The 139,393-nt window shown below is 39.1% G+C and overlaps 7 protein-coding genes and 3 long non-coding RNA genes across 15 annotated transcripts; 2 read left to right on the top strand and 8 right to left on the bottom strand.

Moving 5' to 3' along the window:
* The first annotated feature begins 1,266 nt into the window (after positions 1-1,266).
* Positions 1,267-19,122, top strand: glud1b (glutamate dehydrogenase 1b). Its single transcript, XM_085466596.1, has 13 exons — positions 1,267-1,896; positions 7,854-7,934; positions 8,151-8,206; positions 8,543-8,606; positions 9,991-10,085; positions 12,669-12,848; positions 14,533-14,670; positions 14,784-14,921; positions 15,038-15,118; positions 16,032-16,155; positions 16,976-17,067; positions 17,297-17,359; positions 18,869-19,122. The coding sequence occupies exons 1-13, from the start codon at positions 1,500-1,502 to the stop codon at positions 18,986-18,988; spliced, it is 1,629 nt and encodes a 542-aa protein (XP_085322722.1). The 5' UTR covers positions 1,267-1,499; the 3' UTR covers positions 18,989-19,122.
* Positions 19,123-26,201: 7,079 nt separating this feature from the next.
* On the bottom strand, positions 26,202-26,533 carry LOC146703396 (uncharacterized). Its single transcript, XR_014922096.1, has 2 exons — positions 26,473-26,533; positions 26,202-26,367 (listed from the first exon to the last, which is right to left on the bottom strand). It is a non-coding gene; the product is annotated as an uncharacterized LOC146703396 (long non-coding RNA).
* A 3,787-nt stretch (positions 26,534-30,320) lies between these two features.
* On the bottom strand, positions 30,321-32,160 carry LOC146703397 (uncharacterized). The gene is made up of 2 exons (XR_014922097.1): positions 31,890-32,160; positions 30,321-31,798 (listed from the first exon to the last, which is right to left on the bottom strand). It is a non-coding gene; the product is annotated as an uncharacterized LOC146703397 (long non-coding RNA).
* Positions 32,161-34,999: 2,839 nt separating this feature from the next.
* Positions 35,000-35,974, bottom strand: LOC146703398 (uncharacterized). Its single transcript, XR_014921994.1, has 3 exons — positions 35,688-35,974; positions 35,464-35,553; positions 35,000-35,386 (listed from the first exon to the last, which is right to left on the bottom strand). It is a non-coding gene; the product is annotated as an uncharacterized LOC146703398 (long non-coding RNA).
* A 1,873-nt stretch (positions 35,975-37,847) lies between these two features.
* On the bottom strand, positions 37,848-49,214 carry sncgb (synuclein, gamma b (breast cancer-specific protein 1)). Of its 2 annotated transcripts, XM_085466598.1 has the most exons (6): positions 48,837-49,214; positions 45,171-45,212; positions 43,158-43,285; positions 42,296-42,313; positions 41,478-41,519; positions 37,848-40,239 (listed from the first exon to the last, which is right to left on the bottom strand). In XM_085466598.1, exons 1-6 carry the CDS (start codon positions 48,955-48,957, stop codon positions 40,231-40,233), a joined length of 360 nt encoding a protein of 119 aa, XP_085322724.1. In that variant the 5' UTR covers positions 48,958-49,214; the 3' UTR covers positions 37,848-40,230. The 2 variants fall into 2 exon arrangements, with proteins under 2 accessions (XP_085322724.1, XP_085322723.1); XM_085466597.1 differs by lacking the exon at positions 42,296-42,313 and having other exon boundaries at positions 48,837-49,022.
* Positions 49,215-52,193: 2,979 nt separating this feature from the next.
* On the bottom strand, positions 52,194-67,564 carry ldb3b (LIM domain binding 3b). 2 transcript variants are annotated; one of them, XM_085466599.1, is made up of 10 exons: positions 67,550-67,564; positions 67,007-67,329; positions 63,633-63,784; positions 63,089-63,164; positions 59,432-59,454; positions 57,274-57,471; positions 56,608-56,631; positions 54,441-54,607; positions 54,243-54,279; positions 52,194-52,819 (listed from the first exon to the last, which is right to left on the bottom strand). In XM_085466599.1, exons 2-10 carry the CDS (start codon positions 67,100-67,102, stop codon positions 52,723-52,725), a joined length of 870 nt encoding a protein of 289 aa, XP_085322725.1. In that variant the 5' UTR covers positions 67,103-67,329; positions 67,550-67,564; the 3' UTR covers positions 52,194-52,722. The 2 variants fall into 2 exon arrangements, with proteins under 2 accessions (XP_085322725.1, XP_085322726.1); XM_085466600.1 differs by lacking the exons at positions 56,608-56,631; positions 67,550-67,564.
* Positions 67,565-70,551: 2,987 nt separating this feature from the next.
* On the bottom strand, positions 70,552-77,574 carry LOC146703401 (uncharacterized). Its single transcript, XM_085466601.1, has one exon. The coding sequence runs from the start codon at positions 77,054-77,056 to the stop codon at positions 71,444-71,446; it is 5,613 nt and encodes a 1,870-aa protein (XP_085322727.1). The 5' UTR covers positions 77,057-77,574; the 3' UTR covers positions 70,552-71,443.
* A 10-nt stretch (positions 77,575-77,584) lies between these two features.
* LOC146703402 (melanopsin-A-like) lies at positions 77,585-109,338 on the bottom strand. 2 transcript variants are annotated; one of them, XM_085466603.1, is made up of 11 exons: positions 109,095-109,338; positions 102,499-102,635; positions 102,228-102,361; positions 96,565-96,768; positions 94,063-94,234; positions 93,668-93,829; positions 92,831-92,938; positions 89,871-90,042; positions 89,671-89,775; positions 84,365-84,436; positions 77,585-80,079 (listed from the first exon to the last, which is right to left on the bottom strand). In XM_085466603.1, exons 1-11 carry the CDS (start codon positions 109,215-109,217, stop codon positions 79,879-79,881), a joined length of 1,590 nt encoding a protein of 529 aa, XP_085322729.1. In that variant the 5' UTR covers positions 109,218-109,338; the 3' UTR covers positions 77,585-79,878. The 2 variants fall into 2 exon arrangements, with proteins under 2 accessions (XP_085322729.1, XP_085322728.1); XM_085466602.1 differs by having other exon boundaries at positions 89,587-89,775.
* A 21,588-nt stretch (positions 109,339-130,926) lies between these two features.
* Positions 130,927-134,900, top strand: LOC146703403 (uncharacterized). Of its 2 annotated transcripts, none has more exons than XM_085466606.1 (6): positions 130,927-131,350; positions 131,660-131,922; positions 132,118-132,308; positions 132,442-132,535; positions 132,717-132,910; positions 133,531-134,900. In XM_085466606.1, exons 1-6 carry the CDS (start codon positions 131,153-131,155, stop codon positions 133,716-133,718), a joined length of 1,128 nt encoding a protein of 375 aa, XP_085322732.1. In that variant the 5' UTR covers positions 130,927-131,152; the 3' UTR covers positions 133,719-134,900. The 2 variants fall into 2 exon arrangements, with proteins under 2 accessions (XP_085322732.1, XP_085322733.1); XM_085466607.1 differs by having other exon boundaries at positions 132,720-132,910.
* LOC146703404 (uncharacterized) lies at positions 133,798-136,394 on the bottom strand. 2 transcript variants are annotated; one of them, XM_085466604.1, is made up of 6 exons: positions 135,918-136,394; positions 135,527-135,655; positions 135,127-135,320; positions 134,483-134,630; positions 134,183-134,387; positions 133,798-134,102 (listed from the first exon to the last, which is right to left on the bottom strand). In XM_085466604.1, the coding sequence occupies exons 3-6, from the start codon at positions 135,276-135,278 to the stop codon at positions 133,798-133,800; spliced, it is 810 nt and encodes a 269-aa protein (XP_085322730.1). In that variant the 5' UTR covers positions 135,279-135,320; positions 135,527-135,655; positions 135,918-136,394. The 2 variants fall into 2 exon arrangements, with proteins under 2 accessions (XP_085322730.1, XP_085322731.1); XM_085466605.1 differs by having other exon boundaries at positions 135,527-136,394.
* Between the last annotated feature and the right edge of the window lie 2,999 nt (positions 136,395-139,393).

The raw sequence follows: 139,393 nt of genomic DNA on the forward strand, positions 1-139,393 counted from the left end.
AATACATAAGGCTGCTGAGATTCCCAGGCAGAAGTAGATGCCTTTTACCAATCAGAAGAAACCAGGATGGAAGAGTCAGTGCCGCTCCTTAAAACACACGCTCAGCTGCTGTAGTTTTATACAACATTTGGTTTTCTTTCTATGGTTTATCCAGCACCGACCTGAGGCATAAGCAAACTAAACAGCTGCTTGGAGGCTCTAGAGCACTTGAAATGTCACACAAGAAGGTTTGATGATAACTGAGAAGAATACAGTGTTATTGAACTAGGAAAAGGAGGAGGAAATGTTGAGATCCTTAGATAGATGGAAATTTTAAAAAAGAGGAAGAGAAGAGGAGCAAAAGTGTGTAGGTGTTGGTAGGTCTTCCTGATTTCTCAGGTTTTTGCATATTTGTCACACTTACATGTTTTACATCATTAAAAAATAGACAAAGATAAACAGTGTAAATACAAACGCTGTTTTTATAGGATGATTTCATTTGTGAAGCAAAAAAGCCACCCAAACCTAGCTGGCTCTATGTGGAAAAACTAATTACCCTGTACACCTAATAACTGGTTGTGCCAACCTCAGCAGCAAGAACTGCAATAAAGTGTTTGAGATAACCAGTTACAACCCAAATGCACTTGAGCTTCAGACTGGCCGTTCTCCTTCTAGGAAAGGGCAGAATTCATGGTTCCATTAACAGCAAGTTTTCCAGCTCATAAAGCAGCAAAGCAGCCCCACCCCATTACACTACCACCACCATGGTTGACAGCCTATATGTTCTTTCATGAAATGCTGCCCTTGAAACCTTCCAAAAAAGTTTAACTTTTTTCTCGACATTCGACAGAACATTTTCCCTATCGTTCTGGGGATCATCAGGATGCCAAGAATCCCTCGTCTGGCATTTGACAGATTGTGTTTATTTTGGTCAATGGTGGCTTTCTCATTGGAATTCTCCCCATGGATGCTAACACTCCCCACTCTCTTTCTTATTGCTGAATCATAAACACTGTCTTTAACTTCAAGAAAGAAATTAAGCAGCGGCAGAATAGTTTCTGACAGCACTGAATATGGCATTATCCTGATGAAAACCAGTTTATGTTTTATATTAGATATAATTTTGCACCGATCTATATGCCTGATTACTCAAGAGAGAAAGAGGAGGCTCGTGCCGGTTATTTGTGCCCCGACCTTTTCTTTTCACTGGAAATATGCTTAAAACAACGGTTCAAACCCGGGAGCGCGCACTCTTAACGGTTTGGCAATTGCGCGTACCCATGTAGGCCCTCCTCTTCCGCGTGCGTCTGGGAGAGCCTCAGTTGGTGTGGTCGGCTCGCGCTGCCTTTTAAAGCAAACTGACACGACATGCCATTTCCCACTCGGCCAGAGGACGGGACACGGTGAAGAGCTTTTGTGTCTCTCATTCTAACCCCTTTTCCTGTCGTCACCCCCATTGTCCTTGTTGTTGTTTAGTTTCCTTTTCTTTAGTTTGTTCACACGGTTAGCTAGTTTCAGTCATGTATCGGTATTTCGGGGAGCTGCTGAGCCGCTCTGCGGGTAGTGCCCTGGCCTCGGGGTGCGTGGATTCCGCTCTCCCGGCGTCCTCTTCCCTGATGAGGGTCCGTCGCTATGCCGACGCAGCAAACCAGCCCGACGACCCTAACTTCTTCAGGATGGTCGAGGGCTTCTTCGACCGCGGGGCCGCTATCGTAGAGGACAAGCTGGTGGAGGATCTGAAGACTAGGGAGAGCCCAGAGCAGAAGCGGAACCGTGTGCGGGGCATCCTGCGCATCATCAAGCCCTGTAATCACGTCCTGAGCGTGTCTTTCCCCATCAAGAGGGATAACGGAGAGTGGGAGGTGGTGGAGGGCTACCGCGCCCAACACAGCCAGCACAGGACACCGTGCAAAGGGGGTAAGAACTGAGCCAAACCACCTCCACCAACCCGTTTGACAGCTAGCTTTAGCCAGCTTTTTACCACTATTTAGCAGCAATGCTAGCTTGCTTTGAAAAAGCATAAAATAAACTAAAAACACGAATTACTCCAGTAATTGAACCTTAGACGTTTTACTGCTAAATTAGCATCATGTTTCCTATGTTTGTTTATTATGTGTCACAACAACAGTGACCTTCCTCCTCACCTGTATCTGCTCTAGTTGGTTAGCTTGCAAACTAGCAGTTACCCATACTTTGTCCAGTCTTAAAAAACTTCAATTTTTAAGGTAGTTATGCATGCATACTAAGTTTGTCAGCCTGTGGTTTGATCAAGAGTTAAAGCACAGTCTCACTCTAAATGTTATGGAGAAAACAGACCTACTGGCATCAGGTGTCATACATAATTTTATGCTGACATCTCCCCATGTGCAGCACAAAACACAGGAAAACAGGACAAAGTCTACATTAAGATCCACCTAAAACTACTGCAAAAACATGGTATGCTATTGCATTTGCTCTTGAGTATATAGTTCAAGGTTCAAAACCAGAAGCCTCAATCGGCTACTGCTGCGACTCACCCTGGGTAAACTGTGAACAGAAGGTTTCAATGTACATAAGAAAAGATGAGGCATTAAAATTTAGGAGGGGGTGGCTGTGTTTCTAGGCATCCTATTTGTCAGTGTGACAGATGGGGGAGGGTGTTATAGAGAAGAGGAATTCTCTGAAGAAAGAAGACATGCATTTCATTTGCTGACCAGACAAAGGGCAAGTTTCAGTGGTGTGGAGAGACACTAGCCTGGTAATGACACTGTGAAACCTTTCCACAGCAGCTGCTTAGTCTAGTGAACACAGCCCCATCGTAGGGGAGACCTATTTCTGTTCAAGACATGGTCATTGCATGTTGCCACTGAGCCCTGTACAAAAGAATTGGTTAAAAAAAAAGGTTGGTAAACTATCTGCCTAGATGAGTCAGTGTGGCACCCACATGAAATATGTTTCACCCACCACCACCCACCCGACAAACCACTTAACGGTAATATAACCCATTTATGAATTTATAGCACTACTGCCTGTCCAGGCAGTAACCAGCACTCAGAAGCAATATAGGGACGTTCAAAATCAATAAGCTTGTCCAGCATCACGAGTATCTCCCCGATCCAAAGACAAATCAGAACAGTCTTGCATGAACTGCCCTTCACAGTAGCATTATTCCTGAAAATCTAAAGCCATGATCATGCTGGACTAATAGCTTATGGTTACAGTAACAGTAACAGGGCACAGTTCACCACAAAGGTGTACACGTGAATGTGTGTAAAGTATATTTATTCATCTATTGATCTATCTCTAGTCTTTTGTGGACAAGGCCAACTTGTTTTTAATTTTGTGTAAGACAAACTTTATTCATCCATGTGAGATATCGTTAATCTCTCATTATATACTGTTGCAGTAAGGCACTTTTGCAGCCACAGAACCAACCAGATAATTAACACCTACAAATTAGCTGATTGTAGTTTGCACTACACAAGAAACCAATCTGTTTAACTATTTGCTACTTGCGACTACTTGTTTAACTACTCAAATTACACAGTTACACCCTTTGATATTTAGTAATATAGTAAATTTAAATCTTATTCATTACGTTTTGTGTAGTCGCAATAGTAGTAATAAAAATGTGTAACTGACACAAAATCAGATGTATTTATTTATTTTTTTTGGTTTTTCTTTATTTGGTGTGTTACCCAGTTTTGTAGGTATCATAAAATCGAAGAGTGGAAATAAATGGCATTTGCCTGTCGACCAAACTGTCCCATTTAAAAGAAAAAATAAATGAAAACAGCAATATCTCTTCCCAAATATAATGACATGACTAATCAAAATAAAATATACAGATCTTATTGTGAGCAGTTTTATGTAGGAACAATTTATTTCTATTCAACTACACCTTTCAGGCATATAAGAAAGTCTCCATGTACCACTGACAAGAGGTACATGGTAGTGACAGCTTATAAACGTTTAATGGCAACAGCCCCCTACAGCTGAGCTGTAACTTGGTTAGCTGCATTTTTCTTTTGGTTGGCAGATGTATACAGAAAAAGAACAGTTGATACATGAAGTTGCTCACAGCAAAAGTTGTGGAATTTGGAGTAACTGAGTTTGGGAAGTGGCATTGCTGCTGAGTTTTTAAAATGCATATTTGGCACTTTGATGACCACAAAGCAACAACCACCTAGTTTCACTTTCAAGAGAAGAAGAGTGATTTCTACACCCAGCATATCAAAAAAGGGGCCTGGGCGTCTCCCCACTTTTTAGTGGTACGCTATTAAAGGCCTACCACTGGGTTGGTTCTGGGTTTTTAACAAGGGAAACCCACCTGTCTGTTTTTTAAGTGGGGTTTAATTAACTTCAGTATAAAATACATATTTAATTTTCTAATGTCCAGAAATTATCATTTTGAGCCAGTAAAAATGAAATGAGTAGAATAAAGTACATCATTTAAACGTATTTCTTATCAGGCCCAGTTTATGATCTTATATTGGTTTAGCCGTCATATGCAGTTGTTACAGATTTGAAATAGCTTGAAGCATTGGTCCTTCATGACAGTCCCATGGATAATGGTCTGAATATGGTTTGAAGTTGTTATCTTTCAATGGCTTAATCATTGATGTAGTGTATGAAGCTTTTGCTGTATTCAGATCAAACTACAAAGTGCAAAGGCTGTCTGAGTGTGCATGTTGTGCTCATCTTCCCCCTTTTGAGAGCCACATAGATTGACAGCTGCCAGGCTGGACCACACTGCCTTTAACTGGATATGTGAATGCAAGAAGTGTTGTCTGTGTGAATGTGCATGCAAAACTGAAGAAGGCTACTGAGATTTTGTATAGTCTGCATAGTGATTACCATTGTTCTCCTTTTTTGTGCAGAAGTGTAACACATTTGTAGGTTATTTCATGTCACATGTGAACTGTGCAACACTGTGAAAAAAAATGGAGATACAGAGGACATCTGATATTGCATAAAAACTTGTAGACATTAAGTAGAACCAGTTTCATTAAAATGCACATTTAACAACACAAAACAGTGTCACAGTCCTCCGTTCCTAATCAGAGGCTTTCTCTGACAAATTTACACTTCAAACACTAAAAGACTTGTGAATTACACCTTGATAAAAATATCTGCTTACAGCTGTCCAAATTCCTTTAAATGGGTCTATTCAGTGTTCTGATTTTTGAAGGACTGAAAGTTAATAAGTGTGTCCCTTATCATTTCAAGTCTGTTAATATTTCTTGAGGAAAAATTGAAAAATAATTAGCCAAGCTTTTAACACCATGAATAGTAGTTTTCAATAGTAGTTACAGTCAACAAATAAAGTAACATGGAAATGCATTTATTAAATCAAGAAACGCCAACTCTTTATCTCCACTGTATGGGAACTAATGATGTAAACACGTGCAGTTTCTCCCCAGTTTGAGACAGAAAACAACCTGGTTTTAAAAAAGAATTCCAATGTACAGGTTATAGTACTATTTAAATATATTTATGGCAAAGAATTTTGCAGTCTAAAAATAACATTTAAAAAAAAATCTAATGTTAGATAATTGGCACTTTTGTTTGGACAAGAGAGAGCCATTAGTTTGAGTGCTGAAGGAAGTTTAACTTTGAGAGAAAACTCAAAAATCTGCCCACCCATTTTAGAGGAATGTGTTTACAGTCTGTTTTGGTACTTGTTGCTGTGGGTCTCTGTTGGTTGGGTGGGGAAAATATGGTTGGATGGGGGATGGTTTGGTAGTCAGGCTTTTTTTTTCCCCTCCTTTTTTAAAATTTGATCAGTAAACATACAATTGTCCTTTGCTGGCTGTGGGAATTCAGCTGATCTTTGGATGAATGGAAAATAAGAGCAGGGGCAATGCTCTGAAACACAGAGCTTTGTTTTTAAATGTTTTTAGTACCTCCTTTTTCCATTCACTATAGTTTAATGCAGTATTGCCAGAACAGAAAAGAAAGCAGAAGCTCTAACTGCAGTAATGAAAATACTAGTATGTACGGATAAAATTCCGTAATCCAGTGAAGTGGAGGATGTTTCCTGCTTCCTAATGATTATTTGGTGGGATTTGTTATGTATGTAACAAATGCACTCTAAAGAAAATGAGAATATGATGCCTTTGGCAGAAATGTATGCATTTTCCTGACATTTTAGAACATCTGTTAAGCAAAAATGAACAAACCTGGTTAAGAGAAATCTTAAAATGCTAGTGAGTTCCCTTTTGACTCTGGCTAAAACTGCTTTGGTGGTGTTTGTCTGTGCTGGAGGGCCTCTGTGTAAGATGATTCCATAGTAGGAGGGGCTTTTACTTGTGCTGTAGTTTTCAGTATTCAGTTGAACAAGCATAGCTAGATATGCACACACAAAACATGCTGCTGTCTCCTCTTTGTGCGCTTCGTCCTTGGGTTTGTGTGTGTAAGCTAACCCTGGACCCTGCACTATTTTTGGTATTGCCATCTAACTCGTGTGCGCACACACACTGTGCCAATGAGACGGGGGTAGCGTGACATGCTATATGATCTCATGTAATGCTGCACATGTTGCTGCGGTGACGCTAGTAAACGCCAGAAAACAGGAAGGTATGACTCCAGCTGAAGGGCTGGGGTCACAATGGGGGGCTACGATTGGTTCATTTGGTCTCCACCCACCCTTTAATGTTGCCCTGACTGCCGTACACACTTGGCGATCTTTGACCCCATTCATGTGGTCTTCTGTAGTCATTATTAGTCTGGTTTTTCACAGTCCTTCTGTTATTCATTTTCTTTTGCTGTTGCTAACCTCTACAGACAGGGGAGACACTTTAAGACCAAGAATACTCTGGCTGCTTCATGATATGACAGTGGATGTTATTGGTCTGATGCTGCTGTGGTGAAAGTGCAATGTTCTGATAATGGAATATAAAAAGTGCATTATAAATACCTTCACCAACTTGTTGTTATCGTGTTGTTTCATGGAGGTCATGTTAAAAAAAAAAAGTAAAATAAAATACCAGTGAGCAATATGACTTCATGCCCACCGAGGCTGTGGTTTTAGACGGGGAATGGATGCCCTATAAAGTGAAATAAAATGGGTATCGCGTTGAGATTAGTTGCCCATACTGTCCATGTCCACTCATTATCACTTCATGCTTGAGATGTGATCCAGTCCACTTCTAATTTTGTGAAGTCTCTTAATTAAAGATGGTTATAAAAGCTGGCAATATAACTAATGGAAAATGGTAACCCCTAAATTCACTTGTCATTTTAATGTAGCTCATAATCTTACTTGTTAGCTGTTTTACAGTCTTCACATATGGCAACAGCTTGATAAGAAATATATTTTATTGCAGCAAAGTAATTTCATCCCTGCCTTTAATAGCCTACCACTGAAGCTTCAAAACAGCAAGTCATGCCATGCAATGGCAAATTCAATCTTAACTAATGTATTAATTATGTGTTGGGACTTTTTGTTTGTTTTGTTTGTTTGGTTTTTTTTTTGGTGCTTTACTGTGAAGATGGCATGATCTCCCTTTCTTTGGGGAAAAAAAGGTCCAATGTATCCTCTGCTAAAGAAAATAATCAAGGAAACGCTGAAGTGCCTTCCCTTAGTATTTAGAGAATTCAGAGAATTTATTATTATGGCTGGGAGACAGATACTTGAAGGGCAGTTCAGTGAAAAACCTTTGTAAGGAAAGGTGATTGTTTGACTGAAGTCAAGGACTTATCCAGGTTACAGACTGAATATACAATCTTCTATCAATATATAACACACTTGAACTGATTAATGAGCTAATAAAAACATGGAAAATATGGGGGAAGGTTACATTTTGTGCATGGAAAACCATTGAGATCTTTATTTTCAGCTTTTCTTTACAGGCCCTGTTACAAATTGTTCCCTCTGTGTGTGTTTCCCTCAGGTATCCGCTACAGTACAGATGTGTCTGTGGACGAAGTGAAAGCCCTGGCCTCTCTGATGACCTACAAATGTGCTGTTGTTGGTAAGCATTAAAGTCTTGGCCTTCCACAAAGTCTACAGAAGGTCATCCCTGAACTCTGCATACATATTAATACTGTACAGGAGGTTGGTACTTATGTGGAAATGCCAAAAAATAGTTTTCTTTTTTTCCTGCTTCTATCTTGTATGTCTTCATGTGTATTTGTAAAGTAATGTATGCATGTTCTTGTGGTTATAAAGCTGTATTATTATCTTCCAGATGTGCCATTTGGGGGAGCCAAAGCTGGAGTCAAGATCAATACTAAGAATTACTCTGTAAGTCTTCTGATTGCAAGCCTATTCTCACATAATTAATAAAACCCTCGTAACAACAACAATATAAGAGATCAATCACTCAATAAACTTGAGGTGGTAAAGGAGACAAGCCTTTTTCTTTTTTCTTTTTTTGTTGTTGTCTTTGATTGCTTAATTATAGGGCACTGTCATTTATTTAAAGGTCATCAACTGTTCATCTAAGCTTATAGTCAACTGAAGAGAAAACCCTCACAAAGCCTCACAGATGCCTTGCGCATCTTTCTTAACATCTGATAGGAATTTGTTTATATGAACTGTTTAGTTTTCTGGAAGTAATGTAACCACACTTTGTTGCAGGACAATGAGCTGGAGAAGATTACCAGGAGATTCACGATTGAGCTGGCCAAGAAGGGCTTCATTGGTGAGTTTCTAGTGTGTGGTTGGTTGTTTTAACTGTTTAATGGGCTTTAGAAGTGAGAGGTAAATACTTGCACTCATGAAGGTAAACATTTCCAGTCTTCTAATGGTGTTTATTCAGGTTGGGGTCCTTCAGAGTGTGTCTGTGTCAAGTAAAAGGGCAGACAACTAATAATGGTTAAGGAAACTTGGTTCTGATATTTATAAAGGTGGAGAAGCCAAAAAATCATAAAAAAATTAGCTAATGCATATTTACAGTATATAGTCAGGACAAGATGCAGGTGCACTGATATTTTTCTTAAGTTAAAGTACATAGGGATAACCTACAGAGTAAAAGTTGGCATTTTAAAAATTGAAACTTGGGTGCTAAAGTATCAAAAGTCACAAAAGTAAAACTAATATATTTCGAAATCCGTCTTATTGATTTTTTTTTTCTTCTAGATTTATACTTTAAATACTAAGCTTGGCAGTAGGTGGCAAAGTTGAGGCTAATTTTTGGGCTCATAAACTTCACATACTGCTGGGTATATTGCCAGGTATACTTTAATAGTAAATCATAACTTTGGTTATGTATTATTAATCAGAATCTGCAAAGTAACTAATTTAGTTTGGAAGTACAAATTGACATAAAATGTTCTGCTTAATTACAGTATATGGGGAAAGAATACTGGGTTAGTTGCTTGAGGGTACATAATTGTTCTTGTTTGGCACAGGTCGTTCCAGTTTAGCTGATGGACAACTTTTTGACAAAATCAGCCTTTTAAGATCACATTAAAGAACCTAAGATTATTATTATTTTTTTTAAAAAAAGATCAAAACAAGGGAACAAGTATGCATATTTGTCACTACTTGGTCATTTGGCAGAATAATTTATTTTTTAACTCAACCTCACAGAGAATAAAATGGTAATTTCATTTACTTTCTCCAGGAAGCTGGCATAGATGTGTTTAGTATGTTGAGCAAAGTCACAGAAAACTTGTTCACTGGTTCCATGGGTTAATGGGCCCTTATACCACCTGTTTATTCACCCTTACCTGGATGCATTTAAAATGTTCATAATGTGTTTACTTTACTACTGAGGGATATGACGCTGTCTGTAGTCAACAATAGTTGCTGCTTGTGGAGCTTGGAGGTAAAAAGGTACCCACCATCTGCCTGCAGCACTTGTCTGTCTATCTGTCAGTGGACAGATTCAGTTACTTTCTGTCTGCATGCTTGCTGCTGTTTTCACATCTTGAGGCCCTTTGAGGCACATGGTTATGTCACACAAGGACGTGAAGCCTGGTGCTCAGAGTTTGTGATATTATACTCTTTTTCTTTTTTCTTTTTTAAACTCTCTTCCCCTCTCTCTCTCTCCCTTTCCTTTCCTTCCCATCTTTGCTCAACAGGACCTGGCATCGATGTCCCTGCTCCTGACATGAGCACAGGCGAGAGGGAAATGTCCTGGATTGCCGACACGTATGCGAACACTATTGCACATACTGTAAGTTCTCAGACTTAATAGATATATTATTTTGTAGACGGCATAGCCAGTCTGTCTGACTTGGCTGCAGTTTTGGCACAAATTTTAAAATGGGCTAAGTTAAAAAAACAAGGAGTGAGTCATACATAAACCATGAACAGTGGTTTCCTGCCTCGCCCTTTCCAGCTGACCACAGAAGCATTCCTCATGTCTTAAAAGGGTCTTTTCAGACTGAGGCCTCTGTTCGTGTTATCAGCTAATCATTGTGCTATCTCAGTCTGTCAAACAAGGCTTATTTGATTAAACATGGAAAATGTTTACCCATGTTTATTGTTTCACATGCAATCATGTGTTGTTTACAACTGGTTTGATCTAAAAACTATAATTGTCAGAGAACTCTGTTGACTGATATTTTACTTATTAGCAGCAAGAAAAGACCATAATATTACTCATATCTTTTACCCTCTCTCTGCTTACAACACCTTATTGTTTCAAAGTTAAAAAATATAATCCCTTTCAAATTATTAACAGTGTTGATTGCATAATCCTGAGGGCTGTACTGCCAAGGAGGTTCAACACAGTCAGGCTCTCTGCGCATTAGCTGGATCGAAAATCCCCCCACAGATGACAGACAAGTTAATAACTGCTGTTATTAGTTAATGACATAAGCTGGGCTTCTCACTTTTGTGCATGCTCACATGAAAAGGAGCATTTCACGCATTATATGCCTTTTCATGAATGCCACTTATTACAAGTAAGTAGAACGAACTTTGATAATTGAGAAGGCATTCTTGGTGATGGCCTGATCGATTTTTCTAATCTGTGTCAAGAATAGCTAAAATATTTCAGCTGTGGAAGAGAGACTTGGCAGCAGTGAGATACAACTCGCACATATACAATGTATTCCTCCAACAATTATTGCACTGGAAAAATTGTTTTAAATAAAAGAATAAGAAAAAAAACATGGTGCTTTCAGTCGAAAGTTTGAGCACAGCCTGCTGCAGACCAGGTTATGTGCTGCACATGAGTCACCATAGGGATTTGCCAAGTTAAAAAAAACAAACAAAACACTTTTATGACACAGAAAACTGACATTTCTTGCTATCCCATTAATCTTGCTTAATAGTACACATCTCAGTCTATTTTTTTTTTTTAAATAAGATTTATTTTCATTTTTAAATCGACAAACAAACAAAGCGAACAAATAAACAAAAAGCTCACAACTGTGGCACACAGCAAGCATCTACAACTAACCACAACATGGCAGGCCATTTTGACCACAGGAACACTCCTAGGTGCACACTCTTGTATCCATGCCTTTCAAGGACAACCTCAGACATCCAAAAAGCAAACACAAAAGTAATATCTCAGTCTATTCTTGACATTTATTTTTTCCTATTAATACTTGGTTGGTAAGAGACAAGCAACATTGATGAACACAGTGGTGTTCCAGAAACACTGAGAACTTAAGGATTTAAACCATGTAACAGACATATTTCTACTTTAAATTATTGTTGTTGTTGTTCTTGTTATTATTAAACTCTTAAAACAGTTTGTGTCATTGAGATCAGGATCTGAGAGAAGTGCAAAAAACATGAAACAATATAGCCAGGTACATAATACAGATGCACGCTATGCATGTTCATAAATTAAGAAAGGATGTGCAAGAATGAATGCTGATAATTAAATGTAATCAGTGTTTAGTTTATAAACAAATAGATCCAGTTCACACTGGGAGATTCCCTACAAAGGTTGTAATGCCAGCGTTACCAAATTGGCCTGCTGGTTGTGTTGTAGTCATTTTTTTGGCTCACATTCATGAGATGGGTGCTATGTTCCAGTTAAGGTCAATATCCAGCAGTCACCACTTCTGGCTCATTCATGTGTGAATATCAATGATTTAAAAACTGTGTTGGTCCTGTTCCACTCTTCTCTCTGGTCGCCTCACACAGTCATGTGACCTCTGCTCCAGATACCCCCATGGAGTAGGTCACAAATTCCTACTCTGGGTATCTGAGGGAAGAGGAGCTTGGGTAGTACGTGTAGTACGTGTCATGGTACCTGGGCCACACATGACATTTTATGACATGGTCACTGGAGACTGGCTCTGGCTTGGCAAAACATTTGGCCTACTGGATGGCTTTGTCTGAACTTTGCAGTGAAAAAATTACTCATGCATGGTTGCTCATTTTTGGTGGTGCCAGCTTTAAAGAGTTTGTCTAAATTTGTGGAATTATATAGTTGAATCTAGGCAAGTGTTTTGAATCATAAACATTTAAAATATTGTTAGTTTTTTTTTTTTTTTAAATACTACAAGGTGTTTTTGGTTAAGCATAAATTATTGCAAATTCTTGTAATGGTCTAGCCTACCTACTGATTAAATAAGGTTGTATGTGGCACATACCAGATACCTGATTCATTAAAAAAATCTTGGTTTCTTTGGTTTACATTATTCGTTATAATGCTGGAAGTTTTTGTGTTTGTCGGTTTCTCGTCCAACACTGCCCAACTGAGGTTTCAATAATCTGTGTGCAAAGATGCTGTGTATATAGTAGTGTTTTAAGCTGTGGTCTGATTTCTTTTTTCTTTTTTTTCTCCTTACAGGACATCAACGCACATGCATGTGTGACAGGAAAACCTATCAGTCAAGGAGGAATCCACGGGCGTATCTCAGCCACTGGTCGTGGAGTTTTCCATGGCATTGAGAACTTCATTAATGAGGCTTCTTACATGAGCATGCTGGGCCTCACTCCTGGCTTCCAGGACAAGACCTTTGTTATCCAGGTACACAGATGCATGTACACTTTGATAAGAGAAACAAAGAAGAATGACTTCAGTGATGCAGACTCTTGTGCGGCTGTTTTCTCCCTGATAGTCACAGGACTTAAGTTTTCATTTGAAGTCGTGATGAGGGGTTTTAAAGCTGTGCCTCAATCAGAGCCATGCCATCTGTTTTTGCCTGATCTCCTCATACCGCACAGGCAGCAGCGAGCTCAAGTTTTCCCTTCTTTGTTTATGGAAAAGGATGATTCATCGAGAGTAACCAGTTAAAGAAACTGGGCTGCTCTGCTGCTCAAGTTCCAGCTGGTTTTGTGAAAAACAGTTTGAGTTTAAACTAATATGTTTTAGAATCAGGCATGAAAACTCATCAATGAAATGCAGTATTGGAATCATTTGCAGTGTTGATTAAAAGGAACTTGTCTTTTCTTTAAAGCTGTGCTGATTTTAACTGTAACCATGTGAAAGCAGAAGTGTGCCTGCAGAGATAAAAAGTCAAAGAGCAAGCATTTTGCTTAGCAGTTTCATTTCCAGTAGTCACATGGCAGCTCCTCACGTGTCACTGACGCAAACTAAGCAGGAAAGCCCTCAGCAGTGGTGTCTGCTGTTTTCTTGGAATACTTTCTGTAATTTCCCCTCTTCATGACAGCAGTGCAGTCTGATACTCTCGATCAATAGCTCTGTGTGTTTACATCCATTTCATTTAGTTAACCATCTCCGTGAAGTTAGCTGCAAGACTTGCAGATTTCAGATATTTTATTTTATTTTTTTAAAGGATCTTCTTGTATTTGCTTGAGATTATGTTTGAAGTTTAATGTCCTGGCTTCACTGAGATTTGTAAAGTGGCAGATAGTTCAGATTCAGTGACTGTAAAGAAACAAAGATTTTGAAGGCTGATGATTACTGCTGAGTGGGTTTAAAGTGAGGGATGATAGGGTGAGGAGGTGAAGAAGCTGTGACGACAGCTGATTCATGATGTGGATGTTCAAAAAGCTAATCCGTGTCTGTGTTTGGGGATTACTCTGTGCTGCGCTGAGATTACATTTTTCTTAGAGATTTATTAGTGAGAAAGGACAGAGCAGATCTTTAATGTGGTATTAAGATGAAAGCAGGGGTATATATTTACTCGCTTTTTCTTTCTTTTTTTTTTTTCTTCTTTTTTTCTTTTTTAAATCATTTGTAAAGTTGTCTCTGTTCTTGTCTTTATCCAACAGCTCTGTTAGTGGCCAAAAGGCGATATCAGCAACGATATTAGCGATATTAACTTTATTGTTGCTTTAAAACTATGAGACTCTTGCTTTGGGGTTTATCTATAACTTATATACACAATGTCATCTTCTTTCTACATCCCAATTTCTGGAGTTGGATATACAGAATCTTGGTTATTAGTGTTTAATTATCTTTCTTTTCCTTGCTGCATCTGGTTTTAGTAATATATATTCACATGTTTGTTCTGTTTTGTAGTGTGTGCAGATGAATGCATAGAGAAATTTCAAATCTCATATATACTGTACTGCTGTCACCCATTTATAGTCAAATGAAATAATGATTTGATGATTTTTTTTTCTTCTTAACCTCATCTGGCCACATGGTGGCAGCAGAGTATGTAGCTTATAAAAATGAACATCATTTTGTTTGTTGATTGGGAAGGGGAATAATTATTTGTAACTATGTGCTGTGACTTTCACAGGGCTTTGGTAATGTGGGTCTCCACTCAATGAGGTACCTGCACAGGTTTGGGGCCAAGTGTGTGGGCATTGGAGAGATTGATGGAGCCATCTACAACCCAGATGGTATCGACCCCAAACAGCTGGAGGATTATAAACTGGTATCAGCACTGCTGTCTTCCCCTCATTTCTGTCGTTTCTTAATTAATTAATTAACTAATTTATTTTTTAAATTGTACTTATTCATTCTCCACTGAAACATCCATCTCTACAGCAACATGGCACCATCGTGGGTTTCCCAGGAGCCAAACCCTATGAGGGGAACATTTTGGAAGCGGACTGCCACATCCTGATTCCTGCAGCTGGAGAAAAGCAGCTCACACGTAACAATGCTCCGAAGATCAAGGCCAAGGTAAACTCTTTGTCTGATTACAAAAGCTGCTGTGATTTTAAACTGTCAGTTTGATTAAAATTATTAAGGTTGAGCAGTTCAGGTAGTGGTTAAGTATATTTGTTTATTTTTGTCAGATCATTGCTGAGGGTGCCAATGGTCCCACCACCCCAGGTGCTGATAAAATCTTCCTGGAAAACAACGTCATGGTTATTCCTGTAAGCACACACACCACCAAACACACAGGGAAATACAAGCTAGTTTTATGGTTTGTTTAAAGTGAATTATTTTTTGTGTGTTTTGATTCCCTGAATGACAATACATGTGCACACATTGCACATTCATACACATTCAGACTTAATTAAGCTGAACTGTAGAACAGATTTAAGCATGACAGGTTAAACAAGGTTTTGTTCACAGAATAAAAGCATCGATTTCATTTTATTTTCATGCTGATCTTTTCATTTCATTTATTTATTTTTTTAACAGTAACACGAAATAAACAGTCTAAAAGCAAAAATAAACAGGAAAAACAATCTGCTCTGCTCATTCAGCAGTTTACATCCTCAAAAAAATTTTTCCAGAAAAAAGGGGCAAAGCACAGCAAATGAAATCTTCAAATTTATACAAAAAGCTAGATCTAGATTAGTATAGCATATTATTTTATTATTTAAACATATTCTTGTAATTATGTTTTTGTCTAAGATTTGAATTGGTTAGGACTTGGTTAATAAGACACGAAGTCCCATCCTTCTGAGCTCAGATCACAAGAAACAAACTACTATCCATCAAATACGGTTAATCAAAGCACACTCGTACGTTTCGATAAAACACATTCATTTGCTGAGGGTTAAACTCTTTGTAAATTAAAATATTTTCCTCATGTTCAAATAGACTGGGACTGAAAACATGCATTTGTAAATATAAATTCTAACTAGAAATATGATGGAATGTATTACTAAGTGTTGTTTCTAGTTCTTGCTTTAAAATACAATTTCGATATGTGCTTGTTAAATAATTTCTCCTTTAACATATATAATCAGATTTTTAAAAGTCATATTTTCCACACAGAGGACCTTTTCATCTGTGCACTTATCCATACAGAGAAGTGAAGACTGTTTCTACTTGCAGGACATGTACTTGAATGCTGGCGGTGTGACGGTATCTTATTTCGAGTGGCTCAAGAATCTCAACCATGTCAGCTATGGAAGACTAACCTTCAAATATGAGAGGGACTCAAACTACCACCTCCTCAGTGAGTACAAACCTGCAGTTCATGCTTTTGTCTGGACACAGATTGTATTTATATTGTCTGACAGCTTTTATTCGTTAGAGACATGCTGCAAATCGGTATGAAAAATAATGATAAAACACAAACAAACGCAATAAATCACTCGTACAAGTTCTTTGTGTGTGTGCGTACGTGTGACCCAAAACATTTTATTCAGATCAGAATTAGATCTCTATAGTTTTTATTCCTCTCTGGAGTAGTAAATAGGTTTTATAGACTGAAAAATTTCTTCAAATGCTTTACAATCATCCTGTGTACCCTTTTTAAAAAAAAATAATTTTTTTTAAAATCTTGAATCAAAATCTTTCCGCTAGGAAATACAAACACAACACCTTTACATCGTGGTTAAGATGTAGTTTGTCCTCGATTTGATTTCTTGTGGTTCCAGGGTAGGCTGCTTTCCCCCAACAGTAACAACTTACAACATTCTGAGTAACAACGTTCTGATGGCTCTCATAGATAAGCTTCTTTAAAACAAGCAGTATCTTTTGCTGCTGTTGGGTAACAAAAAAAAAAAGAACAAAAGAAACAGAAAATGAGTGAAACCGTGTAGCCAGCAAGAATTTAGAGAAGAAATGCTTAAATTTCTTACCTTTTTAAAAATCAACTGACTCTGTGGTCACCTATCTTCTGGTGTCGCTCTTTTGCTTTCTTCATGTACTTTCTGATTGGCACTCTCATACAGCCAATTATATGATACGCTCAATGAATCAGACATGTTATCACTGCTATTTGTAGTATTTGTGATTAATTTGTATTTTTGTTTTACTGTTTTCTCCTTTAGTGTCTGTTCAGGAAAGTTTAGAGAGGAAGTTTGGCAAGCAGGGAGGACCCATTCCCATCGTACCTACTGCTGACTTCCAGGCCAGAGTTGCTGTAAGTAACAGCTGCTGTCATACACATGCATTTCTTGTTTAAATGTTGTAAAAGTACCACACGTACCAGTGTGATGAATTTCCTTCCATATGAAACTGATTCTAATCAATAAATGCGATCAGGCCAGCTAATGTTTATTCTTTGTCAACTGATTAATAATCCAAGAACTATTTTACTATTGTGTCCCGCTCAGCCTGATGTGGGGTTAACACATAATCGTCCTTTACAGGGTGCCTCAGAGAAGGACATTGTTCACTCTGGATTGGCCTACACTATGGAGAGATCTGCTCGGGTAAGTGATCATGCAGGAAAGGTCAGAGGTGTGGTTCTCAAACATTTTTTTATTTCTTCTTATCACTGTAATTGCACCTTGAAAAACTGGTTCAGGTAGACAAAATATCAGGCACAATGCTTCCACTTGTAAGCAGGCGCATCCTGTTAGGTGTCATTAAGTCCTGTTTAACAACACACACAACATAATTATGGTTTGCTTGTTTTATGGTCAATTGGACATCAGTGCTTAAACCACAGCTCTCACATTTCCTGCTTTCTGAAATGGAGCTCCAGGATGGGGTGGTGGTGCAGCAGTTTGTGTGTCGATTCACAGAAGAAATGTTGGGGGTTCAAACGAGGAGCTTTCTGTCTGTGTGGATGTTTTGTTCTCGTTGTGGCTCTGAGTTTTCTCCTTATTTTTTTTAAATGGGCTGTGGGTATGTGAGACGGAAAGCATGCACTAAACAAAGTGATGGAGAGGCAGGTGTAAATGTGGTTATGGTGCTCCAGTCCATGTTTCATAACCAGTGAGATGACACTTTTATTTATTTTACAGTCATCTCAGAGAACTTTATACTGTGAGGTAACAATGTTAGGAAGGAAAGTGCTGACGTTCAGATGATCCTCCAGGAACAAAATTTTATAACAGTATGTGCTAAACGTTGATTTGATATTCGTTCTGTTTTATTAGACTTTGATGGGATAAAGTCTAAACTCATTTTCTTTGTAGTCCTTTCTATGAAGGTACTAGTTTGAACACTGTATAAACTCTTTTCTATATTTCCTTCAACTTACTCTAGCCTGTTCTGACTCCTGCAGTGACAGAATCTTAAGGAACTATTACATGCAGTCTATCGACCTGGTCTCTGTTATTAGTTCAACTTTTTCAACTGTTACTGTCAAGGCTAAACTGTTGGAACTGCTGTTACCCATCTAGTATAAACTCACTGAAAAGACTTTGAACACTCCTTTGCTGGATGTGTAAACACAGTAGATTTAGTTTTTCTCAACCAAATATATGCCAGCCAGTTCCTGATTTGATTTGATTTTGATTTTATTGATTAGCATTCAAATTCAAATCTCAGTGAAAACAGTGAAAAAAAAAACAGTGAAAACAGAACAAAAATCTACCATAAAGAAAGAAAGCATGAGACAAGGCTAATCAAAAGGTATTGGCTGTTTTTGAAAAAGCAAACAAAACATAAAAACAGAACAGCAGCTTGCTATGATGTGGACATCTGATAAATGTTAACCTTTGAGATAAATCTAACCCGGTTTCAACCCTGATGTGGACCCATTTAGACCCCTAAACAAGAGATGCAGTCTCTTGATGGAGGAGATGGGAAGGGACTGAGAAAAGAAGAGGATAGTTAAAGTTTTTATATTGTCCTGAAAGACGTCCTTTTACTTTTCACTATTTAAACGTTAAATGTCTGACTGACCAGGTTAAACCAGGAAACTGCATCCATTGAAATGTTGAACTTGGTGGTGTAGCATGTAAAACCTGTGTCATCATCTTCTTTTGTAGCAAATCATGCGAACAGCGAGCAAGTACAACCTCGGTCTGGACCTGCGGACGGCTGCCTATGTGAACGCCATCGAGAAGGTCTTCAAGGTGTACAACGAGGCTGGGCTCACCTTCACATAAATGGCTGACCAATGGTCCACACTAGTCTCCCTTCCTCCACCCTTCTGCTGTTGAATCCCCTCTCCTGCCTTTCTCCACCTCTAAAACAGCCTTCAGAACATATCACTGTTTACCGCTGCTCCTTGGCTCCTTTCACACACACATGTAGCGACACAGTGGCTTGCCTCGTAGTTATTTCATGATCTTTGTGCTGCCATTATATCTCTGCAACTCTTTTTAAATATTGTCCTGTTCTTGTTTTTTGCCTGAGGTTACAGACAGAGAATCCCCCAGCCGTCATACAAGTGTTTATAATTCAGCTGTATGGCAGCCATGTTCTTAGCTCTGTGTTTGTGATCGCTGAATGCATGTGTGACCCTCCTGTTGCAGTTGTTTCAGTTGATAGCACTACAGATGCCTTATTTTTAGGAGGAGGTCTGCTCTAAAAGGGACACGGCCACTTCAATCTAATGTTAACTCAAACAGATTTAGATTTAACTTCATGTGAATAAGAGAAAAAAGTAATTTTATTACCCTTGAGTATGTCTTGTCACTCTTAAGGTGTAAAAAGTTAGTGATGGTTTTGCCAAGTTTTAGAATTCACAACAGAGATTCAGTGTTCTTCATAGTTGTGTTTTCATGTTCCCGTTCCCCTTTATTTTCCTCCCTTTCCTGTTGTTTCATCGTAAATGCAGCTTCTTCCCGACTCTTCCACTGGCCAAGAGAGAAGAGCAGGGATTGGCCGAGGTGTCACTGTGATCGGCCAATCCCTGCCTGAGTATTCTTCAGTTTAACCGTCCAGTTTCAGTACTGCAGCATTTTTGGAGGAAATTTTTATTTTTACTGTACTCATTTTTTTTTTTTTTTTTTTTTTTTGGAAATCATAAAAATGTTCAGATACAGAAATGTGTTATCAGTGTTTATTTTCTGGTGAGCTCATCCTGTAACATCTGGTGTTTTTCCTGCAACTTTATAAAAGTTGTTAATAAGACCTGAAGGAGGTATCAGCAGTATTACTGGGAAAAAAACAGGCTTGAGGAAAGTTATTTAAAAATTTCCTATTAAATTATTTTTTCTTTGGAATTGTTTTTAAAGAGTTGGTAAGTAGACTAATACTTATATAGCACTTTCTATGTTTGAACGCTCATGGTGCTTTATAGTACAAGCCTTATTCACAAAGTTAAAATCGTTTTTAATAATTCATAGACATTCCATCGGATCTGTTGGGAGGAACTAAGCCTTCAGTATCTTGGCCAGGGATTGAACCACCAACCTCTCAGTTACATGACAACTTGCTCCACAGCCACCCTGTTGGGTTAATAATAATTAAATGAATGGTAACTTTTGACTACACTACCAGTCAAAAGTTTGGACCTTCTCATCTAATGTCTTTTTATTTATTACTACTTTCTACATTGTGGATTCATACTGAAGCCATCAAATATATGAAGCACGATGTATGGAATTATGTAGCAAACCCACTTTGAGATCCCTCAAAGCCACCATTTGGCCTTCTCTCAGTGTGCTTCGTGTAGTCTCCTGAAATGGTTTTCACTTCACAGATGTGCCTTGTCAGGGTTCAGTTGTGGAATTTCTTGCCTTCTTAATGGGATTGGGACCATTAGTTGTGTTGTGTAGAAGTCAGGTTGGTACACAGCTGATAACTGTTAAAATTCATATGACAAGAACCAGAGTCCATTATTACTTTAAAAACTGAAGGTCAGTTAGTCTGGAAAATTGCAAAAACTTTGAACTGTGGGAATTGCCTTTTATAGTCAAATAGCTGCTAAGAAACCATTACTAAGGACAAGTAAAAAGCAGGTGAGACCAAGAAACACAATGAATGGACATTAGATCAGTGGAAATCTTTGGTCTGATAAGTCCAAATTTGAGGTCTTTGGTTCCACCTGCTGTGTCTTTGTGCAATGCAGAAATGATGAACAAATGGTCTCTACATGCCTAGTTCACACTGTGAAGCATGGAGGAGGAGGTGTTATGGTGTGTTGGAAGACACACTGAACAAGCATGGCTACCACAGCATCTTGCAGCAACATGCCATCCAGTTTGCATTTAGTTGGACCATCATTTATTTTTCAACAGGACAATGACCCCAAACACACCTGCAGGCTGTGCAAGGGCTATTTGACCAAGAAGGAAAGTGATGGAGTGCTGCGCCAGATAGCCTGGCCTCCACAATCACCTAACCTAAACCCAGTCGAGATGGTTTGGGATGAGATGGGAAAACAAGGTGAAGGCAAAAGGACCAACAAGTGCTCTGCATCTCTGGGAACTCCATCAAGACTGTTGGAAAACCATTTCAGGTGAATACCTCATTAAATTCATCGAGAGAATTCCACGAGTGTGCAAAACAAGGGTGGCAATTTCGAACAATCTAAAATATAAAACATGTTTTGAATTATTTCACACTTTTTATGTTTACTACATAATTCAGTGTGTTCACTCGTATTTTGATGCTTTCAGTGAGAATAAACAATGTAAATAGTCGTGAAAATAAAGAAAAACCATTAGATAATATGTGTGATGATGTTTCTGAACACTCAGTGTCACGGGAGCCTGGAGGCTAATGTAAGAACTACGACCCAAAAGCCGATTCAAGCACAGGGGAAAGTGATGAGATTTCAACTAGATTTATTTGCTTAAACACAGGAATTAATGGCAACACAGTGGAGGTGGGGTGCCCCCGGCCTCTCGGCCTAGGGCTCGGTCACTCAGGCGCAGCTGGGGGCCGGCGGAGCTCACAGGCGCGTCACTGCAACTCCCCCTGACTTCTGCTCCGCGGCTGCTGAGTGAGCCCTCATCTGGGACTCTCCTCAGCTCTTACTGGAACAGTGGCGCGGCTGCCCCTCTGTTGGTCTTCCATGGTCTCTTGTGTTCTGGGGGCCTCTGGATGTCTGGAGTTTTGATCTCCTCCATACCCGCTTCACACCCTGGAGGACGGGGCTGTGGCCCCCCCACACTCCCTAGCAGATCATTACATGGAGAAACCTTTGGAATGCAAGCATGCTGATCCACACAGGTATGCACACATGGGTATTCACAGACACGGACTAAAGCTTTCTTGGCTGCTGCCTCAAAGCACACTGTGCGCTGTCTATCTTGCGTGCTGCACAATATCGTTTATTATTTAGTAAATATTGATATCTATGACTAGCTAGTTTATTGTGATGGTGCTTTGTTTTCTCTATTATTATGTTGCTCTTTGTTGTTTGCTGTCTCCTCTGTTTGTTTTTTTTTGTTTGTTTTTTTTTTTTTTTTTTTCTCCATACAGGTGACCCAGGAGTTCTTTTTTTTTTTCTCTCTCTTCCCCCCCCTTCTCACCGTCTCTTCTCCTCTTTGGTTTTCTTTCTTTCTCTCCCCCTCTCTCTCTCATTCATTCCCCCTGTCCTATTTATTAAAAAAAAAAAAAAAAAAAAAAAAAAAAAATGACAAAGGATGAACTGAAGCTCTGCCATCACGTAATGTCGCATACTGCTGTTTCTGATGTCATTTAAAAAAGAAAAAAAAAAAAAAAAAAAAAAGGAATTAATGGCAACACAAAGGCGGGATTCCTGGCGTAAAGGTGATCTAGACAAAACTGTGGGAGGAAGGAGGTTAGAGATGATGCAGGGGACGCTAGACTGGTCTTGGGGTGTGGAGTGTAAACTGCTCTGGGGGAGGTGAACGCCCAGCTGAGCTCCTAGAGTGGTGAGTGAGTAGGTTGAAGTGATGAATGATGCACCCATGAGCAGTGAAGTGTGCGTGATAAACGGGGACATTGCCGTGGAGACCAGAGTCCAGGAGCAACTAGAAGCACAGAGTAGATCAAGTAAACACGAGATTTTAACGAGCATGAAACAAGGAGAACTGTTATCAACGTGAGGTTAGCTGATGAAATGACAAAGGAGAGAAGATGATGCTTACCTAAAATATGTCTCCTGATTGCTTGGGGATCAAGAATAGGTGAACTGAGCAGGTGGCATGATGAGGGCTCTGCCCCAGGACTGATATGAGATGAACACAGGGTGGGCATGGAAAAAACACTGGACTTCACCTGGACCATGACCAGTGTTGGGCAAGTTAGTTTGAAAAAGTAATTAATTATAGTTACTAGTTACTTCTTCAAAAAAGTAACTGAGTTAGTAACTGAGTTACAGGATTCTAAAAGTAATTAATTACTTGAAAAGTAACTATTGTGTTACTTTAAAAAAAGTTTAACCCTCTGGGGTCCAGTTGTTATGTACAGTTATGTTTTCATTTTGACATACTGTATGTTATATTTTTTTACTGTAACAACCACAAACATGTTTAATGGATCATATTTCACAACTTTAAATGCAAATATAAATGGCCAATTTTAAAATCATATGCACAAGTTTTGCAAACAACAAAGTTATTTGCAGCCATTTACCTTTTACCCCTTTTTCAATAAGATGCCACACAAATTTTTTGTGCCACTCCAAAAATTTCTGTCCACTATAAAGGAGAACATCACAGCCTGATACCTGCAGGTCTGACAGCAGCAGGTGTATCACTCCTGTTTCTACCTGGAGACAGCAGTCGCCTCATTGTTCTGACACACAACACAAAACTATCCACAACACTACACACTAACTACACAAGACAACACATTAACTACACACTCCAAACACACTAAACGTCACAAATCTCAAAACTCGCTCTCTCTCTTTTTCTGCTGTCTTTCTCTTACTCTCTCACTGTCACTCCTAAAACTTCCCCTCTTCCTAAACATCCAAATGCAATGTTGCCATATCATTTTTTGATTGGTTGACATTTACATTTTACATGTACATTTTCCACCAACATGAAAGGGCTGTTTTTTGCTTTGTTTTTTAATTTTTTGGTCATAAGCAGAGAGTGCTTGCTAGCACTGTCCTTAGACAGTGAACGTCACAAAACGTTTGAGGAAAAAACGCCGCATATATATTGTTTATCATGACTCTGGTTTTACGTGGCCTATCAACACAATTTAAAAACTGGTATATATCACCTTGTTGCTTTGTCATCTTAAAGCGGTAATGTGGTTGACTTACCACAAATACTTTATTCTTCCTCAGTCAAACAGCAGCACTCATGCGATTGTTAAATCCTGCTAAAGACTACTACTGCCAAAGAAGAATGGATTGGAATTTAAAAAAATAAATATCCTAACCTTAATTACTGCGGGAGAATAATGAATGATGCTCATAATGAGTAAAAAGTAAACTCAGTGCATTTTTTGGACAGAGATTCACTTTTAATGTGTATGTATAATATAATATATATATACATAAAAAATGCACTCCAAAATAGAAGAGTCCTTGAAATGTACAAAATATTATTAAAAAATTGAGACACCTTGGCCTCTGGTACAATGTATACAATGTATGAAAAGATCTTTACTGCAGATACTTCTATGGCTCTGCAGATTTTTTCTTTTATTTTAACCTCACCTTGAGGTTGGCAAATCTGTCTATCACATTTTGGTGGTCAAGTCTCTCATGCATCTCTTTCTCAACTGACATCACAGCCAGGTGCTGGAGTCTGCTTTGACCCATGGTCCTTCTCAGCCAGGTATGGAGCTGATGAAAGACACTAAAAGACCTTTCACAGCTACAGCTGCTAACTGGGTTTGTTAGGTCAACCTGAATAACATTTTCACAGTGTGGGGAAGATCTGATTATCCAGAAGATTGTACAATGTTAACATATCTGAAATGGCACCAGCCTCACTCTTGAGCTTCAAAAATTTTTTGGCAACCATGACTTCCTCTGACTGAAGTTCAGTATGGTGATGCAGTGCCAGGGCTGACAACCCAGTTTGTTTTGCAGATTCTGTATAGCAGCTTTAATATAGGGAGAACACAACTTCCAGATTGTACGAGTAAAATTAGTTGTTTTTGTTGTTCTTTTTCTTTGCCAGTTTAACAGTTTGTGTTGTGCCTGTTAGTACTCCCTGTCTGTTTTCTTACCTGGTTCTTCCTGAACTTGTACTTTCCCCTCTTTCCTCTCTCCCTCTTTGGACTGACAATCATACACAAATAGATTGTATTCAATTAGATTAAAAAAAATACTATTAAGAGCACTAATAAAAAGTCCTCTTTCAGTGTACTTTCAACCAAAAGGCAAATAACCAAACCACATGCACATCTAATAAAGGATATAAATATTGAAACACTGATCCAACATTATCCTTTATTGACGGATCATTTGATCTTACACTTTTACCTGAATGTGGCTCCTAGATAGAAATAGTAATTAGATTACTCGTTACTGAAAAAAGTAACCCCGTTACTTGTAACGCCGTTATTCCCATCACTGACCATGACACTCAGGTTGGTACTTACATAGCACCTTTTTAGTCAGTTGAGCATTCAAAACACTTTCATGCTACAAGATTCAATCACTCAGTCACACATACATGCATTCAGAGATTTTTTTTCTATTACTGAGTGTTCATCAAACAATTTCACAAAATAATTTCTTAGTGTTAAAGTCATGAATAATCAAATTTTATTGATTTCTTTCAGTACATAAGACCTTTTATCTCCGTGGTTACACACACACACATATATATAATGTTTCCTCTTGCAGGACTGTTGAATGCTGGTGGTGTGACATTATCTTAATTTGAGCAGCTAAAGACTCTAAATCTCAGTAACTGTGAAAAACTGATGTTCTGAAAGACAGTGTGCTGCAGTCCTGCTAGAATCAAGACACCATAAATTTTATGTTTGTAATCATAACATATTTACTTTTCCTGACACCAGTCTAAAACATATGTATGTAATGAATAACAGAATTTAAAGAGAATAAAGAAGTATTGCAAATCAGAATAAAATATCCAGTATAATCACTTATTAAGAGTTCAAATACCCATATTGATTTCTCCCCATCTAATGTACCCAAATAACAGAAAACTGAGGCTCTGTCTTTCCCTGCTTTTTTAAATTTTATTTAGACTGTTTTTGTTTGTCCTGTTTCAGAATCAGGTTCTTCAACTTTCAATTGCTCCAATGTTTTCCACACCTGTTCTTATCTTCTCCTATTTGCGCTTCGTTTAATTGTGTCAAACCTGTTCTCAAATGCATCAAGGATTTCTTCTTTACCTTGAATCAAAATCTTTCCACTGTCAAATATAGACACAGTGCCTCCATCACAGAGCTCAAGTTTGAGTTTCTTGTTTATTTCCATTCGAATAGCGTTGGATTGAGGGTAAGCTTCTTCTATTGCAGCCCTGTAGTGTGCTCCAGAGTTGGTGAAGAAAATGAGGTTACATCTTATACCAGTTTGTTTTCTGTCTTCATAGAGAACTTCTGGGTTTCCCATCAGAGTTTCTTCTCTGAATCCATTCCTTACCTCACCCTCCATTACTTCAGGGTAGTCAAAACGACGAGCTGGCATCTATGAAACATAGAATTATTATTATTATACGCAATTTAATGTTCCACTGATAAACTACATAACAAATTCAGCACTTATAAATGTGATGTGGTGATATACATTTACCTTCAATGTTTCTTGTTCGTCATAAATCGAGATGTACTCAACTTCCAGGTGAAAAGGTGTATTTTCCTTACACAGCACTTGCAGTAGTCGGTTCAGACTCCGAGTTCCTGTAAGTCTAAAATTGATTGATTCTGTTCTTAAGCTGAGAAGAAAGAAGCTTTTAATAAATGATGTTTTTGCTATTAAGACCTTCTTAAATACATCTAATCTCATAGACACGTTTCTATTTTACCCTTTAATCCTTGAACAACAATAAATAAAGACAATTGTCTCCACTGCTCTCCTAAGGTGTGGTGGCTGTACTCTGCGTATAAAATGTCCGTCTTCTTTTCAGATTTTTTTTTTACATATCTCAAAAAGCAATAGAAAAAGTCAGGAATGTGGTTTTCACACAGGGGTACACCGTGATGCCGGTAAAGCAGTTTCAGAGTCTCCAGAGTCTCCGGGTTGTTGTTTGTCAGTACGCCACCATAGCATCTTTTACTTACACTTCAAAAATCTGCATTTGAAGAATTTGCCTGTGCTAATTCAGAATATTATTTAATTATATTCTTTGTATTCATTCAAACTCTTCTGGCGAAGGGTGCTGGACATAGCACCCCCAAACTTAGGAGAACGAGAAAACAACCACAATAAAAACAACAAGCTCGTCATATTCCAAAAAGCGCATCTGAAGAGCATAAACTCATTCACTTTATATACAAGCACCAAATATCTAATTTGTCAGTTTGTAGTTCCAGTAGGCTGTTAGTGGAGTGGATGGTTATCTTCAGTTATTTGATCATTATGCCAGAATCTCTTAAATTCTGGCATAATGATCAAATTTAAGAGAAAGTGTCCTTTCTCACTGTTCCTCTTCCCCTCTGTTTTTCTTTTCCTTCCTCTCTTTCTTTCTCCCTTTCCTATCCCCCAGCCATGTCTGTCACGTCTGTAACAACTGCAAATAAAATAAAATTAAAAAAATAAATAAAATAAAATAATAACAACAAAGGTCAGTCAAATGGACCAATACGGCAAGGCCGTGATGATCCACTTCGTAAAGTAAATCCGTTGGGTATCTTTGTTGGCCTTCAGACAACAACTTTGATGGCTAAAGAACCAAATGGGACTGGTTAAAAAAAAAATGAAAAAAATAACTGCACTTAGTCCCTGTTATTCTGCTATAATTATTGCTGTATCACTGACTGTCAAGACCCTGTCAGTTGCCAATCCCACTTGGATCATTTTATATCCACATAAAAAATCTGCCTGCATTAAAAACACAACAATACAAGCCAATTTTATTACAACATTTAGAACAACAATACAAAATACATTTTTTATGGTTCTGCTCACCCTGCCTGCCCTGCTGACTTTCAACTTCTTAATTCTGATGTACCTATTTGAAACCTGAGAAATAATCAGTAGCTAATGAGTAACAAAAAAAAAAAAGACGTGTAAGCTACCTGTAATACCTACCTGTAATTATTATTTCACCAGGTTTTAAAAAGTCGTAAATATTGAGGAGGTAAAATTATTAACAAGATGATGGACCTCTGTTGGAGTAGCGTTCAGGTAGCTGCATTGCTCTATGTTGTTGCAGGGCATTGAAGATGATAACAGTGGGTGAATTATATATTATTATATTCTTAAACTTAGTTACAGCACTTTCAAAAAGACATCTACTGTGATGATGTCTACTTCCCACTGCTGTGTAATCAATTATTGTAAATTTAAATATTATCAGGAAATGACCAGACAAGAGAGGCTTTTCAGGAAACATTGCTAAATGTTTAGTTTCTATTTGACAGGTAAAAACAAGATCTAGAGTGTGATTCAAGAGGCAGGTGGTGTCACAATACGGCTGTGTGCAGGCAAGAGTAGGACCCAAACGCAAACTCGCAGAGACAAAAAGTAAACTCAAAAAACACAGCTTTATTGCTGGCGTGGAGTGGGACACGAAAAACAATACAAAACTAAACTGGGAAAACTAAAGCACAAGGAGCCACAGGGAAAAATCACACAGCTATGAGGGAGACATAATGTGGATTGCACAACACTGGTCACTACATTCTTCATTTCCGGTTAATACTTGTACAGCTGCTGTTATTGTGTATATATTTATTTATATTTCTTCATACATTCTTATATAGTTCTATATTGTGTATTTTGTTGTACAGTTATTTTATTTTCAACTTTAATTTATATATTTTATCTTATTCTTTCCCAGTTAAATTTACCCTTCATTCTAATTTGTGTTGTACAGTTATTTCATTTTTAACCTTAATTTATATTTTATTCCTTCCTAGTTAAATTTACCCTTTTTAATTTTTCATATTTATTTCCTATCTTATTCATAGCCTTTTCCTTTTTTGTTTTCTTTAGGTCACGAGCAGTTGTCCAAGCATTTCACTACATATCGTACTGTGTATGACTGTGTACGTGACAAATAAAATTTGAATTTGAATTTGAATTTGAATTTGAGGACGCAACACTGACAAAGAGAAACATGGGGCTTAAATACACTGAGGGATAACGAGGGGGAATGAGCCACAGGAGGAGAGCACAGCTGGGAGTAATTAGGCAGGACGAGACAAGGGAAGCAAAACTAGAAACATTAACATAGGACAGACTGTGAAAGTAAAACAGGAAACACACTAACGGAACTCAAGACATGTAAACTTAACAGACTGGGGAGACAGAACATAGGGACCTGAAACATGGAACAGAAAGGCACAGTAGACACAACATGAACATAACAACGGGAAACATAATGAAACGCAAACATGACAACATATGAAACACAGACATGAAGCACATGAAAGACAAGGGAGACTTAACAGGGGTTGGATACACAAGGGGAATCTAATAAACAAATGAACTTAGATAACCTAATGAACAAAATAAACTCAAACTTAAAACGCTGGGTCAAAAGACCCAGGATCATGACAGGTGGGTTCTTTTACATTTTGAGTCTAATAAAAGAGACAATTCTGATGATTGTGCAATGGTACTTCTAAACATGTATTCCATGAACAGTTTATCAAAACGTTGTTTTATCTATATCTGTATATCTTTATGTGATTTATACCAAAATTCAATATTTATGCCTTTCATATTTTTTGTATCTAGAAATCTTAAATTGTATAGTAACTTCCATCCATTCATTCTCCTCCGCTTATTTATGTCACGGTCGCAGAGCCTATACCGGCTATCATAGGGTAAAAGTCGTCTGTCTGTCTGTCTGTCTGTCTTCCCTGTGGCTCTGAGTTTTTTCCTTTTTTTCCTGAGCCCCAAGGATCAGATGATCTTTCATGAACAGGACTTGGTGATAGTGGGAGGAAAACTAACAGGAAGAGTCCTTTAGCAAAACAGACTATCTGGTGTGATTGGTGGGAGGAGAGAGAAAGAAAGAGGAAAGAGAGAGAGCAAAGGACAAAAAGCCTGACAAGACAACAACCTGCATGAGACAGAAGACAAATGTCAGTGACTTGCAGTAGTGGCTGATCATCAAGAGGGAAAAGGAATGGAGAAGAAATGCTGAGTGCATCATGGGAAGTTCCCTGAGCCCATTACAGTATAACTGACTGAGCACAACCTATAAGCTTTACTCAAAAGGAAAGTTTGAAGCCTAATCTTAAAAGTAGAGAGTGTCTGTGTCAGGAATGTAAACACAGGAGAGTTCATCTTACTTAGACTGTGTAACCAAATCCAAAAAGGCTCTATGACCTACAATGAATTTAATAACCTTTGTTTTATAACAGTATGTGTTAAACATTGATTTGATATTCATTCTGCTTTATTAGAGCCATTAATAGATGTAATACTTATTTAAAAGTTTTAAACAAAGGGAATGTCCACAGGTTAGACTTTTGTATGCATGATATTTTATTTATACAACTTAGCAAAAGCAAAGCAAAATCAATAAAATATAAAATAATATCCCATGTTTTATCTTAACCTAACTGATCTGCAGGACATGTACCTGAACGCTGATGCTGTGACATTATCTTAATTTGAGTGGCTGAAGATTAAATCTCATTCATCTCTGTGGAAAACTGACCTTCAGATATGAGACGGACCTCAGTGGGTACAAAACTATAATTCTTCAAACCTACAGACTGAAAGAGATTCATATTTGTAATATGAAATATGATATAAAAAACAATGATACATCAAATGAACAGCAGAATTTAGAAGAGAATAAAGATTATACAGGTATTGAAAATCAGGCTAAAATATCTACTAATTTTTAAACACAAGAAACGAAAACTTTAATATTCACTTATTAATGTCCGTATTGTTTCTGCTGTTTCCTGCTTTTTCTTATTTGTATCACATTTTATTTAGACTGTTTCTGTTTGTCCTGATCTTCTGTTTCAGAATCAGGTTCTTTGACTTTCAATTGCTCCAATGTTTTCCGCACCTGTTCTTATCTTCTGCTGTTTACCCTTTGTTTAATTGTGTCAAACCTGTTCTCGAATGTATCAAGGATTTCTTCTGTACCTTGAATCACAATGATTCCACTGTCAAATATAGACACAGTGCCTCCATCAGAGAGCTCAAGTTTGAGTTTGTTGTCCATTCGAATAGCGTTGGATTGAGGGTAAGCTTCTTCTATTGCAGCCCTGTAGTGTGCTCCAGATTTGGTGAAGAAAATGAGGTTGCATCTTATACCAGTTTGTTTTCTGTAATATGTTATGCATCATTGTAAAACAATACATATATAATAATATATCTAACAAACGGCAGGATTTAAAAGAGAATAAAGATTATAAAAATATTGCAAGTCAGACTTAAATATCTAATAATTTTTAAACACAAGGAGCAAAAACTTTAATATTCACTTACTAATAGTTCAAATGTCCATATTGTTTCTGCTGTTTCCTGTTTTTTTCTTGTTGTATCACATTTCATTTAGACTGTTTCTGTTTGTCTCGTCCTTCTGTTTCAGAATCAGATTCTTCAACTTTCATTTGCTGTAATGTTTTCATCATCTGTTCTTCTTTTCTTGTGTCTACATGTTGTTTCATTTTGTTAAACATTTTCTCAAATGCATCAAGGTTTTCTTCTGTACCTTGAATCTAAATCTTTCCACTGGGAAATATGGACACAGAAAGTTCAAGTTTGAGTTTGTTGTCCATTTGAATATCCTTCAATGCTTCTTCTATTGCAGCCCTGTAGTGTGTTCCAGAGTGGGTGAAGAAAATGAGGTTACATCTTATACCAGTTTGATATGTGTCTTCATAGAGAATCTCTGCGTTTTTCCCATCAGAGTTTCACGTTTGAATATTTTCTTTTCCTCATCGTCCATTCCTTTAGGTTAGTCGAAACGACGAGCTGTCACCTAAAAAACATAAAACAATTATTATTTTTATGCTGATAAACTATTTAATAAATTCAGCACTTATAGATGTGATGTGGTGATATAAATTTACCTTCGATGAAGTAATCAAAAGCTTTTATAATAAGTAAAGACAATTGTCTCCGCTGTGGCAGCACAGATGTAAATCCTTCCAAATGTCTTCTGTGCTCTGAGTGTACAATGTCCGTCTTCTTTTCAGATCTTTTAAATATCTCAAAAAGTGACAGAAAAAGGCAGGAATGTGTTACCCACACAGGGGTCAATCAGTCTCTTGTATAGTTTTTCCAGAGACTCTGGAGTCTCTCCAGTTTTTGGGCTGTTTTTGTTATTACAGTTTGACACACACAAACACAACACACACAGACACTCACACTTTCCGTCCTATTGGAACATTCAGTGCTTTCCTGTATTACACAACATGCCTGAACAGTGCTCTACTGCACTTCCTTTTTCTATCAGATCATGTTTAAGTACTTTCTATTCTATTCTATTCTATTCTATTCTATTCTATCTAGTCTTATTTATAACATTGATTAGGTTTATATCACATGATGAATGAATGCATGAATGAAAACGTCTGGAGACAAGTTTTGTTTTACCCTTTAATCCTTGAACAACAGTAAGTTAAGATAATTGTCTCCGCTGCTCTCCTAAGGCGTGGCAGCTCAGATGCAAATCCTTCCAAATGTCTTCTGTACACCCAGAGTACAATGTCCGTCTTCTTTTCAGATCTTTTAAATATCTCAAAAAGTGACAGAAAAAGGCAGGAATGTGTTACCCACACAGGGGTACATGGTGATGCCAGTAAAGCAGTTTCAGAGTTTCTCCAGAGTCTCCGGGCTGTTGTTTGTTATTACAGTTTGACACACACAGTCAGTATAAGTTACAAACGAAATTAAAAAATTACAAAGTCATTGCTCTCATCTAATAAAATGTCCAGCTCAAAAAAACTCTATTATGATTTAGTTTGCTTTTTGTATTAAATTTGATGATGAGATTTACTTTATTTGTTGGCCTTATGAAGTTGCTGCCAAGTTTGAGTTTGTTGGCCATTTGTGTAGGTTTGGATTTGGGGTGAACTTTTCTATAGCAGCTCTGCAGCTGTCTCCAAAACAAAAACGTTTGGATTTTCATTCATAGCTTCAGTTTGAGTCATTTCCTTTCCACATCTGTTGTTGCTTTTGGGTAGTCAAAACAATGACCAGACATCTAAAAGTAAAGCATAAAACAAAATCATTGTTTATATGAAATTTTATGCAACTGATACATGCTTACATGTGTGTGTGTGTGTGTGTGTGTGTGTGTGTGTGTGTGTGATGTGGGGAAGTACCTGGTGTTTTTTTCTTGCACAGGCAAATTCAGGCTCTAGAGTCCCGCTCATGATTCTTTGACGTCACCACCCAATAGAATTCATTGTAAGTTTCACTTGTTATTGGTACAAAATAAATTGAACTTTAACTGTTTTTTGTGTCAGAAAATGTTTCAGGTTGTTTCAGTTCATGCTGAGAATAAAGAAAAACTTTACTAAACTCTAAGCTTTTACAGAAAACAGTTTAGTTGTAACTTTCAGCCTTTCCTGTTGTTTCATCTTATATAAAGCTTCTCCCCAACAAACCATCCTACTTTGGCAAAACGTCCTACCATAAGTATGCACATTTCTGCTGTCACAGAGTAATTCCAGCACAAATGTAAGTAGGTATGACGGTTTGCCACTTAACTTTACCCATCAGAGTACGCTTGTAGCTCATATTCATAAAGCCTGGACGGTTTGGCACTTAATTTTACCCATCAGAGTATGTTTCTAGCTCTTATTAACAAAGGTAGGATGATTTGTCACTTAATTTTGTGTCGTGCGCATGCGCAGAAACAACGGGTAGGATGGATTCCCAGAACACCGTATCCTAAAATTAAAAAAATATATTATTTGGATAGTATTGTGTCTTTGTTTGGTTTAAGAAATTAGAAGATGTCAAGAAATTTATTCTAAAAGACATTTCTTCAGCTGAGAGTCTGAAAGGTAGAAACACACTGTAGTTTTTACTTGCAAGGGCGGTCACAGAGCGCTCACACAAGAGTGGGGGCCCTGTGATGTGCGCGCTCTGTTCTTGCACTTGTCTTTATTCAGATACAAAAATAATACAACAGTGAATACGTCTATTCATAGACAGAGGAATGTTAGTGCGTATGTATGTGTGTATGCAGGTGTATGTGTGTGTGTGATTCTGAAGGACGCGGCCCCTCTTCTTGTTAGGGAGCGCAGATAAAAGTGTCCAGCTCTCCTCTTCCTGGTAGGAGTGAAACTGCTTGTTCAGCTATTATCGCTGTGGGAAAGAATTTATAAAACAGAAACAAGTCTTGTAGTGGACAACAGTCTAAGTCATAAAAAGGTCATCATGCAGTATTCTATCACATGTAAACTTATATCATTAAAAGCTTATACTGACTACTAAGTACAATTTTCCATTGACAGAAGACAACCAGTCAAAAAGCCACTGCTCTTAGTCCAGCCTCTAAACTGCTGTCATTATAATTTAATTTTATTGGTTGTTTTGAAATTTCATTATATGGAAGCTCCTTTTCCATTAAGTCAACATGTATCCCTCATATACAAAAAATTTCAAGAGAAGGATGTTGGAGCTTCTCTGTATCCAGACAGAAAAATCCATCTGGAGTATCTAAAACACTCTGAAACCTGCACTTTTAACCCTCGCAGATTACTTATAACAAGTATGACTGAAAATAAGGAAAAGAAGGAAATGTTTTTTTTTAAACGTTTTAATTTCCAAATTTATTTTGAACAGGTGCAGTGAAGCAAACAAAAAGTAAAAATTTCCAAGCACAGTAAATCAAATGTTTACACATATTATCTTGTCAATTCAAAGAAACCCCCCCCCCCCCCCCCCCCCCCCCCACACACACACACAAAACTGCAAGCATGCTTGACAACAAACAGCAGTTCTGATTTACACTCTACAGATAAGGTTTGATGACATAATATTTCATTATATGTGAGCTGTAGAAGGGTGGTGCTTTTTAGAGGCAAATCACGACAACAGTTGCTTCAGGACAATTTATATTGTAAGGTGAAGACCTTGCAATAACACAGAGAAAACCCCAACAATCACATGACAACCAATGAGCAAGGTTGTAGTATTTTCGTTGTTACTTTTTTAATGTCAACTCTTTCATTTTTTCATTTAGGTCTTCTGTTTTTTGATCTTCTTGCTTTACGTTAATTTTGACTTTTTCTCTGAACCATGTGAGAAATTCACCCCTTTTCTCATTTGAAACATGTATCACACATTCTCCATTGCTGTGTAACATTATGGTGCTTTTGTCTGTGTCATATTTGTAAGTGATTATTTTTTCAGTTTCATCACCAAACTCCTCTTTTATCCAGTTTCTCCATTTTTCTGGATCTTTAGTATAAAACTGGTATTTATCATCTCTCGATTTTCTTTGATTTACAAACAGCTGTTCAGGTCTGCGCGCTCTTTCTTCCTCTCTGAATTTCTTTTTTTCACGGTCTGTTGCGCTTTTATTGGGATAGTCATATTGTTGAGGAGTCATCTAAAAGAAAAGATAAAAATTGCATGAGCACATTTATTTTACGCCATATCCTCAGAAATCTTGTATTCAGTGCTCACAGTTCCACTGGTGTTTCTTGTGTTTTCTGCCATTTCTTTGAATCAGTTAACTTGGTTTGAAGAAGAGTCGACTGATCCCACAGCGGCTTCCTGAGTGCAAAGGCAAACCTTAATCATTTGTACCAGATATCATATGTTCTGTTATTCAATCTAAGCTGCACGCAAGTCATAAAAACCATTGCCAAAACAAACAAACAAAACATGAATGAATAACAGTAAATTACCTGAGCTTGCACATCCTGGTGTCTTAAAGTCTAAATAAATCTGTTTCCAATTAAAATTTTGCTGGTTGAAAAGCTAGTATTAATAATTTGTTTTCCAACCCTGTTTACCTTTTCCCTCATAATGATGCCCGTGGTTACACATTTACTGTTTTCAGGTGTTCCCACGGTAAACTTTCAAATTCAGGTTTTTTTTAATCCTCTATTATTTTTAGGTTATGATGTCATTAAAGTGTTTCTGAGTATAAAATAAACAAACGGAGAGTTAAAGACATATAAAAGGATCTGTTACTTACTCAGTCTACTGCTTCAGGCAGAGTCTGTGATTTTGCTGTTTCTCGAGCGTAGTCCAAGAGAAAAGACCTGCTGACGGCTTCTTTTCCCCTTTTATACTTTCTCCCTTTTTTTTATTTATTTAATTTTTACAAACAGCCAATCATAGAGCAGAATCAGTGTTCACCAGGGACTGCAAATAAATACAAAGAAATGTGTTTCTGTAAAACAAGTTAATCTTCACCTTCATACAGTTTAACCAAACACACACACACACATTAAAGTTTATTGAGTATTTTTTGCCTGCTAGCTGTAGCATGTTTAATACTAGAGGAGGTTGCCATGGTGAAGTGGGAGGAGTTTTCTTCATATTACATTGAGATGTTTGCGCTGTACAGGGTGTAAGATGACCTGAGGGATGGACTGAAGAGCCAAAAAGGAAGTTTAAACCACCATCCTCAACTGTTTGGACCAATCATGTTAGCATTCTGTTTTTATGACACATCAAAGTATTTACTGCCGGGATGTGGTGCTCTTTTCTTCGTTTGGGTCTCCTGAGCAAAGGAAGAGACATGGAGTCGTTTTGAATCAATAAAAGCAACCAGGCAGTGTGAGCACTGCTGCTAGATAGACTTATTCTGCTGTACTTTAGTACTTAAAACCCTTTGTACATCGTGCCTCATCTACCCTGATTCACATAATCACTTTTTTTTCAATGCATAAGCGCTTTCTATCTAAAATTCACACACATTCTCTCTACAATATATCAGAGAGCAACTTGGAGTTTATTGCTTGCCCATGGTGTTCATTAGGTGCACACTCATTGTTAGGTTCTATTCAATGATGTGAATAAGGGTGGCATGTTGGTGCAGTGCTTAGCAGTGTCCCTTCACAGGAATGTGGAATTAAGTGAATGTGGCTGTAGGATAAAATGCTTTGGATGGTTACCAGGATGAGAAAAGCTCTACACAAGAGTCAGTTCATGCATTTAACACTTCTAGGGCTGGACTTATGTATTCCATTATTATCAGGATGTCCTAAAAACTCCATAAAAAAATCTTTATTTGATCCAAGGGTTCTGATGAGGACTAAAAAAAGAGCATACTTTGCCCACACTGGCTTCATTGTCCCTGTTAAATACAGAATTGGATTTAAAATCCTTCTTGTCACACACAAGGTCTTGTATAATTAGGTCCCATCTTATTTTAAAGACTTCATAGCACTGTATCATCCCACTTCTCTCTCAGACTGTGTGTTTTGTCCCTATAGTATTTAAATGTAAAATGGGAGGCAGAGCAACTCTTGGAGCAGAGCAGCTTCTAGTTTGGATCAGGTGGCCCCAAATCCTCACTCAGGTGGCCCAGGGGCTTCCCATGATGCACTGAGTGTTTCTTCTTCACTCACCTTTACACATTTCTCTTCCACAGCATGTTTTTATCCTGTCTTCCTCCTCTAACCTCAACCAGCAGCAGATGGCTGTCTCTCTCTCTCTCAGCCTGATTCTACTAGAAGTTTCTTTCTTTTAAAAGGGCGTTTTTCTTTTCTTCGATTCCGCTTCCTGAAGAGCAGTTGTCTAAGCATTTCACTGCATATCGTACGGTGTATGACTGTGTATGTGACAAATAAAATTTGAATTTGAATTTGAATTTAATTTGATTTTCTATGCCAAACCGTTGCTCATAGCAGAGCATCTGACTGTTGGGCTTTTTCTGTTTTGTCTGTTTAACTGAAGGATTCTGGCAAATATAAAGCAACTTGAGGCAACTGTTATTATGAGTCAACGCTATGTAAATAAAATTGAATTGAACAGAAAAATTCCCGTGGCCTCGACTGCAAGATCAAAATTAATAAAACTTTTTAAATTCTTCAAACAAAACTTGACACTGTAGCTGGATTTCAACAAAACCTTTTTAATTTCATTGGTACTGTTTAAAAAAATCAGCGAGTCTGCTTTGATGCCAACTTAAACTTGGTGTGTGAACCGTGTTTGTGTATTTGTGGAGGGATTCGTGGTTGTGTGTGTTTTTTAGTGTGTACTGTGATGTACACGTGTGTGTGGGAATGTGAAATTACTTGATAAGGCAACATGCAGTCATCAGTTTCCATTGGCCTCAAAGTAAGAACACACAAACCAGGTCCAGACACAAACACACACACACATTTTGCTGGCTGAATCCGTTCTGTGTTAGCAAACACACACGTCCACTCTCACATACAGTACATGTAGACACACAGTTTTGCAGGGCAAGCAAGCTGTGAAACGTGTCAGAACACTGAGTGACAGCAGAAAGAAACGATCTGATTGGTTGAGACAGTTGAGGGGTGGGAGCTTCACAACAGTCAGATTTAGATTGTGTGAAATAAAAACCATCCTAAAAGCTACTACATATCCCAGAATTCAAGCTGTGCACAGAACTACACATAAAGCTGGTCTAATTTTTAAACCCAAACCTTCATTATGCTCTTTTAAAGATGAATTAATAAGAATAAGAATATTTTCAACTGCAATACAAACAACTGACAAATGTCCCATCTGCTTGTTTCTCTCGATGGTTTGCCAAACAGTGTTACAGAGACTAAAAAGCAGCTACACAATAGCAGAAAGTGATCTTATTTTCTCCTTGAATAGTTATTTTGAACATTTTTCACACTATCCAGCACAGATTTCTTTATGAGAATTACTCTTGAAGAAGTCACGTGTCAGGCTTTTGTGATGTCTTCCAACTCGGGACTACCTGGAGGAAATTTCTTTTAATTTGGCACAATCATTCACTTTAAGTCAAGGAAGAACTGCAGCTCATTTAAGAGTCAAAGGTAAAATTCACAATCACCATACAAAACTTGTTTCTGGCATTAACTAAATAACTCATTTAATAACTACTAATTAAATAACTTCTATCAAAGTTTTACACAAATGTGAAGCAGAATTAAATAATGAAGGTGTGATACTTGACAAAAGCTCTTTTTTAGTTGTAGTGAAACACTATAAGTGAGGGATAAATATAACCGCAAGGTAACAATTCTAGTTATTTTTTTCTCTGTATGTAGCTTTCTTTCGAAGTTGCTGAATTTTCTGCAGATCAATCAATTTTAAATACAGTTCTGTGTTTCTGAAACAATGCCAGTCAGCTTCTTTAGTGCTAAAAGTTGTTCACATATGAAGTCATTGTTACAATGGATGTTGCTGAGGTCTGAACTGCTTTGGAAAAAGGACATTCTCGAATTTTAAACTAAAATTATTATTATTACTTTTATTTTTGCGGGGAAACTTCCCTCTCAGTCAAATCTGATTAAACCTAAATCCTTAACTTAAGTAGTTCAAAGTAATAAGAGCTTTCTTCTCATTAAGTCTGCTTTCTCACACCTCAAATATTTAAATGTTATAGGAGTTTCTTTTAAAATGTTGCCTTTGCTTTCTCATGCATCACATGAACACATTTCAAGCTGCTGCTCTGACAGATGAATATTGTCTATTGCTTCCACTGTATTAACCCTAAACACTGAGTAGAAACACACACTAAGCCATTCAAAGCAACACAGAACAGCTGCTACTCTAGATTTAACAACACGTTACGAGTCATTCTACACATCTGTTCATGCAGTCTACTCTAACTACTTCACATGTAACTTCAACATCATCAAAGCACATTTTCCTGCACAAGCCTCTGGAGATTTGTTCTATACAGCAGCAGCTACACATGCACACACATACACGAGCTAACACTGGTACACAGACGCACTGACTGCAGCTCATCCACCCTCTCATGTCTTGCCTCAGTCGCACACTGTGTTATTGTTCGCACCCAGAATCGTATTTCCCCCAACTGTGACTCATTCGCCCAAAGTGCGAGTCAGTGCCGTAACGGCATGTACTGTATGTGAGTGTTTCATGTGTGTGCCGAATGTTGGTGTGTTTCTTTTTTGTGTGTTTGCGTGTGAGATTTTACTATGGGTTCATGTGGCAGAGCAACAACACCAGGATCATATCAGGACACCACTAACACACAGATGAGGCGGGGGTACGAAAGCTTCAGGCTGCTTTAAATTAGAGGGGAGGAAAGATGGCGGTGAGGACCACAGGGGGAGGCACCGGGGAGTGACGAGACTGAGCGGGGAGAGAGGGGCGGTTGTGCAGCATCCGGAAGAGTCTGTATTAGTTGATTTTGGTTCCGTAAAGTCACAAAAAAATATTGTTGAAGATCTGGAGTCTGGTACAGCGAGGCAAAGGGGGAGGCGAGGGGCAGGTGGAGAGCACGGGAGGGCCTGAAGATGACTAGTATCCCTGGAAGGGAGGAAAGAAGAAAAACATAAAAACACAAATATCAACAGTGGAAGACATTTTTTATATGTATAACAGTAAAAAACATCAAGCATATGTTAAAGATCATAAAGCAGTATTCCTCTTTTTGCTACTTAAAATTTCCATACAATCATATTTTAGATGATTCGATTTAGAGTTTTGCATTCATAGTTCAACATGAAACCAGCGGCTTCAAGCATTTTTCTGCTTGTGACCTCTTACTTTAAAAAGGCAGCCAGAAATCCTCATCATATCTGTGCAATCGCTGATTTGTTCACAGCAACACCAAACAACTTCCTTTTAAGATGTCCCACCTGGTTTCAGTGTTTTGCTGTCATTATAAACTTGCGTGCTTCTCTTTTTCTGCTAATCCGGTTTGTGTTTATTTAGGCCTTGGATTCTGGAGACTGGTACACAGATTCTTTAGGTTAGATTTTATTATTGTCTAAATTATGGTTTTACTCAATTTACAAATGCATTTTGCTTGGATGTTTGATCTTTACTAAATTACTAAACTGACGCACAGTAGCAGCTTGATCCTTGATAGTATAGGATATGCAACGTGATACTGAAACTTACTCTAGTGTATTTAAAATGAGAATGGATTCCAACTGATCTGCCTATCCATGCATTTTAAGAACTGAAAATACATTTTAAAATAATTGTATGTGTCTTAAAGCCTGGAGATGTGTACAGTAAAAACCTGTATAAACTAATTAATCTGTAAGTTGTACAGTTTTGTTTTGAAATCTAGAAGCCTGAAATCTGCTTTGTCTAACTTCTATAGCTCATCTCTTCTCAACACTAGCAGCTCCACATTAGTTACCACTAGAAGAATCATAGACTGTATATAAAAGATCAATGTGACCAATATGAAATTATCCAAATTCGGCCATTACTCTTTGTGTTTTGAAAGTAAATGTGAGAAGAGAGGAGATGATCAGGCTGAGAAATGCAGGGACACTGTTAGTTATTAGCAACTTGTAAATCACAATGAATGCCCACCTTCAAGCATACAGTGCTTTATTGTCTGTTTGACTCTAACTGGGATAAAACTAACATCATGTTGGAAAAAAACGAAGATATGTTGAGTCTCACCGGGATCATGGAAACTGGAAACTGGAAAGAAAGTCCTCTGTATAACAAAGGTGTATGTGACCGCTTTTAATGTATGTGTTTTTAATAAAATACATGAAATAAAAGAAATTGTTTCATCTTACCTCTCCTCCTTCCCCGCCCTGCTGCATTCCTCCATATTCTCCCTGTGGGAGGAGAAGACGTTAATGTGGATGGATTATAAACACGAGAGAGGTGGCGTGAATATTTCAGCAAGGATCAAAGAATGAACTGATGGCACCTCTAATTCAATAAAGCAGTTACAATATTTCCAAAAAGCATGCAGTGCCATTGAAAGAGCTCTTATCATCATGCGCAAGATTTTTCAGGAAAGGGAGAGTCAGTTAATTAATTATAGCTTTCTAAGATGTCAGAGGAACACTTTTGCCTACAGGCTTCTGATGCACAGGCCTTACAGGGAAGCAGTTCAGAGCATGCCATAAGAATATTCACTGCCTTGTCTGATGTTCTATAGATGTGGCTTAATGTTGCATAGACAAGCTACACGGTTAGAAATGAATTTTAGTATCACTGGAGCCTAAAGTACGCAACTTAGTGAGCATGAGAGGAAAATGTCTCAAATATTCAGAGGAAGAAGTCACAAAGTTATTTTTTATGTTGTATTACAACTTGGATTTTTCCTGGAAGCATGAAGGGTTTAATCCAAAGCCCCAAATGATGCAGGAATAAATTCAGGAAGCCTTACAGAAGCTTCTGTTCCTTCCCTTTCCTCCTGAAGCTCACTGAGTTTGTTGTACACTATTAACTAATGTTCACGCAATCCAATACAAAAGGGTTTCTACAGATTGTGTACACCTAACAGACTGTTAGCATCATGCACAGTATCCCCCCCCCCCCGCTTTCCTAACCCTCCCGATTTCTTTATGACCTATGACCCCAAAATGTTCTGTCCAACTGGCACCTCGTATACAGGCTCCTCCTATCAGGGAAACAAAAATGAGACACAAACAGCACAAACAACAAAATGTGAGAACAGTAACACACAAAAACAAAGCACAAGAAAAAAAAGCACTGGCACAAAATTATAACAAAAGAACAGCACACAAAACACACGACAATAAAGACATGCAGAAAAGACACAAATGTTAAATGCAAGAACATCTAACATCTGACAGAGAGTTCAACGTATAAGAGCAGAAGGAGGACGATCAGTTTCAAGAGCTCCAAATGACATTAGAGTGGTAATTCAAAATTTTCTTATACAAGTTGTAATACAAGTTTTTTGCAAATGTGTCACAGTTATATGTATTTTATTATTTCTTTGCTTAAAAAACAAGCAAACAACACAGTGATGACATAAATAATAATTGAATCCGTAAATATTAAGTTTAAAAATGTACAATTTTTTCAGGCTGTGGAAAACTGGACAGACAGAAAAATCCTCTCACAAGCAGATGGAGCCACAATGACCTTAATTTACTCAGAGCAAATAAATGTAATTAAAGTTTCTCAACAGAGTGCTGCAGTAAAGAAATTGGATTTCTTTGGTGTCCTGCAGTTGTTTGATGTGAGTTCAGGGGAAATGGCTCCATCTAGTGTTCAACCTCAAACTAGCATTAAAGATCAGTTTCAGGCACAATTTAACTTAAATGTGCAGCTGACACTTTGTTCAGCTCAATCAACCCCCGATCCCGTTTTAAAAATGAAGTTTTCAGCATTGTTACTGCATGAGAACTCTGGTTCCCTTCTAGAGCTGCAAAGATGCTAATGAGGTAAACCTATGAAGAGTGTTGGTGCGACCCACAGTAACCATGGTAACTAACCTGGTTGACCAGCCCGGTTGATGCAGCAACGTTCTCGACTCCCTCCACACCCGCCTGCGCCACCTCGTTGGCTCCTGCAACCGCTGTTTCTCCGACAATGTTGGCCTGATCCACGGTCCTGTTGGCCACTGAGACGTGGAGAGCGAAAGAGGGTTAGTGTGTAAACTGCACTGTGAGAAAACAGTCCTGATTTTCACCTCAATGTGAAAATCTGTGCAAAGCTCTTTCCAGGACTTTGAAAAGATCAGATGGGGATGGGACAGGAAATCAGAACATTTGATCAGGAAAAGTGGTATGCAGTGTAGACAACATATTCAGATTAGTGTGTAACCATCTGCCCTCATACAGGTGTATTACCTGCCAAGTAGAACTGTAAATAAATATTTACACCTTTTTTCTCAAGTAAAATTCATAACCCTGCTAAAGTAACCTAAGAGTACAAAGGTTTTAGCAATTAAAGTACCTAAAGTAAAAGTACTCATTCTACAGTGTTGCTTGAAAATAGTTCATTATTCTCTAATGATTCATTAATGTGTGTTGTAAGCTATACAATAAAATACATTATATCACATAACGTAGCTTTTTATTTCAAGTACTGCAGAGTAGAAGTAGATGGTATCATAACAAAGAAGTACTTAAAGGATAAGCTTGTACGTCACTTGAGTGATGTGAATGTATTTTCCAGTACTATTTATGCTATAATCCTATTGATGCTTTCATCTAAGAGTGTTGGGCATGAACAGTAGTCTACCACAGTGACCCTAACTTTAGTGTGGAGTAGGCTTGGGCAGTGCCACCTCATGGCCCCCCCTATGGAGACACCCCTGAAACTAAGTTGATACATTGGCCTCATCACAGAAGAGCCTTTTCACATATATAATTTGCTAAACCAGAAAGATAGTGTTATTCACTTTTATTTTCTTTATAAAAAGCAAAGTTTAAAAACATCTTGAAACCTGAAGTTTGTCTTTCACACACAAATGACGCTGTATAAGAGGGTCCAGAGCAAACAACATCAGCCTGCTCAGTGGAGGACAAAGTGAAGTCTCCAGATCCTTTAGCACAACTGTAATGTCATTATTTAAAGTAATATTAAAAGTAACAGCACTAAACATTAAAATCCTTCGGTAAACATCTTATTTACTTTTTCTATATGACAGTTAAAGCTTTATGCAGCTCTGTTATTATCTGTATGGATTCGAATAAAATCAGGATTTTTCTTATTTCTACTTGGCCATAGTATTATTTTAGTAATAAGCAATGAACCACATTTGGGTCACCTGGAAGAGGACACCTGGTATTTAAACACATTTCTGATGATTGTACCTCTAAACGTGTATCCAATGAACAGTTTATTTGTACATACTGCTCTTATTTGATTTATACCAAAATTCAATATTTATGCTTTTCATATCTTAAATTTCTAGATACAAAAAAGAAGTAATTTGAGAAATCAGATCAGCATCTACAGAGCATTTAAGCCTTTATCTGTTCAAAATAAAAGGTTATCATCATCATCATCATCATCATCAACATCTGCACCTGCTAGTTGCAAAATCAAATTGAGTGACACATACAGTAGGTGGCATCTGTGCTTTATCAGAAATATTTTCAAACTTTATTTATGTATTTTTTATTTTTTTCGATTTTACTAGAGAAAAAAACTTCAACAATGAAGATTAACTGACGGTTAACCATCCCACCTACCTATGTTACAAAACATACCCTTGTAGCCATCTGGGACTTTATACCATTCAAGTGTGACTAAGAGCTCCTTGTTCTAAGAACCAGAGTGTTTCAGCACAGTGCTTAAAGGTGTAGCCATGAATTCAGTGCTGAAGTATGAATATATTCGGATGTTGTTTTTGTAATAAGAGAAGGGATCATAACGAACTCTTCGGGACAGCAATCACTTCATATTCAGACAACAAACCTCTGCATTCTCCCCTCAGAGGTTTCTGTTTCTATATTTATATGATCTTAATAGTGGCTCAAACATGCAGCTTTTCTTACCTGTGTTTACTGATGACACCACTCCCTCCTTTGTCTTACTCCCTGCAGACCAAAAAGGAAAAACAGACTCATATTCATGTACATGACTCATGCATGTTTCCTGTAAAATAAAGAGACACATTTCACACGCCCTGTTTGTCCTGTCTATGGTTTCTTTCCTCAGTAAGTAAAACAGTCAAATGAAACATAAACTATATAATAGATTTGTTATTAATGAATAATGTAGGAATAAGAGCAATGAGAGTTACATTATTAATAGCCTAATAGTAGCACATTTAATACACCAGTGCATTAAATGTTGTCAGAGAAATATCATAAAATGTTGACGGCAGATATTGCTTATGTATTTTTGGACATTTCTCAGCTGCTGTTGCCCCTTTAAACTCTGACATAACATTCCCAAGAGTCTCAGCTCAGCGTGATCCATTACTGTTTCTAAAAATACATTCACAGACCTACTTTTGCTCACAGTTTTGTCAGTCTGACTGGTATGTTGTGCGCTTTCCTGCGTCCTCAAAGGGTTTTGCCTTCTTAAATTTTTTTAATAAAGTCTGGACTGTTTAAAGATCCTGTTATCTTTACCACTAGCTCTAAAAAAGCTCCTTTCACTTGGAAACATTTTATTTAATTGGAAGTCATCCTGTGAATGGGCTGCAACAGCCGCACGTCTCTGTGTGTGCCTTCCTGCTTTCCAGCCCTGTGCTCATTACAGTATGATCCCAGCAGATTAAATTGTGGTTATGTAATCTGCCAACGTTAGGGATGACAGGAGGGAAGTATCCGAGCTAAAAGATAAGAACAGTAGAAAGAGTGAGAGGAAGGTAAAAAGGAACTAATGGAGGAAAGGAAGGCTACATCTGCAGATGAGTAAACTGACTGCACTCTTTTTTATAGTCACATAGATGCAGCTGCTGCCATTTACAGTGTCCCACATCCAGTCAGCCTTGCTACCTTCTGCTTCCCTCCATCTTTCAGCACGTTCCCCGTGGTACATGAGCCACGTGCGGGGTACTGAGCAGTACTGCAGTACAGCTCATCGCAGGCTGCAGTGACACAGCTTCTTTCTCAGTCAACAGGGGGAGCCCCCCTCCCAAGTGTCACTGCACGCCGTGACTATTTCAGCTGAAGAGCTGATCTGCCTGTCACCAAACAAGCCATGCCTGTGAAAGAATACATGACTTCTGAGGAAACTTTGCTTTATGATTTATCGAGTAACTCATAAACATCTTTTTGTAATAACGCCGATTCCAGCTGAAGGTGATGCACAGGACACAGCTGATCAAATGACAAGAATAAGAACAAAAACGCAATTGTTGAAATAATCCTTGTAATAAATTATAATCCTGATTGGAGGCATGCCTGAGTACACAAAGACGGCATGGATTAGAGCGTTTGAATGCATTTTTACCCATTATGAAATGATGCGTTAAACACAGAGAAATACAGATTTTTTTCCAGAGGAGGATTTGCGCTTCAGCAATCCTGATGTGGTGAAAAATCCTGTTAACTGTGAATCCTTATGTGCTCTCAGCTAAAGAAAGATGCAATTTTACACACCTATATATAATCAACAACACGCTGTATTACCATATACATACAAATGAAAAAGGAAATTCATATTCCGTATTGCAAATACATCGTGTTAAATTTACAGGGCAGAAAAAAAAATCATGCTAATTGATTTCTTTCTAAAATAATTGCTATATATGTTGGTATATTTTCATATTATTGCAAAAATAAACACCTAGAATTTTTAGATTGTGTATTTTGGATTTTTCATGAATCTCTTTAAACAAAAGATTGTAATGAAACCATCAGTGATTACCAAAACACCGAATTAAATCTTAAAAGCAAAAATAAAGGGATTGATAAAATCACATGAAGTTAAATCTCTTAATTAAAAGTTAAAACTTAAGTTTTGGAGCTGTTTTGCGGCAGAAGCTTTTAAAAATAAATTAATAAATCACTGAGCATGTTGCTGTGTTTGTCCAGGTCTGGCCCATGTGGTGGAAAGCAGGCGTGCAAACCTTGATACTGTGTACTGACAGCCACATGCTGACGTAGGCACTCTGCTGCAGGTGGATACAGTGAAACCATTGACACTCTTCACTGATCACATCCCCTCTCCCCCTTCTGATCCTCCCCCTGTGATCTGCGTTGTTCCCTCTCTGTCTCTTGCTTCACCTTTACCCCCTTTCTCTTGCTTCCTTGAGCTTGTGACCACTGTCTACTTCCTGGAAGATCCAGGGTTTCTTTACCCAGCAAGTCTCAGCCCTCTGTCCCAATGTGTCACCTGTCTTTCTCCTCCATGAGCCACGAGACTACAAGCTCAAAGCTTTTGGTGACATAACACCCCTCCCTTCATTTTTTTACCCCCTCTTTTCTCTCTCTGTCTCTCTTTCCTGCATCCCTCCGTTCTTCCATGTCTCCCTGGGGTGGGTGTTTTGTGAGCTGTGGGGGGTGGAAGGAAGGAGCACTCACTGGGAGGCCAATCCTGCTGCTGTGACACCACAAACTAACACAAGCACACAAATGTTTTTGCGTCCAGCACAAACCGATGAGGGTAGAGCGTGCGGGAGAAGGAGGGTGGGGGTGGAGGGGTTGTGATAGAGAGAGAGAGCAAATTGCTGCAGTGCTCAAATGATCCTTGCCCTAACTCACCCCTCCCTCTCCAGCTTGTGCCGTTGACTTCCCCCTTTTTTTCATCATTATGATTAAAATTTTGTAGTTGCTGCATGACGGTCAGACAGAGCACTGACAGGATAGACAGCAGACAACGATGGAGCCCTCCACTCTGATCGTTCCTCACCCACCCTCCTTACTTTTGCACCCCCTCTGGCCTGTCCCAGGTGGTGTGAAAGCCTGCTGCTTGGGATAACCTTGAAACGTGACGCAGTGGCAGCTTGAGCTATAATTAAAGTGCAGGAAACAACAGCATCTGTGCAAAGCACCCGAGGTAAAATATAAATGAATCATTTTTCTTGGGCATTTAAAATTGTATTTCCTCTTACACTTACATCATCTTGCGTCTTGCTGTGAAATGATTCTTTTTAAGTGTTTAAATGCTTTTTATAACACTTTTCTAAATATATTTTTTTCTTTTAATTATGAATGTAAGTCAGCTCTATTCTGTAAATTTAATTTAAAAAAAATCAGATAAATTGACACTCTGGAAACCAGTCCATCACTGGACATCCCCATCCAAACTGCTTCACAGACCAGTGATTTAATATAGTCACGCTGGTCAGGTGATGAAAGCCCGAGGAAGCGGCGTCACAGAGCTCTGCAGTGACCTCCTTTCCCTCCTTTTGCTCTTCTCTTTTGCTTTTCTTTTGCTTTCCCCCCAAACATCCACTGATCACTGTCCTGCTGCAAAGCTGTAACCCTCACTGTCTTTTCCTCGCTGTTTCTCACTGTCCACCCTCTGGACCCTGCACCAGTCCTGCAGCAGTATCCCACCAGCACTCACTCCATCCCCTCCTTCCTGCCTTCTCTTCTCTTTTTCCTCCTCCTCCTCTCTCTGTTCCTCTCACAAGTCTCAGACATGGATCCCAAATCATATGATGCAAAAAGTACATGAAGTAATTCCACATATAGACCAAAAAATGAGTGCACCTCCCCCCCACAACCCTCCAAACTCTTTTTGCTGCATGATATATTACATACCTACATACATTACCCCCTCCTTGGTCTTAGCTGCTGCTTCCTCCATGCCAGCTTTGGTCTTCTCTGCGGCGGCCACCACCCCCTCCTTGGCCATGGAGAACCCCTTCATCAGTACATCCATGTTGGGCGATGAAACAGTTGGGCTCCCCTGCTCCAAATGGGCCTGGCTGGTTGGCTGGCTGGTGCTTACAGTGAGCGTGCAGAAGTGATGCTGTGAGATGTCAGAGCGTGTGGCTGGGTGAGTATGTGTAAGTGCCTGTTTCCTGGTGGCTCCTCCTCCCTTTGGTGCTCCAACAGAGGGCTGAGAGGAACACACAGCAGGGCTACAGCACTCAGACTGAGAGAAACAGGAGGGCGGATACAGCCAATATGTAAAAAGATGGGGAGAGGAGGAGGAGAGGCAGCCGGATGCTGCAGCATTTTCAAGTCATGCTGCAACCCCGCCCCTTTAGTCATCCCTCCACTCTCGTCCATCTTTTCTTCTGGTGACTCTCTCTCATGCTCAGCTCAGCCTCTGGCTATCTGGCTATCTGTTTGCATATTTTGATTGGCACGCTTTGCTCTGGGCACACCTTTGTAGATGCTGAGGCTCCATGCGCTGGTTACATAACCGACAGATCCTCTTGTCAGATCATATGCATCCTTAAATTTTGCAATGTAATCTGCAGTTGCATCACAGAGCTTGTCCCAAACATTTGCTTCCTTTGTTTTTAATTTCTTAGCAAAATGTTCTCAGTTGATACTTTATTTATATGTTTTTCTATTCTTTTTACTTATAGTATTGCTGTTTATATTAATGCTTTGCCATCAGCTCAGATTTTTTTATTTTTACCACTTGAGCTGAATCAGAATGCATTAAGAAAGACAAAGAGAGCATCTACAGCTATTTCTGTGGTTGTGATTGGAGAGAAATTGCTTTGTCATCTTCACCTGAATGAGTCACAACAGCCCCGCTCTTCCTCCTCCTCCTCCTCTTTCTGTTTCACTCAGACATGCCGATTCAGCAGTGCAGTGATTCTGAGTGACATTGATATCACAACCAGGGTTTGAAATGATCCGGAACCTTCAGCACCTTCAGTCATTAAATCTGAGGCAGGTTAAGGTAATTTTCCGTGTGCTGCTGCCTGGTGTTGCTTCCAGTGAAAACATGGAGATATACTTGCTCAGTAATAAAAACAAAAACGTCCCACGACCCGCTACACCCTCAACACATCCTTTTTTCTTCTCGTCCCTGTGATGCGTTCGCGGTGCACATGTAAAGTTGGAGTGACATGCAGTGAAACGCACAGGAGAAGAAATGTGAGATTATTTTCAAAAGTTTAGCTTTTAAATCACACATTGGATCCGTACTTGGTATTTTGCTGTTTTTGTGAAATATCCTGCAAAATAAACTGTACTTGAATAATAATTTTGTGTTAGTCAAAGGTTTAATGAAGATACTAGGCTACATTGGTTGGTTTGCGGTAGTGTAATAAAGAATACACTGATTCACTGTATTGGACTAGTGCAGAAGAGGCTGTGGTATTCATGTAAGGCTGTAGGAAGGGTAGCAGACATCGATTTCTAATAAAGGTGATGATGCACACTAGATTCAATCACTGAATTCTACTTTATATTGTGCATTTGTTGGATATCAGCTTGTAAAACATCTGCAAATCAACGAAAAGTAATCAATATCAGAGTCATGTGACTTATCTACAGGTTATTCCTCACCAGCTAAATCCCACTTTACACAAGCTCCATTTTTTTTTCAAAAAACAAAACAAAACAGTTGTTTGATATTAAAATGTTGGCAAGTAGGAAAATAATTATATTCACTGTATAATACTAGATAAAGGAAGGGATGAAGCTAGAACACCGTGATCCATGAAGCGCTGTTTTGCTGTTGCAGAGGCGGAGGGTCCCTCCTTCAGGTCTTTGACTGCCCTCTGGTGTTCACAGGACTCATCGCATCATGACGCAGCATTATGGCAGTGATGGGGGGTTATTTAGACTTCAGCTGTTAAGTCATGAGATGTATGATCATCAGTCACTGATGCTGTTTGCAAATCTTTTGTAGCCAAGTCCAAGTCAACATGCACGACTATGAACGATAAACTGTTTACCTGAAAAGAGCCTTGCTGGTAGCCCCCCTTCATGCAGTTCCCCTCTGCTCTGCAGAAGTTTTCTTTCTAGAAATTGAATTTTTGGTTCTGTATTTTAATATTTTTTGTTGTGGCCTCACTGGTCAAGTCCATGTTTGGTGTGTCAGTTTTCACCAGAAAGTGCAGAAACATTAGGTAGCTGGTTGGGGAGCGAATAGCAGAAAAACACAGCCAAATATCTTTGTCATGTGTTGGTGAAGAAACAGAACTAAACAAAGAGTTAATATTGTTAACCCCTGGATGCTAACTCACTGCCACAGTATACACTGCTAAAAAATTTGAAAGGGGGATTTTAGAGTACAGCATCCAGCCAATCAATCTGGTCAGTTAAGTAGCAGAGGGAGTTGTTTTTGCTGCTTTGGTATCAATGAAATTAAAAACAGGTGCACAAGAGAGGCAACAATGACACAACCCCCGAAGACAGAAATGATTTTACAGATGGAGGTCACTGATATTTTTTCCCACCTCATGTTTCCCGTTTTTTCATTAGCTTTGCATTTGGCTGTTCTCGGTGTCACTACTGGAAGTATAAGGCAATAGCTGGACCCTACAGAGGTTGCACAACTACTCCAACTCCTCCAGGAGATGCAATTGCCAAAAGGTTTGTTGTGGGTATCAAGATGAACTCTCTGGACCCAATATCAGACACTACGCTGGTGCAGTGGGTCCTGGGTTCCTCCTGGTGCACGACAATGCCCAGGCTCTGGAAGGAGAAACCCCAGGAAACCTGTCATCCCATTAGGAGCTGTCACTGTTATGCATGCATATAAGCACATGGGGGCCATACAAACTACTGAGCACCATTTTTTCCATTTTTCCATTGAGATCTGATATGTTTTCAGTGTTTTATTAATTTGTTTTGAGAAGTGAATGTTAGAAAATAAGAAAAAGTTTAATGGCGTTGCCTTAAAATAAAAGCTGAAGATTGTGGCTCCACATGCTGTGTTCATATCTAAGGCTTTGTCAGCCCTGTTATCACAGCTGTGCCAGTGCCAGCGGTGCCACAAGCAAATAAACAATCATCTTATTATCCTGTCAAAAGCTGTTAGATGCTCTTTTGTTTTTGGTTTAGTTTTTATCCTGGTTTGCAAAGTCAAAGACTGCTTCTGCTTTTCCATCAGGAACAGAAATGACAGGAAACACGATTGATGAACGTCTCAATCATAGCACCACACCATGTTTCCAGCGGTTTACAGCAGTTCATTCAGCCGTATTGTTTTAAGAAAACATTTATTCACATTCATATCAGTGCATTTGTTTTTTTACATACTGTATTGGTGCATTTAGATACATCTCTATGTGTGCTGCCTCACAAACATGCACATAGTGTTAAAATTCATATGTTTGTTTACGTACTGGTGCATAAAAGAAACATAATTTCTGCATTTTCACTTGAATACTTCATTTTTTGTACAATTTCCCTTTCACATAAGAGAGACAGAACCCAAACAAAAAGGAAACAAGGAAAGAAAAACCCAAATGCTAGATCAGGTTTTAGCAGCTGACAGATATATTTGACATTTAACATTTAGCATTCTTACACTAACATTTAGTATCTTTCATCAAACTAATCTGGGCTACAATACTATGTCACATTCCCGAGCACTTTGCTCCTCCTCTTGCTCCTTATCTCTCTCCATAATTTATCTCTTTTTCCTCCTTTTGTCCATGTCGTCCTTTACATGTTCTCCTCCTCCCCCCTCTCTCTCTTTCTCTTTCCCTTTGTTTTCACCTTCTCCTCTTTATTCCTGGACATTAAGGATCTGTGCAGACAGTCCATGATGCCAGTTCTTCAGCTTGGCAAAGCGGGGCCCTTTGACCTCCGACTCAAACTTCTCTCTGATGGTAGGGAAAACAATATGTGTGTGCGTGGGGAAAGAAATTAAATAAATAACACTTTTTAGTTTACGGTTAGGTGCATGCATATTTGGAGAGTGACACACTTCTTTATAATTTTTCATCTGTACATCATCAAAGTGTATTACAGAAGAAAAAGCCAGTTTTAAACATAGTGCACCACTTTTCCAAGTGGATTCCAGAGAACTGAGGAAAAAAGTATTTTTCTGTTTTCGTGATTTCCTTCCTCTTTGGAGGTAAAAGAGACCACCCAAACATGAGATATCACTGGAAATGCCAGAATGTCCTCTATTGAGCACATTGAGACTTAGTAGGGTCGCTCAAATAAGTCAAAGGATACAGATTAAAAACAAATGTCCATTACAGAGGACAAAAATGAATAGGCTGGGTCTCAGGAGGATATTGTTTCGATCACTGTCAGGTTTCCATGCTATCAAACTCAATGGCAACATCCTTGCTCTAGTCCAATCATCTTCTTGCCCACTTTCTCTGAGCCAATCAGCCTGCACTCTGTCCCACTCTTGTCACTCAGAGCTTCATTTAAACACCGGTGACGATGAAGATGAAGATGGAGGCTTAGACTCCAGGGGGTCCTATCCTAATTCCTATCACTGGGAGTCATCAGAGTCTAATCGTCAAATAGATTAATTGTATTCTGTATCTTGGTGTCTCTCCTTTCTGAAATAAACTGATGATAGTAAAGTGTTTCTTTAGAGGTTGTCAAAAAACAACTCTCAAGACGTACAAGATTAACTTGCACAAAAATGATGGAAGGAGAAGAGTATGAAGAAGGAAAAGAGCAAGTCATGATCTAAAGCATGCCAGCGTACTGAAGCATGGGCGTATATAGCTGCCAGCCAGTGGAGCTGGTTTACTAGTATTTATTGCTGATACGTTCCTAATAGAAGCAGCTGAGCTCTCTGCTCAGATTCAACCAAGTGCTGCAAAACTAATCTGACAGTGCAAATGAATAATTAGCTGAGGCAAAATTCAAAAGATGATGTTCTAGTGTCAAAATAGGTTATTAGATATAAAAGTTAAGTCAAAGAGACCCTTAAAGCAGAAGGAAAGCTGGCTGCAGTAAAGGCCTGGCAGAGCAGGGTTTCAAGCAGGGATCCAAGCATTAGAAACAATCCTTCCATTAAAAGTTATGTTGGTTTGTCCAGTTACTTTTGAGCATATGAAAGTGGATTGCTATGTATAAAAATGGCTGCAATAAACAGTTAATGCAATACCTTTCTTAAACCCTTTTAATTAAAGTTGAAGTATCCACTTCAGTTCAGCTTAAGACAAGGTAGCTGATGCCAGTTGATGTAATTTTTCAATTTTGCTAAAGTATCTGAACCTCTCTAATGTCTCCAACTGTCAGTAGACTGGTCACGCACCATTAAAAGACCACTCTTACCTTGACTTCTGCAGGGCTTCCTCATCTGGGTCTTGCACTGCATTGACAGACATAAACAAGAGCATTTAGTAAGATCTCTCAATGAGATGATAACTAATTGAGGATTTGGAAGGAGAAGTATCGGGCACATTCAGGGAGAGGGTATGAAATCATAAAGGATGAAAGGACAAGAAGATAAGGTGGAGTCAGTGTACTGACGGAATTCGGTGCCAGTGATGTGGGCCAGAATCCTGAAGCTTTTAGACTGCAGGTTGGCAGCGCGGCGAGCCCAGTCAGTCATGTCCAGGGGCTCTCCTGGCCTGATCACTGCCTGGTACACTGGAGATGCACAATCTACCACAGGCTCCTTGATGGGCAGAACACCACTGCAGGACAAAGAGTTCAGTTAGACGTCATCGGAACAATGATGGATGTTAAGGCCCAACCTTTAAAAGCTGAAACTAGATCATGTATTAAGTGCCCATGATACACTACCACCTAACGATATTAGAGTAGTAGAATATTTGTACACCAAAAACAAATATTGGAACAAAAAGTAAAATTGCCTAAAGCATCACTCTTTTAATTCAGTGTTGTGAAGAATTATTTGCATCCTTCCTAATTTCTTAGTTTTTACATTTAGTTTTGACATATTTCAAATTATTAAACAAATTTTAATACTAGACAAAACCCAAATAAATACAAAATACAGTTATATATCCAAACCTACCAGGCCCTGTGTGAAAAACTAATTGCCCTTTGTTAAATCATCAATTAGTGGTAAAGTTGTGAAACTTTTGCCTGCCAAACATACAACAAGAGTGAATGATGACTCATCCAAGGGGTCATAGAAGAACCCAGAACAACATCTAAAGAACTGCAAGCCTCACGTGTCACAGTTCAGGTCAGTGTTCATGGTTCAACAACAACAAAAAAGAGACTGGAAAAAAAATGGCATCTATGGGAGACTTCCAAGGAGAAAATAACAGGTGACAAAAAAAGAACACAAAAGCTTTCTGCACATTTGTTAAAAAAAACATCTTAATGATGCCCAAGACATTTGGGAAAACAATATATGGTCTGATGAGCCAAAACGTAAAGTTTTTGCAAGATTTAAGTTCCATTACAGCATTTCATAAAAAGAAAATCATGTCAACAGTCAAGCACAGTGGTGGTAGTGTGATGGTCTAGGGCTGATTTGCTGCTTCAGGACCTGGATGACTTGCTGCAACTGATGGAACCATGAACTCTGTTCTCTATGAAAAATCCTAAAGGAGAATATCTGGCCGTCAATTTGGACCCTTAAGCTCAAACGGACTTGGGCTGCAGCAGAACAATGATCCGAAAAACACCAGCAAGTCCATCTCTGAATGGCACAAAAAACCCAAATCAAGGTTGCAGTGACCTGAAAAACTTTGGCATGATCTTAAACAGGCTATTCATGCTAATAATAATACAAAAAAACCCTTCAAAGTTATCAAAAAAAACTTGATTGCAGTTCTTTCTGCCAAGGGTTTTGCATCATTTCATGTTATCTTTGTCTAGCATTAAAATTTCTGTGATTATCTAAAACATTTTAGTCTGACAAATATGAAAAAGATGAAGATATCTGGAAGGGGGCAAAGACGTTTTCACAGCACTGTATGCATATTTGTATGTGTCTATAATTCTTTGCTTTTTAGGAGTCTCTAATCTCAGTGTGTAACAGACCTGAAACTGGAAAGACCTGCTGAAATCTGCAGTATTAACACCCACTGAAAACCCACTGAATATTGAATTTTATACAATCATGGGCATTTTTTACATTAAGGTTAATTATTACATTTTTATAGTTTATGTGTTAATCCATCATATTCAATTCTGTTCTGTTGATCTATAGTTTTACCTTAAGTGCCTGTATTTACTGTCTTGTAGTCTTCATGACAGTAAATACTCAGGAGCATGTACACAGCAGTTAGTAAGTGATTCAGTAGATGTTTTAAAAACCTGTGATACTCAGAACATTCCCATGCCATAAAACTGCATCAGATGAAATCCCATCAGGTTCCCGAAGCTGTGATGATACTGGCTCCTTTTTTCAGAGTATGACTCTAAACTCGACTTGCACTCTCACACTAAGGCCAAAGTACCCACGGTACTTCCTCACACATAACCATGACAACCTCATGGTTAGTGTGCATCAAACACTTTGATGTGATGTTTCAGACAAACACATAAAAACATAAATTCTGTATACAGGAGGCTGGAGGATTTTCAGACATTTTTCAGTCGGGCATTAGTTTATGAGACACATGGCACAATGCGCAAGCTATTATGAAGTCGTGAGACGAGAGGAGACGCACGGATGAGGAGAGGCGAGACGGAAAAGCAGCTCTGCTGTACTTACGCCAAGGGGGAGCCTGCCTCTTCACTTCATGTCACAACCAGGAAGGAAGGATGGGGAGGGATGGGTGGAGGACAGCGCGGGTGTGGTTGGTTGGTTGGATGGAATGAGCAGAGGAAAGTGGGTGAAGGCACGGAGGAGTACTCGGCATGGACATAGACAACAAGGAAAAGCCCGGGCATACACTACACCACTATAGACACCCTATTTGTAGCAGCGTAGGCTTAACGTATGCTCAGAAGCTCCACCTTATTTGGAGCTTTTCAGGCAAAAGTTAAAAGGTCAGTTTCATCAACCACTGCTGTTTTATCAGACACATTGGCATCTCATAGTGGCAGTGATGCTGTGACCTACTGCGTTATGGCAACAGTAAAATGGGATTCTCATTCATAACTCACAAGTTGACTTGCAAACTACTTTTTGGTGTGTCATTTACACACAGAGGCATATTTTAAACCAATCTGACAATCAAAGTAGATTTTAGTGCCTTAATATAACCAGCAAGTGAAGATTGAGTGAATGAATATGGGGATTTTTGTCATTTGAGTAACTGACCCTTTAATTTCTAAACACGTGGCTTTGTTCAGTCAGTGTGATGTCATCAAATGGTGAGTGCAAAAGAGGTATAAAACACCTGGGGGCGGGATTGGTTTAGTTGTGTGTCCTCACCTGTCGTGTCCCTTTGCCTGTGACTGCCCTGCGATAGCGTCCATGATGGCGTCCTGTGAGTACATGCTGATTGGTGTGTTGTACTGAGCGTGAACGATAGTGGCTTTTCCTCCTGGACCCTTCACTTCAATGGGCTTGTGGGTGGACAGGGCTGAGTCTTTCAAAGCAATGGGGTTGAAGCTGGGGGTGTACTCCACACTGTCAGAGCAGGTGGAAAGGGTGAAAGGTCAGTGGGTAAAAGAAGAAGGTTTCAGGTGTGGGGTGAAGGGTTTAAACATGAGGCGTTAACAGACGGGGATATGAGGGGAACGAAAAGGCAAGGTCAAGGTGTAGTCATGCAATCGGCAGAAAGGGGGGGCTGTTGTACCGCTGTAGTGGTTAGCAAATATTCACAACTCTGTACTGTAGCTGTGTCCCAGATCCAAAACATGGAAAAATGTGTGATTCCAGACTGGATTCGAGCCCCAGATCTTCTTGCTGTGGGGAAGCAGTGCTAACCACTGCACCACCATGCCACATATGTTGACTTACACCATCAAAGTTTGGGATTGTCTACAAACATCACTTAAAAGTTCACAATTTATTAACAGTATTTAAGTGCCCATAGACATAGAGACAACCTAACAGCTCTTTCACTTTTAATGCTGAAGCCACAATGAAGTATATTTTAAAATAATCTAGTTGACACAGGGAGCATTGCATCCTGCTGTCACTGTTTGGAAGGGACATTAGCTGCTGCATATGTCATATGCTAACTTCTTACAGTGCAATCCAGCTGAAGTCAGAATTTCCAAGTTCAGAAATGGAACTTTCACCTGGAACTCTGCCTTAAAATCGGATTTCAAACTTGGAAAGTTGGAGCAACCCCACCATCTCGACTGAAACTATTCTAGATGGCAGCAGCGAATGTAAACAGTAAAACTTTTCATCTGTATTGTTGCATATTTGTGACTTGCTAATAAATAAGCCACAGACAGATCACTGACCGGGCTCTATCGATTATGGGCTGCGGTGGCTTTTAAGTGCTTGTCACACATGACAGGCTTTACCTAAGGAGCAAAAAAATAAATAAATAAATAAATAAAATAGTGTTTCTTGATTTTCCAAGTTGAAAATGCTCAAATCGGGAATCACGTTGTTCCAAGCTACAACACCCAACTTTAGAGGGGAACTAAACACAGCATTATTCGTGTACTATGTGCGGCAAATGTTCAGATCCTACTGGATAAATATTCAATACCAGTGAATTAATATTTCTAATATTTGTGGAATTGGGACACAGCATGTCAACAGAAACTAAAAGGTCTTTGACATCATCTCTTGAACATTTCTAAACTCTTAGCTTTTACTTGACAAACAAACAAGTCCAAAGAAAACCAAACATGCTAATGTTTCAGGCACCCAGCAGGCCAAACTGACAGGTCATCACTGGCATGTTTAAAATGATGCACTCAGTTATACTGATATAGGCATAGTACTGCAAATACATAACATATCTGTTATGAATTTCACACACAGTAAAACTGATTAAAAGGACCAGCAGAAGTGGAAATGCAGGTAAATGTCTCAGTACATTATGAGTTCAGTGCTGATGCTGGAATGCCGGCAGCCTTAAACAATTTCCTTTGGGATCAATAAACTTAATGAAATGAAATGAAAATGAAATAATTATTTAAGGGAGAAATAAAATTGTGTCAGCGCTAAAATTTACAGTCTGTTTTGGTTTCTTTGTCTCAAAATGTAAGTAACGTTGGAACTCGTCTCTTGGCTACAATGTAATCTTGGCAGGCATGTTACATTTTTATGATAAAGTAAATGGCAACAGAGCTGTCAGATAAACAAAGTGAAGAACGATGCACAGTCATTTCTTGTGACATGGAGAAAAGTAGAGATTCTGGCCAAAGTCACCAAAGTAATGTGGTAGTCTGCCATTTTCCACTTCTGGGGACCAGATGATTTTAACATGACTTGAATTTTTAGCTTGTGAACGCCACGCTCAGTGCAGCCCAACAGCTACAAGGAAGCTTTAGTTCAACCACAAACACACAAATCCCACAACCTCACACCAAAGTTACGAGTGGATGATCGAAAATTGCTAATACTGCTGCGCTTCACTTCATGCACATGAAATGCTGTAAAAATAAATTAAGGTACTGACTTTGCAGCTGTGTTTGCAATAACCTGAAACACACCAGAGGAACCGACACACAAAGAGAGACAAATAGACAAAAGGAGGGAATGTGGTGAATCACTACAGGTATTTTTTGTGGATAACAATAGCTCTATGTGCGTTGCAGGAAACCATCTGGCTACAGTGCTCATGTGTAATCCCATGTACTGGTCAAAATAGCAGCCTTTTTCCCATCACTGGGATATTTCCCTGCTACCCCTGAAACCTCAGGAGTGACTGACAGGAGCAGAAGTGTTTCAGTCACATGACACAGGACGACAGGGATGTAGACACATTTAGCGCAGAACAGACAAAAATATACACAACCACACAAAACAGAACGCAAACCACCCGCTCAACTTATGTCAGAACAGCAGACATTACAGATAGATGAACACAGGCTGGCACAGACAAGTTACTGCAGATTTCTAACCCTGCATATGGAAATATTTATGTTGGTTTCACTTTAGCTTTTGGCAAGAATCTGTCTCATGTATAAAAGGTTACACCCTGGGCTCTTAAAACCTGCTAAAACAGGAGTTTGTAAAGTTTCACACAAATTCACCTTCATAAATCTGCATCCATTTCACTCTTATTCTCAGGGTTACTTGGAACAAATGGTGGTTTTCAGTGTTGTTTCATTTTAATATGGGCACAAGACAAGGCTAATGATATGGCAATAGTTCAGTCTGTCCATCCATCCATGCATCTAGCTTATAAACCGCTAATAGACTGGGGCCTATCCCAGACACAGTTATATAGTTTTATTAAATTTTCACCTACTGCAGAGGTCAGTTTGAATGTGCTTTGAGTTTGTGAGTATTTGTGAGTTCTGTTGCTGTTTTCAAAATAAACTGAGAGGACAAACAGAGTGCCTGATAGTTTTAATGAGCTACACATAGTGCAGCATAACCAATATCGTGTGAGATTTTAAGCCTGAATGATTTCAATCTTCAGAGAGACTGACTTCCTCTTATGCGAGGAATCATTGCCAACTTCATATTGTCAGTGTAAATGTGTTCAATTCCACAGTGGTGAGACACATAAATGTTTGTCTCTACAGTACATGGATGTGTTCAGGGTACAGTAAAGTGAAACATATCACGTATGAGGCATCTCCCTATAGACGGGGTGTCCTTTCTCAGGTTTGGCCTTCAGGGGATTCAGGATGATGGTGTGTAACCAGAGCGGAACATTCCATAACTGCGTACAACAGCTGCTCGTCCTCTCCGAGTGTGTGTGTGTGTGTGTGTGTGTGTCCGCATGTACTCAGTGAGGTGGGGCTGCTGGCATGACGCTGCCGTCATCATCCTGTGCTATGCATGGAGCACGTTTTTCTGACACCTGACTTCCCATTGGCTGTTACTGTAAGGGCTCAGCAGAGGGGAAACAGATTAGGGGGAGACTGATACGTGGCTGTGATATGTCAGAGGCCAAACACGTTACACCCTTAATTAAACTCTACACGTATTCCATGACTGAGACTTCACGCAAACACATGCCATCCTTCTGAGAAGAGACCGCTCAACAGCGGCCATAATTCAACTCCCACCAGACTCCAGGTATGGGAACTTCCAGATCAAATATGCAACATGAATATGACTTTACGGACACCAAAAAAGAAGAATAAGAAAGAAATGGAGCCAACCTGAGCTTTGTTAGGTGGAAATATGAGTTGAAGAAAGTGCTGTTTTTCTGGTATCTGTTTAGAAAGTATATATAAGAATGTGCAGAATGTGTTATATTATGTTTTGTCCAAAAAATATATTATGTAGCCCAATAATGCACTGTGAACACAGAAGAAAAATTATTATTATAGTGGCATTTTCCCTCGACGTTGGAACTAATTTTGAGTCAATCCCTTGGTTTTCTGTGGAGCTGAAAATCACCCTCTATAAGGATGTCTTTCATTACATGAATATCAACTCTAAAATTTACTATAGTGGGGCCCTACAGTTATATTCTCAAAACTGATAAATTTAGAAAGAGAAAAGCACAATGCTGAAATAAATGGCCACTATTACGCTGAATAATTCAGTGATAACAGCACAATACAGCAGAAAAGATTAGTCAGTTACAGGTTATTAAATATGTGATCCACTGAAAAACATTGTTGCTATTTTAGGGGTGAAAAACCAAAACAGTTTTACAAATTCTGACTTTAATTTTTAATGAATGTTTCTGCATTTTTCCCTTAGAATTGTTTAATCAAAATAAATGTTATTGGTTTGTTTTCTGAATCTAAACACACAGATAGCCAGAAGGCGAAAACAAAGATAAAAAAGCAACAAAAAACAACAAAATTAATACCTAATTATTTAGATCTATTGAATAAAAAAACAAACAGAATCTGACACCTTTTGTTTTTTGGTTTTTTGAATGAGCTCAGAGAACCGTAAGTCAGCACCTGTACAGCGGGTTTGTTTTTGCTATACCTGCAGAGCTTTTACCTTCGCATCAGCGACACTCACAAAAACAGCATGTCTCTGCTTCAAACAAGAATAAAACCTTTGTTGTGGGCTTTCATTCCCATGTGTGCAGTAAGAGGGATGCATTCCCCAGATGATAAAATCTTCAAAAAACCAACTTGGGGAGCCGAAACAGCAAAAAGACTTCTTTGGTGACGATGTTGCTGATGGCAGCATCATTTCACTGGCTTTATGTTTTCATCTTGAAGAGTCAGTTTTTGTTCTGAGATATTTAAATGTAGTACTGAGGGAATGTGACCTTTAGTAAAGAGGCTCCAAATATCCTCAAATGATCCTGCGCTCCTCCCGTTCTGTTACCTGGATGCAGGCCAGGTGCATTTGTATGCACGCTCCTAAAATAGTGCCACGTGTGAGAGGTTATGCGTACTGGAATAGCAGTGGAAAGTTCTGAGTATATTTTCTGTTAATCTTTGGTTAAATGAGGGAGGTGTGGCTTCATTCCTTGGGTGAGCTCTGTTTGGCTCCCCCCCCCCCCCCAGATTAGTTATCTTCTTCTCTCCGTATTATTTAACCGGTGGTTAAAGTGTGCTAACCTACCCCAGCGATGAAACTCTTCTGGCCGATGCTGATCCCTCGCCTATTTTGCCCTGCATATCAATCATATCTCTGAGAGTTTCGGGGGAGTAAAGGCCTATTGGGGAATTGTACTGCCCCCGTTGGCTTGGTGGAGATCTTGAAGCTGGGAAGAGATTTCTTTTGCAGGGTTTTTTGTCCAGGAGGATTCCACAAGACTCTTGATCCTTCTTTTGAACTTCTCCTGCAAAATGTTCCTCTTGTAATGCCTTAAAAATGGGAGAATGTCAAGATAGATGGATATATAGAGATGAAAAATGAATCTTTTAAATTAAACCAAAGCTAGCAGCTTGTTTAGCAGTTGTTCTGTTGGTGTTTTGCTTTTCTTTTGCTGACCTCTGACCTCCCTGTAGTGATTCCCCTTCAGTTGCACTGTGAATATTTTACACTAGAGGGCAGCAGGTCACTGCCTGATGGCACCATTATAAAATAGTTAATCATATTCTTACAAACACGTATAAGACGAGGATACGGAACACATTTACCAACACACAGGATTTAACAGACAACATATATGATATTCAGTAGGTCTGCGTGTGTCATTTAGGTATGTTTTTTTATGATAGAGCGGCTGTGTTTATACCTTCTGGTGAGGGATGACTGGCATAGGTGAGTCCATCCTTGGAGTTGCCGTGGGAACTGGGGCCGGGCGTCTTGATCTGTAGATTATACAGCAAAAAAATAAAAAATTCTGTTCAGGGAGAAAACGTCAGATGTGTTTTCCTCATGTCACTTTTTTGGTGTTAGAGCTGCAGAATCAGCCAGTTTTTCATATGCATAACTAGAAGTTGGAAAAATCTCATGTGCTCACCTTTAGTCTAAATGGAAACTGTGTAGGCGGATTGAAGAGACTCTCATAAAATTAAACTGATTTGAACTGAGTGTGTACATAGAGGGATTTCGCGGAATCACAGCTAGTTACAGAGCCAATCCCGGATCTGTTAGTTTACTCAAGTGTGAAGTGGAACCTTAATTTTCTGAAGTATCACTTTCATCACTTTGTCCTCCTCCTTAAACGCCCAAATTGACAAGGCAAATCCAACTCAAGTACCTTAAAAGTTTCTTCTTCATCACCTACTTTAGTTTGTGGGGGTGGGTGTTAAGATATAAGTGTGCTGCTTGTTTACTTCTGCATTGAGAGGTTGAGTTTGATGGTGGCAGACTTGATCTTGTTCTGGGCCTCCAGGTGCGTCATCCCCTCGGTGCTGACCCCATCAATAGCTGAGATGATGTCACCCTGGGTCAAGCTGCCTCCCGCTGCCTTGCTGCCCGGAGTTATCTAAGGAAAGGGTCAAGAGAGCAGGTCACGCTAGAGCCACTGATACACCTTCCTCAGAAAACTGACAAACATATGCAGTTACACTTAGTACAAATTGACCTGCATTTAAGAAAGTTACAAACACAAGATACGATTCAAACAGTTTGTTCATCTGCCTGCTAATGTTGGCCTTAAACCGCCCAGCCGACGTGTTACTTCCGCTTCCACTGTAGCTGCTCTTTTCACTCAGTTATTAATGCTGTGTGTGTGTAGCGGCACAGTAAATAAGCCTTAAAGTTAGTGGAGAGAAAAGCCGATGAAGCAAACTAAAGTAATCCTTCAGCTCTGGAGATGAGTTATGTTAACTGACAGAGCGTAACCAACTGTTATCTACGAGTCTAATGAGTGTCAACAGCAGAGAAAAAACAGTGAAATAAAAGCAGCAACATTTCAGAGCCACAAAGCGTGCAGAATACTTTTATTCCTGACACTGAACTTATTTCATTGACATGTCTCATGTCGGTTAGAGAACACAGAACAAGAGAGAAAGAGAAGAAGGTCCTTAACAGAGGGATGGGAAGATTTTCTTGAATTTGAATGACAAGAAAAAAGATTTTATTCTTCAGATTATGTAAAGCATTACATCACTTTTCTTTGTCACTTTCAGTTATCCTTCATGTATGACCTTCAACGCAGTATTCCTACTTCTAGCTGTGCAACAAAGCCTCGTTTTAGCTGTTAAACTACACAGAGAGGAGGTTTAAGTGAGCTCAGCGGTCTGGGTTATACAGTATTGGGTCTAGGCTTACAGGCAACTCGTTAAAGAGTTGAAAATAAGCGATGCTCCTGATGCCAGTGATTGACCCCTGTGAGCCCCCTCTCTATCTCTCACACACACACACACACACACACACACACACACACACACACACACACACACACACCTACTACTGACATTCATGCAAAACTTCTTTGATTGTTCTTTTTTTCTGTTTATTTTAATCATAGCCTCTACAAACTCACTAAAAAGCATTTTTTCCCCCCAAGATTTGATCACATTATCATTGGTCTGCTGTGTCTTTTCACACTGTTGTCATGTCTTTATTTCCTCTTTACGTCTGCTTTGTCTGCTTTAGTGTTTCCATTTCAGTCTTTGTGTGTGCGTGTGTGCAAGAGGCCAGAAAAGCAAGGTGAAGGAGAAGTAATATTTCTGCTGCCTCAGTTCAGCGAAGCGCACGACACCACCCAAACAATTCATCACGCATGTTTTCCTTAGATATAACACGTTCATCCTTCAAAATAAGAGTCTTTAAAATGAACGATGAATAATTCATGTGGAAAAAAATGTTACTTGCAGGTTTTATACAGCATGCCAGACTGCACTGAATCAATTAGCTGGACAAATATTAGGCATAATGTTGCTATTGTTAGGTTATTTTTTCCACATGCACTAACGAGAGATGCTTTCATGGTGAGAGATGTTTTCACTCCTTTAGAAATATGTCAGTCTCAAGAGAGCATGCACATAGACCAGAGTGGTGTGGGTGAAACTCTGAGAGAGTCAAGTTTTTAAAACAATTTCAGCTATGGCAAGCACAATGAGAACATTTTAACATCAATATATTTAATTAATAACAATAGATATATAAATAAATATCACTCTTAGTGGCAAGTGCTTTGGCTTGGATAACAAGAAGTAAGGAAATCCAATGTCTTCATTCCTCTTTCCTTTTATTAGTTCTTGGCAAAAGTCCGAAATCCAAACCTCTGCAGTGTTACGTCAAACTGTAATGTCACCCTGAGCTGACATGTCAAGCTGCAGTGTTTTATGTTAACTTGTCAGGACCAATCACAGGTAACCTGAACAAATCCAATGATACAATCTTACCCTGGACACAGATCAAAGCTCCCCTCGCCTGCCTAAGACGGGGATCAGAAGACAATGAAGTAACAGATGTCTGGATCAATATAACAGAGCCTGATTACCAGCTGAGCATCAATCAGGCCTGAGGAATGAAGGGCTCGAGGTGGGAGGGGAGCAGAGATTACTCTCAGGCAAGCATCCACCTCATTCCTACTTTTCTCTGTTATTTCCTAAATCGACCCCCTGCCCATCTGTTTCTCCACAGGAGCAGCTCCAAACGAGGAAACTGAAACTGACCACGAGAAAGCTTACTAAAGGTAACACAAGCTGCCGTTAGCTTCCTCGCAATGCTCGCTGCTTTCCTGTCCCATTCCCAACCATCCATCCACCTCTCCCCTAAAGCTATTTAAAGGGAATGCTGTAAATACACCCCCAGTGGTGCCTGCCAGAGAATCAGAAAGGGAGAAAGTCTCTCTGCTGAACACTAAGTGGTTATAGTCTTTCCTTCCTTTTAACTTGAATTTTAGATTTTGCTTTGTTTTTTTTAAGAAAATTATGCTTGTTATAAGTTCTTATAAAACTTTTTTAACTTTTATTTTAAATAATTTAGTAACAGTTTTGACAGTTAAAATAACTTCAATAGTCACTTGCTTAACTAATGACTTGGATGAGGAAAAAAGTGATTAATCAAGATGAAATGTAGGTATTCTTGAAAATTAGCTGAAGTGTGCCAGCAGCACTCAGCGTTAAGTCAGGCAGCAGTGAAACTATTCCCATCTTTCCACTGCTGCTGTTCTCGAAGTCTCCATGGAGGTTACATCGGAGGCTCCCTACCATCACTGCTTACAGCAACATTACATAACCAAAGCACACACACAAACCACACCTGCTCACACAGATATACAGTATGCGCGTACACAAACACAAGCTAGATGTCAAATATAGTCAGAGCAGGAAAAAATAATCTAATCTGCGCTGCGTAATAAAAGATTTTTAGGCTTTTTAGGTTACATTTAAGGGTTTAAGGGCACTTTATTAAACAGTTGAAGAATGTGCTGTGTGATTGGTTTTCTGCTGACACAACAACAAATAAATAAAAAGATGCTTACTAAGTTATCCAAGCAGGGAAAGGTTACAGAGGTTTTGTTTGAGGGTGTTAATCATTTGCTTACAGTATTGTGAACTGTGTATTTTGTCTTTTATCACCACTGAATTATTCAATTTGCTTTAAGCCAGCCAATCAGTGCACACAGTCTGAGATGTCTGAAGTTTTGGTTTCCCTTTCCAAGCTAATTACAGGCTGTCTCGTTAGTGTCACATTTCTCATTACTTTCTCTTTATGTTGCACAACAAATCTGTGAGGGTCGCTCTGTCCTTACCCTGGAGATGGTGAGGGGCATGTTGAAGTCTTTTCCTCCCTGTAGTCTGAAGCCCCACGGAGCAGGGCCATTCAGAGTCACTGTGTATGTACTCATCTTCGGCTAAATGTCAACACTCCTCCTGCAAACAACTCCTGCTGGCTGCGCGGTTTCCCCTCCTGTGTGCTGTGCCCTTGTTCTCCGTCCTACCCCTGCTATCCTTTTGTCCCGCTCGGTGCCTCGGTGGTTGCTCTTACCTCCCTTGGCCCTGGCTTCACAACCCTTCTGCTCCCAGCTCTCAGGACAAACACCCTGGGGTGGGTGGGTCAGGTGCTATGGAACCACTGAGATACACAAATGGAGACACACACACACGCATATGTTTGTGCACACAGACACACACGTGCAGATAGGTACACACACAGAAGAGTCGGGCTGAGCTACTGCAGAAAACAGTAAAGTCTGACTTCTTACCCCGAAATCAAAAAATATCAATAACACTCAAATGCAAAGTGGCAAAAATGAACATTTAAATTAGTATTAATGTGGAGAAGAGTTTCTTGCCTGTAGGGTTGCTGAGGGTGAGGGACAGACAGCCTAAGAATAGCTGAGAGAGCCAGAGACACAGGGGCCCTGGCCCGTATAAGGCCTGTAACACGAAGCCCCAGAATGCTTCACTGCCGATTCATATCGCCAATATAGACCCCTCTTACTGCAACACATTCTCTCTCTCTTTCTGCCTCTCTTTGGCTCTCTCTCTCTCAGTGCTATGAGTACATGCCGCTTGCACTCTATTGTCTGTAATCAGTGTCTGTGGGCTGATGTCATTTGCCTTTCAGGCTCTCAGTCTTTCATTTTGTTTGAGAGAGGAAACAACAAATTACCAAAGGCCAATTTTCTAGCAACACACCAACCCAGTTGATTAAGTTGCCGACACTCTCTGTGTGTGTGTGTTTGTGTGTGTGTGATACAAAGCAATTTAATTCACAACCAAACACAAACAACAGACGTAGGCATTGTTAAATAGGTCGTGACAGACTGCATGTTTTTCTAATTTCACATACCACATCCCATTATTTTTGTGAATCAGTTCTGAGTCACACACCTTCAAACTGGCAGGGTTTTTGCAGTGGTGTGAGACTAAACACCTGGTTTCATGTGCATGTGGTGTGGAAAAACAGCAATAAGTGAAGTTGAGCCAGCCTGGCCAATCTACTCCTCGAGGCAGTGCTCAGCAGTGATTATGGATTCACCTTGATGATACTCGCACAAATCTGTCAAACATTTTTGACACCACTTGATTAAATCATATTTCTTAGTCATGTATGTGGCGTGGTCACATACTGGGCCTCTCTGATAGAATTAGAGCACAATCACGCCTGGTTTTAATCTATCCCAGACACCTGTCCAAAAAAGAGAAATAAGATATTTGAAAACAGCTGAAGGTTTTGGGCTCACATTCAGTTCCAGGGAAGAGTTTTCAGTCAGCGATCTTTTATTCCTATACTGCCACCAGTATACGGTGGTCAGAGGGCCTAACTCTGGCGGGCGGTCTGGTGCCTATACCTGGTATAGGCACCAGACCACCCACAACCCTGATAAGGACAAGCAGAAGAGTATGCATGCATGGATGGATGGATGTCCTCAATGGGCATGGAAGAGACACTAGAGTTTAAGTATACTTATCTCAGAATAAAACTCAATATACTGGCTTTTGCAGCATTTATATAAAAAAATTAAAGTGACCTGAACACACACTTTTTTTCTGGAGGGGTTCTCACTGCCCGCTGTTGTTATAAATGTATTTTTATTCATTGTGTTTTTAGAGTACTTTACACCAAAAGTGTTTTTATACTGTTGTGAAGTGTTGTTGGCTGTGCAGTGTGTCTTAAATGCCGCTGGAGAACGTTCTTGTATTTGGAATGGGTGAATGGGATTGGCTAGTTTGTCATGCAAATGTGTGCGCATTTATGTATTCTATTATTTTCTTGATGTGCATGAGCTGTAAATACACTTGTTACTGTATAATTAGGGCTTATCTACAGTGTGATGAATCCTATGCATGTGTCAGCAATGAAAAACAAACTGACTAAGAATGTCTCAGAGGAGTGTGAAACACACACTCACATGAGTGTGAACACTTTTCGGAAATTACTTTCCTGCAATGAATAACAAGCATGATCACATAGCAAAGATGTCATTGAAGCTCATTTGTTCTGTTTGTTTCTCATACCACTTATGCACAACAGCTTACAGACACACATTGAAGGGCACCATTAAGAGACACCTGAGAGATCCGACACACAAGAAATTCTGGGCAAACTGGACAAAATTAAGTCTTTAAGTGGAGTTAAAATGAACAACACAGAGGCTGTATACCAGACGGGATGAGCAGGCTCTGTTTACTAATCAGAGATCCTTCAATATGTCCAGAAAATGATGGAGATTTTCTGTCAGTCTGTTGTGGTGAGTGCAGTTTACTTTGCTGCAATCTGCTGGGAGAACAGCATTGGAGCTGATGATGCCAACAGACTTAATAAACTGATCAGGATTAGCAGTGATTGGCTGGACAGTGGACACTTTTGAAGCTGCGGTGCAGAAGAGGTCACGGAACAAACTGTTGTCCATCATGCATAATCTTGACCACCCACTGCACCACCTAGTGGACAGGCAACAGAGCACCTTTATTACACCACTTCCTGTTCTGGTAACTGTCCACAGGGAGATCTCCGGAACTCTTTTAACCCACATTTAATCATTAATTTCCGTTAACATAAGAATTTCACAAATATATGATATATAAAGTATCCATCATCATCATTGTCATCTTATGTTGACTTAAGTAATGTGTTTAAAGACAACTGAAATTAAACTGAAAAAAGACTAACATGGGCACATGGGCATATTAATGCATGTGAAATACCTTTAATATCTTACAAACGTTTTGCCTTTTGAGACCAAGTTTTTAAAACTGAATAAAACCATCTGACGCTTGGAGATTTAACAAACTGAACAAAATCACTTCAGCACTTGGTAATGGCAATTTTTAAGAGCATATGGTTTACTATAAGAGTTAAGACATACTAAGTTTAAAGATCACAAAACCAACCTTCCAGAATTTAGCGAGATCTTTTATTTAGAAAAATAAATAAAAACAACACAAAACATTTTATACAAAGAAAACAAATTTACCTTCACTTCATCAAAGCAGATTTTAAAGTCAACATATTTATAATATTTACATTTTTCATGTCATAATATTTCAAATATGTATTTTTTTTAATACATTCATTAACAGATACTACAAGACAAATGAGCAATAATGAAAACAGATTTTAAAAAGTCTTGCATTTTTAGCTAAGATTTGAATCCGCAATACATTATTTGACAGAAATGACATCAAGAGTTAGATTTTATGCTGAGGCATGAAGAAAAAGGTTTTTACAATCATAGTCAATGATGCAGCAACCTGAGGACTCTCAAAAGGAACTGGACACGTATGGAGGTGGACAAACAGTGTTGTATTTGTGAGATAACGGTACTAAACTAAAGTGAACTAAACATGTGTTAACCATTCCTCGCCGTCAGTCCCCTGACCGTGGTCGGGAGACACGAGGGGAGATGCTTCCTCCAGGGCCGAAGTTTGTCCTCCTTCGGGGTTAACTCCCTTCACTTTTGTGGAGTAGTGAGGCAGACAGAAATCAGCCGAGGCACCGGAGAGTACTGAAGAGATGAGGCTTTAATAACAGTACTGCACACTTTGGAAACACACTGCATAGCCTGTAGCCCGTTAGAACGCTGCTCCCGGTCGCCCTCTACCCATGACACACTCTCTCACTCTCTTTTTCCTCTTTCGCTCCCAGCGTTTCCTTCACGCGCATGCTCACACACACATTACATACACTCCTTACTGCACCCAGTCACACACAAGACAGCAATTCCTGCAACACTACCCCCACTCTGGATGGCAATTAAACAATAATTCCACTCCAGCATTGTAATGCATAAAACTGGTACACAATCCCCTTTACCACTTGGAGCCCACAGGAGATAAAAGTGTTAGCCATTACCGCTTATAAGGTGAGGTATAGTATCAACGAGTGCACTTCAGTGACAAAGAGGTTGGCTCAAGTAAGGTGTACATACATGTGCAAAATAAAGCATTTCAAGTGCTGTTAAGTAGAAAAGAAATTACACAATTGTAACTATTACATGGCGACCGGGAATAACCAACTTATCCTAGCATCTAGGAAGGCACAAATACAAATGGATAAGTGCATGTAGATAACCCCGTAGGTCCTTCAGATACTTTTTAAAAAAAATGTAAACACTGGAACAATGAAAAAAAAATATAACTCTTTTAAACCATTGTAGCTAACAGTATAGGAGGCTGAAACGATTTAAACTTGAACCGAATCTTCAGTCCTACTTGGAACTGTCCATGGTAGGTAAACCAAGTTAAGTGATCCACACTCCATACCGGTCTGGAGCTCTGCGCCGACGAGTTGGTCGCTGAAACTGCTGGCCCGGGTGGTCTGGCTCACCCACCACACCCCCACCATTCTCATGGTCTACATGGGAAGGGGACGATGGGACAACCACAACCAGAGCGGGATCAGCTGCAACTGAGACAGAAGGCTGAGAGGAGCTGGGGCCATTGCCAGTTGCAGTAGAGAACAGACTGTGCAGACCCAGATCACGGTCTGCTGGGTCATCTTCTAAAGCTGGTGGTGGGACCTCTGTAGGGGACCACTGATGAGCCTGATCAAGGACCCAGGTATTGTCCAGTGGCTCGCGGCAGCGATAATGCTTTAGCTGGTCATGGTGGACAACTTTCACTTTAGACCTTGGGTTCTTCTGGATCCGATAAACTAGGTCATCCAATTGTCCCAGGACAAAGAATGGTCCTTCATACGATGGGAGGAACTTTCTGACCTTGTTCTTGACGTGACGTGTTCCTTTGATGAGATACCACACAGGATCTCCAGTCTTATACTGTGTGTGGCAACAGTTCTTGTCATATTGCCTTTTTGCGCGCTTGACTGACTCACCCAGGGCTTCCCTGGCGATGAGGTGGGCCAGCTCCAGCCGCTCACGCATTTGCTGCACATACTCTGGAACTGAGGGTTGGTTGCCTGGATCAGGAGGTAGACCTGCGACAAGGTCCACTGGCTCACTCAGTTCTCGGCCAAACATCATGAAGTTCGGGGTGAAACCTGTAGCACTGTGTTTGGTCGCCCTGTAGGCCATAACAGCGTACGGGATCATCAGGTCCCAGTCCCAATGACAACGCTCTGCTGTGGAGGCCAGGATCTTCTGGAGAGTGGCATTGAAACGTTCAACCTGGCCATCTGACTGGGGTCGGAATGGCGTTGTATGAGTCTTATCTATGCCAAACAAACTGCACACCCCTTGGAACACATCAGATTCAAAATTGCGTCCCTGATCACTGTGTAGTGCTTGAGGTATCCCGTAGCGGCACACCCACTCAGACGCAACGACCTCGGCAACGGTTGCAGCCCGTTCATCTGGGATAGGAAAGGCTTCAGTCCACTTTGTAAAGTAGTCTTGTATCACAAGCACATATCGGTTTCTGCGCTCTGTCTCATTCAGTGGTCCCATAATGTCCAGCGCAACGCGCTCCATTGGGGCTCCTACCCGGACAGTTCCCATCGGAGCTTGCGGTGTCTTCTGGGGTCGGGCCCTGGATGCACAGCTGGTACAAGTACGGCACCAAAGAGCGACGTCTTCCCTCATGTGATACCAATAGAATCGGGTTCGTAGTCTGGCCACAGTCCTCTCGACACCAAAATGTCCACCCACTGGCCCTTCGTGCATCTGGCCCATCACTTCTGGTTGTAGCTTACGTGGCAGTACGATTTGGGGATAGAACTGGGTCTCGTCAAGGCAGTAGAAGCGACGGACCAGAACTCCATCTCTGAAGTAGAGCCGTTTCCATTGAGCCCAGTATGTCTTAGTTGCTGGGCTGCATGGTGAAACAATAGTCCATGGGGGGCGCTCACTGCTGGCCTCCATCCAGGCGCGTATGGGTGCAATGTCTGCATCAGCGTCCTGGGCTTGGCTCAGCTCCCCCATGGTCCAACCATGAAACAGAGAAGCAGTATCAAGGGTTTTAGCCACATATACTTTCTCAGTCAGCTTTACAGTGTGTGTATTAGTGGACATGTTCTGGTGTGATATGTCTGTTCTAGTGTGAATTGTCTGTTCTGAGATGTCTGTGTTGATAGGAGTGTTTTGACATAAAATGTCTGACTTTGTAAGAGCAGTTTGGTCTAAAGTCTTTGTTTCTGGTGTGGTGGTGTTATGACTTACCCCCACTAGACACACCGCTGTAGTAGCCGGTTGTCCCTCCACCCTCACCGGACTCAGCAACAGGGAGCTGGTGTCAGAGTCCAACTCGCATTGAACTGCCTGATGACTGGTCCCCCCGAGATGCTTGGGGGGGTCCTGCACTCTGCATGGACAAGACTGGCGACAGGGTCTTCTGGAGAGGCTATCAGCATTGGTGTGCACTCGACCTGGACGGTGGATGATCTCAAAGTTGTACTCGGCAAGCTTCTCGAGCCATCGAGCTAATTGTCCCTCTGGCTCTTTCATTTTTGTTAGCCACCGTAGACTGCTGTGGTCTGTGCGCACTTTGAAAGGCCGTCCAAGGAGATACTGGCGAAAGTGGGACGTGAAATCCACGACGGCTAGTAGTTCACGTCGTGTGGTGCAGTAGTTTTGTTCAGTTCTTGATAGCTTACGACTGCCATATGCCAGCACACGTTCCACGCCCTGTTGCATCTGTGACAGCACCGCGCCGATGCCAGTGTCGCTGGCATCAGTGTCTAGTGTCATTTCTCCATGGTCAAGTGGATAGCCAAGAACAGGGGCAGAGGTGAGTCGACACTTCAGCTTGTCGAAAGCTGCTTGGTGCTCAGCATGCCACTGAAAATGTGCATTCTTCTTGGTCAGGTTGTGCAGGGGTTCGGCTATAGAGGCAAAATCTTTCACAAACCGGCGGTAATATGAGGCCAGGCCGACGAAGCGTCTGACCTCCTGGATGGACGTAGGTGTGGGCCACATCTGAACCTTTTGAACTTTGCTGGGGTCGGTAGCCACACCATGCTCGGATACCACATGGCCAAGATAAGCAACTTCGCGGCGAAAGAGGCAGCATTTGGCAGGTTTCAGTTTCAAGTTAGCTTGTTGAAGTCTATAGAATACCTGGCCAAGCCGTTGCAGCATCCCCGACACGTCCTTAGCCAGCACGATGATGTCGTCCAAGTAGACCAGGCAGGTCTCCCACTGCATGCCAGCCAGGACGCGGTCCATCAGCCGCTGGAACGTTGCCGGGGCATTGCATAGTCCAAATGGCATGACGTTCCACTCAAAGAGGCCTGTCCTAGTGCAGAAAGCGGCGGCCCTGCGTGCTCTAGGCGTCAGCTCAACCTGCCAGTAGCCAGATGCGAGGTCTAATGTGCTGAACCATCTGGCAGTTGAGAGTGTGTCCAGCGTGTCCTGGATGCGGGGCAGTGGGTAGGCGTCTGTTATGGTGCGGTCGTTGAGAGCCCTGTAGTCAATGCAGAGACGGTATGTCCCATCTTTCTTACGCACCATAACGATGGGCGAGGCCCAGCTGCTGCAGCTGCGTTGGGCGAGACCGCTCTGTAGACTGTCGTAGATCTGCTGATCAGCATTTTGCTGCTTTTCCCCTGCCATTCTTCGTGGATTTTGTTTGACTGGGGCACCAGGACGGGTTATGATGTCATGCTGCACAAGGCTGGTTCGGCCCAGGTCAGCAGGCCCTGTAGAAAACACATGTCCATAAGTGCAAAGCAAGCGTTTCAGTTGGAGCTGTTCATAGTCATTGAGGTCTGTGGAGCTCTGGGCATAGAGCTCCTGCAGGTGCAGAGGAACCACAGGAGGGCTGGTCAGAGAGTCTGCAGCTGGGGAGACCATGGAGGGTTCCACGGCCTCAGCTGGCTGGAGGAGCCCGGCAATGGATCCCGCCTTAATTGTTACTGCTTTATTGCCAATGTTAAAAAGGCGAAGTGGGACAGCTTTAGAAGGCTGTGCGTTGACTAGGACTCTGGCGATAAGTACTTTGTGCTTCTCAACAAAACCTTTGGTGGGACTAAGCATCATGTCACCTCGAGCTGCTGCACCAGGATGCACGTTGCCTTTCACCATATACTCTTGCCCCGGTTCCACCACCACAGTTCTAGCTATTCTCACTGCGTGTGACTTTGTACTGGCTTCGGTTTGGTAGTAGAGCACCTCTTCACCGAAAAGGATGATGCGGCGTTTGCCAAAATCAAGACGTGCTTCAGCTTGAGTGAGGAAGGGATGCCCAAGCAGCACCTCATTTCCTGCTATATCTGCCACCAAGAAATCAACATCCACCTGTCGATTGTTGATATTGACAGGTATCTGGGCTTCACCTAGCACCGGCACGTCCCCAGGTCCCACACCAAGCAAGGTCTCAACAACTGAGGGCTGTAGTGGTGGTCTCACGTCTGGGTGGATGGAGTTGTAGTAGGGCAGCGGCAGCACGCTCCTCCGGGCTCCACTGTCCAAAACAGCACATACCTCCACTTCGTAGAGGCGCATGGGGATACTCATTTCTTGGCTTTGGCACTTAAGGTGGAGCACAGTGGGTTTTGGGCTGTCCCAAGGGCTACTGTTCAATGTTAAGGCCTTGGTGGTTTTGTGAGGGGAAGGGCACTGCTTTTGGACATGGCCCCAACCTTGACAGTTATGGCAGCGAACCCCACTCCTTTTAAAATTTCTGTGATTGTTCGGTGTTGTCGAGGGTGTGTGTGGGAAAAAACGATTCGGTGAGGGGCTAGCTGCAGGTGCATGCTCAGCAACAGTCTCATCTCTGTCTTTTTCTCTGACGACGGCAGCTCGGGGCCGGCGTTCAGCTGCGTTACGGGCTCCTTGCTGCATGGCACTGGTTACATAAGATGCAGCCCTTTTAGTGGTTTCGTGTCGGTGGGCTATTTCGTATGCGCAGGCAAGTGTGGCTGGGTGCCTCTCTAGCAACTTCTGTACTATTTCTGCATCACCCAGCCCATTAGTGAAAACTTCAACAGCTATAGAGTCTTGTTCAATCTCTGCTCTATTACCATATGCAACAGCCACTTTCCCATAAATGTCATCTCTGAAAACATGAAGGGCCTCACCAGGTTTACGCACTCGCTGCCTCAGTTCTACAGCAACAGCAGCTGCATGGTCAGAAGAAGGGCCATATGCAGTTTCCAGTTCGTCCACCAGGCGGCGGTAATCCCATTTGGATGAGCGGGGATTTCTGTGGATAATGGCCCCTGCTGCTCCAACTAGGCAGAATTTAAGCTGAGTTGTCATTGTTTTTTCTGACCAATAGTTGGCTTCAGCGCAGCTCTCAAACCTGTGCAGAAATTCCTTCCACGGTGTGGTGCCGTCATATTGGCCCGGACGTAGGGTGGGGACTCTCTCTCTAGTGTCACCGTCCTCTTCACTGTCAGATAGGGGCTGACGGGGCACACAGCGGGTCTTGCCTGGTTTCGAGCGGGGTTTATGCTGTGCAGTGATTTCCCCATAGCTAATGGCTTCATTAAGGCTACTGGAAGGCATACATTGCATGGGTGTATTTAACATTGCGTTAAACTGAGCCGGTGTGCTGTGTACAAAACTGTCCATGTGAGCGGAGGAAAATGGGTTTGAGTCTGGATAGTGGATTTTCATTTGGGGAGTAGGAGCTGGATAATAGTTCATGCTGCTGCCTGTGTTTCTCTCACGGCCGTAGCTGCGGCATTCAGCATCAACGAAGGGATTCGTGCGGGAAAACTGCGGCCGGGCAGGACCATCGGGCGGCGCGAATACACACTCTCCATTAGCGTGTGTGTTAGCACAACTTTCGGCACACAGGAATGGGTTCATATGTTCACATTTAGTCACAGCTCTGTCTCTGTTAGCTTCCCTAATGCTCGCGGCACCCTCGGAGACACTGGTCAGCGATATGAACGGGTTGGAGTAATTGGTCTCAAGTCCGTACTTTTCACGAGAATGGCGAGCAGCGGCCATCGCGAGTTAGCTTAGCTGCGGGCTAATACACTTGTAATTACAGTCACTCGGCTTTATCGTTAGCCGCTTTAGCCTGTCGGTTTTTCTCTGTGCTCACCACTTCTTTAACAACGTGAGAGGGTCCCTTCGTGGTCGCCAGTGTTAACCATTCCTCGCCGTCAGTCCCCTGACCGTGGTCGGGAGACACGAGGGGAGATGCTTCCTCCAGGGCCGAAGTTTGTCCTCCTTCGGGGTTAACTCCCTTCACTTTTGTGGAGTAGTGAGGCAGACAGAAATCAGCCGAGGCACCGGAGAGTACTGAAGAGATGAGGCTTTAATAACAGTACTGCACACTTTGGAAACACACTGCATAGCCTGTAGCCCGTTAGAACGCTGCTCCCGGTCGCCCTCTACCCATGACACACTCTCTCACTCTCTTTTTCCTCTTTCGCTCCCAGCGTTTCCTTCACGCGCATGCTCACACACACATTACATACACTCCTTACTGCACCCAGTCACACACAAGACAGCAATTCCTGCAACACATGTTTAGGGGAAAGAATGATTTCACAAACTGTCACCTATACATCTATATGTTAAATTATGGCATCTGGGGTGATGCAAAATACACTAGGACATCCAGTACACGTGCAAACACGCTCATACTGTGTTGTTGGGTGACCTGCTGTTCTGTTGTAACCCATTTGTGACCTGCTGAGTATGATCTGTATTGCTTGATGTCACCATGAATGGAAAAATCAATGACAAAGTTACTCTTCTCTTCTGTCCTGTTACATGTGTGTATATGTGTGTCTGATTGCCAAGTCTAGAAACATGTCAAATAAAAGTTTTGTTACTTGTTTTTTAATGTTAAGTCAGATAAAGATGTAATCAGTGGTACAAATCCAGCAGGTGCATTTTAATTTTTTTTTTAATTAATCGGTTTCTAATTTAATCCTTCTAAGGCCATGTCCTTGTGTGCAATCAGATGGGTTCCAGCACTCCTGCTACATTCTGTCCCCAGAAATCAAATTTTGACGGCCTCGAGACAGCAGACCTCAAATTCTGTGCAAAACTAAACTAGCTATCATGTGGAGAAGGTTGGCATTTAAATAGTGCTTTTTAAGTTTCACTAACCACTCAAAGCACTTTACACTACAAGCCACATTCAACTTTTCAGACTTGGTTGTACTACCCCAATGACTTTGTGGTTGCTAGCAATTGTTAGGTGAAATAAATTGTTAAGAGGGTTTTGATTGAAAAAAACCTCCTTGTTGCTGCTTTGCGCTGATTTGCCTGCAAACACTTGCTAACTAACAACCATGTGGCAGTGAACCTTATAATGCAAACGAGAAACAAAGAATGTTCATCTTCAAAGTTAAAGCTGTGCCTTACTGTTGAAATCAACACGTTTCAAAAGTTACATCTTTGACTTAAAACTGCTAGCAGTTCCTAGGAGGTTTTCTTGCAGTACCATATATCTCTGTTCAACCAGTTTCACTTAACTGGTTGAAAAGTAGGTAGGTATTCTCTAACCTGGCAAGTATTTGCCAGGTTACTTATTTTGCTCTTCCATTGGTTGCCAAACAGTTGTTAGCAGTTTCTCGGCGTGAGGCCTAACTCAGCAGATTTGGCTTTTTGTGAACTTGTGTTGTTCAAAGTGAAATTTAATTTGAACAATAGAAGTGGTTAACTAGTTAGTGTGGGCATACAAAAATTGCATAGAGCAATCTAAAAATAGCAGAAGTGCTCAAAGCCATCCATTGGTGCTCAAGGGGGATAACCTTGAAGTGGAATATTGGTGGGTGTGGGCGAGGTTTTCGATTTTGATTAGTCACAAAAAATGCTTTAATCTTCATAGGTGAATTCCTAACTGTGGAGGACCTTTGTATATCTTTTTTTACACTTTTCATTAAAGTTTTGTACTTTGTTTCTGTCATTCTGAAATTTCAGCAGGTTTCAACATGTAGAGCTTTTCAGCAAACACTGTGTGGGTACAGATGGAGCAGGAGCTGAACACTACAATTTTAACGTGACTTAAATAGGTAACGTGTGAGATCAGTAGTGCGCCCAGTTTTTCCACATTATCAGCAGTCATTTTAATCAGTTTTAATATACAAAATGTCTGGTCCATTATTTATACTAGATACATCATTTAGAGTACATCCTTTAATCGGCAAACACTGTAAAAGAAAAACAAGAACTCTGATTCTATTTTATTGTAGAATTGGTTTGAAAACATGCTTTTCATTTGCATGAATAGGTTCTTAATTCAAAAGTAGGATTCTGACACTTTTCCGTAGCTACGCATTAACATAAACGCTATGCACAAAATAAAATCTCAACATTTTTTAAAACTTTCAGTTGTAACACCGCAGAATAAACTGATGACATCAGTAGCCATTCGACTTCTGTATGTAAAGATAAAGAATATTCACATTTCACTTTGAAATTGAAATAATTCAGAAAGAACATCTCCGTTTATGGCAAATCTCACAAAGTATGACCGGAAAGCATGTCTAGAAAGGTCAGGTGTGATCCGAGTGCGACTCCACCTTTCACATTTTGTGTTTAAGGCTAGTTTACTTACAGTTGAGGTAAACAATCTCCAGCCACCATGATATGTCAGAAATGACAAAAATCCAAATGAGTGCAAACACATGCATAAATTTACTGGGCACACACGCACACATACTTGTACACTGCATGCATAAAAACAATGCTAGGGTCCACAGTTATCATAACCCGCAAACAGCATGCTAGTAAGAAAAGTTCCCAACTGGGGAGAAATACTGAAGCATACATACGCACACTTTCACACGCTTTCACTCCTTTCTGGCTGTTCATGGTAAAGCTGTTGTCTCCAGCATGGCTATGTCAAGGGTCTCCTTGGCAACTGGGCTGTGACTTTTGGTCAATTTGAAGTTGCCATGGTAACCTGGGGGACTGTGCAATATTGACGGGCTGGATATGGAGGTGACGATGACAGACGATGTGGTCTTGCACACAGTCCTTGGCCCTGACTCCCTCATGACATTGTCCAGCTGTGCAAACAGAGAGCGAGAGACAAGAAGAGGTGTTCAGGTGTTCACGTATTATCATTCCCATTGTCAGTCAGTGGTTGGAAATTTGAATAACGGAATGAAACAGAGAGTTGCTAGTTAAGAAAGCACTGAATAAAATGTTATCAGATGTTTGTCCAGTTTACATTAACACAGCTCTTTTCCACTTAATCTGCTAGAGCAACACGGCTGATCAAAGGTATTGATTGGATAGATTGATGAATGGCTTTCTGACAGAGCCCTTAATGAAGTTTGATAGTTTAACTTGGTCAACCTCACGAAATCAATAGTTCTTCTCTAGAGGTACAAAGTAGTGTAGCTGAGTATATTTAAGTATAATTGTGCTTTTGTATAGGAAGTGCACACTATTACTAAAAAGAAATCAATGGGAGAATTTTGTAATACTAAAGATAGCAGTTGTCTTGTTCCTGTTCCAAGCAATAGCCCGACCAGGAGCACAATAGAGGTTCAGAGCAGTTATAGCTCTTGACTTGATTAGATCTTTTAATTTGTAGTTGCACACCATAAGTGGGGGAAACAATGTTTCAATCCTGTGTGTGTACTGCAGAATTGACAATTGAGTAGACCTGTATGGACTTGTTTTTTTATTCAGTATTATCTGAAGAGCGCGACGGGGCTCATAAACTCATCGGGAAAGTGTTTTCAGAAAATAGGGCAGTTTACCCACAGGGGTATATTCACACACAAAAGGTAATTATGCAGTCCCACAGGGTTCTATGTGAGGATCAGTTCTGTTTGCATTCTAAATGATTATCTGCAGTGTCATTCAAAGGAATTACAATGCAGATGTAACCCAGCTTTATCTATCCATGAACTCAGAAAACACACACTAATTAGTTAAACTGTTTCAGAGACCTCTAATGGCCTCAAATTTCCTGCTTTTAAATTCAGATGAAACAAAGGTTATTGCACTTGGCCCTAAAAAACTTGGAGATATCATGTCTAACCAGATACTTGTTCTGGATGGCATTACCTTAGGCTCCAGTAACATAGTAAGGAAAAACTAGTTCATGAATTTGTTGCTGCTAGGCTGGACTACTGTAATCCGTTATTATCCGGCTGTGCTGAAAAACTCCCTGAAAACTCCCTGAAAAGCCTTCAGTTGATCAAAACTGCTGCAGGGACAGGAAAGAGAGAGGTCATTTCACCCACATTGTCTTGTCTTCACTGACTCCCTATTGCATCCAGAATGTATTTTAAAGTCCTTCTCCTCGTATAAAAGGTCTTGAATAATCAGGCTCCATCTTATCTTAAAGACCTCATTGTATCACATCACCCCAATAGAGCACTTTGCTCCCAGACTACTGGCTTTTTTTGTGATTCCTAGGGCATTTAAAAGTAGAATATGAGGCATAGCCTTCAGCTTTCAGTTCACTCTTTGGATTCAGGAGACAAAAAGCCTCTCTACTTTTAAGATTAGTTTTAAAACTTTGATTTTTGATATAGTTTATAGTTAGAACTGGATCAGGTAACCCTTAATCTTCACTCAGTTATGCTGCATTAGGCTTTGGCTGCTGGGAACTTTCCAGAGTGTTTCTTCTTCCTCCAATTTTTTTGTTTTCTATGTGTTTATACCCCTCTGTGCATTTTCACAGCATATCTTTTGTTCTGTCTTCCTCTCCTCACCCCTAAAAGGGTCGTGGCAGATTGTTGTCCACCCTTGAGTCTGCTGGAGGTTTATTTCTTTTAAAAGTGAGTATTTCTTTCCCACTGTCACCAAGTGCTTTAGCATAAGGGTTTGTTTGATTCTTAGGAGTTTCTCAGTATTACTGTAGGGTCTTTGCCTGACAATATAAAGTGCCTTGAAGTAAATGAATTGAATCGAGCATTTATATTCCTCATAGTAGTAGTATTTTTTTCTTTTTTCACTTTCTCTACTGTATCCATAAAATTTGGTAATGGTTAAATGGATACAAAATTAGCAGGATTTTGAAGGAACAAGTCAGTCTATTTTTACTTTCACTTTGATAGGATAGATATGATTCAGGGGGAAAAAAGTTGTTACATTGTCCAAATGCAGTATAAATGCCAAAGGGTACCTTACTTTTGACCAAATAGCTGTATTGGACACCTACAACATAAGAAAGAGCTAAATACACTCAAATTACACCACATGTAACAAGTAAATCATTTTAGACATTTTATATACTTTATGTTGTAAAGTTGCCATTAAAAATTTCTCTGTGAATGTAATTCAGTAACTTGTTCAAACTCAGGTTGTTCTTGGCAATATTTTTTCATCTTCATCTTTATCTTTTAGCACTTTGCTACTCGGCTTGAAAAAAATCAAAGCACTTTAGACAAAATGCCTCATAATTGTTTCTATCGGCCACTTTCACACACAGTTGCTGATCTTGTTCAGAGTTCAGATCTTGCCCAAGCATACTTAAGCATGCACACTGATGTTGTGCATAATGCGTCTCTTGTCCTCCGCCCTCATTACTGCAGAGTTGGCTTAAATGGTGAAGGTTACTTGTTGAGAGGTCAGGCTAAAACACAAAGCGTTCTTGATTTTCTTAAAACTTAAAAAAAAAATTAAATCAAAGTTATTGAGCAAGAAGTGGCTTCTCATTCAACAGCAACAAATACTGAAAACTCCTTGAACAAGGTTAAGTTGTGCATAAACACTGGCACTGGCAGGAATGTCATTTTATGGTTTAATCTGTGTATATTCATACATTCAAACAATGTTAAGTGAAATACTGTTATGCTGAAGTAACTTAATATGAACAGAAAAATACATCTGCTGCAACAAATCTAGTCAGCCCCACGATGAAAAAGAAAATTTAAAACCATTACTTCTTCTGTAGGAATTAGGAAAGTAAGTGTCAGTCAGGCGCTGTTAATCAGTTGTACACAACTAATTGATCATCAGTGTGAACACCTCTATAGCAGCTGAAGTTTTAGCAGTTTGCATGTCTGGAACATTCAGACCAGTGGATACACAATTCAATGCTCAGAGAAAGATCATCTCAGACTCAGACTCAGACTCAGTTAGCATGTAAAATGTTCAAGTTCATAACAGTACAATTAGAAAGACTGAAAAAGTATGTCTTGTTTGGAAGAACTGCCAAAAGTAATATCTTTTCTCTAGAAAGAAGGCAGCACAGCCCAATCAAAGTCCAGAACTTAAAACGATTGAAATGTTGTGGCAGGACATTAAGAGATCTGTGGATGAATGCCCACAAACCTCAATGAACTAAAGCAATGCTGGAAAGAAGAGGGGGCCAAAATTCCTCCACAACAATGTGAAAAACCGAATTACTAATACAAAATAATGATTACTTCAAGTTATTGCTGCTAATGGTGATTGCACCGGCTACTGAATCATGTAGTGAAAAGTTTACAAGCAGACAAAAGAAAACTGTACATTTACTAATCACCGTACTGAACTGCTGAATGCCAGTCTGACAGATCACCAGACCATCACAGCAACAACACAGAGACTGTTAATTCACATTCAAATCCATACCTACAGCCTAGAACCTCAATTAACCTAACATGGGAAAAAACAATCCAGGCACAGGGAAACATGCAGCACTGTTATGCATTTTCAGCTTATAAGTACTTGTGCTTGTAACAACATACAGACTTAATCTGATGAAAGCAACTGATGTGTTGACTGGATCCTTTTCCCATTGATAGCCACTGATCTAATCTGACATCAAATACAAACACAATAATGATTTCCAGGAGCACAAAAGAGTATGAAAGCAGTCCAAAGCCATGATACACAAAAACATCCTGACTGTGTCTTGTCCTTGTTGCAGCAACATGAAAAGCTAATGTGATGTAAGAGGAAAGGAATCTTGGTAAAGTGAAATAATTTAGCAGAGTATGTATCAAGATTTTTCAATATAATGTGGAACATGTTTAATAAAAAACATGAAGATTGCTTTTTTTGTTATGTTGGCAGGAATCCACTGCCCTGAGAATGTGCTTCATACTGTAGTACTTTAGTTTGAAGTTTGTGATAAACCAAATTAATAGCTGGACCAAACCATAATGGACGGAAGTACACATGCTAGAAAAAACAACATTAAAAAATAAAGGTGAACTAATGATTTGTACTATATGATGTTCTTACAGTTATTCTGAGAGGATGGATAAAGAACATTTCTAGAAGTTTTTGGATCATGGAGGTTGTTTAAGTATGTTTAATGTACACAGATACTATTTATTAGTAGAAAAAAACTATTTACTACATGTGTGGCAAAAAGAAAAAGGGTGATCGGTGGATTCTTACAGAAGCTGGCAGATTGCTGGTTGGCTGCAGACTGATGTCCGACATGGAGATGCCTTCAGGTTCTGTCAGAGCCTGAAGAGTGTGCACATAAACACAGCCATTTATTATCAGTTATACTCACAACAGCTTTTGTGCTATTTGGGCCTTCAGGTAACTTTTACTGAATGCAGACCCGCCCCATATAAAACCAGAATTGCAAATATTCAAACCACTGGTAAAAATATATTTTAAAAATGGTCAGACAACCCACTTTCAGACCATTTTTTTTGCACTCAGAAAATGAATAACACAAAAACGATTACAGATAAATTCCTAAAATTTTCACTGGTCTTTCTTGCCATGAATATTGAATCAGGATCTGTAATTTGAGACAGATACATAAAATAATCTACAAGTATTAGCTCATTAAAATATGAACAAAAAGGCCATCACTCCTACAATTTAACATATTTGTGCACACACACTAAACTATTATTCTTATTTAGAATTTCTGAATATTCGTCTTTATAACATGTGAAAACGTTATATTTCACAACAATGCAAAAAAGAAACTCATAATTTCTTTTTTTTTTTTAAGTTTGGATATATATAATGATTGCTATGAAATTTTAATACATTTTATATATCTATAAATATATGTCTATATCTATATCTATATATATATCTATATATATCTATATATATAGATATCTATATCTATCTATCTATCTATATATTTATTTTTTATTTTTTATTGCCCTTTGAAATCTGAATCAGTGTGTCATCAGAATGTCTCAAAAATTATTAAAAACCCTGTAATTTTCAATGCTCTTTCTCACCATCAAAATTAATCCACATCTTTAATTTGAGCTGGATGCTCATGATGTCTCAGTAAAACAGCAGGTTGGCTAGCTCAATAGGAAAATGGAAGAAACAATTCAGTCTTTATACTTATCTGTTCAAAGTAGTCTTTTACTTAAATTTTATTATGTTGACTGATGCTAGGCTAAATAACAGGACCTTGTTTAATTCAGTGCAGTTTAACAGCACAACAAACTATATCAACAAAAATAATCGTACAGTTAAAATGCCAGCCCTCTTAAACACTCTCATAAATTGAAATTGACAGTCATGATGACTGTGTATAGGTAACAGTGTGTGAGTGTATATGTCATGTAAACATGTATACAAACTACTGACTAAAGATGGAGGTAGCAGTCAGGGGCTTTCTTCCACTGCCAACAAGTGCAGTACTTTTAAACACGGGGCCGCATCATGCAAACTGTGGATTAAGTCTGAAAGTCCCAGATTACTGGATTAGTGTTTGCACCCTCTGTATCAGAGTCCTCAGTGAACCTGACCTGCGTGGCGGTTTGCCTGCATGTGTGTGTTTGCATCATGCATACATGTGGATTGCTTGTATTATTTTTATTCCTGTGAACTAAGATGATTAGAGGGAGACGGAAATGCTCCATATACTGCATGTCCCACATAAAAAGACCTGTTGCTATCACTGGCCTGTCAACAGCATGAGGCTTTTTTTCAGGTTTTTATGAAACAAATAAAATGTCTGGGCGACACTTGACACAAGAATGTGAGATGATACTGAGGAATTATTCAGAACAAGCTGTTAAATAATAAATTGTTGTTAATCAGCTTCTGAACATGTCAGAATTGAGAGGTTTATAATTTTTTTCCTACACCAGCCAATGAGCCATTAATTTCTAAACACTAAACATTAATTTATTTTAATTAAAAATGGTTTAAAATGGTTTATGAGTTAAAATATAGATTTTCATGATGATTCAATTACATGGTGGTTTCAGTTGCAACACTGGGTAACACAGGACAATGGAAGCTCTCAGTTTAAGGTGGTCTTGTGCATGTGAGTGCATTAAGAGTGATCAATCATAAAAAGATCAGTTGGCTTCTGCCACTTAGTTGCCAAAAGCTAGAGCAATCGCTGACAGCTGGTGTGGATGGCCTCCAGTACCAGAAACTATTACACACCTGGCAACTTCTGTGTACGCTGGGTTTCTTAGTTTGTGAACACTACCATGCAAAATTATCTACTCGTGTTCAAATTTTATTGGACAAATTTTATGACATTACTCTAACATCCTAAACAACATAAATGCAAATTAAACACATGTGTGACGCTTGAAGGGGCTGATAAAGTGACTAAGTCGATAAAGCTTAAATTATAGATGTGATATGAATGAAAACTAATGCTGGGTTTATTTTTAAGATACTCGACAGCCAATTTCACTTGCTGCCAGCAACTTCTGTCATTTTTAGTTAGGTCACAGCCAGCTAAAAATGACAAAATGCCATTGCAAGCTGATCTTCAATAATAAAAGACAGAGAGAGAGAGAGGGGGGGGGGGGGGGGGGGGGAAGAAAGGCTTACAGAACTGTGATTGTCTGGTGGGGAGGCTCAGGCATTTAGTATTTGAGGTCACATGTGGGTTAGCACAAATTACTCATAAACTGTGGATTTTGAGCTGTCTGTCAAAGGATGTGTGAATGGCATTGTGAGGGCCGCTTTATGCTGTCTGTCCACATCAGAAATCCAAAGTGTTTATAGACGTTCTAGGCTGACATGTTCAAAGGCACAGAGAAAAGCAGGGTTTTATAGAGAGGAGGAGATGCAATAGTTTTTGAAAATGGTCCATTCCCAGTTCTGCAATCGTTCACGTGACAAAGGCATCAACATTTGACTCCTTTCATGCCTTCCCACAGTTATGTTGTTCCCTAGTTTGAATTAGAGTATAAAACCAATATGATGACAATACAAGTATTCCCCCATGTACAAGAGAGATGGACATCTAACAAATGAAGGGTGTGTTGAGAAGATAGTAGGGGTGCTTCGAGGATGGAGGAAAGATGCAGAGGATTAATAATGTACTAGTGACAATCTTCCAAAATAAAGGTGATAGGACCAGAAGGGAAAGGATTAGAAATGGGTATGTCAGAGGAAGTTAGAGTTAGAGATGGTTTGGACATGTGCAGAGGAGGGATCGTGGATATATTGGGCAAAGAATGTTGAAGATGGAGCTCTCCAGCAGCAGAGGAAGTGGAAGACCACAGAGAAGATTCATGGATGCAGTGAAGGTAGGGTTAACAGGGATATGACAGGATGGAAGGAGACGGTCCGCTGTGGTGACCCCTAAAGGAAGCAGCCAATAAATAAAAAGGCGAAGAAGAAGAAGAGGATGCTAGGCATGTTCCACTTCTTTAAACCATGGTGGTATAACTGAGTCGTGACCTGGTGGTTGTTTATGCTCCTTGACAGTTTATTACTCTCAAACAGATCGACTTACAGTATGTAACTATGACAACCACATGGATTGACCCACAGGTGACTTCCAGCCTTTGAATCAATAAATACATTGATGGAGGTTAAACTTTTGGATAAAACTTTCCTTTGAGTTCTTTATGTGCTGTAAACTGTGAGAGTTTATAGTCCATTTAACAGCCTATTTGTTAGAAATTTGCCTGCACTGTGAACTCTTACAGCTGTTCATTTACTGAGTTTTGCAATTAAAAGTGGCACTTTGTGGGGTGCTAATTTAGCTCACTGGCTTGAACAAGCGACCCATATGCCCAGGTTTGAATCCGCTCCAATGACACCCACTGTTTATCTTCCCCTGTTCTCTATCCTCAATGTCGCTGGCTTCTCCCTCACTGTCTAAAAAACAAACTTTATGTGGGTTTACATTCACTTTCACTTGGCTGTTTACACCATATGTCCCTCAGTGGAGTTACATTTTTGTCACTAGTGATAGAGTAATAATGCAGAGTTGTAGACATCAATACATGCTGATTCCAACATGACACTCTTTTCTTCATTTTACTGTATTTCTGATGGCAGAGTTTATATGCAGGTTGATTTTAAAGTAGCTGTGATCACAATAAAGTTCCAGACATGAAGATTTCAGACTGAGACAGTTCGCAAATGTCAGCTTCAGAGAGTCATTTAAAAGCAATAGCAGTCCGTGAGGTACTTGTTCTTTATGAAATTCTTTCTGTGGTTTGAATTTGTTTTAAAAAGTCAAATAAGCTGTTCCCATTGGTAACCAGACAATATGAGTGATACTGAAATGCAAAGTCAAACCAGCAAGATCAGCGTTATTTTCTGGCACCACAGAAACACAATTACACAGTCCCTGGTCATAACATTGAGTTAGCCTGGATTTTAAGTGGACTCCCATCAATATGTCCTCTTTAAGTTATATGCAATTAAACAATGATGACATCGACGATGTCTCGAGCTCCCAAACAACAATTTAAGAGGATTTAGATCAGCTTTGATGGACAAACAAGAAGCAAAACCTTCCATCAAAAGTATCATGAAAATATTATAAGAAATGATCGCCTGAGTCCTATTTCACCCCTTTTTAACTCTATACTTCAGAAATATACTTAGAAATACCATATGGTGTAAAAATAAATCTTTGGGTTTACTATATAGTAAATATATTCTATGTGTGCTGTCAAAAAATCCAGCGACTCTGCCAATAGAAAGAAAAACACTTTATCTGTTTTAAATTTGAAAAAGTTATCACCTCCGATTCAAGACTACCAGCACAAGCTTAACCGCAGTTTCACAGCAGACCTCAAATTTGCACAGAAAGTAAACTCTGTCCTCAAGAAACAACTTTTACATCAGAGTTCTGGTGATTAGAGCTGTGTCCAAACAGTTGTGTCAGTGAACGAGTTTGTTACGTCTGAACCAATAACAGGGACATCTGGTCACAAGCAAGCACAGAAGCAGTTAAACTGTCATTCGACGGGTTGTGTGCTATGAATTCATCTGCAAGGGAAAGACTTTCAGTGCAGTTTTACTTAGAGGGAATATTCAATACAAAGTACCTCAACAGTGGTGTTGTGTCAGCCGGCCATTGTACACCCATTCAAAATGCATCAAAACTTCTTTCTACTTCTTTCAGGAGCCAAACATAATTTGCAATGACTCCCTACCTTACTCTACAGATTTTACCTTGTGCAACTCTCTTCCCCAAAATAAACACAGGCTGAAGGCTTTTAATACAATGAAGGACACTGTGCAGGTGATCAGAAAGAGACTTCCACTTATTGAGCACTGAAAGGTTTTTTCAAAGTGAACAAGGAGATGAGAATGAAGGGGAGACAAAGCTAATTAAAATCAAGTAGACTGGAATCATGGAACTTTTTGTCGTGTTAGCAGCAATACCTTTACACAAGTGAGGCTTTTATACTCACAGTGATTGGTGACAGGTGACATATTGCTGGATCAGTGGCGTTGTGAGCAGAGGTTCTCTCGTACTCTGTGTTATACCCTCTCACCTTTGACCTCTGGCTAGCGTGACGCACCTGTTTGGCATCACCGGACAAGTGACGACTAACAGGAGTTCGTGAAGAGTAGTCTTCCTCCGTGTCTGAGAACTGGGCCTGAGAAGGAAAAGGACTGAAATCAGCAATCCATATTTTAAACCTTTGTACAAGGACATAAAATACAAAACATATTAAATATGAGCCACACTCACTGATTCACTCTCAGACTGGGAAGAGTTGTGAGTCCTGCTGGGGCCTTTGAACTCTGACTGGCTGGTGAGGGTTGATCGGCGGATGGACTGGAAGCTGCTGCTGCTGAAACGGTCTCTGCTCTTCATACACAGCAATACCCCGAGGTAAGGAACGTACCTGCTGATTGCTGACCTGAACGAGACAGAGAAATTTTCCAATCCATAATTGCTTTTTTTTTTTAATTACATGATAGTGAAGTGTGGGGCTGCATGACATCCTTACAAGCTGGAGCTGAATTAGACAAATGTCAGCTTTTAATTAGGATGTTAAAAAGTTATCAAGATGAGAATACCACAAAAAATAAAGTAGTCATGAGGCTTGGCTCCTTAAAGTTTGGTAAATGGTAAATGAACTAGATATATATACAGTATAGTATAATATAGTATAATATAATATAGTACAGTTTTCTACACTATACAAGTTTGATTAATGCTGTGCATTTAAGGGGTTGTGGTACAACTACCAAGACTGCCCATGTTGTCACTGTAGTCAGTTTTTTCCTTTATTTCAGTGTACTGCTCTTTTACTACTATTTAATTATTGCCTTACTAATGCATTTACTACTATTCAGTTTCTAGTTGCTTCGGTGATTCATGTAACAACACAAAACAAAACCAAATAAGCTATTTTCAGCCTTATTCACTTGGGGGTGAGGGGTGGGGTAGGGTTGTTAGCAGGTAGCTTGGCATGTTTGATGTGGTTTCACCTGGAATTCTCTCCCTGATAAAACCTGAAAGGGATTTTTGTCTCCTGCTGGAACCTTTTGATTGTTAAGCGAATGTGCCAACTACCACACAAAAGCAGGATCAAATAATAAACAGTAGTAATAAAATAATGATAATAAATTATAAAGTAGGTTGAGGCTGATGTTCACCCAGCACTTTGTAGTGTCTTTAAAATCAACACGAATTGGCTCCGTTGCTAAGGTGCAGAATGAATCCCCATGTAAGGATTAGCTTTAAAATAATAATTTGATAAGGAGCAAAGTTATGATAAAATGGACATGATGAGTACTTTAAGGGGAGACGGGATCATAGTGTCTGCTCAGATCAAGTTTGCTTGAACTTACACTCACTAGTGCGTAGGCATGTTCATGGTAAGCATGGCAACAATTTTAGGGGCAGCTGTAAATCAGGAGGTAGTGCAGGTCATCTACTAATTGGAAAGTTAGTAATTCCAAAAGTTCCAAAATACAAGGATATTTGCTGCCAAATGTCCTCGTACTACTGCCAAAAACAAAAGTAAGCGCATTGTGTACATGAAAGTATAGCCTGCTAATGAATATTATCAGAATTTTTCCCCAGTTGAATATTTAAATAAATTTTTAAAAAAGTGAAGTCATTTGCATTCTTTTTCATTGTTCATTTCTTGTACAGATTTTGAATTTCTGCTTTTACCATCCCACAAATCAGAAAATATGGTCAAAAGTCTGAAAAATAGGATTGGAACTGAAATGTTCTACAGAGTAACATATATCTAAATCCCTCCAAATTGTTATTGCATCGGACTTTCTTGTGGGATCGGTGTGTATGTGTGTGTGTGTGTGTGTGAGTGTCATGTGTTGCAGGAGGTTGCAGGAGGTGCCGAACACATGGCCAGTGTTCATGGCCAGACTTGTAGCTTGTTCGCAATTTTTTTTATATTAGAATGTGATTAAAGAAGTGCAAAGGAGTCACTGGGAGTGTCATGCGCCTCTGTGCGATGGCACATTTACCCTCTGGTTATTGTATTTGATCATCTTTATTAACCTGCTTTCTAGCACTCTCTGTTTCATGCAGAGTAGTGATTAGCTATGAAGACTCATCTGCTTGCATATGAAGTCAGGATGGTTGGAGTGCCTCTCTCTCTGGTCTGACATTGGCCTCCTTTGACTTCAGCTGCTTAGTAAACGTTCAATATTCTACTGAGTTGAATGTTGTGGGTTGTCTTGTTTTCCGTTTTAATTTCATTAGTTTGGTTTATTAACACAAGTTTAGATAAGGCGATTTAATCGAATCACACACTGGGTGGGTGGCCTTCAACCTTCTTTTGTTTGTTTGTTTCTGGCGCTCCAATCTCCTTTATTTGTCTTTTTTAATGTTTGTTTTTTGTATTCTTCAAAATTCTTTGAACTGTAGAAACTTTGTGACATCGTATATGCTGGGCTCCTGAGAGATTTGTAGATTTTTGGGGGCTGACCTCTCACACCCCAAGCTAAAATTATACCCTTTTAAAATAATTAAAGAACAATGAAACCTTATTCTGATATAATGTAAACCACACATGTTAATCATTCTGTGGTTGTGCCATCAGTTAAAGTATCAACTACTGAGCAACATCTTTGCTAAAACTCCAAAAATAATCTCCCTTTCTAATCAGAGCTGATCAGATGTAACTGACTATAGACCAAGGAAACACATCCCAGCCATTTATATGGGTGACGATGACAAACCTGGCAACATAGTATCAATTATGCACACATGCAGAGAGAGCAATACCAAATTTGACACACTCTCAAACCAAATAAGATGAAATATTTACTTGGAGAGATAACTAACATGAGCATGGAAGCAGCTAAATTTGTTCTTTAAAAAAGTCTGAGCCGGGGGGGGGGACACAGAGACAACATGAACCTTTACTAAAATACTTCAAAAATGATTATTTTGTATCTTTTCTTTACTTTCTCTGTATACCAATTATACTTCTCTGTCACACTGCTTTATTATTCCTTTTTGTAGCTTGATGTTTTCTTTCTTTTCTTACATTCTTACTGTGGTGTGCCATTGTGTACATACTGAAGCTGCAAAAAGTTTTTTACTTTTATGTCCTTAATTATTACTCTGACACCTTGTGTAACGTCTGCTTCTTCACCGCTGTTGTGTGCGAGGAGATTGAGAAAGAACACCATTATTTTTTAACTGTTACTGCAGCTACATCCTACCTGTATTTAGGATGTGTTATGGCGTATATGATGGGGTTGTGGATAGCTGATGCTTTGGCAATCACAGCAGGAACAGAGTTCATATAAGGAGTTAACAAGTCTGCATACCTGAGAGAGAGAGAGGGAGAGAGAGATGAGACAGATGGTGGCAGGAAGAAAAATGAGACAAGGAAATGAGACACATTTGTGTGACAAGGGCATGGGTGGGCGTGTGTTGTCTTGTGCAGAATTAGTGCAGAGACACAGGACTGGGACACACAGTTGGGCTTGCATTTAGTGCTCAATTCATCCCTCACTTCACCCCAACATTTTCTTAACTGCTTGTTCAGCCAGGGTCACGGTGGGCTGGAGGCTATACTTCAGGTGACACTGGGACAATGATGGGGTACTTCTTGGACAGGCAGCACAGTCCATCGCAAAAGAACAGGCAGCAGGTAGTTGTGTCACTGTCCACCTGATCAATCCAGTATGCAGCCTTTCCTAGTTTCTTATTGGTCTACCAAGTATTGAGAGAAATATGGTGGTTTGGAACAAATCTACTTAAAAAAACATGCATGTGTATTGATGAATACTCTGTTCTAGGTAATCCATCACGGGAGTTCACTTCCTACAGGAATATTAACAGTCTTGTTACGACTAAAACCACACAGCCATAGATAAATAGCTTTTGGCTGAAACAGCTTTAATGGCATCTTCAATCATAAACTCAGTACTTTATTGTGAGTAAAGTGTTCAACTTTGGGGTTTTTTCGTCCTAATGGAGAATTTTAGACGTCACTGGACTGTGAAAAAAGATGTCTCTTTAGCAGACACTGACACACACACTTGTGCACGTACCCAGCAAATGCAGTGAGGGCTGTGCAGGAATAAGGGGCCCAGGAGATGACAAACAGGAGGATGACGATGAGTGCAATTTTAGCCATCTTCCATTCGCTCCTCATTTTATGGAACCTCTTTGCAGAGTCTCTGGTCCCCTCGCAGTTGATCTTTGTTATTGCCCTGTGACGCACAGACATGCCCACCACCAGTAAAAATAGTTATCGAAAGCCGTCGTCTATAATAAATAATATAAATTGTAATTTTACTGTGATAACAGACCCTCGTTTGTAATTCATTTTTATGGCTAACTTGTTGATATTCACACAGCTGTGGGAGTGTGTCACAGGAGGAGACCTTCGAGAATAATAGCCATAAATGGTGTTGATGTTCGTGTGTGCATGAACAGTACCAACCGCGTTGTGTGTCGAATGGCTCTGAAGATACAGCAATAGCAGAAAATGATGACAAAGAGAGGGATGAAGAAGACAAAGGTGAAGAGCAGCATGGTGTAGGAGCGGACGGAAGGGGTGAACGTCATGTAGTCCCAGGAACAAGACGTCATCAGACCCTCCGGGACGTAGGCACCTTTGGGAGGACATAAACTCTTTTGGTCATTTTCCACATCATTAAATCTGACATTTCTCTCCTGCCTCTTTGCTCCTGAAAATGCAAATGCAGTGAGGGCTGTGCAGGAATAAGGGGCCCAGGAGATGACAAACAGGAGGATGACGATGAGTGCAATTTTAGCCATCTTCCATTCCATACACTATTATATATTGTACATATATTTATTAGTTTCAGGTTGGCCATTCTTGTATTTTGCTCGTTTGTGTTGTTGTGTTTGCACATCTCTGTTGCTTGTGGGGCTCGCACACAAGAATTTCACTCGCATGTGCTGTGCCAGTGTGCCTGCACATGTGATGTGACAATAAAAAGTGATTTGATTTGATTTGATTTGAAAAGTCTTTGACTTCATACTTCTGCATTTTGAACATGTTTGTGCCTACTACTTCAATAAAGGGCTGCCGGTAGAGTATGTGAGTCTTGTATGAATGGAGTTTACTATATGGCCAACCTTTTACCACATTGATTTATTTTGTCTATTCAGTGGACAGAAAAATGGAAGAAAACACTGTTTTATATAAGATGTATGGAAGGAAATCCATCCTATAACTGCTAAACACCTAAACATCCTTGAAGACAATGAATGAAAGAGCCAATAGCCTTTGGAAATACAGGTAACAAAGCATAAATAGGGAATACAGAATTAAGCTGCATTACTGGTTTGTACTGTTTATGTAATTTATCCTCTCTCACTGTATTTTATTGGAGTCACTGAGATATTTCTTTGAAATCCTGAAGAGGTTTTTTTTGCCATTGTTTGTGGGGCTTTCCATTGATTGTCACTCCCTGAGACTAGACTTGAATTTGTAAAATGACCACAGCTTCTTAAGAATGCATAACATACCAATGGAAAATCAATTAAGAGCCTTGCCATGGTATACACACTCCCTGGTGGTGGTGGCACTGGATAAAGAATGAGTCAATGCACATTCAAGTCAAACACATCTCCCCTGTGGTTCCACTGTTTCTGGCACATTGTCCAAAAGCACCTTTATTTTTAATCAATCAGTATTAGTGACACGTTCGAGTTTACTTTTATTTCCAGCCATGGTTATGTTATGGTTAGGCTTAATAAGAAGCCATGTTGTAGATTTTAAGTTAAAACCTTCAACCTTTTCAGAAAAAGCTTGGATTTATTGAGATTAAGAAAAGGGAGAAGGCTTTCAATGGTGCTGCCATGTAACCCATTATGTACTACCACCATGGAGTCCTTTGTGGAGGCGACATCATGCTGTGACAGGCTATGTAAGTGTCTAAATCTTACTATTGTATGCATTTATTTGTTTGTTTGTTTTCTTACCCTACACCTCTATCAATCATAATTGCTAGCTGTATTTTGTTGTCTTAATCAGTCCTCACACACTTTCTGGACAGGCCTAAGCTTAAGTGTCTATGATTTTAATAATGTAGACTTGTTCTTCATGGGTTGCAGCAGTTGCTTTCACAGCTGGAGTTGTACTTTGTGATACTTGAACAAGATGTGGACAGAAATACCCCTCCCCTAAATCAAACACAGTACAGGAAAAGCCAAAAGCTAATATGAGAGCGATGGCTCAAACACAGCTCTGTGGTGGTACACACAGCTTTGCAGACCATTGTCTACATGTTGTAGCTGTTTACTCTCACCAGGTGGCAATGTCACAAGCAACCATACTTCTGCTTGGGATGTTGTTGGGCCTAGCCAGAGAAGTTACATGCAAAGAGTTAAAATAGTGAAACAGCTAAAAACAGTGGAAAGTGTCCACCATCTGTGCCTCTCATGTTGAACTTTTTGTCTTAAATTTTTTCCCCCATTCTTCTCTTGTTTGTATTGAACTCGGCTGTCGCTCCTTTTTCTTGTTATGGTCCACTTTTCAACCAGTCAGCGTTTAACCTTCGCATAGCTTAATCAATGTTAAGGTGTCAGGTCCTTGGAGGACTGCACACAAGCATATTTGCATTGGTAGCATCCCCCTTTGTGTGTACTCTGCAAATGCGAGTACCTTCACAAACAGATGCAAATGTGGTACCATAAAACGTGCGAGGCTGCAGAGCCTCAGTAAAACTGTTCCACTATCATATCCATCAAGTGTTTTAATGATTCACGTGAAATGTTCATTTTTTTCCGTGCTGAAAAGGCAAACCAAGATCTCTTTGAAATAATGCCACACTTTTCATCAGGAAATACAAATGCTGCCATTAGTTAGATCAGTTGGAAATAAGTAGCTAGACAGAGATTCAAAAACTATATCGCTATATCACACTGATAATCATTATTAAACATCCAGGTCACTGAATAAAATTGTACTCACTCCAGCCAAAGAAGGGCGGCAGACTCCAGCCCACTGAATAGAGCCAGGCAACAGCCACAGTGGTGAATGCTTTTTTACGAGACATCACCCCGAGGGAAGCCAGAGGCCTGGTGATCACCACGTACCGGTCCACTGCAATCACCATCAGTGTCATCATACTGCAGATACCGAAGAGAGCTCCACAGAAGGCGTACAGCTCACAACCTGGGTAGGAAATGTCAACATGTGCTCATGTTAATACTGACCACATCTGATTGTATAATCACAAATAATTGTAGTAAAAACTACAGTGATAGCAGACAAAGTGGTTAACTCTCTAACTGCAATGTTTAGTTAGGTTTAGCTTTCTATTCCTAAGGGGAACATTTTTGCTGGTTGACCATTTGAGATCTATGCTTCATAGTCTATACAATTGGACTGTAAGAATTTCTTAGAGTCAAGTGACAAAAACTGCATTCTTCAATTACCACTTGAGGCTTGCTCCCTGTTGAAATTTCCAGCTATTAATAATCCAAAAAGCATGGTACAAGTAGGAAAAGAGCTAAAAGCTCTGCAGCTTCATAACATGTAAAGTGTTCAGTTCCCTTTTTATAAATGTATAGCACCAATTTGCAACACAAGTTCCTTCACAGTGCTTTATCTTATATAGGCCCTATAAGGAAGAACTTCCACATCACAACCTAGCCATGAGGGCTGCAAACAGATGTACTCCCCATGACGGTCTCGAGGCAGAATAAATGGAGAGAGTTGCATCAGGAAGAACATTTGGTATAAAATAATTGCCAAATCAAAAATAGCCATTATCATGCAGGCATTATTGTGTTAGCAATGACAGACACGAGTGCTGTTGACCGGCAAGGTGCTTGTTGTAACTAGGATACTGCTGAGTAAAGAGAAAGAGGAGACAGCGTGTTTGAAGGCAGGCTGGAGGAAAAAAGGAAGAGCACAGGGAAGGTCTTTGGATGTTGTGAAGGAGGACGTACAGAGCGTATGAAGGAATAGGGTGAGATGGAGGCAGGTGATTGATTGGTGATGGAGCAGGTGAAAGATAAGGAATGTCTTAAGGGTCGCTATGACTAACAAGTGGATACCAACACAAGCAGCAGTAGGTAGTAAGGGAACCTCACAAACAGGTGGTTGACATCATGATGGCTATTTCCATCTATTATGTACAGTTTGTTGTCACATGCAGCGTTAGCATGAAATTCATAGTTTTTCGATCCTTTTTTTTTTTCAATTATCACGGTAAAAAAAGACCCAATACAGTTTATTTAAATAATCTGATTGGCACTTAATTTCATGCTACATTTCGAAGTATAATGAGATAAATGAGATATGAAATGCTGGAAAAGAGCTCTAGGTTAGCGATTACACTTAACATCATTTGCAGACAAGTGTATGTGGTGAATTAGAAATGAGAGAAAATGTGAGGGAAATAGAAAGCAGGGAGTGTGAAACCTAATGTTTATATAATGAAAAATGTGTCAGAATATTTTAACATGCTGTCTTTTTTTAGAGAGACACATTGTTGGCATATTTACACTTAATGTATCCATGAGGAAATCTAATAGATACACTTGTGGAAATATATTCATGCAGATGACACGCATGACAAACGACAAGCATTCACTCATCATTTCATCAGCTGTTTTTCCTCCAGGCTGTAGTTTTGTAATTACCATTGACCTGTCACACGTCATATAATCACAACATCAAGTCCAAGCATATGACAAACTCTGTGTTGGCTTTGTGATGAAACTCAAACAAATGCAGGCGATTAAGGCAGTTTAATATAGTGTACATCAACACATCTGTGTGTGTGTGCGTGTTCAAAAGCCAAATGCTGAAGCTAATAAATTCCAGACTGGTTCACAATAAACAGCAGATGTTTTCTGAAGAAGAACAATATTTTTAAGTCCTGAGGCATTTGCTGTAACAACAATGCTGAGAGCATAGTGAAGTCCAAATGCTTTATAAGAGGGGAAAAAATTTATGAGATAGTTTTTATGCAAAATGTGGAAATATGCAATAAAAACCGACATTTAAATCTAAAAACAAAATAATAAAAATTGTCATTTGCATATGGTAGATAAGTTAAACTACAACGTCCAGTGAATATCCAGAAGAAGAAAAAGTATGGCATGTGAAAGCATCAGATTCATTAGAACCAAGGTGGACAAATAAATACATTCAACAATTTTAAATGCTGAATAATCTATGATATCTAAAATGTTTTGCAGTGTTTGGAATTTGGCTGGAGCTCATTTAATTATGGCATCTTGTGACACTTTATCTTTATCCATTTTCTTTGTCGCTTCACCAAATAATGTTGCAGGTGTACAGTAGCCAATCCCTGCTGATACTGGGCGATAGCCAAGGAACACCCATCAGTCAATCATAAGGTTTCCACACAGAGAGACAGACAACAATTCACTCTAACAACCAGCCAACAGTCCATCAAATGTAAAACCTGCTTGCTTTGAGTTTCACTTCATTTGCTCTTCTTGTTTTCATTTGATTTTTTTCCCCTAGCAGCTTATTTATATCACAGGATACTCAAATCAAAATATACCATCAGTCACATTTTTCATATTTCTCATATTTAAGCCCCTGGATTCATTCATTCATTCATGTATAAAAACATGTCACAAACACCAGTAAAAGCTATTAAATCGATAACAAGAAACTGAAAAGCCTTGATAGCTGTATAGGATCAGTCTTTGTGAAGCAGTTTTAAACTTCAGGTGATAGCTACATAGCCCTAAACTATAGCGACTCTACACCCACACTTGTGGGTAAATGTGTTAAAAATACCACCCAGTTTGAATGTTATCGATCTATTGACTGACACAAGTAGGTGGTCTCCTACAATCTTGTGAAAAACCAAGAACACCCCATGAATTAGCTGAAACACCTTTAACAGCAATAACTTGAAGTGATTGTTTTCTGTATAACTTTATTAATCTCTCACATCGCTGGTAAGGAATTTTAGCCCGTTTGTTTTAATGGGGTTTGCATTTGTCTATTCACTGCTCTCTTAAGGTTCTGCCACAACACTTCAGTCTGGTTACTGGTGCTGACTGTTAACTGTTATGACCAAACATCATTACTTTGGTATCATCTGTCCAAACAACATTGAAGACTTGTGGTTTGCTTAGTGGCAAACACTCAGCATGTTATCGTGTGCAAGAAATTAAATGTGCTATTGTTTCTAACATTTTGAATGTTGCATTTGAAAGCTTGTCAATAAATGTGTGTCAAATATAAACATACTGGAATAATATGGGTAACTTCAACCTCTGTGGTCTTCTAGTAAATCAAATCAAATCTATGTGACATCATTTCATCAGTGGGGCAGTGTTTGCCTCACAGCAAGCAGGTCCTGGATTTAAATCCAGCAGCTGGCTGGGGTCACATTATCCATGGGCCTGTGTGGGTTCCTCCTGCTTGTTAGACACATTGGTTACTCAGTGTCTGTGTCTCTATCTTAGATCTTTCTTAGTGATAGACTAGTGAGCTGTCCAGGGAGTACCCTGCCTCTCAGCCCAGGATGGGCAGGGTACCACATTGCTACCCTGACAAGCGATTAAGAAAATGAATTAATAGATGACATCATTTCATTGTGTATAATTGTTGCCTGAACTGAAGAAACCAGATGGTCACTAAAGTTTATTCTTTGAGGAAAATCAATGTCCCTGCAATAGACAGACTGACAGATCATCCACCTAACCTCCTAAAACTGCCACTCACAGAATCCCTAGAGCAGAGGTTGGCAACCCATGGCTCTTTAACAGCTAAAGAGCCGCATGCAGCTTGCAAACAACAGATTACAATTCGGGCTAACCCTAACGCTATTAATAAATGTACTCCATGTATTAATTTAACCTCTCCCAATTACATCTGTCATGCATCTGCCCTAAGGCACAACAGAAAAATCCCATTATTAATTAATGTATTGAGATTTTGTTTAAAGGTACAGTGTGTAACATCTTGCCACTAGATGTCAGTACATTACAGATTGCACCCAAAATAAAAACAGCTTTCTTACCTCTCCCAGGTCAAATGCATAATCTTAGCTACTGTGTCTGCTGTGGGACAAACACCTCTAGCCATTGTTCATCTGCAGTGAGTGTAGGTTTTTGGGCCACTGTTTACTTCAGCTATCAATATGTGTTCCGGTATATTTACTTCAGAGGAGACTATAAAACCTTTTGAAAGCAATCTGATATGAGCTGATGTATACCAGTGAAGCTCACTTCTGACCAGTGACACCAATCCTGAGATGAGTTGTTGAGTATATTTGACACTGTTAGCCAGCTTTCTTTGAAGTGGATCTAACATTGATGGACTCTGGCTTGCAGCAAATAAACTCTCAATGATGTGAGAATGTAATAAAATTATTTATGTGTTTATCAGATGGAAAATGTAATCTTTGGGACACTCAAGCCTAACATTAGCTTTTATATTTTCTTTAGCTTATAACCAGCTGTTGTTGTTTAGCTGGCTTGTTGTTAGCTTTCTGCTGACAATATGTAATTGCAAAAATATTGAGAACAAATAAGCATGTTCATGCACATTGTCATGTCTTAAAACCCTGATTTAAATTCAAGAGATGAGGCTTAAGCTGACGAGAAAGAGGATGAGGAAGAAGAGAGTGCAATGGTGGGGGAGGAAATAACCGTGATGAGAAAGCGATGATGAAACTATACATGTAAAAATGTCAAAAACTCATATACAGTTTAACAGAGCTATCTGTAATCTTTAAAATAAAATAAACGTATTAAGTGTTCAATGTATGTGCTCGATTCTCTAGCCACATACATAAAACATTATTACCAAAAAATGTCCACCTCACTATATTTAAGATGATGGGGCAATGATTTGGCTTCAACAAACAGGTGCTCACTCATATGTATTTTTAATGGATTCATTTTATTTTATTTTAGAACACATTAGGTTTAATTTTACATGGATATTCTATTCACGTGAAATTATCTTAAAAAATGACTTACTGCACCTTAAAAAAAACACACATAAATTGCAAGACTCACCCGGTTTACTTGCCTTATTTTTTCATTTCATAATCTGAATCTTGTTCTGTCTTTTACAAAGGATAACTGGGTAGGAGGATGGCCAAGGCTAGAATTAAAAAAAAAAGGAAGCAAACGCCCCCCTGCAGTAACCACCGCTGAGACTTGAGCTCCAGCTCTGACAGCCATTGGCTGTCTTCATCAAGGTCAGGACACCTCCTGAAGGCGCCTCGACTACCAGTGTTTGATCAGTGGAGTGTGTTGCCTCTTTAAAAACCTCTCAATACGACATCTGCTCATGAATGATACCTCCCTCCGAATGCATTCATGTAAAACACGCTATCATCCTGCACATCTGATTATGAGTAACCCTACTGCACAGTGTTTTTTATTTTAAACTGTGACAGAAAAGCAATCATACGGGGTGACAGCTGTGTTTCTGTGTGTGTGTATCTGTGTGAGAACATTCACTGAACTGTATGTCACAATGAAAAGGTTAAAGTTACAGGTGGAATTCAAAGTGTGCGTGCCTGCACATATAAAAGACTGTTTAAAGTCTGTAAAGTCTGTAAGTGCAACATGTTACGTAATTGAGTTAAAAATGTTAAGCTTTGTATGTGCACAGTGTTGCACCTTTCTTCCCAAAGATCCAGTGTTTGTGCATGCTGTTGATGAAGAAGATGGGCGTCTGCGTGAGACACATGAGGAAGTCTGTGACTGCCAGATTAATAATGAAAATGTTGGATGGTGTCCTCAGGCTTCGGCTCCTGCATACAAACATAAAGCTGTCATGCTTAATGAACTGGGAATAAATAAGTCACAACATATTCTATTATCAGAGAGATATGCAAAAGTAACTGTGGGACATTCATTTAAATCAGTCACATAAGCAGAAAAGAAATACCTGCAAAAAGCATATATGACCAGGAAGTTTCCCAGCAAGCCTGTGATGCCTACAGCAAGGATGACAACACCAATAGTGTAGTGAGCGTGGTCTGGAACATCTACGGTTGGAAATGGGTCGTCTCTGACCATGGAACCCTGCAACAGGACAACAGGAAGCAATTGCTTTTAATTCATGAAAGGACAGTGAAGAATTCAAAATCTAAAGAAAAACTGAAAAAGAAAAGGAAAATAATAATTATTGTAGTAATTGGGATGATTTAAATCTCATTAAATCTTAAATGGAGAGGAATAGAAGCTTGCAGTGGAAAGGAAAACAAAACAAATACTCATGTAAAAAATGGGCTTAAGCTGTTATTCAGCTGTAATTAATATAGACAACTATGTATACAGTAGGTCTTGAGCCACCCCTCATTTAAAAAAAAAAAATTGCTAGAAAGGAGGAAATGGGCACAAAATGTGCGAAATACATTTTTGGTACAACCACCTACATTTTTAAACACAGGCTGAAATCTTTAAAGTTTTCTTTTCATTTCTTTAAGAAGTCTTCACGAACAGTTGCCAAGGTTACTTGAAGGACAAAGCTCTTCTTTGGATGTTGGCTGCCTTTTGTTCCATTCTCTGTCAAGACGATCCCACAATGCTTCAAAAATGTTTAGGTCGGGGCTCTGAGGTGGCCATGCTTGACTGATAGTGTTCTATTGTGTGTGTGTGTGTATGTGTGTTTCTTTTTCTTTATCCAGGTATGCTTTTACTGCATTGGTAGAAAGTCATTGTCATGTTAAAAAAATGAAGCCACAACACTTCTTTCCAAATCGTATTGCATGGTTGATCAAAATGTTGCTGTACCCTTTTTTTGTTCACAATTACATAGATTTTGACAAAGATCCCCAACACCACTGATTGAAATGCAGCCACACACCATGACAGAGCTTCCAGCGTGTTTTACATATGGCTGCAGACACTCAGTGTACATATTGGCAACAATTTGGACTAAACATTGTTCAAATTGTTGATTTTTATTGATAAAAAGTCAGTGTTGCCACTATTTTTCAGTCCAGTTCTTATGTAGTTTGGCATATCTCCATCTTTTCTCCCTTTATCTCTTTTAAAGACGGACTGCTTGACAGTGTCTCTTTTACTGAAACCATTTCTGGTGAGGCTTCAGTGAACAGTAGATGGATCAGCTGAGGGGCCAGATATCCGCTGTTAAGTCCTTGCTAGATGTTTTTCCTATTTCTTAAGAACGTGACTTTTAGATGCTGTTCACCTGCTGTAGATAGTTTTTTCTTCTTCTTCTTGTTCTTTTGTACTCCACTTCTCTAGCTGCCTTCATTCTTTAAAGACACACTGCACACCATGCTGACATATGCACCAAAAGGGAATTACTTTTCTTGTGCAAAAATACAATTTTATGCCCGTTGAACTGTTACCGTTTGCAGGTTAAGGAACCAAATGCAGACATAGGAGAAAGGTGGAATAAACAAAAAGCACACCTTCATTGGTGGATAAAAGTTCAATAATGAAGTCCATAAACACATAAACTCCTATAAATCCAGCAAGAAAAGTGACCCAAAGTAGCACACTGGGAGACTAAACAGATGACTTAACAAAGGACTAAATAAAGGACTAAAGGATGATGTAGTTGTCACACACAAAGAGCCAATCAAGGGAATGAACCACAGCTGAGGGGAAGACACAGGTGCACACAATCAGCACAGTCTCAGGGGAAAATGTGAGACTGAATACAATACACAAGAAAACTAGACAGCAACGTGAAACAGGAAGTGAGTAACAACAATTAAATCAAAAAACTTGGACACAAAGGTAAACTTGACACGGGGGTCCTGCCCTAATTGATATGACTGTTGGGATTCTGTTTTGCTATGATGGGCCATCAGAGTTTAATCAACAAATACCTTAATTGAATTCTGTATATCAATAAATCATGTTCAGTTTCTTCTATTGATCGCTCCTTATTGAACTTTAATATAATCAAGAACTGAAACTAAGAACCTAAAATGGCTGAATCACAGGCCATGACACAAATTACTATATCTTTGCTATTTATGACAGATTCAACCTGATTTTGTGTGTGTGTGTGTGTGTGTGTGTGTGTGTGTGTGTACAAAACGTGAGTTAAGTGCCTTTCTTTCTTTCTTAAATAATCCATAGGTCAGTGCTAAATGACTTTAAAAAAATAAAATGTATTCCTCTGAAAATGGTCAGCTACGTGGACTAGACTAAAAATGGGTGGAAAAGCAGCCAGTGTCTAAAGAAAAACTTAGCGTAGCATCAGAAAGCCTTGACACTATTTCTCAAGACCACTTTAAAAATAAAATGACCCAAAATTTGGGCTCTTTGGAAGCTAAATATAAAGAAATGAAAGAGACTAAAGACTTTTGCACAGTGCTGTGCATGCAGAATTATGGGGTTTTGGTCAAATCCATGATTCAGTTCATGCCACGGTTGGCTATGATTTGGTCAGTACTAAGTACCTTAACTGATAACATTGCATTTGCACTTATTAGCAGGAAAATTTGTCAGTGCATCTTCAAAACTGGATGCAATCTTGTTACAGTTGCTAACATTCAGCAGGGCTGCAGAATTTGTGCAGTTTTGTACAAGAAGCCCTTTTATCTATATTAAAATACATTACATTGAGTCCTAAGGTTTAAAGTCAAATACAAAGAATCAATTTAAAGAAAGTGCCACAAATTTATCCCTAAAAGATGCACTTAGTTATATTCAACCACTTGCCATTTTAAATGAACTGAAATAAACCAAGGTTGGGTTTTGGGGGGTTTTTGTTGTTGGGTTTTTTTTTTTTTTACCTCAGAAGAAGAAGTTGTGTGTTAATGAAAGGTTTTCATTTGACAGCACCTTATTTTTTCTGAGATGCTGTTTCACCTGAGAGCACACAGCTCCACTTCAGAATTCATATCAGAAATCCTTACACACCCGCCTGCATGAACACTTCCCTTTTGACTCTCCCTGTGTTTCTTTTAGACAGATGCACACCCACCCACACACATATGCACACGGTCCCCAGAACTAGCTCTGCTGAACTAAATCTTCCTCAGCTGCCCTACCGGTCAACTGGAACACGCATATCTTTTTCATTAATCCTGGATGCCACATTTAAGTGTGCATCTGTTTTTTTCTGCTTATTTGACATCCGTTTCAGCTGTTTTTTGTTTGGTTTTTTGCAGAGTCACAAGCTCTTGTTTTTAAATGGAGGAACAGTAGAGTGAGAAAATTGAGGCACAGTTATGGAGGCTAATGAGTGAAAATGTGGTGGAAAATTAAGTTTGCATGCATGCATGATGCTGTCATGAGGGATGCGTTGGATAACACAGTTCAGTTTTTCTCTGCTGGATCTGCTTCTCCTCCATGGCCACTGATGATTCCCAATTTGCATAATTTCTCACCTTCCTGACTTTTCCTACAAATCTCTCAATCACTCCTTTCTTTCCCTCTGATGTCCTCTGATGTCACCATTCTCCCAGTTTGAGCAGCTTAGGACCAGATTAATGCCGATCACATGACGAGGAGGAAGGAAGGAAACAGCGAGCTGCATAGCACGGAAGGCTCCTCGTCCTCTATGCATGAGACTTACAGACTAAAATGTTATCTTTATACTCTTGATAGTTAATATGTCTGTGAACGCATACTAAAGCCAGACGCACCAGTATCGCTGAGTTTTTCCTCATCGCTGAAAAACAGCTAATACAAATGTAGTGGTCTAGTGACTGTTTAATGAACAGTGAGATAAGACAGGCAAAGAAAAATAAATGAAGTGAAGCATAAAATTAAGATAAGGGATATATGAGATTGTGAGAGACGTCGAAGAAGAGGAACACGAAGAAGAAAAGTTATAGGAGTTGAATCTGAATGAAATTAAGTCATTTCTTTTGTTTTTAATAATAATAAAAATAAGAAGAACATAGATGCTCATATTTATATCAGTATTTGTTTTATTCTGATTGGGCGCTCCATACAAACAAAATGTTTGAACAGCAGGTGGGTGGAGCTGCTGTGCTCACAGACAGAGCTGTGTGCTCCAGATGACCATATTAGGGATATCCCCTCTCTTTGACAATGAGCGAAGAGTAGAAAAAACTGAGCTCTGAAGCATGAGCTTTTGGCTCACACCGATTACTTACAAATGCTAACCTCAATTTTGAAGATTTGTTTAATTTGAAAATGTGAAGTTGTAACAGTCAGTACTGACGAAAATAAGAAAAAGCACTGTAGGTCCCTTTTAAATTTCTGTAAACATAAAGAGTTTTCAAGCTCAGTATCTTCCCCACACACATGCACAGGCACTGATGAATCTGTGTGCAAAAATTATTAAATCAACATCCCTCTGATGCAGCCATATATGATAAACATAACTGCAGGAGATTCTATGTTTTTATTAAAAACAATTCTGTAGCCACTCAGATATCAGTGAGCTATAGACTTCTGCACATATTAGGAAATAGGAACCATCTCTTATATTTAAAGAGGATCTTATAGTCAGTTCAATACTATAAGTTCATCTTTAATCAAGCGCCTTTGATGCTTTTGTTTAGCAGTTCAGAAAAACAATATTGGCATAATCCCTTAAAAGATTTTTTCTGTGAGTAAAATATCTGGGTGAAATCTGGTTGTCAGGAATTAATAAAAGATCATCTAAGAAAATTAGTTATTGGATTTTGTTTTGTGTTGATGTTAGTGCACTGATGTGTGTTGGACATTCACAACCACAACTGACCAACAGGCTGCTGCAAGGAACGTCCATCCAGTTTTTAAAAAATATGTTAAGGTTGTATATTTGCACAATTAAAACCTCATATTCTGGATTTATTCTAGGGCTTAGTTGACTTAACTTTAATCATGTCCTGTCACTCCCATATCTACTGAATGCAAACATAAACAAATAATCAGTAACTGCAATCCAGCAGCCTATTCTATCTCTTTTAAGTGGTAATAGCCTTTTTTCCTTCAGTTGTTCTGAGGCTTAACGGGATTGATAAATGCTGCAGTAACTGCTCAGCTGATTATCTGCTCACTGAATCTGCCACACCTCAAGAGCAAGTTGTTAATCAGCCTATCAGCATGTTGGCAGAGAAAAGGTTCTCTGCGTCTTCAGAGGCAAACTCTTGTGTTTACCAGGTATCAAAACACGATTACAAAAGGCCACCCACTCACTCATGCTCTATCATAGTCTCCTTTTTAAGACACAAAGCCACATGCACGTATCATATCAGCACTCACACGAGCTGTGCTCAAATGTATGTGCATCCATGCGCACTAACACGCATGGACATTTTAAACTGGCTTATGTCCTTGTAGAGATTGCGGATTAGATAGATAATTAACAAAATGCCACAAACAGTGGAAAGAAGAAAAGAGAATCCTAGAGAGGAAGATCAAAATGAAAACCACATTTTTATCCGGAGCAGAAGATCCCATCTGTTTCTCCAGAAGCTACCCCCAGGCACGGCTCTGTTATCAGCTTTTCCCAGCACTCCCGTGAACACCAGACCACATAAATACAGTGGTTAAAGGCTGCAAGTCTGAGCTTCAAATTCGGAATCCAAACTATACCATTCCCACTTGTTGAACTACATCCAGTGTATCACTTCACCCATGTGTTTCTCAGTACATCTTTAAATCTCCTTTTATAAATCATTCTTAGTCAAGGTCAAAATGGGCTCATGTGGGGCAAAGTTAAACAGTATCTTGTGTTCTATATTCAGTACACACAGATCGTCTAGACGATCACGATGCTACAGATCTGTTTGGGATTTTTTGGATGCGGTGGGTAAACTAATCCTACTCTGAATCAGAGAGGGAGACAAAGAGAAATAGAATCTGATATATACTTGAGGCTGGGTAATGCTTTCCAGCTTGAAAATAACTGTAAATAAGGTAACAGAGGTGTGGACGACTTTAAAACAAATTTCTAAAGCAATTACAAGAAAACAATTAAAATCACTTATCGGTTTGTTTCCATGTGCCTCTGTGCGGACAGAATTTACAAAAAAAAAAACCCCAAAAAAAACAGTAAAGTTACGTTAAGTCACCTGGAATATTAAAGAACTGTTATTAGTTATTAAGTGGATGATGTCCCTGCAAACTGGTATATGAGGACTATTATAAGAAAACTACACGAGGAGCAGGTTAAAATTGATTCGCGCTCTCACCACAGAAGTTAAACCCTAAATACACCCACAGCATCTCTTTACAGCCTCAGCGGAGCAAGCCAGAGAACCACCGGTGATGACGGGATTTGCGCTGCGCTCCTGCTTTCATTCAGGTCCCGCGCTGAATGAACAGAGCGCAGATACGCATGCATGGGGAGGATGCCGCGATTCATTCATTCACAGAGAGGTGACACCTCGCGCACTCTCACTCTCAAACATCTCACGTTTTCTGAATGAAAAAAATAGCGAGTTCCTTTGCCCGTTTTTTCCCCATTTGGGTGGGTTGGTTCACATTTTCGCCTCCTTTACGCATCGATGCAACGCGCAGGGGCTCTCCAGTACAGTCGAGGGATAGTCATTTAAACAAGAAAGGAGAAATCAAGAGTTGTAGCGCGATACTTACAGTTGTAGCCATCGATGAAAGCTCCATGGGCCGGCGAGGGCTGATGGAGGTGATATTCCAGGGTGTACGGGAAGTCGGGTCCGGTGTCGGGATCACCGGTCCAATTAGGAGCTTAGAATCCATTAAAGATCCAAGGTGGTTAATGGAAAAAATAAAGATGTGTGTGTGTGATAAAGTGGAATTGTCAACTGCTGATTCTATATATGAGGTGGTCTAAGAGTCTAAGTGGCCAGTCATTATTCCTACCCTGCTTTCATATCCCACTCTAACAGAAATGTGCTGTTAGTACAGCAGCTGTTGATAGGGTGGGAAAGACCTGCTCTCTCTCTATCTGTGCGTGTGTCTCGCCCAATCCCTTCCCGGGATTGCCTCGGAGTGTGTCAGTGGGTCTGCATATGTACAGGAACACAAGCGGGCTTTAGTTTTTGTTTGTTTATTTAACTTCGAGGAATGAGTGAAGTAGTGTTTCTCCAGATTTGCCTGTTTGCACAGCTTCTCTTCCTACTCCCTCCTGGGTTGGAATTATTATATGTCGTTCCTACTGGTAAGAGTTAAAGTAAGAAAAAACAAAAAGAAGAATTATTCACTAGATTGTTAGCTGCCTCCTCCACATATGGCGTTGAATGGTCATTTATTGCTTTTCTTGTTGGGGAGAACCAAGTTTTATGTTGGCTAGCTACAGCTCGCAAAATACATGCATTTAGGTAACATTAAGTAAAAATCTGTATTTATTGCGTTGCTGAGAAATGATTCATTGTGAATGACCCAATTGCAAACACTAAAGAATGAAGGGATACATTAATCGATGAGGAAAAGAAAAATGTATTTGAGTTGATCTTGTTAGATTTTCATTCTAATGTTGTACTTGTAAAGGAAGTGAAGTAAAAAAAAACACACAAAAATGAAGTATTAAAGAAATATGATGACTTAAAGAGATTTTGGGACTGCCTCTTAATCTTCTCATTTTTGTGTCCAATCCTACTGTGAATCACACTTGGAATTGTTTGGATTTACTGGCTGGTTGGTTTCCTGTAAGCACATTCCTGTGCACTTGGGAAATAGTGAACTAAGGAGGTGTATTGCTATCATTAGCCTACTTAGCTATGACTTACAGATCATTGTTTCAAGAAATATTTGTAAATTGCAATTTTATAAAGAAAGCGATTGGAGGCTTGCTCTGCAGTTGCTTCAAAGTCTCTTCATTGAAGCCTTTTAGCTTTATTTTGCTATAAAGCTATATTTTTTTGTTTTATTTTACTAATGTTACTAAAAGAGTTGTTGTTCAAGTCTTGAGCTGAAAGATGAAGCCAGTGAGGAAGCCCCAAAAGCTGAAGTTTATCCATTGGCCATTTGAGGGTAGCTCCAAAAGTAGGTGCATTCACACAAAGTATAACATTAAAATGCCTAAATACCATTTAAACCAGTCTTGATCTCTGTAAATAGTTTCTCTCTGAGTGTAATTGTTAAGCTTTGGATTGTGGCCATGTGCATGGCTGCCACTGTGGCAACACCTAGCTGTCTACTATTGGCTTCTGCTAATTCAAGTCAATGAACTGTGCCACTCAGCTGCAGTTACTTGTGCTTTTGGGATCATTTTACTGGAATTATTATACATTATAGAGACAATATGTGATTTTTGGTGTGTGCACTGCACCCATATAGTTTATTTATTGACTTGGCATGCAAAGCAAGCAGTGCTTGTCCAGTGACATCTAGTAGTAGATCAAAAGAAGTTAAAAACAAAGTGAAAGCAACCTCTGTCCTTCCATGTCAAACAGCATTCTTTCCCACATGCTTCTCTCATTGCCTGTTTGTGGCATCTATTAAATTATTGTGACCAAAGATGAATATTCACTCTGCAAGTAAACAGGCGCTTTGTAATTTATCACCTTAACAAATACGTTTCTTATTACTAACATGTGTCATGCAGAGGAATTAAAGTATGAAAAAGGCTTTAATAAATCCTTTACCAGGTTAAGAAAGAAAGCTTTGATGATGGAGTGGGGATGACTCCAGCCATGTCTGATTGGTGCAACTCCCACCATGGTCAGTAATGCTAGTCACACCTCAGATGCACAGTATGAACCAACATGGTGGTGGACAAATGCCACTTTTGAGGCTTTAAAATGCGGCATCTAGAAATCAACAAGTGATGCTAACTGTTTTTATGATATCTGGTGTTCTCCCACTGTTGCAATGTTTGGTTTGTCTTCCATTTGTTGGTGGTGTCAGTGTCTGCCTTATGAGTCATGACAAATAGTAGGAAAGATGTAGCTATCACCAAAATTTACCAATTTATTACCCAAAACAGCAAAAAAGCAGAAGCCACAATGACTTCATGCAGTGTGTTTATTGGGGTTGCAGTGTGCTAAATGAGTTAAGTGAGTGTTTGAATGTTCAGCATGTGTTGTGAAGTATTACTAGCTGCACTAATTAACTCTTCATATCAGGAACCTGCAAGACAGCATTTAAGGACAAACGGGGGAAGCATAGATCAGGCTCAGTGAAGGCAGAGCGCTATCACACTGGACAGAGTGAACAAAAACTGTATAAACCAACGTATCTGTAAGATCACTTTTTAGATATTCATAATAGCTGATAAATCTGGAAGCCAAAATTTAGATTGCTCAACAACAAAATGTAACAGTTGTGGTACTAATGGGAAGACAGATGAAGCTCTGAGAAAGGTCAGGGGTGCACTGATTTGTCTGTCTTATGACTCCTGGGAAGGTAATGTTGGTTAGCAGTGATAATACAGTGGTAAAGACCGATACATTTACCATGCAGGAGCATGTTTGGTCTCATCTGCACCAGCTCCGGGGTGAACAATAAAGCATTCATTGCATCTCTGCTGATCCAAGATGACATTTAGGGGAAAACAGTCTCAGGACAGGGAAAGGGAAGAGGCACTCATTGATACAGCAAAAGAAAAATGTTGACAAATTCGTAGAAACTCTCGAGTGTTTCTTTGAATTTGTCAAGAGATTCTTCATGTGAAACCCTTCCTCCCTTTGTTCTCTTTACCTCAACTGCCCTTTTTGCCTTTGGACTTGTTTTTTATTTTTTTTTAGCACATTAAGGCAGACTAAATCCTTCCCCTGTAACCCATTTTAACATTTATATAACTGTCTTTGCTGCGGTCTTTACTTCTCAACAATAACATGTTGAAAATACTTACTAAAGCCCTTTAATGCTCTATAATACACCATAAGTGCCCTTTTAACTGTCTTAACCCTACTTACGTTAACTCCCCTCTGTTATACCACAATCTTGTATGTGAAGAGTATCTACCACCTCTCTCGGGTCGGACGTCTGTGGCTTGAGGGCATCATGCTTTATACATTTCTGTATCTTTCTTTGCAACCAAGTGTCCACACACATTCATACAACATACAAGTTTAGGGTTTCAAGATGTTTAAACATTTTACTTCTGTCTTCTAGACTTTGCACTGAACTTTCTAACAAATAAACTCATCCTTCCTGCATACTTGCTGTTTATTTTGATTTTATGTGTACCGTGTGTATTTATGAGAGTGTATTTGAGGCCCTCTGGCTGCTGTAACACCCACAGAATCGTTGGTCCCATGATTCAGAGTACTGGCTGATATTAAGAGGATCAGAATGTGGGTCTGGACTCACACAACAGTAGCATTATACAAATAACACATTTAATACACAGGACTAAACAGTACCGCTCTGTGTGGCATGATCCTTGCCCTTCCTCCCTCTCTTGCTCAGTCCTGCTCAGGTTATACAGGTTATTCTTTCTCCACGTCATCCATTAGGCTCCTCACATGCAAAAATAATTAGGTTACATTAAAATGACCTGGTTTTAGATCAGGCAACCCATTGTATCCAGGATATTGCATATATTACATATTTGCTTGTTGTTTTACATGTAAATAAACAATATATCAGTTTCGACAACCACAAAATCCTATTAGGCAGCATCCAGTGAAAGTAAACCTAACTCAGTACATTGCAAATAAGCAAACACAAATAATTTAACTGCTAGTGCAACAATAAGCTAAAGTATAAACATAAGCTCCCTCAATGAATTACAACCTTATCGTGATAGAGGGGTTTGTGCATTCCAGTAATCCAAGGAGCTCTGCTGTTATTTGGCCTTTATAGGGTCTTTCAAGGCAAACTGGTCCTGAGTGGGGGGCAAGACAAAGAGTGATGCTAAATCAAAGCAATTTGCTGGACAGCATTCGCGTACCCACACATATAGTGATGGTGCACTGGGAACCACTGGCAGATACCGCCATGGAGACTGGGGACACTAAGTCTGAGTGTGCCATGTTCCCCACCTCCATTGCTGAGATGGCTGCAAGAGTTGTGGCTTCAAGGTTGGTGGTGCCTTTTGTGGCGGTAATCTTAGAACCAGATAGTAGACACTGGAGGTAAAGAATGAGACTTGTTAGGGTTGGTTAGCCCGTGAGACTCCAATGGCTGCTGACAGGTGCTCCCAGTAGAGTGCAAGTCTGGCAGTGGCTGATGCAAAAACACAGGTGTGGGAGGAGTTTGGTGAGACCATGGAATAAGACTTTTGGCTAGCCTCAAAAAGATTCTCATAAAACATTAGAAAAATCAAGAGGGTGAAGTGACACTCTACTCATACTCTATACAGTGGTAGTGGGATTCTGCTGCCCTCAACTGAGGATATAGTCAGGCAGTGGAAGTAACACTTCCAGGATCTCCTCAGTCCCACTGTCATCCATTCTGTAATGGAAGCAGAGTCTAAGGACATGGGGCATGACTGATTAGTTAAAAAAGTGCTCAGTGGCAAAGAGGTTCATCCTTAGCTCGACCTTGATCAGGTGGTAGCTTCCAGCTTGCACAGGAGTGGCTCAAGCAATGAGAATCTGCACTTTCACCTTGACCAAGGCTCTCGTGTGGAAAAGGCTGAAATGTCCACTCTGAGTCTGGGACGAGTTACTACACCAAGTGAATGAGTTTAAATATCTTGTGGTCTTGTTCATGAGTGAGGAGAGAATGGAGCATCAGATTGACAAATGGATTGGTGCAACATCAGGAGTGACGCTTTACTGATTTGCTGTGGTAAAGAGAGAGCTGAGCGTAAATACAAAGCTATCAATTCAATGGCTGAGCTATGTTCCTACCCTCACCTATAATCACAAGCTCTAGGTAGTGACTGAAAGAATGGGGTCACAGATACAAGTATAAATTAATTTATTTTGAAAGGTGGCTGGGCTGTCCATTAGAAATAGGGGGAGGAGCTTGGTCATTCGAGGGACTTGGAGCAGAGCCACTGCTCCTCCAGATCATAGTGAGTCAGTTGAAGTGGTTTGAGCATCTGATTTGGATTCCTCTTGGACATCTGCTAGATAAGTTGTTTAAGGATGTCCTTCAGGGGGAAGCCCCAGGGAAGACCCAGGACTCACTGGAGAGATCATGTCTCTTGCCTAGCTTGGGAACAACTAGATTAACTGGTGCCCCCACAGCCAAACCTGGATAAGCGGCGGAAAATAGATGGATAAAAATGAGCTTGTAGCAATGACCTTATTTCATTTCATAGTAAGTCAAAAAGGGTGTTTATTACCCTGGTTCAAGGTTCACTTTCTCTTTCTTGTATGAAAAATGATTAAAAATAGTTAAAGATAAAAAATACCTTTATGTCGTAAGCACGAGAAAGAATATTCTAATCACCAAAGTTATTCTAATCCCACTTAAGGCTGGTTCCTTATGTGTTCCCCAAGTGGTTGGCGGCAGTTTGTGGAGGTTGGTTCTTGCAGGATGAAATTGGACACAAAAAAGATCTTCACCAAAATACCTCCAAGTTTGGTTGCCAGCAGATGCTAGCTAACTACTAGCTGAGCAGTAGTACAGATTGGAAGAGTATAACATAAATGGAGAAAGATTGCCTTCAAAGTAAATTCAATGCCTTTTGAAAATTCTAAATATTTCAAAGGGCGCAACTTTTAACAAACGAAGCGGTCTCCATGTGTTAGTGTCACATTTTTCACTGCAGCTCTGAGAGGAACTAGACAGTGTTTGTAGACAATCTGCCTCTTTCATTCAAACTACAACTTCAATAACATGCTTGTGACCAAGGAGGTTTTGCCAACCAGTGAATACACATTTTTCCTAGAGCCAGGTGGCTGCCAGGGGCTTACGGTCTGGTTTGCAAGCTTGTACAACTGTGACTTTAGCAATCATTTTCCCAGCGACTGCCATAAATCTCCACTTGCAATCAGTCATAGAGTACTCATTTGTTCCTTTATGATGACTGGTGGTTGCCAGATGGTCGCAGACCGGTTTCTATGCCTGTGTTACTGGGATCTTATTCGCTTTACCCCACTTGCAACAATCACCATGATTGTTGCATTTTCAAAATGGCAGACAAGTTAGCATCACATGCACAGTGGTCGCATGTCTACAGTCCATGCGTAAAACACCTCTCTTGAATTCCTTGAACACTTTTCTGGTGAGTTTATGGGGTCACTCACTCATTCTGGGTCATTCTGAATTAAAAAGTAAGTCAATTTCGGCCGTATGATGTTTTATGATGGAGGATTATCCGTAGTGTGAAACTGGTAAAGAGCGCTCATTCACAATCACAAATTGTTCCCCAATGATTGCGTCATTTAAAGTCAGCTCTTCCTCGTCACATCTGGAGTTTACATTTACTAGAGATTGATGCTACACACATTCTCAATATTTACATAAAATAAAACAACAGCAACCTATTTCCCAACCACAGTTCCAGAGATCAGCAGTTTCCTAAAGCTATATTTATAATAATTTGTCAGCAGCATTTTCAACTAATTGTATACGAGCAAGAGACAATTGACTAACAACAGTACACAGTGCATTACAATAGTAAAATCTAGCATGACCCTTTACAGATCTGAAGGTTAAAAAAAGATTTTAGTCTATAGTTCATTTTGAGCTGGACAAAACTGCTTTTTACTTAACTTTGCATTTTATTCTTACTGTATTCTTTTTCTACTGAAGCTATAGAAAGTTTATTTCTTTGTTATCACTTTAGCCTTCCTCTGCATGCTGCTTTTGAGTCCTCTCTTAATGGTACATCTTAAAAGGAAGAATTTTAAGTGCTGGGGAAAAAGGGCTTTTTAAACCTTATTCTGGGGAAAAATCACCAAAAACCATTTCTTTATCAGACTTGACCTTCAGTTTTGTAGCTGTAGCTTACAATTATGGTTCTGGAGACAGCAGCTTCAAAATAACTGCCCAGAGGCTTCATCAAGATGACTTCAGTGTGGCAAGACTTGTTAGCTAATAACTGCCAATCAGCTTTATTTATACAATTCACAGCAACAATTGGACTATACACACCATAGAATATATGTGGTCTCCAATGGGTTTATTTCCCATCTTTGTTTCCTTCCTGCTTTTTATAATTGGTTGCTACACTCTAATTAGTTTTTATCTGTGTCCTTTTTGTTCTTAGACCATATTTATAATCCTGCTTGCTTTGACAGTCTGTCTGTTCACCAGCTGCTATTCACATCTCCATCCATACCTCCTTTTGACTTTGTTTTTGCTTCCTTTAGTAAAGTCCCTTTTCTGTGTTTCATCTTTTTGTTGGATAAACTGTAGTTAGTCTTCAGTTGGGTTTTTTGCCAATTTTCTGAACCATTTTTTGCTCCCACTTTGTTTTAAGTGCCATTAAAGTTCCCTTTGTCTGCCTCACCTGCTGACACCAGGTTTGGGTCCTCATTTTGATGGTGCACAGTAAGTCTGAAGTCTATTAGTATACAGACGTCAGATGGATAAAAGGAAAAGCATTAAAGATCTATCTCCTTGAAAAACGGCAAGGATACTTCCTCCAAACTGAGTCTTTGTTGTCTCTAAGGGGCAGTTAAACACTGGTTAAAGTAAAATAAAGATTTGCTGTAAAAGGATTGAGATGCATTGAAAATTTAAACAGCTATAGATTAGGGAGGAATACATGATAAATAGAGATACACAAACTGCCAGTGTATTAAGATAGAACAGAAGCAATGAAAAGCGCAGAGGAGTATGTGTATAAGGTCCTAAAGATCTCTTGTTTATAGTGTGTGACAAGAGACCCGATAGGATGACCAATGATCATGTGGGCCATTTAGTTCAACATATTGTACGATGGGGCTTTTGTGCAACACTGGCCTGACAGTTTGATTACTAGATGCTCTCATCTGTTTCTGTCCAACAGAGGAGCCTCCAGATGGAGAAATGAAAAATGTTTATTGCAGTGCTGAGGAGGGAGAACCACAGAGGACAACGAGCCACTTCTGTCAAACATAACCGAGCCAAATTCTGGCTGCTTCTTGACATGTTGTTCAAACCCAGTGCTTGATATTTCGAGGGTTATGGAAGAGAACCCTTCCTCCCTGTTCCCTGTTGGACCTGCTAAATTGATTCCATGGGAAATAATTTCTTTTCTCGATTCAAGAGGAAAGAAATTACAGCTCTGAGACATCGGCGCTTGTTTACAAACTCAGAAGACAGCAACCGACACAAAACTGCAGTCAGGTGTGTTGAAAGTGCCCAAGTCTAAGGTCACACCTGAGCTTGGTGTCATTTGAAACGAGAGATCTAAAATGACTGATATTTAGAAAATCTCTCTGGGTGTGTGCATTCTTTTAAGTGTGAATGTTGGAAACAAGACATGTGGTTTAAAATGCTTTGAATACTTGAGTAGAAAAGTGCTATATAAATACCAGTTAATTTACCTTTTATAGAGCAAAATCCTGATAGAAAAAATAAAGCCTCACATGTCAGTTATTTAAAAAGCCCCTATCCAAATATTATTTAGTTTAATATCATTGGTCACGAGGACATAAAATCTCTTTGCATTTATCAACGCTAACTCTGCCAACAAATGAAATTTAAGAAACTTTAATATCCTGGTACACATGCAAGAATTACACTACATATACATTACACTGTAATGAGCACCAGCAATGATAAGTGTCCCTCAAGCCTCACACAAAACAAATGCCGTGCTAATTCAAGGCATGGATACATTACGTGAAATAAACAAAATACAGTTGACTTCATTATTATATATATCAACCATCCACAAGTCAAATTGCTATGACCTTTTACTGTGTATGTGCATCAGTGTAACAAAAAGTATGGCTCATGTTTCCCACTTTGGCTTCTGATTGGCTGTTTGAGGGCAGGGGTAGGACAGTCGCCATCTTTACCATTATGCACAGGGTCAGATCTAGATCATGTGTGGGTGTGGGTATGTGGGTGCGCAGTTTAATAATTAGGTGGGCAGTTTAGGTTAGAGCAGCTGTCTAAGTAACCTACAGGTTGCTCGATTGATGTCCTACCATAATACTATACAAGAATATTATTAAGAACAATTCATCATCATAACACTTATCTAACTGAAAAGTTAATAGATGCACAGAGCAGCAGCAGTAGGCACTCTTTCAGTGACCTTTAGCTAGTCAGAAATTATGTAATTGAGGGAAAATTTTGCAGACCCAGTGACCATTACATCATTACATGTTAACTCAAACAAATGAAAGTGAGACAGAAAAAGCGAGGGCATCATCTAATCAGCAGAAAAGCTGCCACAACAGTTCAACCAAAGCTACACAGAAATTCAGGATGTCAACAAAAATCTCTAAACAAAGTACAAGCTATTTAACACTAGAAATACTGAGCCTTTTTTTCCCTGGTGCAAGTCCCTACTACTAGATTTACTAGCCTGCGCAAATTTGCGTAAATTCCCCCCGACCCTAACACCTCTTGGCACCCCGCTGAGATTTTCACAGGTCTTCAGCTCTATTGTTCTCCTGCCTTTGTTGTGCAAAGACACCCTCCCCCAACCCCCAACCATGAGAGATTCAGGTCTTTCCTTCCCTGCAAGGCTACTTCCTTTCCTTACCTGCAGCGTACACTGCACCATGTTAGTTCTTGTCAATCCTTGTCACTACATTGCATGCCTGTCCATAAACACATATACACAGAGTTGTACATATATTTATATAGCCACACCTTACATAATATATATATATATATATATATATATATAGCAGCACGGTGGTTAGCACTGTTGCCACACAGCAAGAAGGTCCTGAGTTCAATTCCAACATCAGGCCGGGGTCTTTCTGTGTGGAGTTTGCATGTTCTCCCCGTGTTTGCGTGGGTTCCCTCTGGGTACTCCGGCTTCCTCCCACCGTCCAAAGACATGCAGCTTGTGGGGATAGGTTAATTGATTAATCCAAATTGCCACTAGGTGTGAATGTGCAAGTGAATGTGAGTGCGAATGGTTGTCTGTCCCTGTGTGTTGGCCCAGCGACAGACTGGCGACCTGTCCAGGGTGTACCCCGCCTCTCGCCCCATGACAGCTGGGATAGGCTCCAGCGCCCCCCGCGACACTGAAAAGGATAAGCGGAAGCGAATGGATGGATGGATGGATATAGATATATATATATATATATATATATATAGATATAGATGTGTGTGTGTGTGTGTGTGTGTGTGTGTGTGTATCCACACACCACTATTTTTGAATACACGTGTCCATATTTATGTTTCCAGATTGTTTGTATAGTGCACTTTCTATACCGTGCTCTTTGTACAGTTTTTATTTAGCTGCTTTTGTCTTGCACTGTCCACTTTTTTGCAATGACAATGCAGATTTTCCACTTGTGGGACAAATAAATGCAGATTTGCTCTGTGTGTGTGTGTGTGTGTGTGTGTTTGTGCAACATTGGCATTTGTTCGCATATCACTCCAGTCTTGGCCTCCCTTCACTGGTTGCCTGTAAATTTTAGGTTTCATTTTAAAATTTTAGTTCTAACCTTTAGGGCCCTGCATGATCAGGCTCCTCAATATTTATCTGACCTGCTGAAACCACATACATCTTCTCGGGCTTTAAGGTCATTAGATCAGAGACTGCTGGTGGTACCGCGCACTCGTTTTAAAACTCGTGGTGATCGGGCCTTTCAGACTGTGGCACCACGGTTGTGGAATTCTCTCCCACTGTCTCTTCGCTGCACGGACTCCATTGATTCTTTTAAGAAACAGCTGAAGACATTTTTATTTAGAAAAGCATTTGATTAATTTCTTCTTATGCTGTTTTTATAGTTTTATTGTTTTACATTGTTTTATTTACTGTTATATTGTTTTTATATTCCTATTTTCTGTGTTGTAAAGCACTTTGTGATTTTTATCTGTGAAAAGCGCTATATAAATAAATTTTACTTACTTACTTACTTACTTTACTAAGATCCAAGGCAGGCCAAACCTCTGTGTTACAACCTACATACAAAAGACACACATTCACAATATATGGGTACACAAGTCTGTTTTATTTCAAAGTGTTTCAAACTTTACAGCGTTTGCAGACCCAGTGTCCATCATCCCTGCATTTGGTGTAATGTTCTTATTCCTCTATGAATAAAACATCAAGAATTGCTCCTGGTGCTAGCTTCAGCTAGCTGTTTATTATTCTTTCTACCACGATCACTTTCTTCTTCTACTCTGTATATCTTATTGATTCCAGAGCGCCCCCTGTGGGTAGCTTCAACAATAGCAACTATCATTACATCCCCTTTCCAAACAGGTTGGTGTTATACTAACCACAATTCCAAAGAGAACTGTTACTCTGTAACATCTGAACATTCTTGTCTAACATTCAACATGTTATAAATTGTGCAACAAGCTACATTCAGTAGTATTCTTTTTTTTTTTTTATAACCAAAAATTGTAGCACAAGTCAAACAAAATAAATCCAAATGTATACCTTACATCTTCCAGAATGAACCAAATGAATCCCATACAGCCCTCAAGCACATTAGAACTCTTCACCTTTGACAGCTTGAACAGTCAATAACACATAACTCAGCAGGTATCAATTAAGTGTGAACAATTACTATTCTAAATGAATTATTATCCGTTGTTTACTTGTGATTTATTATTATTATTTTTTAACAATTCTTTACCACAACAGTTCACACTTGTTCTATGAGCCTCTCTGTAGGTTTCTTAGGTCTGGTAGACCTTCTCAGTATCTCAGACATTGGGGAAGTTGAAGGAGGCTCACTGTGGTGCTCAACAGGGTTAGCACCTCGTTGTTCAGTTCCAGTCTCTGTGTCCTGATGTTTAACATCCTGTGTCTTTAACAGACTTCTCCGGTTTCTTCTTAACACTTGTCCATTCTCTGTCTGAACAGCAAACGATCTGGGCCCTACTTCGCTGAGAACTGTTGCTTTTTTGTCCCAGAAATCTGGACCTGCAATCCTCACAATATCTCTTTCCTGAAGCGGTTCCAGACGCCTTGCAGTTTTGTCATAGTTCCCTTTCTGTCTGTGCTTGAGTTTCATTCTTTTGTCGGTCAGCTTGTTGTCATGTGCATTGTCATTTTCCTTGGAAATGTGTGGAAGTGTGGTGCGGAGCTTGCGATGCATGAGTAGCTCAGCAGGTGATGCCCCACACTCCAGGGATGAAGCTCTGTAGCTTAGCAGAGCCAGGTAAGGGTCGGTCTTACTGTCTCTTGCTTTTTTGAACAATCTCTTTACTATTTGGACTCCTTTTTCTGCCTGTCCATTCGCTTGGGGATACAAGGGACTAGAGGTGATATGTTGAAATCCATATTGTTTTGCAAAGTCACTAAATTCTCTACAGTCATATTGTGGACCATTGTCACTGATGACACACTGTGGAATTCCATGTCTGGCAAAAAAGCCCTTCATGTGTGTGATGACTGACTGTGCTGATGTACTGGAAAGCTGTGCCACTTCTGGATAATTAGAATAGTAGTCAATCACCAAAACATAGTCCTTGCCATCCAGATGAAATAAATCCGTGCCTACCTTTTGCCATGGTGCAGTGGGTAGGTCTGCTGCCAGCATTGGCTCTTTTGTTTGTTTGTAGTGATGTTTGAGACATGTTTCACATTTCTGTATCATCTCTTCAATATCCCTGTTGATGCCTGGCCAGTAAACTGCTTCTCTCGCTCTCCTTTTACATTTCTCCACTCCAAGATGTCCTTCATGGATACGCTGAAGCATGTCTTTCCGCATGGATTGCGGTATGACAATCTGGTTTTGTCTCAGCACCAGCCCATTAGCCATGCATAAATCAGCTCGCACAGAGTAGAACCCTGGACAGACTCCTTTTGACCACCCATTCTGTATAAGGTGGGATACTTTCTGCAGCACTGGATCTTTTGTCGTCTCCTGTACAATTTGCTGCAACATGACATCTGATGCTGGGAGTGAGGCAGTTACCATGTTTACATGTGTTTCAGCCTCCTCGGCTGTAGCGCTGACTAACCTGTCACCACTTGGTGCTGGCGCTCGGGATAAAGCATCCGCAAGTACGATATATTTCCCAGGCGTGTAGATCAGCTCAAAATCATAGCGCTGCAACACCATCATCATGCGCTGAATTCTGGGTGACATGTCGTTGAGGTTCTTTTTTCTGATCGAGATGAGAGGTTTGTGATCAGTCTCTGCTGTAAAGGTTGGTAATCCATATACATAGCTGTGAAATTTTCCACACCCAAACACTAAGCCCAAAGTCTCTTTTTCAATTTGAGCATAGCGTTGTTCAGTTTCTGTCATTGATCTGGACGCATATGCTACAGGTTGCCACTTGTCTTTGTTCCTTTGGAGCAGAACTGCTCCCAAGCCATCTTTTGAGGCATCTGTTGAAATTTTTGTTGGCTTTGATGGATCAAAGAATGTCAAGACCGGCTCTGTAGTTACAGTTTCCTTCAATTTTTTCCACTCTTTCTCATGCCGGACCGTCCACTCGAACACTGTGTTGAGCTGTAGCAGCTCCCTTAGGCATGCTGTCTTGGAGGTAAGATTAGGAATGAACTTACCCAGAAAGTTGATCATCCCCATTGCTCGCAAGACACCTTTTTTGTCAGTGGGTGCTGGCATATCCAATATGGCTTGTACCTTTGACTGATCAGGTTCCACCCCTTCACTTGTAACCTTCTCTCCCAGGAAGGTCATCTCTGAAACACCAAAGAGGCACTTGTCTCTATTCAGTTTAAGTCCATTCTTGTTAACTCTCCACAAAAGTTTCTCCAGCCTTTCATCATGTTGTTGCCTTGTATTTCCCCAGACTACGAGGTCATCTATGTAGACTCTGGTGCCTTCCAGCCCTTCGATCAGGGACTCCATTGCCCTGTGGAAGATCTCTGGTGCTGATTTAATTCCAAATGGGAGCCTCAAGAAACAGTAACGCCCAAATGGCGTGTTAAAGGTAGTGTACCTGCTGCTTTCTGGGTCTAGCCTCAGCTGCCAAAATCCATGTGATGCATCCAGTTTGCTAAAAAACTTAGCTCCTGCCATTTCACTCATTATTTCCTCTCTCTTAGGGATCTGATAATGCTCTCTTTTAATATTTTCATTTAGATCTTTGGGATCAAGGCAGACTCTTAAGGCACCTGTATTCTTTTTCTTGACACAAGTGATAGAGTTCACCCAGTCTGTGGGCTCTTCCACTCGTTCAATGACACCCATTTGAGTCATTCTTTCAAGCTCTTTTTTCAAACTTGTCCGTAATGGAGCAGGCACTCTCCTTGGGGCATGCACCACAGGCACGGCATCATCCTTGAGCTGGATTTTGTAGGTGTAAGGCAATGTTCCATGTCCTTTGAAGACTGAAGGAAATTTACTGATAATGTCTGAACTTCCTTCATGCCCTTGGTGTTCCTGTCTTTTGCCTTGTTTGGCTTCTTTCATGGTGTCAGTATTAATCTGATAGATCCTCTTTACTAGTCCCAAATCCTCAGATGTTTTATCTCCTAAAAGTGACTCGTGTCCATCAGGTACGATGGTGAACAAAATGTTATGCTGTTTGCCTTTTGCTGTCACTTTAAGTCTGCATCCTCCTTTTGTTTGTATTGGCTGGTTATTGTAGGCCCTCAGCGGCGTGACTTTCTCTGTAAATCTTCTAGGCTTCTCAGTCAGTGCCTTGAAATCCTTCTCATTGATCAAGTTAGCTTTGGCCCCTGTGTCAATTTTAAATGTTACCAATGTCCCATTGACTAACAGTGGAGCAGTCCATTTATCATCTGTGACTGAACTAACACTTTGGCCAGTGTTATGTCTTGAAGACTGTGCATTGACATCTTCTTCATGTGACACCATCTTAATGAAAAATGTTTCACTTAGATCATCACTGTCATCTGTGTCTTCCTGCACAGTGTGTACTTTTTGTCCCTTGTTTTTGGAGAGACACATTTTTGCATAATGGTTTTGTCCTTTACATTTTGCACATTTTTTTCCATATGCGGGACATTGTTTTGGTCTGTGTTTCTCTCCGCATCTCTTGCAAGTGAACATTTCATTGTCACACGTTCTGTTTTTGTTGTCGTTGTTTTTGAATTTACTCCATGGCTTTCTTTTAATCGACACTGCATTCACTGCCTCATTTTCCTGTTGCGCTGCTCCTTGAACAGGCTCTCTAAACGTCAGTACATGTTGTCGTGCTAGCTCACTGGCTTGACTTATCTTTATAGCACTTTCCAGCGTTAGTTCTGTTTCTCTCAACAGTTTCTCTCGGAGCTTCTTCTCATTAGTTCCAAACACTATTTGATCTCGTATCATAGAGTCTCTGAGATCACCAAAATTGCAGGACTGAGCTTTGATCTTGAGGTCTGTGAGAAAAGTATCAAATGACTCACCCTGATGCTGTAAGCGTGAGCGAAAGACGTATCTCTCGTATGTTTCATTTTTCTTTGACAGACAGTGCTCGTCAAATTTCTTCATGACTTCATCAAAGTTATCTTTGTCCTCGGGCTGAGCAAACACAAAAGTGTTGAAGACCTCTATTGCTTCTGTGCCGGCGATGGTGAGCAGCATGGCTATTTTTCTTTCATCTGCCCGTCGATCCACTCCGACAGCTGCAATATACAGTTTGAACTGCTGTTTGAAAGTCCTCCAACTTGCATCCACGTTTCCAGTCAGTTTCAACGGACTTGGCGGTTTTATTGCATCCATCTTGTTGCGTTGCTTCTTATTCTTAACCCCACTCCTGGTACCATGTAATGTTCTTATTCCTCTATGAATAAAACATCAAGAATTGCTCCTGGTGCTAGCTTCAGCTAGCTGTTTATTATTCTTTCTACCACGATCACTTTCTTCTTCTACTCTGTATATCTTATTGATTCCAGAGCGCCCCCTGTGGGTAGCTTCAACAATAGCAACTATCATTACATTTGGCACAGGTGAATTTCTGACATGTTGCACAGGTAAACCTGCTGCGATTCCTGTTGCAGCTCTTTTGCACCTGGCACTGCGTTGTCTTTACAGTCCCTGGCACAGCAGCTGCAGCAGCTTCAACAGCCTGCCTCTGTGCTAATATTTCCTTGTGCTGCATGAATCGGCAACGAAGTTGCTGAGCTTGAAGACTCAGAAACATTCTTCTTTTGCCTGTCCACCCTGTACATGCCTTGTACAAAATGTAGGCATTCACCGCCGCCAGGTCCAGCATATTGTAGAAAACCGCTACTGGCCACCTGCGTGTTGCTGCTCTTATGCCATTTGGTCCAACACGTCTACACCACACTGTAAAACCAGAGAGAGAGAGTCATGAGTATCTATTTTTTTCTATAGGCCTGTATAGCACACATCAGAAAACATTGTGGCACTGGTGTAAAATTGTACACAAATTCACATACCTTCATGTGGTTATAGTCTGTTATCGTGTTGGGTTTCCTCTTTTTGCCGTCACCGATCATCACGTCTTGGTGCATGGAACTTAGAACACACACAGTTTTGTTTTTTTTAGGTGCATAAATTGTCAAGGAGACACCGCCACTTCTAAGCACTGAAGTGGAGAATACCTCTCGCTTTGCAGTATCTTTTGTAAGTTGAGGAAGTTCACGCCGGACTTTATTCACCGTGCCCAGTAACGTTGTTTTGCGCTGCAGCAGTCTGTGCGACAGTAACAGTGAAGTAAAGAAATTGTCCGTTGTGACGTTTCTCCCATCATCCAAAAAGGGCTCCATCAGTTTCATGACCACGTTCTCTGCCAGCCTCTCTCCCCTCTGAAGACTGGGGGCCTTTCCCAAGTAAGGAGATGCACTGCAGACATATTTGGTGTCCAAATCCATGGCCATCCAGAACTTGATCCCAAATTTGTCTGGCTTGGTTGCAACATACTGTGTGAATGGACAACGAACCTTGGTAGGGAACAGCTGTTCATCTATGGTCATGTGTTCTCCTGGAGTGAAACTCTTAGCACAGTTCTCGTTGAAGCTTGTCCAGATGTCGGAGATCGCCGCAAATTTGTCTGTTTTCACCCGTTCTGCCCGCGTGTCCCTGTCATCAAATCGAAGGTGTTGCATAATTGAAATGAATCTATCTCGGGGCATTGTCTCTTTGATTACTGGCACCAGAAATCCTTCTGACCAGCAATCCACAATGGCACCAACAGGACACATGATTGCTCTTACAAACAGGATTGAAATGAATGCCATCAGTTCATGAACTGACAAATTCCAGTCCGGCTCTGTTCTGCGGGCTTGATGTACCGTGCACTCTCTGATGGTCTGCAGCATTCCCACATCTAACAGGCAAAGGAAGCTTTGGAGCACACTTGTAATCTTACGCTGTCGGAAGATAAACAAATAGAGAATGGTAAATTTACATGAATCTCACTCTAAATGGGTTTATATCAATATCATATCTACTATGGCTGTGACAAACCTTAGCAGACTCTGTGGGTCCAGGTTGCGCAGTGAAGCACAAACGATTTGCTACTGCACTGGGCATTCCAATGTCCTCTTCAACCCACACAGTGCCGTCTTTTGCCGTCTTTTGCTGGGCTTCCCAGTACCACGGGGCCTCTTCTGTGGTGGCATGTTGGGTTCTTGTTCCGTCTCCTTTTCAGATTCTTCTGAGGAGGTATCAGTGGCCTGCTGGACAAATGAAACCTCTCCTCCATCAGAATCTGCTTCATCCATTTCCTGAAGCAAGGCCAAAGCCTGTTGCGCGGAGAGGTTCTTCCTGCGTGGCAGTGATACGGAGGCCATCCTGATGTGCATTTTTCAGAAATGCGAATAAGAAATGATTCTCCCGTCTGGGTCAGTCTGCTTTTATGCACAGCACTGTGCTGTAGTCAAGCAGCGCAGGTTAGTAAACCTAGTGTTAAACTTCTATTGTTTTCATTCAAATTCTGTTGTTTTCATTCAAACTCTGTTCTGTACATTCTAATTCCGTTGTTTTCATTCAAATTCCATTGTTTTCATTCTAATTATGTTGTTTGTTTTAAACTTCCACTGTTTTCATTCAAATTCTGTTCTTTTCATTCAAATTCCATTGTTTTGATTCAAATTCTGTTCTGTTCATTCTAATTCCGTTCTTTTCATTCAAATTCTATTCATTTCATTCTAATTCCATTGTTTTCATTCAAATGCTTTTGTTTTCATTCTAATTCTACTCTTTTCATTCAAATTCCATTGTTTGTTTTCAAATTCCATTGTGTTAATTCTAATTCTGTTGTTTTTGTTCAAATTCTGTTGTTTTCATGCAAATTCTTTGGTTTTTGATCAAATTCTGTTCTTTTAATTCAAATTCTGTTGTTTTCATTCAAATTCCATTGTTTTCATTCAAATTCCATTGTTTGTTCTCAAATTCTGTTGTTTTCATTCAAATTCCGTCGTTTTCATTTTAATTCCGTTGTTTTCATTCTAATTCTTTTGTTTGTTTTAAACTTCCGTTGTTTTCATTCAAATTCCGTTGTTTTCATTCAAATTCTGTTCTGTTCATTCTAATTCCGTTTGTTCATTCAAATTCTGTTGTTTTCATTCAAATGCTGTTGTTTTAATTCTAATTCTACTCTTTTACTTCAAATTCTATTGTTTGTTTTAGAATTCTGTTGCTTTAATTCAAACTCTGTTCTGTACATTCTAATTCCGTTGTTTGTTTTCAAATTCCGTTGTTTGTTTTCAAATTCCGTTGTTTTCATTCTAATTCCATTGTTTTTGTTCAAATTCTGTTTTCATTCAAATTCTGTTGTTTTCATTCAAATTCCGTCGTTTTCATTTTAATTCCGTTGTTTTCGTTCTAATTCTGTTGTTTGTTTTAAACTTCCATTGTTTTCATTCAAATTCCGTTGTTTTCATCCAAATTCTGGTCTTTTCATTCTAATTCCATTGTTTTGATTCAAATTCTGGTCTGTTCATTCAAATTCTGTTGTTTTCATTCAAATGCTTTTGTTTTCATTCTAATTCTACTCTTTTCATTCAAATTCCATTGTTTGTTTTCAAATTCCATTGTGTTAATTCTAATTCTGTTGTTTTTGTTCAAATTCTGTTGTTTTCATGCAAATTCTTTGGTTTTTGATCAAATTCTGTTCTTTTAATTCAAATTCCGTTGTTTTCATTCAAATTCCATTGTTTTCATTCAAATTCTGTTGTTTGTTCTCAAATTCTGTTGTTTTCATTCAAATTCCGTCGTTTTCATTTTAATTCCGTTGTTTTCATTTTAATTCTGTTGTTTTCTTTCTAATTCTGTTGTTTTCCTTCTAATTCTACTCTTTTTCTTCAAATTCTATTGTTGTTGTTTTTTTGGAATTCTGTTGCCTTCATTCAAACTCTGTTCTATACATTCTAATTCCGTTGTTTTCATTCAAATTCTGTTGTTTGTTTTCAAATTCCGTTGTTTTCATTCTAATTCCGTTGTTTTCGTTCAAATTCTTTGGTTTTTGATCAAATTCTGTTCTGTTCATCCAAATTCTGTTGTTTTCATTCAAATTCCATTGTTTGTTCTCAAATTCTATTCTGTTCATTGAAATTCCGTTGTTTTCTTTCAAATACTTTTTTTTCATTCTAATTCTACTCTTTTTATTCTAATTCTTTTGTTTGTTTTAGAATTCTGTTGTTTTCATTCAAACTCTGTTCTATACATTCTAATTCCGTTGTTTTTATCCAAATTCCGTTGTTTTCATTCAAATTCTGTTGTTTTCATTCAAATTCTGTTCTTTTCATTCAAATTCTGTTCTTTTCATTCTAATTCCATTGTTTTCATTCTAATTCTGTTGTTTGTTTTAAACTTCCATTGTTTTCATTGAAATTCCGTTGTTTTCATTCAAATGCTGTTGTTTTGTTTGTTTTAGAATTCTGTTGCTTTCATTCAAACTCTGTTCTATACATTCTAATTCCGTTGTTTTCATTCAAATTCTGTTGTTTGTTTTCAAATTCCGTTGTTTTCATTCAAATTCTGTTGTTTTCGTTCAAATTCCATTGTTTTCATGCAAATTCCGTTGTTTTTGATCAAATTCTGTTGTTTTCATTCAAATTCTGTTTTCATTCAAATTCTGTTGTTTTCATTCAAATTCTGTTGTTTTCATTCAAATTCCATTGTTTTCATTCTAATTCTGTTGTTTGTTTTAAACTTCCATTGTTTTCATTGAAATTCCGTTGTTTTCATTCAAATGCTGTTGTTTTCATTCTAATTCTACTCTTTTTATTCAAATTCTATTGTTTGTTTTAGAATTCTGTTGCTTTCATTCAAACTCTGTTCTATACATTCTAATTCCGTTGTTTTCATTCAAATTCTGTTGTTTGTTTTCAAATTCCGTTGTTTTCATTCAAATTCTGTTGTTTTCGTTCAAATTCCATTGTTTTCATGCAAATTCCGTTGTTTTTGATCAAATTCTGTTGTTTTCATTCAAATTCTGTTTTCATTCAAATTCTGTTGTTTTCATTCAAATTCTGTTGTTTTCATTCAAATTCCATTGTTTTCATTCAAATTCCATTGTTTGTTCTCAAATTCTGTTGTTTTCATTCGAATTCCATTGTTTTCATTCAAATTCCATTGTTTGTTCTCAAATTCTGTTGTTTTCATTCAAATTCCATCGTTTTCATTTTAATTCCTTTGTTTTCATTCTAATTCTGTTGTTTGTTTTAAACTTCCATTGTTTTCATGCAAATTCTTTTGTTTTCATTCTAATTTTGTTCTTTTCATTCTAATTCCGTTGTTTTGATTCAAATTCTGGTCTGTCCATTCAATTTCCGTTGTTTTCATTTTAATTCTGTTGTTTTCATTCAAATTCTGTTGTTTTCATTCAAACTCTGTTCTGTACATTCTAATTCCGTTGTTTTCATTCAAATTCCATTGTTTTCATTCTAATTATGTTGTTTGTTTTAAACTTCCACTGTTTTCATTCAAATTCTGTTCTTTTCATTCAAATTCCATTGTTTTGATTCAAATTCTGTTCTGTTCATTCTAATTCCGTTCTTTTCATTCAAATTCTATTCATTTCATTCTAATTCCATTGTTTTCATTCAAATGCTTTTGTTTTCATTCTAATTCTACTCTTTTCATTCAAATTCCATTGTTTGTTTTCAAATTCCATTGTGTTAATTCTAATTCTGTTGTTTTTGTTCAAATTCTGTTGTTTTCATGCAAATTCTTTGGTTTTTGATCAAATTCTGTTCTTTTAATTCAAATTCTGTTGTTTTCATTCAAATTCCATTGTTTTCATTCAAATTCCATTGTTTGTTCTCAAATTCTGTTGTTTTCATTCAAATTCCGTCGTTTTCATTCTAATTCCGTTGTTTTCATTCTAATTCTTTTGTTTGTTTTAAACTTCCGTTGTTTTCATTCAAATTCCGTTGTTTTCATTCAAATTCTGTTCTGTTCATTCTAATTCCGTTCTTTTCATTCAAATTCTGTTGTTTTCATTCAAATGCTGTTGTTTTAATTCTAATTCTACTCTTTTAATTCAAATTCTATTGTTTGTTTTAGAATTCTGTTGCTTTAATTCAAACTCTGTTCTGTACATTCTAATTCCGTTGTTTGTTTTCAAATTCCGTTGTTTGTTTTCAAATTCCGTTGTTTTCATTCTAATTGGTCCGTGTACTTTTCGGTATTTGAAGTTTTGTTTCAGAAACCAAAACGAAAAAACGATATTTAAAAGAATTTTCATTTTTTTAATTTTTGATAAAGAATAAAATGGGCGAAAATAACTTGTTTTTTCATTCGGTGGTAACAAATAGCCGTCATACACTTAAAATTAGACGTGCTTTTTTGGATTTCTTCGTGATTCAAATAATGAAAGTATACTAGCGCAAAAACAAAAAAATAGACGCATTTTCAATGTCTGAAACGGGAAGTACTTCTTCTGCGCGTTTTTTTATGGCGCGCGCACACCGTCCCCCACACAAGAGATCGACGGCCTTAAAGTTACACTGGAATAAACAGAGGATGGACCATTACGTTGTTTTTAGGAAAACTAAGAAAGTGACACTCCGGGACGAAGACATGACTGCAGAAAAACTGGGTCGCATCTTTCAGGTAGATATGTAAACTTCGCAAACTTTGCTTTCAGCAGTTTTTTTATGAACGTTATTGTTCTTCCTTACTGCGGAACGGCTAACGTTAACATTTGGTGATTTCATGTAGGCCTACTTTTACTAATACTATGTCTAGCCGTCTTCATTGTGCTAATATGTGAATTGTGCACATGTGCTAATGTGTAAATAGTTATTCATTGACTTTTACCGGCTACTAGCTAATAAGTAAGCCTTTAGAGCCTATTAACCGTGTGCACAGGAGTAACACGTTAGCAGAGCAACGTGATTTACGGAAACTTTTCTTAAACAGGTATCCGCGCATACTCTGTACATCACGGATGATTCAAACGTGGCTATGTTCCCCGGTGCGGTCTCTGGTGTTTTCAGCGCATTAGACCTTACACCCAGAGGTCACTATGAAGTCCACGGAGAAGACATGGAGTCAATTCCAACAGCAGGTTCCAGCGGGCAGCGTTTTGCATTTATGCGAGCACCAGCTGTGGCAGCGTCTGCACCTTCACGTTCACAGCAGGCTACTTCAAGTTCCCCTATGTCCTCCAAAACATTTCAGAGGTAGGATGAGTCTGTGTTCTTGAATATTAAATTACAGAACAGGCAAAATAAAAAGAAACATAAGGTGCATGGATAGTTGAATTGTTAAGAATAGCAAAGCTGTTTTAGTACAATTTGCCTATAGCAATCACTGAATGGATTTGTGGCCTGCTGTCTTTTACAAGATATGTAAAATTATTATGTTTTGTTTTACAGATCAGTGTACTTTGCAGATGTAGTTGGTGGGAGGTTGATTCCCAATAGAATGGTGGTTGTACGATTCCTGGAGTCTGAGGCTACGCTTCAAGGGATAGTAGGAAAAGTGCAAGATGCCATTGGTAATTACAACCCAATAATTTTGACAGATGCACAGGGCAATGCAATTCTGGAGTCGGAGGGCACAACAGGTGAGCCATAATATTACAGCTAAAGCCCATATCTTATGGAGAGACATGTCTTACCAGACTCTTTGTAATATTTATTGGGTAATATGGTATTGGCTTCTAAACAGGTTTCTTTGGTTTTGTTTTTCATCTGTAGGGTCACAGTACTGGAGACAAAATGCACGAAAAATTCTTGCTGTGCCTGAACAAGACTTTAATTGCCTCCAGGGAACAAAGAGGAAGAAACTGAGGTATGTGAATAAATATGTATATACTATAGGATGAACATCAATATAGAAGAATTAATTTGATTTAAATCCTATAATAGCAGTAAGACATCACTACATAAATCATCATCTATCAGTAAGTGATGTGATGTTTCTTTAAGCCAGTAAGTAGCTTTGACATCTGATTATCCATTTTTATTTGTAGCAGCCGTAAAGATGATGACAGTGCCAGTTTGGGAGAAGTGAGTGACAAAATAGAAGAGTTGGTGTTGGCATCTCAAAGTCTGCCAGCTGTCACAGCAGCAATCAAAGAGCTCACTGATCTTGCAGTTGCCCAGAAAGTCACAACCCCCAAGCTGCAGACACTCAAGGAGGGATTTAGCTGCGTGGTTTGTATGAGTATGTTCAAATGTTGCTTAGTAAATACATTACATCTACACTAACATTTTAATTACAATTAAAACAATGTCAAACCACATTCAATCATTACTTTGGACAAACATTTTTTTACCAAACATAGGCTCTTTATTCAGCAGTGTCCATTTAAATACTTAGGCACAGACAATCAAGATGCAGGTCTACTGTAACATAACATTCAAAAGTTTACATGCACATTTAATTTGGGTTCTCCTTGCAATCTTGACTATGAAAGTATAGCTTTTCAAATTGATTACAATGTCAGTATGGGTGACGGTACACTGTTCACAGTAATGTAAAACTAAAAAGTTCACATTTAAAATGGGACTGTAGTTGCATATATTGAATCAAGTACCTGTAACTTTTTCATTTTTCTTGCTTGCTAATTGAGAAAATGTACTGATTTTGCCCCTCATCAATTATAGACAAAAATATAGACAGGGACTTTCTCAGAACAGCGTGAACAAGAGGAATTACAGAATAACCAAAAATATTCTGCATGCTGTCTGTAAATTTATGTCAAGACTGACTTTGAACCTATAGTTTGAACTAAATTCAACATAAATGGATAACAGTCTCACTTATCTGATTTACTTTTGCAGACATCATTGAGGATCCAGTGTTCTCACTGTGCTGCAGAAGCATTATTGGCTGCAAGACATGTGTGGAACAGTGGCAAGAGACATCACAGCACTGTGCAAAATGCAGGGAGAGTAACAACGGAGTTCTACAAATTACTGGTCTAACAGCTGCATTTTCTGTATTGAAATCTTTTTTTGCAGAGGAGTAATGTAGTGTGTACACACAAATGTTTACAGTCAGTTGATTTTTTTTTTTGTCTGTTCTGTACAGTTTACAGATGCAGTGGTTCATACATTTCTCTGAGTTATGTTTATGAGACAGAGCAGAGCTTCTTTGTATGGCATAAAGTCACCATTTACGGCTCTAAAAAACAAATGTGAAATATCAGGATATTTTTCTGCAAAATGACTCTCTGTTCTAAGTTTGTCCTGTTCGGTTGTGAAGGGATCAACTCCAAAAGTCGAATATTCTTTGAGTGCAGATCCCAAGTGCTGCCTGTAAAGGTCTGCTGCTTCAAGTGCATTTGGCAAGAGCTCTGGAGAAATTCTTCTTTTACACCCATGTTCTGCAAAGTGATTTGGTATGCCTTTTCCTGTAAAAAATAGAGGAGGTGTTTAAATGTTCATTATCAGGGTTGTAAGCAATCTGACTTTTTTTTTTTTTTTTTTTTACCTGGGATTCTATGAGCATTCCATGATTCTACCACACTTGCAAGACCAATGTTACACAGCTGACAGGTTAGATTGGACACACAGTATCGCACAAGGTTATCCTCCATATCTATCTCCTCCTGGTCCATCAGCTGGAGTAGGGCAGTTTTTAGTGGGTAGTTGACACGGTTGTTGATTTCAGGCCAAATCCTTTCAACTGTGTGGTTCTAAAAGAGTTAAAAGAAACATGTCTTAAATGTACGTAGTAGTACACGTAATAGTATAAGAATTTCAGCTGATGTTAATGGTACTTAAATCTTACTCTTGTGGATGAGGTCTGTAAATAAGGCAGTCTCTCCTGATTGAAGCGATGATGTGACAGCATCTCTTGCATGAACAGTGTTAAATAAAATTCCTTTCCATGGTCTACTCGCACCTGGTCCCACATACCATAGGTGATCACTGCAGGTCTGGTACAGGAAAAATAAAGAACATTTATTAACTATTTTGCTTTAAGACCAGCAAAGGTGTTATTATTTTGAATGTATTCATTCATGTTTTTTTTGGGTAATATTTTAGTTGTAGTAGGACAACATATATTTCTTAAGTTTCTTTGCAATGTCACTGTCATGCTCAGACTTTAGATGTATGTCAGAACAATTGAAAGATATGTGGAAATCCAAGAACCTTGTTCCATTCATAAATGAACACTGATTAATTGCAATAAAGTAGTTAAATGATTCATGTGCAATTCCATTTTATTTATTTTTACATTAATAGAAAATGTTGATCAAAATGTTTGGTAAGTTCTTAATATATTATATTCAGGAACATAACCAGACCCATCTGTTGCATGTCTAATTTAAATTCAAATATTGTAAATTTGGGTGCAGCTCATGTCCAATATGACTAACATGTCCATCAAAACACTTAAGATGAAATAAATGGTTTGAGAGGTTGTATTACCTGAAAACATATTCATAGATGCTCAAGTTGTTTTTGATTGGCATTGTGGAATGACTCACAATCTTTTTACTGAATCCATCTACAGCTAAAACATGGGTGACTCCAAACATTACAAGTTTCTCGTTTTGGTCCAGGTGAACCTTGTGCCCCATGCATTCAGCATGGTACGGTGTGGGATTAAGATTCCGAGCTCCCTTACAAAAAAATCACAAAAATAAATGACAGCTGACTGGATAAAGGCAGATTTGATCATACGTTTGAGGAAGAGTCAAGTAACTGTTAAAGCAGGGCGTACATCTGTTAAACAGAATTAGGCCCTACCATTACATGATGTATATCACAAATATGACAAAGAACATTGGAATACAGTTCTAGTGGAAGATTAAATAACATAGGCTACCTGGCGTCTTGCTTCATGATAAGGTTGATGCACCTCTCTTAAAATTTACCCAATTCGTCCCTCTGCAGCATGTACCCCTTTTGTGGACAGATAGCCCTTCATCATTTTGCGGCCATATGTTGGGCCCACCTGTTTAAAATAAAAGATCATGCTACTACTAGAACAACAAATGTAAAGTAGCTTATTCTGAAAGCAAATGTGTAAAGCTAAAGTATTGTGCTAATTAACTGTACAAATACCAGTGAGAGACATCTTTAAAATAACTAACGTTACCCACCACCCGCAAGACGCTAAAACGCGCGGGCGCGCGCACACAGTCTAGACTAACCCCCTTACAACCCAGTTAAGACAACCATACACAGTCATAAGGTGAAGGAAGAAAGTACCTTACCTCATTTATAGCTTGTGTCACCTCAAGCTCCAACCGTGTGTCCGAGAGTCGACAGCTAGTGATTTGCTCAGCACAAAACTTTCTAACATTTCTCGCAGAAAATCCTCTCACTTCCCCGTGTTCATATGACAGACGCTCTGATATAATTTCCGATGACAGGCCTTGTTTTGCCATCTCCATGATCACGTCTGAGTATTTTTCCAACGTCATGATGTCCACACTACAGTGTTTGCCATAAGTTTGCGCATCACTTGTACAGGTTGTTGACCTACTAAAACTTCCGGTTCAGACAAAATAAATAAAGGGCCCTTTCTCGTTCTTTTTTCTTGGGTTTTTCGTTTCTGATGTGCGAAAGGACAAAATGAAAAAAACAATTGTTTTACGTTTTTCATTTTAGCTTTTTAAGTTGAGAATTAAATAAGTGTCTCATTTTCTTTTTTAAATTATACTTTCTGAAACGAAACTTCAAATACCGAAAAGTACACGGACCCTAATTCCATTGTTTTTGTTCAAATTCTGTTTTCATTCAAATTCCGTCGTTTTCATTTTAATTCCGTTGTTTTCGTTCTAATTCTGTTGTTTGTTTTAAACTTCCATTGTTTTCATTCAAATTCCGTTGTTTTCATCCAAATTCTGGTCTTTTCATTCTAATTCCATTGTTTTGATTCAAATTCTGGTCTGTTCATTCAAATTCTGTTGTTTTCATTCAAATGCTTTTGTTTTCATTCTAATTCTACTCTTTTCATTCAAATTCCATTGTTTGTTTTCAAATTCCATTGTGTTAATTCTAATTCTGTTGTTTTTGTTCAAATTCTGTTGTTTTCATGCAAATTCTTTGGTTTTTGATCAAATTCTGTTCTTTTAATTCAAATTCCGTTGTTTTCATTCAAATTCCATTGTTTGTTCTCAAATTCTGTTGTTTTCATTCAAATTCCATTGTTTGTTCTCAAATTCTGTTGTTTTCATTCAAATTCCGTCGTTTTCATTTTAATTCCGTTGTTTTCATTCTAATTCTTTTGTTTGTTTTAAACTTCCGTTGTTTTCATTCAAATTCTGTTCTGTTCATTCTAATTCCGTTTGTTCATTCAAATTCTGTTGTTTTCATTCAAATGCTGTTGTTTTAATTCTAATTCTACTCTTTTACTTCAAATTCTATTGTTTGTTTTAGAATTCTGTTGCTTTCATTCAAACTCTGTTCTGTACATTCTAATTCCGTTGTTTGTTTTCAAATTCCGTTGTTTGTTTTCAAATTCCGTTGTTTTCATTCTAATTCCATTGTTTTTGTTCAAATTCTGTTTTCATTCAAATTCTGTTGTTTTCATTCAAATTCCGTCGTTTTCATTTTAATTCCGTTGTTTTCGTTCTAATTCTGTTGTTTGTTTTAAACTTCCATTGTTTTCATTCAAATTCCGTTGTTTTCATCCAAATTCTGGTCTTTTCATTCTAATTCCATTGTTTTGATTCAAATTCTGGTCTGTTCATTCAAATTCTGTTGTTTTCATTCAAATGCTTTTGTTTTCATTCTAATTCTACTCTTTTCATTCAAATTCCATTGTTTGTTTTCAAATTCCATTGTGTTAATTCTAATTCTGTTGTTTTTGTTCAAATTCTGTTGTTTTCATGCAAATTCTTTGGTTTTTGATCAAATTCTGTTCTTTTAATTCAAATTCCGTTGTTTTCATTCAAATTCCATTGTTTTCATTCAAATTCCATTGTTTGTTCTCAAATTCTGTTGTTTTCATTCAAATTCCGTCGTTTTCATTTTAATTCCGTTGTTTTCATTTTAATTCTGTTGTTTTCTTTCTAATTCTGTTGTTTTCCTTCTAATTCTACTCTTTTTCTTCAAATTCTATTGTTGTTGTTTTTTTGGAATTCTGTTGCCTTCATTCAAACTCTGTTCTATACATTCTAATTCCGTTGTTTTCATTCAAATTCTGTTGTTTGTTTTCAAATTCCGTTGTTTTCATTCTAATTCCGTTGTTTTCGTTCAAATTCTTTGGTTTTTGATCAAATTCTGTTCTGTTCATCCAAATTCTGTTGTTTTCATTCAAATTCCATTGTTTGTTCTCAAATTCTATTCTGTTCATTGAAATTCCGTTGTTTTCTTTCAAATACTTTTTTTTCATTCTAATTCTACTCTTTTTATTCTAATTCTTTTGTTTGTTTTAGAATTCTGTTGTTTTCATTCAAACTCTGTTCTATACATTCTAATTCCGTTGTTTTCATCCAAATTCCGTTGTTTTCATTCAAATTCTGTTGTTTTCATTCAAATTCTGTTCTTTTCATTCAAATTCTGTTCTTTTCATTCTAATTCCATTGTTTTCATTCTAATTCTGTTGTTTGTTTTAAACTTCCATTGTTTTCATTGAAATTCCGTTGTTTTCATTCAAATGCTGTTGTTTTCATTCTAATTCTACTCTTTTTATTCAAATTCTATTGTTTGTTTTAGAATTCTGTTGCTTTCATTCAAACTCTGTTCTATACATTCTAATTCCGTTGTTTTCATTCAAATTCTGTTGTTTGTTTTCAAATTCCGTTGTTTTCATTCAAATTCTGTTGTTTTCGTTCAAATTCCATTGTTTTCATGCAAATTCCGTTGTTTTTGATCAAATTCTGTTGTTTTCATTCAAATTCTGTTTTCATTCAAATTCTGTTATTTTCATTCAAATTCTGTTGTTTTCATTCAAATTCCATTGTTTTCATTCTAATTCTGTTGTTTGTTTTAAACTTCCATTGTTTTCATTGAAATTCCGTTGTTTTCATTCAAATGCTGTTGTTTTCATTCTAATTCTACTCTTTTTATTCAAATTCTATTGTTTGTTTTAGAATTCTGTTGCTTTCATTCAAACTCTGTTCTATACATTCTAATTCCGTTGTTTTCATTCAAATTCTGTTGTTTGTTTTCAAATTCCGTTGTTTTCATTCAAATTCTGTTGTTTTCGTTCAAATTCCATTGTTTTCATGCAAATTCCGTTGTTTTTGATCAAATTCTGTTGTTTTCATTCAAATTCTGTTTTCATTCAAATTCTGTTGTTTTCATTCAAATTCTGTTGTTTTCATTCAAATTCCATTGTTTTCATTCAAATTCCATTGTTTGTTCTCAAATTCTGTTGTTTTCATTCGAATTCCATTGTTTTCATTCAAATTCCATTGTTTGTTCTCAAATTCTGTTGTTTTCATTCAAATTCCATCGTTTTCATTTTAATTCCTTTGTTTTCATTCTAATTCTGTTGTTTGTTTTAAACTTCCATTGTTTTCATGCGAATTCTTTTGTTTTCATTCTAATTTTGTTCTTTTCATTCTAATTCCGTTGTTTTGATTCAAATTCTGGTCTGTCCATTCAATTTCCGTTGTTTTCATTTTAATTCTGTTGTTTTCTTTCTAATTCTGTTGTTTTCCTTCTAATTCTACTCTTTTTCTTCAAATTCTATTGTTGTTGTTTTTTTGGAATTCTGTTGCCTTCATTCAAACTCTGT

The sequence above is a fragment of the Copadichromis virginalis genome, linkage group LG8 (assembly GCF_057382275.1).
Source record: "Copadichromis virginalis isolate Kocher_CV1m ecotype Utaka linkage group LG8, C_Virginalis_male_GT1.1, whole genome shotgun sequence".
Lineage (NCBI taxonomy): Eukaryota > Metazoa > Chordata > Actinopteri > Cichliformes > Cichlidae > Copadichromis > Copadichromis virginalis.

What these genes read in the sequence shown, in the direction of transcription:
- ldb3b (XM_085466599.1), bottom strand. Translation starts at nt 67,102, where the DNA reads ATGAGTACATACACAGTGACTCTGAATGGCCCTGCTCCGTGGGGCTTC. An exon ending in CAGGCAAAGGGACACGACAG is followed by an intron (nt 56,632 to 57,273) that starts GTGAGGACACAC and finishes TGTGACATGAAG; the next exon opens with TGAAGAGGCAGGCTCCCCCT. An exon ending in CATCACTGGCACCGAATTCC is followed by an intron (nt 54,280 to 54,440) that starts GTCAGTACACTG and finishes CTGTCAATGCAG; the next exon opens with TGCAAGACCCAGATGAGGAA.
- LOC146703401 (XM_085466601.1), bottom strand. Translation starts at nt 77,056, where the DNA reads ATGGCCGCTGCTCGCCATTCTCGTGAAAAGTACGGACTTGAGACCAAT.
- sncgb (XM_085466598.1), bottom strand. Translation starts at nt 48,957, where the DNA reads ATGGATGTACTGATGAAGGGGTTCTCCATGGCCAAGGAGGGGGTGGTG. An exon ending in GGAGGGGGTAATGTATGTAG is followed by an intron (nt 45,213 to 48,836) that starts GTATGTAATATA and finishes TTTGGTCTGCAG; the next exon opens with GGAGTAAGACAAAGGAGGGA. An exon ending in GGTGTCATCAGTAAACACAG is followed by an intron (nt 43,286 to 45,170) that starts GTAAGAAAAGCT and finishes TCCACGTCTCAG; the next exon opens with TGGCCAACAGGACCGTGGAT.
- glud1b (XM_085466596.1), top strand. Translation starts at nt 1,500, where the DNA reads ATGTATCGGTATTTCGGGGAGCTGCTGAGCCGCTCTGCGGGTAGTGCC. An exon ending in CTCCGAAGATCAAGGCCAAG is followed by an intron (nt 14,922 to 15,037) that starts GTAAACTCTTTG and finishes TATTTTTGTCAG; the next exon opens with ATCATTGCTGAGGGTGCCAA. An exon ending in ACTTCCAGGCCAGAGTTGCT is followed by an intron (nt 17,068 to 17,296) that starts GTAAGTAACAGC and finishes CGTCCTTTACAG; the next exon opens with GGTGCCTCAGAGAAGGACAT.
- LOC146703403 (XM_085466606.1), top strand. Translation starts at nt 131,153, where the DNA reads ATGTCTGAAACGGGAAGTACTTCTTCTGCGCGTTTTTTTATGGCGCGC. An exon ending in AACTGGGTCGCATCTTTCAG is followed by an intron (nt 131,351 to 131,659) that starts GTAGATATGTAA and finishes TTTCTTAAACAG; the next exon opens with GTATCCGCGCATACTCTGTA. An exon ending in TAGCTGCGTGGTTTGTATGA is followed by an intron (nt 132,911 to 133,530) that starts GTATGTTCAAAT and finishes TTACTTTTGCAG; the next exon opens with ACATCATTGAGGATCCAGTG.
- LOC146703404 (XM_085466604.1), bottom strand. Translation starts at nt 135,278, where the DNA reads ATGGGGCACAAGGTTCACCTGGACCAAAACGAGAAACTTGTAATGTTT. An exon ending in ATCTATGAATATGTTTTCAG is followed by an intron (nt 134,631 to 135,126) that starts GTAATACAACCT and finishes TTCCTGTACCAG; the next exon opens with ACCTGCAGTGATCACCTATG. An exon ending in TACAGACCTCATCCACAAGA is followed by an intron (nt 134,388 to 134,482) that starts GTAAGATTTAAG and finishes TAACTCTTTTAG; the next exon opens with AACCACACAGTTGAAAGGAT.
- LOC146703402 (XM_085466602.1), bottom strand. Translation starts at nt 109,217, where the DNA reads ATGGATTCTAAGCTCCTAATTGGACCGGTGATCCCGACACCGGACCCG. An exon ending in TTTCATCGATGGCTACAACT is followed by an intron (nt 102,636 to 109,094) that starts GTAAGTATCGCG and finishes GTCCTGTTGCAG; the next exon opens with GGTTCCATGGTCAGAGACGA. An exon ending in ATAACACATCCTAAATACAG is followed by an intron (nt 90,043 to 92,830) that starts GTAGGATGTAGC and finishes TGTCTCGTTCAG; the next exon opens with GTCAGCAATCAGCAGGTACG.